Source organism: Pristiophorus japonicus, chromosome 2 (genome assembly GCF_044704955.1).
Source record: "Pristiophorus japonicus isolate sPriJap1 chromosome 2, sPriJap1.hap1, whole genome shotgun sequence".
Classification (NCBI taxonomy): domain Eukaryota; kingdom Metazoa; phylum Chordata; class Chondrichthyes; family Pristiophoridae; genus Pristiophorus; species Pristiophorus japonicus.
In genome coordinates this window covers 261336418-261480596 of record NC_091978.1, presented here as the reverse complement: position 1 = coordinate 261480596, position 144179 = coordinate 261336418, and positions in this window count along the sequence as shown.

Below are 144179 nucleotides of genomic sequence, written 5' to 3'. Positions count from 1 at the left end.
AAGGAAAGTTGGAGATCGGGCGGTAGTTTGCAAGTAGGGGTCAAGTGTTGGTGTTATGAGGAAATGGGGTGATGACGGCAGATTTGAAGGAGAAAGGGACAGTACCTGAGGAGAGAGAACCATTAACAATATCAGCTAATAAGGCTTTAGAAATGGATGACATCATTTGTGCTAATTTTCACCCTAGAAGCCACCAATTTAGATTATTCCATGTTAAAATAGGGATAATTTAGATCAACACCTGATGCTGGATTCCTAAAGATTAATTTCAGTGTTGCATTTTGATATTAGAGAGTCCAAATTTTACTTTGTAATGGTTTCCTTTGACAATTTTTTGTTCTTTATTTTTGCGGTTCGTAGCTTCATTTGGAAACCTCCCTCAAGAATGTTTTTTCTTTATGGAATTGCCCTAAAGTTTACTGTAAGGCTACAATATGGGTGAGGTGCAAAGGCATCTCAAGAGACTGAACAGAGGGCTCTCTGGTACTGCTGAATTAAAAAGGTGGAGTCCTCACACACCTCTCTTTGCTCTCCAGCATTGGATCATAAAACTATTTGCAACTGATCTTAGGAAAACAGACGTGAAATTACGAATAACTCTTAACCCCCTGAGAGAGTATCATGAACATACTGCAAACCCTCCAAAATGGTGCCTTAGAGATCGTGGAATCAATTACACATTATTTTCTCAATATTAACTAATAATGCCACCCAAAACCTAAATGCTACCACTCAAAACTTGCATATTGCCAATGACTTGCCTCAAGTCCTGTGTGTTCTGTGGGACATAGGCAGAGGTTCCTGCAGCTGCCGCTCACTCTCGGGTGCTCTGCATTGTGGATAAACATAGAAAATAGGTGCAGGAGTAGGCCATTCGGCCCTTCTAGCCTGCACCGCCATTCAATGAGTTCATGGCTGAACATGCAACTTCAGTACCCCCTTCCTATAGAAACATAAGCCTCTCTGATGTTTGCACAAAGGAGAGCATTTTACTCTGTTGCTAGATTTCTAAAGATTAATTTCAGTGTTGCATTATGATATTAGAGAGTCCAAATTTTACTTTGTACTGGTTTCCTTTCAGCCCTGTCATCTGCCACATGTTTCCCGAGTGGCTTAACAGTGCCTTCCTACACGATTGAAGCTCTGCTAGCATTCTTCTTTTCATGGTAGGACCCCTGAGATCTTCATGCTCTTCAGCCACAGGCTTCACTCAGGCACCACCCGAATTCTGGCACTTCTGCAGAGATGGAGCAGTAGGAGGCCAGGCAGCGAGCCAGCCATTTCTCAACGGAGGCTGCTGAGACCTTAGTCCATGCAGTGGAGAGGAGGTGGACATCACTCCATCTGGTTGGGGGAGGGAGACCGCTGTCAACAATTTTCGAAAGAATATGGCATGAAATTGCCCAGGAGGCATCTGCGGCAGACACGGTTGCCAGAATTGTCACCCAATGCTGCAAAAATTCAACAATCTTACCAGGGTCGTCAGGGTGGGTATGCTTCTCATTTATGTATGCCTGCTCGCCATCCAACACGAATGTCAGACACTATGTATCTGCCCATTCTCAAAGTCTTGAAGCCTGTGGTGTGGTTTCACAATGCATCAGAAAGCTGAAGGCTGACTTCTCCAGCTATTGCCTCTTAATTAAGGATGTACATACTCTCTTGTTCCCTAATCATTGAGAACCTCTCTCACAATACATTCCCACTGCTGATATGGATTTCATAAATATCATCTGTAGCCCCTATGTTACGTTCCTCTCACCTCATACCAATCGCTCGCAAAGCGCATGCAATATCCACACAGATTGAAGTGAAGACATTTGCACATCACACAATCTCAGCTACTGAACTATGGGAGGCATATATGGCACAACAGGAGGTGTACCCTTTCTGAACCGTTCCTATTTTTCTCATTACAGGCGAAGCTGTCACATAACAGGCATGAGCAGTGCTGGACAGGCGGGGGTCCGCCTCAGATCCTGGATTTAACAGATGTGGAGGAATAGGGTGTCTGCCGTCATTGGAGCACCAGCTCGGACAGTTGCTAGGGGCGATGCTGAGCCCCCTTTGGGTAGTGAGGGTATGTAAATGAATTGCGCGACTGATGTGACTTCATTGAGACGTATTATGAAGTGGCGTGGGGCCTTCACATGTACATGTACAACTTCCTGCTATCACCCTGCCCCCTTCCCTGCTGCTAAACACATGTCTGTTGTTTTCTGCTTGCAGAAGAACAGCCACAATCACGACAGGCATCCGTGGTGCCAGTGACATCTGGCCTTGGGGGAGATGATGAGGTGTGCGACAGGACTGCAATGCCTGAAACACAGAGCCCACCAGTTGGTCCATCGCAAAGAAGCACATCTGGAGACAGTTTTGAGTCATCGGAGGCTCCTGGCCTCGGTCGCCTACAGCAACGCGCAGCAAGAGGTGAATCTCGAAGGCCAGCTCTCTGGAGGGTGAGTCGGCAAAGTAGCTCTGCTCAACAACAGGCAGACGTGGAACTGGACTTGGTGGAAATGTCCAGGGGAAACACAAACATACACCGTGAGCTCATGGCCGCATTGAGTCGGATCCCAGAGAGCACTGACAAACTTCCTGCAACTGTTGCGGAAGCAGCTTCATGCATTGTCGGTGCAACTCAGGATGCCAGCGAGGCCATCATTGCCCACTCACAGAGGAAGGTGGCCTCCAGCAGCGACAGGGGCATTCCAGAGTGTATGGTATGTGCCATTGATCACGTTGCAGCATCGATCGAATCACAGGCACAAGCTACGCTACACTTGGTGATGTGATGCAGTCGATGACTGGTGCCATCCTCTCTGTGTTCCCCACTGTCCAATGGGGAAGGGACGGTGCCGAAGCAGACCAGCAAGTTGTGGAGACGCATCCTGCTCCATATGTTGAAGCCCAGCCCCGTCAGAGTCTCAGTGGCTCCCAGGAAATGGGAGGTGCTGTCCTTCCTCAGGCATTCCGGCTCCCACCACTAACTCTTCAACTATACACCTTATACGGTACACACCCAAGCCACCAGTGACTGATTCCACCAATGATGAGGTGCAGCAGTCCACAGCTGGGCCTTCCAGGTCCAGAGCTGGTCCAGGGCATCCTCATACATCATCTGCACTGTCTGCCCCGCAACACAGCAGTCCTCAAGCAGCCTTGCTGTTGGCACTGAGGCCTTACTGAGGAGGTGCAGTATGCCTGGGAGGGGGATGAAGGGAAGGAAGGGAAAATCTCAGGCCAAGTCCCATTAAGGGATGGGACAGCCTTCTGCAGAATCCTTCATATTTTATGAGAACTCCTGTAAATAGTTGTTATTTAATAATGCACTTGTTAAATAACTTGCAGCAGAACGTTGTTTATTGTATTGTTTGTTAATGATGCTTTATTGTCTCATTTGGTTTTGTTGAGGTGCATTGTTTGTAACTTTTTTTGATAAAAATGTCACTTTACCCTTCGTCGTTGGTGTTGCTTGTATCATTCAAAAGCTCAGAGTAGATATGCCTGTGCGGTGTCACATAGAATGGCAAGTAGTAGATGCATCCCTCAGCTTCCTCCATTCAACCAAACCGGTCCATTATGAGCTGGCGATGTGCGGCTCTTGCTCTGGCAGCATCTGGACGTTGGCTGCCCCGTAGATAGGGTGGCTGTGCAATCGGGGCCTCACCAGGCTCCTGTCATTGTCCTCCTCCTCCTGAGATTGGCTTGCAATCCCCACTGGCAATGCCTGGCCCCTCATGATGGCCAAGTTGTGTAGCATGCAGCACACCACAATGAATTCGGAGACCTGTTGAGGGAAGTATTGAAGGCTGCCTCCAGAGCGGTCCAGGCATCGGAAGCACTGCTTGAGAACCTCAATTGTCTGTTCGATGATTTTGCGGGTGGCTGCATGGCTCTCATTGTAGCGTTGCTTGGCTTCTGTTGTGGGGTTGCGGAGGGGGGGTCATAAGCCAGGTGGCTAGGCCATATCCTTTGTCCCCGATCGGCCAGCCCTGCCCTTCCCTTTGTCGCTAAAATATTTGTGAGACACTGTTCTCACGCAAGGTGAAAGCATCATGTGCGCTCCCTGGATAGCGGGTATTCACTGCGAGGATGTGCTGTGTGTGGTCGCACAGCAGCTGGACATTTCGGTTTCTGAATACCTCTGCATTGTCGACTGGGTGCTCACAAGGCCACGTGTGTACAGTCAATGGCTCCTGGAACTCACGGGAAGCCTGCAATTCTGCCAAACCCACATGCCCTCTCATTCTGGCTATCCGTGCTCATTAGGGAATATTTGAAGTCCATTCTGTGGGAATACAGAGCCTTTGTGACTGTCACAATAACAACTTGCATTTAAACAGCTACCTTAGCATAGACACATCCCAAGGTGCTTCACAGAAGCTTATAAAACAGATGCAGAGCCAAAGAAAGATTTAGGAAGAGTGACTAAAAAAAATGGTCAAAGCTAGCGTAGAAATTCGATAAGGCCAGAAAATGGGCGGTGCCACTGCAGGGCGAGGTTTGTCTACACCCTTAAAATGATCGCAGGTAGCGCCCTTATTTTGGTGCTGCCTGCTGATTAGCATTATGTGCCATTCAGCCCAGCGCTAAGCACGTTGAATGGCTGAAAGCCCAGCAAGAACTCTGGGGGAGTGCCTAGAGGTCAGGGCATCATCAGGGGAGATCAGAGAGGGCCTGGAGGTCAGGAGTGATGTGAGATGATAATGGGAAGTATTTAACTTTTTTAAATTTGCCGCTGTTTAGCGATTGTTTTCCCGAAGGCAGTCAGCGCTGACTGCCTCAGACGCAAGACAAATTTGTAACAGCTAACAGAAGCAGGCATTAGGCCTTTTATTTTGCCCTCACTGATATAGTTTCCAGCAAGGAAATGTGCGGAAGTGAGGCGGACGCCATTTTTTTCCACAAAAACAGCCTTACCAGCCAATGCTAAGGTGCTGAATTTCAGGCCCATCGTCTCTAAGGTGGATCTTAACAGAGCAGACAGTGATGGGAGGTGGAGAGGTAGAGGATTTAGGAAGGGTATAAAAAAATAAAGATTTACATTTATATAGCATCTTTCACAGCCAATTAAGTACTTTTGAAGTGTAGTCACTGTTGTAATGTAGGAAACATGGCAATTAAATTGCACACAACAAGCTCCCACAAACAGCAATGTGTTAATGATTGCACAATCTGTTTTCGTGATGTTGGTTGAGGAATAAATACTGGTCATGACACTTGGGAGAACTCCCTTGCTCTTTTTCAAAATAGTGCTATGAGATCTTTTACTCCACCTGAGAGAACAGAGAGTGCCTCGGTTTAATGATTCCTCTGAAGGACAGCGCGTCCAACAGTGCAGCACTCCCTCAGTACTGAACTGGAGTGTCAGCCTAGATTTTATGATCAAGTCTCTGAAGTGGGAGTTGAACCACAAACCTTCTGACTCAGAGGTGGGAGTACTACCTACTGAGCCATAGCTGACAAAAGATGAGGTAATACACATAATGACAACTGTGATACTTAAAAATGAGATGCTCTAACTAAGCATGGACCTGGAATTGAAGTAGGAACATTTAGTAGCTTTATATGGTGTAATATTGAGCTGGGTCATGCTTACTAAGTGAGCAAATAGAGGAGCTATTCCAGAAGATGGGAGCTAGGTTACAGTAGGCATAGCTTCCAGTGGTGGGTTGAAAGGGCAAGGGTATGTACAAGATTCCAGAGGTAAAGGAATGGATAATTCAATGGGGTGGGTGCTTGTGGGGCTGGACGAGGTTATGGATGTAGAGATGGGCAGGGCTATAGAAAGTTTGAAAAAAAAGGCCAAGAATTTTTAAATTGAGGCATTGGTGGTCTGGGATAATGAGCGAGCGGGACTTGGTGTGGAATAAGATAGGACCAGCAGAGCTTTGGACAATATGGAGTTTCTGGAGGGTAGCAGGATAGGAGAGCATTAGAATGTCCATTTTGGAGGTGATAAAGACAGAGATAGGGATGGAGGTGGGTAATGCCATGCAGGTAAAATTAGGCAATCTTTGCGATGGACAGAATATGAGATAGAGAGCACAATACAAGATAAAGCACGACTGAGTTTGTGAAAAGTCTGATTTGACCCAAGACAGTGGCCGAGGAGGATTATAGAATTGGTGTCACGGAGACAGAATTTGTGGTGGGGGTTGAAGATGATGGTTTCAGTCCTCCCAATGTTTAGCCAGAGGATGTTAAAGCGCATTCAAGACGATATCAGACAAAGTGGAGGGATCAAGATAAGTGGTGGAGAGGTAGAGCTGGGTGCTATCAGCATATGTGGAAGCCCCAGATGATGTTGTTAAGGAACAGCCTGCAGATGAGGAATAGATCATTGATAGACTCCAGAAGCGATGGTGTGGGGTGAGGGAAAAGAAAGCACTGCTGGAGATGTTCTAGCTTCAACTGAATAGGTAAGAATGAAAACAAGCAAGAGCAGATGGATGGGACTGATTTATACCAGGATTTTGCTGGAAAAGTGCCCCAGCGAAAAATCTGTTCAGTTTCAGGACAGGCAGCCACATGCAAATTGTAGAATTGGATGGGATGACATTTACCTAAATTTTGCAACTTCTGCCTTCCCACTTACTAATGTTTAAAAGGCGCTGTTTGTGAGGATGCATTCATCAAGGCAGAAGTCCTTTGTTAAAGGGACACTGCTCAACTGAGATTCCTTGTGGAAACTTTTGGTCACATCTTGTAACTCACCGCAGATATTGGAAAAATGTTTTCCTCTTACACTCGGGAAACCTTCCATTCTATTCTGACTTATCTTTGAAATGCATTCTATTTCAGGACTATTACTGTGCTGGAATCGAAGGGCTGCACAATTGGATTCCAATTGGGAACAAGAGGAGAGTCAAAGCATCCCGGCAATATCTATCCAGCTGGATCTATCAATATAGATGCATTTTCTGAGATCTTTCTCAGGATCTCCGTCTCAGGTGACTGTGCTTCAGTAATGATGTTTTTGGTGAGCTCTGTTCACTATGAAAAGTAAATCCATGGCACACACAGTTCTGACTATGGCAGAAAAAGTGACCCCAGCTCTCAGCTTTTATTCCACAGAGGACTTTAATCAGATCAGCAAACATGCTATGCATTACTCCTTGAGGCAAGTCAGCAATACTTGCTTTACCAAGGCAAGTTAACACAGCAGTCCCAGACAGATGAGTGAGAGGGCCATCAATCTTTTTGTTTAATTGCTTGATTCCCCAAGGTATCGTAAGTACTGCATACCCCAAATGTAAACCTCCATATTGATATGAACTACAAAGGCTTCCATTCCCGAAATCTGCAGCTCATTTGCAATGACAGGCACAGCTTCTTGCAAATGAATTCACAACAAGCTGGAAGCTGTCATGATGTTTTTTTATAATTTGTTAATCCAGTGTCTCAGCTCCATTTCAAATGCAGGGGTAAAGTCTAAGATGATTGCTAGGTGACAAGGGATACCAATGATTTCCATGGCTCATGACACCTCTTTGTAGGACCACCCGTTCTGCAGACGAGCACGACAATGAAGTACACATGAACTTTTCTTTAAGCATCACAATAAATGCAATATCTTTCTTTAGACAGCTGAGAGACAAACTCATTTGGCACACCTTCACAGATGAATAGAATACTGTTATTTGGGAATCTTAGCCCATCAAAGATCTGCCTCCTCTCATCAATGTCCATACGGTGCAAAATCCTTGCTCCTCACAGTCAACCATCACATTCAAATTATTTAAACATCAGCCGGCTTATTTCAAATATTTCAGTGATTTTGTACAATCACTTATAAACAATATTTGGCTCTGTCACCATGCACACTCCTTTTGATCATGGCAGATTTTTATGGGGGCGATTTTCAATGGCTCCTTCAGGCGCCAAAGAGCTGCCAAGGTGGCCAAGGTGGGATCTTGAGCTGAAATGATGGTTTAGCCCGCGTTCAACGTAAAACACAATTTTGGTAAAGGTGTTAAAGCTTGCGACAAGAGCAGCTGCCCGGAAAATCATTAAGGGGCTGATTGGCACTTAAATTGCCTTCTAGCGCTCATTAATGAGGCTGCATGGCCTTTCTAGTGGATAGCGCATGACCGAACACTCTTTCCTAATAGTGACTAGTGACTGGGAGTAGACAAGTTGTTGCTGAGGATTTCTAGCACTATTTGAAGGTAAATCACCTTTTACTGTTCACTTGCTGCTAGACATTTGCAGAGGACTTTTAAAACACATCATGAGACTTTCTGGGATGCATTGCCAAGAGTACTCCAACACTATCAACATTTATTCTGGAAATTCTCTGAGGACTTCACCTAAAAATAGTGAGTGCTGTGCTACTTTACCTTATTGGACACCTGATGGGACTCACCAGGAGAAAGAGAGTGCTTGGTCATCTTGCTAGGGGACCCCTTTGTCGACAGGAGGAATGAAAGGAGGACATGAGGCCAAGCAGAGCAGCACCAGCTGCTGCAGGAGAGAGGGACTCCTTCCCCATTGTGGTTACAGGACATCCCTCCACCTCTGGACCTTCTCCACCAGTACCTCCTGTGCCACATCTGAGAACCTTTGCGCTCTCTCACACAACCCCTGAGCCATCCTGAAACCCACTGCTGTGTGACAGCCAGAGCGCTCCACAGCTTCAGTGGAAATAGGTGAGTGGAACCCACATATATTACTCCAGAAAACTGTGTCTAAGCAGTGATTGAACGCTAAAGCTAAATCTGCATGTGTCTGTTTTCGCACCACCAAGCAAGTTAAAATTATGGTAATCAGCAATTAGCACCAAAATTGTGTGCCGCCTCCCGCCCAAAACCGAAACCGGAAGTGGGGACACGCAATTGACCATGCTGTTTCTCCAAGATGGCGGGTGGCAGCGGCGGTGGCAGGGGCAGAGGTGGCGGTGGCAGCAGCGGTGTTGGGTAGGGAAGAGAGCCAGCGGCAGTGGCGGGGGGGAGGAGGCAGAGAGCCGATGGTGGGGGCTGAGGGGAGGAGAGAGGCAGCGGTGGGGGGAGGGTGGGGGGAGAGAACTGGTGGCAGTGGCGGGGGGGAGGGGGAGGGAGCCGGTGGTGGGGGGGGGCGAGGGGAGAGCTGGTGGCTGCAGTGGAGGGGGGGAGGAGAGAGCCAACTGCGGGGGGGGGGGGGCGGGAAGAGAGCCGGCGGCGGCAATGGAGGGAGAGGAAGAGAGCCAGCAGCAACAGTGGGGAAGGGCGGGTGGGGGAGGGAGTCGGTGGCAGCGGCGGGGGAGGGGGGATTTTGGCTGAGGGAGGCAGCACTTGTTCTGGGGTAAAGGACTTCGGCTGGAACTTGGGAGCCTTTTGCTTGGTTGTTCGAGATCTGTCTATAGCTTCAGAAGTCAGAATGGATCAAATTGCAATGCAATATCCCTCTGAATTTGGGCTGGGCAGTTCCATTAACACATTCTAGAGAAACTGCAGGGTGTGGCTTATCCTCCAAGGGCACCAAACAGCAATAGGTCATGTGATAATGGAGAGCCAATCAGAGACACGGCGGCTATTTCATTTGTACAAATAGTCGTGCCCGTGCTAAAACCAGACTTGCAAACAGGTGTGTCTTATTAGCACAGCACCCACTTAGCACCTGTTTTCACCCTTTCACCAAAGTAACCCACCTACCCTATTCTAACAATTCTTTGTGTTGTGTCTATAGCGTACTTATGAATGACTCCATGGGGCAATGTGTTGTGCTTGAACTGTAGTTACCTTGGTCCTTTATTCCAAACTCTAGAGTGCTCTGCAAACATGGTGTGCAGCCTTTTATACAGGGCCCTGCTACCAGGGCAGGAAATCCCTGGTCTCCACCAGTTGCACTCTCTAGTGGTGTCAGCATGTATATACACAGTATGAACTTTATTGATAGTCCTTCAGATAAACAAGTCTCCATCTTATACAATCTCACAGTGATTACACATAGAGTACATCCATAGTCAGCATATACATCACTCTCCCCCAAGTCCTTTGTGCCAATTACCTTTGCACTATGTGCTCTGGCTTAGCTCTCCCCAGACTTAAGTGCCAATAGCCCTTGCACCTTGGCTGTGCTTTGGCTTGGCCCTCTCTCTGTTAACCCCAAGTTCTTTTGCCACAACATTGGGTACTGGTTATCAGGTTGGATGGTTCGATGATGCAGTGGAGCTTCCAGTGGGTTCTGGGTGTGATCCGTGTGTGTGCATGACTACATACATCCATTCCTCCCCCACCCCCCACAGCGCGATCATGCGGCCTGTTACATTAACATACAGGATCTGACACAGTACAATTACAAAGAAAGGAAGAAAAATGTTTTTTTTTCAGTTCGTATCATAGCAGCTGGGTTCAGTGACTTATATTCGTTACGTTTTACGGTCATGCTCCAGGATTGGGTAGATTGCATTCATGGTTTAGTCATGGTCAGTACTGAGGTAGCAGTACAGGTATGCGAGGACGATAGTTCCAGAGCAACCGGATGGGATCCTTGTCGTCTGATGGCGGTGCTGCACTCCCTGCTAGCAGGGTGGGCTTGGTTCGCTCACCAAGCCAGGACTCAGGGCCTTTGCCATTGCCTAGTGTTGGGCAGAGCCACAGATGTGTGTGGCCTCCCTGTTCTCCTTTGAGGGCTGCGAGTCTTCTGCCTGCCCATTCACGGTGTTAGGATCCTGGCTGTTCCAGGTCCCATTTGGGGAACTCGTTGGTCCTGACCTTTCACTCCCGGACATGGCTGAGGTAGCGACTGGGTCTGGGGGCTGCACCGTCTCCACCCGGGTGGTGGGCAGCTGACTGCGCGTATTGGCACTGTTTTCGTTTCCAGGTCCGTGGCGAATGGTCCCATTGGGTGCCTGCAGCGTGGGATAGACCTGGGGCAGGGTATCAGGCTCCGCGCCTTTATCCTTCCGAATTCGCTCGCTTGCTGCTCTGGGGGACACTCTATTCCCGTCATCTTGCAACAATATTTGGTTCTTTGCATTAGGACTGGTACCGACATCTCGCAACAACATTCTGATCACAATCTTAATTAGTTTGTTACATTGATCGCCATGCAGTTGGTTGCAGGTCTCCTTTAAGAGAACCCTGCTGGCTTTTCTCCAATCCAATCCTTTGTTGGACCCCATGTGTTGGTCCCTCAGCGTTGCACCTCGTGATGTTGCCAATGCCATCTTTGGTTTCAGCCATACTGTTCCTTGCTGCAGCAGGAACGTCATCTTTCCTCGGTCCTCGAGGTCGACTGCCTTGATCCTTCTCTCCCGCGAGAGAAGGGATACGTGACAAAAACAAGTAATGGACGACAAAAGAGGTGATAAACAACATAAAACTAAAAAAAAAACACATACAAAAATGAAAACATTAGCACAAATCTCTAGACTAAGAGAGATACAAAGAACAACAAAAGGTGACAAAACAGACAGTAAGAGCTTCAAAAAGGTAGTAGGAAAATAAACTTGCAAGGGATGTCAAAATGAATACAATTTTTTAAAAAACAATTTTAGGAAAAAGAGGGTGGTCAGGAGCAATATTGGCCCCTGATAATGGTGATATTGTCAATGATAATAAGGAAATAGTGGACATGTTGAATAATGACTTTGCGTCAGTATTTATAGCAGTGAAAGAGGATTGTTGCTGGACATCCCAAAGAAACTAATATTGAATCATTGATGGGGACTCACCAAAATTAATATAAACCAAGTAACAATAATGAAGAAAATAATGGCACGAAAGAGTGGAATAAAGGAAGTAGGTGAGAACATTGCAGATGCCCTGCCTATAAACTTCCAAGGTACCTCGATTTAGTAACTGTCCCTTTAGATTGGAAAATTGCACATGTCACTCCACTATTTAAGAAAGGTGAGAGAGGAAAACTAGGGAATTATAGATCAATTAGCCTAACATTTGTTATTGGGAAATTGCTGGAGTCTATAATTGCTGAGAGTGTCCCTGAACACCTTGAAAATTTTCAGCTGATTAGGGAGAGCCAGCATGAATTTGTAAAGGTCATCATCACAGGCAGTCCCTCGAAATCGAGGAAGACTTGCTTCCACTCTAAAAGTGAGTTCTTAGGTGACTGAACAGTTCAATACGGGAATTACAGTCTCTGTCACAGGTGGGACAGACAGTCGTTGAAGGAAAGGGTGGATGGGGAGTCTGGTTTGCTGCCCGCTCCTTCCACTGCCTGCACTTGCTTTCTGCATGCTCTCAGCGATGAGACTCGAGGTGCTCAACGCCCTCTCGGATGCGCTTCCTCCACTTACGGCGGTCTCTGGTCAGGGAATCCCAGGTGTCGGTGGGGATGTTGCATTTTATCAAGGAGGCTTTGAGGGTGCCCTTGAACCATTTCCTCTGCCCACCTGGGGATCGCTTGCCGTGTAGGAGTTAAGAGCGCTTGCTTTGGGAGTCTTTTGTCAGGCATGCGAACAATGTGGCCAGTCCAGCAGAGCTGGTCGAGTGTGGTCAGTGCTTCGATGCTGGGGATATTGGCCTGGAGAACGCCGATGTTGATGCATCTGTTCTCCCAGGGGATTTGCAGGATCTTGCGGAGACATAGTTGGTGGTATTTCTCTAGGGATTTGAGGTGTCTACTGTATATGATCCACGTCTCTGAGCCATACAGGAGGGTGGGTATCACTACAGCCCTGTAGACCATGAGCTTGGTGCCAGATTTGAGGGCCTGGTCTTCGAAAACTCTCTTCCTCAGGCGGCCGAAGGCTGCACTAGCACACTGGAGGCGGTATTGAACATCGTCGTCGATGTCTGCCCTTGCTGATAATAGGCTCCCAAGGTATGGAAAGTGTTCACATTTTTCAGGACCGCGCCATGGATCTTGATGACTGGGGAGCAGTGCTGTGTGGCGGGGTCAGGTTGGTGGAGGACCTTTGTCTTATGGATGTTTAATGTAAGGCCTATGCTTTTGTACGCCTCAGTGAAGATGTTAACAATGACTTGGAGTTCAGTCTCTGAATGTGCGCAGATGCAAGCATCATCCGCCTACTGTAGCTTGACGACAGAGGTTGGGACGGCCTTGGATCTGGCCTGGAGACGACGAAGGTTGAACAGGTTCTCACTGGTTCTGGAGTTTAGTTCCACTCCAGCTGGGAGATTGTTGAGTGTGAGGTGGAGCATTGCAGCAAGCAAGATCGAAAGGAGGGTTGGCGCGATGACACAGCCCTGCTCGACTTTGGTCCGGACATGGATTGGGTTTGTGGTGGATCCATTGGTCAGGATCATGACTTGCATGTCGTCGTGGAGCAGACGGAGGATGGCGACAAACTTTTGAGGGCAGCCGAAACAGAGGAGGACGCTCATAGTCCCTCTCGGTTAACAGTGTCATAGCCTTTGAAAGGCCAAAGAAAGCCATGTACAAGGGTTGGTGTTGTTCCCTGCATTTCTCTTGCAGTTGTCGCGCCGTAAAGCTCATGCCCGTTGTGCCCCGTAGTGGATGGAATCCACTCTGACTCCAGGAGGAGCTCCTCAGCCACAGGGAGAAGACGGTTGAGGAGGATTCTAGCGATGAGCTTCCCAGTGTGATGATAACAGGGAGATTCCTCTGTAGCTGCCGCAGTCAGACTTGCCCCCTTTTATAAAGTTGGTCACAAGTACTGCACCTCTAAGATCTCCCGGCATACTCTCCTTGTTCCAGATGAGAGAGATGAGGTCATACATTCGTAAAGGTAGGTCATGACTGACAAACCTGATTGAATGTCTACATATGTTATTTATATGGACTTCCAGAAGGCTTTCGATAAAGTCGTATAAGAGACTGTTAGCTAAAGTTGAAGCTCATCTGATAGAAGACAAATTATTGACCTGGTTAGGAAATTGGCTAAGCAGCAGAAGACAGAGGGGCCGAAATTGGCCTCCGCCCAAAATGGGGCGCACTTACCGATTTAATTCTTGATTTACCTCCCTAATCGATGGGCCGGTGATTAGTGTGATCTTGGCCTTTTTATTGAGCGATTCCATCTGGGCAGTGTTTCAGGTGGCAGCGGGGTAGAAGTGTATCGGGAGCAGGGCGGAAGGCAGGCAGTGTCATCAGCTGCATGATGAGCACGTCAGCACGATGCGGACGTGCCATGCTGACGCGTAGCAACGTCCCTCCTCTTCAGTTAACGGGGAGGGCCGCTGCGAGCTCTGCAGCCACTTTAGTGGTGCCCAGTGGGTCACCAGGGATGGCTTCAGCTGGGCCATTGGTCAGGCACCCAAGAGTGGATGGTGGGCTGCCTGTTAATGGCCAGGCCGAATCCGTAGCCACCATTGTCAGGCCGACTTCAGAGTTAAAGTAAAATGGCGGCTGCAGTAGAGCGCCCTCCCCTTTAAGGGCAGATGCACCACCCAGCCAGTGGCAGATTCCTGCCGGGGAAAGCTGTCGGGGACACCGACCGGCAGCCGCTCTGCTCCCGTGGGGCAATTTCCCTCACGGGGCGGAAAGGGGTTGCCGCCGGGCAGTAAGGGGTCGGCACATGGCCGACGGGGCAGGAACACGGGCAGGGCAGTAACCTTATTTGTCAGAAAAAGGGACGAGGGCAATGTCCCGATTGTCGTCAACCCTGCCCCGACTGAGCGGTAACTCCTTTCCGCCCCATTACCTCCTCTTTGAGGTGGTAACGGCTCTTCAAAAAAGGGACTTTTGCAGCCCGAAGATAGGGATCTGTGTTGGAGGTATCAACTATTCGCCATATTTATTGATGAGATAGAGAGCCACATATCCATGTTTGCCAATGACACAAAGATAGGCGGTTTTGTAAGCAGTGGAGATGGAAGCATAAAATTACAGAGATATTAATAGATTTTGGGGGGAAATTCAGTACCTTAGCGCCTCCAATTAGCGCCTGGCAGGGGCACTGAGGCAATAGCACCGCAGTGAGGTGAACCTAGCAATGCACGCCAAATACGGCCCCCTCCCCCGTGGTGCCACTGCTACAAGTTAGCGCCAGTGACTTCAGTGCCAGGCAGCTCATGACGTCAGTGAGCATGCAACACTCACTGGGTGCCTGATCTGCAAAATTCATTGTCATCCCCTGCCTTAGTGCCTAGCCCCGGCAGCAACAGGAAGGTGTCAATAAGGCAGATGGCAGTTTCGGGGGCGCTACTTAAAGGGGTCATGAGTAATGAGTCCCCCTGTCAGGTTAGTGCTGTTTCACTGCTTACTTGTCAGTTTGATATTTTGCAATAGTTCAATTCAGTCATTAAAGGTTGTTTAGTATCTGCAGCACGAGCTGGTGCAGGAGGGCGATGGCAGTGAAGAGTGGCGTCATCAAGGTCCAGGCCCGTGATTGGAGCATGGGCAGACACAATAGGAGTGGCGAGGTCGGGGCGAAGGAGCGGCAAGAGACTGTAGAGAGACGTGATCGGGGCCCAGGAGATGCGTGAGTTCAGGGCCCAGGGGTAGCACGGGCCAGCCCACACTGCGATATGTGTGCACACGAGGTCCGTGTAGCAGAGCAGGTCTCCAGTCGTCTTGGATAACCCTTGCCACTGTACCAAGACCTAGCTCTGTCAAGTCCGTGTGGTGGCTGGTGTGCAACGGCCACCACACGTTAAAAACATCCACGCACAGGCAACTTTCACCCTTCAGGATGTAGTTCGGGACATGGAATATTCAGTCCTTCATTGAAACACCTGTGAACTCATCCTTTTTGGCATGGAAGCAAGTCATCTTCGTTTCGAGGGACTGCCTATGATGACGAATATCTGGAGTTTTGTGGCTACTAAAAATAGTGATATTTATATTCTCAAAACATATCAAAGTGCTACACTAGAATGAGGTTCTGCAGCATCAATGATCCTCCTGTTTAAGAACTGGAAAGAGTCTTTGGCAATAATGATTGCAATTAAACTGTACCTGATATTGCTTAGCGCTTTGAGTGTAATTGCGTTGAACAAGGCTATTTGTGCTTGAGTTAGCACTCCAATCCTTTCTTTGAGCAATGAGACTTAATTTTGCATGCAGTGTGATTCATTAGTGCCTGGCGCTAAATCTCAAACTTTTCTAAAGTTACTGCCCATTCCTGGGCTATAATGAATTTCTAAATGAACGGGCCAAATTGTGGTAAATGGTTTTCAATGTCGGCAAGTGTGAGGTCATCAACTTTGGACCTCAAAAGGATAGAAAAGGGTACTTTATAACTGGTGAAAAGCTAAAAACAATGGAGGTCCAAAGAAACTTAAGGATATATGTACATAGATCATTAAAATGTTGTGGGCAGGCACAGAAAATAATCTAAAAGGCTAATGGAATGATGGGCTTTATATCCAGAGGACTAGAATACAAGAGGGTAGAAGTTATGCCACAGCTATAAAAAGCTCTGGTTAGACCACACAGAACCTCCACTTTTTTTGCATGCTTAACGCCCATTTTACCGTTGAAATGAAATATAACGCCCATTTTGGCACAAAATGGAAACTGGCGGACATTCTTAGGAAACTTATCACCAAGCTTTCCCCATGTGCTTAATGCCGAGATTCAACATTAACGCCCGCCCATTTTTTTTGTCGTAAAGAGCATATTTACCGAAACTAGCGGCCATGAGATCGCCCACCGTCAATTTCAACACCTCGCACACATATCGCTCGCCCAAAAAACCACCTACAAAAAGTGAAATTAACTGGAACTAATCACAGTGTTATGGACGCCATGTTCTAGATCACATGTCGCGTCCTTTAAAAGGCTGCTGTGCTTCAACCTCAGCGAAGTTCGGATGTACTCTGCAGGTCGTTGGAGTTGATGTGAACATCTGTAAAAACATCTTGACCATACTGTGAATGATTGGAATTTAAGAGGTGTCTTCGTCAGGACATTCCTTGTTTGTGACCAATCGATGGTAAACAGAGAGCTACTGCAATGGGGCCTGTCCTTTCTCACCCTCTCTTGGTGACCAATTACATGCGATAGACTTGACATTGCTCCATTGCTTTATGTGCCCAATGTAAGACGTGCCAGACTGATGAGGAGGACCAGACATCACTCTCCCCCCTGCCCCCCTGCAATTACCAGGAGAAGCATTCTTACCTCGACTTGCCCGACACCACCTGCCTTCGGAGACTGCGCTTCCACAAAGAGTTTATCACTGAGATATGCCAGCTGATGAGGGCAGATGTGCAGCCTGCCAGCACCATCAGTACTGCACTCTCCGTCGAGGTCAAAGTCACCGCGGCACTGTCGTTCTATGCCTCGGGTTCTTTTCAGGCCACAGCTGGCGACATTTGCGAACTTTCTCAGCATACCACACATCGCTGCATTAGACAGGTCACTGAAGCACTGTACACATGCAGGAGGGACTTGATCAGCTTCCCTATGACCAGGGAGGCACAGAGTGAGAGGGCTCTAAGATTCTTCAGAATTGCAAACTTCGCCAAGGTGCAGGGAGCAATAGACTGTACGCACATCGTGATGCAGGCACATTTTCAGGTTGCAGAGGTTTTCAGGAACCACAAGGGATTCCACTCCCTGAATGTCCAACTGGTTGTCGACCACTAGCAAATTATACTGGCAGTGAATGCTCAATTTCTGGGCACTGTAACTGACTTGTTTAACAATGAGCCACAAGGTCAATGCTGGATGCTTGGGCACAAAGGATGTGGCCTCGCCACCTGGCTGATGACCCCCTGCGTGACACCCACACCGAGGTCAAGAGGCGATACAACGAGAGCCACAGAGCAACATCGTGGAGAAAACCATTCGAGTACTGAAGCAGTGCTTTAGATGCCTGGACCACTCAAGAGGCGAGCTCCAATACAACCGTGAGCAGTAGCTCAATTCATGGTGGTGTGCTCCATGCTACACAACTTGGCTATCAGGAGGGTCAAGAATTGCCTGATGAGTCTGACAGTCCACCTCACCAGAGAGAGGAAGAGGAGGACGAGGAGGCGGGCGCTGACATTGGGCCTGACAATCAGGTTGATGCTGAAGCCATGCCCCCGCCCCCCCCTGTAGACCGCATGAAAGGGCCCATGGTGACATGATAGCTGCAAGAGCCTTACGTCAGGAGCTCATTAATGATCGCTTTGCCTGAAAGAACGTTGGTGTTATTTACAAGGCTGACACACTGCTGGGTGTGCAGGTCATACATCAATGGTGGGCATCATCTAGGTGACAGTTAAAGTTTATGTTGATTGAAGTTAAGTGTGATTATACCCTTTCATGTTAAGGAATCACCAGCATGTAATGGTGCAGCTATCTGAGCCAATGTGCTACAAGGTTTTGTTAAATAAAAAATATTTAAACCGTCCGCTCCTGACTCCAAGCCACCTGGCCGAGGAGGGCCTCAGGTGATACATGATGCTTCATTGGTAGGGGGTGGGTGATGGTTGAAGCACTGCTTGGATGGATATGGGAGAGGGCGGTCCCAAGGTGGGAACGTGCTCCGAGCCAGAAGCAAGATGTTGCTGCTGGCTCTCGTGTGTGGTTGGCAATGGGGGTGCATCACCTTGGAGTTTAGTGCGGAGCTCCGGGACCACTGGGAGCCCTCTGCCATCAGTGTTCCTGGCTACCCACTCCAGGGTCTCCTCCATCCCTTCCATGTTATATCTTATTTGTTGATCAAAAACTCAGTGCCAACTATGTTCTTGGTGCTTAGTAGGCTTTTTGCTGCTGGTGAATCTCCATCGCGCCTCCCACAACAGCCAGACAAGCATACCACAGCCCACACACGCTTTCAGTGCGTCTGAGCTCCCTCTCTCTCTCTGTCTCCTCTTCTGCGCATGTCATGATTACCCTTGATCTCCTGAATCGCGGGAAATGAGCGTTGCCATGCCGTTGCTAAGGACGGCCACACTTTGCGGCGGAAGGTCAAAAAAAATTTACGCTACCGCCCATTTGATATCGATCGCGGTAAAATAAAAATGGAAACTAGATGTTTTCAATGGACGAGAAGCCGGCGATCTGAAAACCCTTTAATGTCCACGCCGGAAATAACGCCCATTTTTGGGCAATAAGCCCAAAAGTGGAGGTTCTAGCCCCTGGGGTATTGTGTTCAGTTCTGGGCATCACACCTTAGGAAGGTTATATTGACCGTGGAGGGAGTACAGCGTAGATTTACCAGAATGGTACCTGGACTCCAAGGGTGAAATTACAAGGAGAGATTGCACAAAATAGGGTTGTGTTCCCTGGAATTTACATGGTTAAGGCCTGATTTGATTGAAGTTTTCAAGATATTAAGGTGAACTGATATGGTAGATAGAGAGAAACTATTTCCGATGATTGGGGGGTCTACAACTAGCCTAAAAATTAGAGCCAGACCTTTTGGGAGTGAAGTTAGGATACACTTCTACATGCAGAGATTGGTAGAAGTTTGGAATTCTCTAATTTAAAAGGTAATTGATGCCAGATCAATTGTTAATTCTAAATCTGAGATTGTTAGATTTTTGTTAACCAAAGGTTTTAAGGGATATGGGCAAAAGTGGGCGGGAGCAGATGGAGTTAGATCACAGACTAGCCACGATCTCATTGAATGGCGGAACAGGCTCAAAGACTAAATGGCCTACTTCTGTTCATGGCTAGACTTTCCACTTGAGATTGCTGAGCTAGTGCTCATACATCACCCAAAAAGGCAGGCTATCGCCCATTTCACTTAAAAAGTGGAAAGTTGGGCCGAAACATCGCCGAAAAATTGCCGGGCCAACTTGGTGACCGCTGAGTAGATCAGCCACACATCGCCTAGCGCAGCTTTCGGCACATCGCCCACACATCGCCAGGCTGATCGCTCACCGAGAAGATCGCTGGACATCGCTGGAGAAAAGCTGCTTTTACCTGGAATTCCTCACAGAACTCGGCAATACGGACACTATTTTGGAAGTCGGAGGAAGTGAGGAGACTGCTTAAACAAGGGGCTTATAATTTGTGAGTTATTTAAGGGCTGTTAAGTTACTGATTGATCCACTCAGTTATATTTATATTTATTTTAGTACAAAGGTCATTTTTATTTATAATAGTGATAGTGATGGGGCCTGTAGCTTCTCTACCATTACTTGTAAATGCTCACATGTTGGAGTCTGAAGTTGGATTTAGTGAAGGGTTCAGTGAAGGGCCCAATCAAAGAGGTGGCAGAATAATGTGGAGGCGGAAGAGGAGAACATACAGTCAGCGAACAAACAGGGAAAAGCAATCTTACCTTAACTTTTGTGATAACACGTGCCTTCGGAGGCTGCGATTCCAAAAGGAGGTAATCGATGAGATATGCCAGCTCATCAAAAGGGATCTGCATCCTACCAGCACCATCAGGACCACACTGCCCATTGAGGTAAAGGTGACTGCGGCACTATCCTTCTACGCATCGGGATCCTTTCAGGCTTCAGCTGGCGACACCTGTGCTATCTCTCAGCACGCCACACGCTGCTTCATTCGACTAAAGCCCTTTACGCTCGCAGGATGGACTTTATAAACTTCCCTATGACCAGGGAGGCAAAGACCAGGAGGGCTTTGGGTTTCTCGAGAAAGCAAACTTCCCCAAGGTGCAGAGAGCAATAGATTTTATGCACATCACCCTGAAAGCACCTTTACAGAATGTGGAAGTGTTTCGTAACTGAAAGGTATTCCTGAATGTGCCTCTGTGTCGACCACAACCAAATAATCATGGCAGTTAATGCTAAATTTCTAGGCAGCACCCATGATGCGAACAACCTGCGTGAGAGTGCTGTCTCTGACCTGTTTAACAGTCAGCCAGAAGGTCAGGTTGAATGCTGGGGGATAAAGGATATGGCCTTGCCAACTGGCTCATGACCCCTCTGCGTAACCCCCAGACGGAAGCCGAGAAGCGTGACAACGAAAGCCACATAGCTACACACAATATCATCGAAAAGACAATTGGCGTGCTGAAGCAGTGCTTCAGATGCCTGGACCACTCTGGAGGCAGTTACAATACCACCCTGACCAGGTCGCAGAGCTTATTGTGGTGTGCTGCATGTTGAATAATCTAGCTATAAGGAGAGGTCAACAATTGCCAGATGGAACTGCCGGAGAGAGTAGAGGCGGAAGAGGCCGATGAGGAGGTGGAGGAGGAGGATAGTGAGGACCTCAGGGAGGACAATCAGCCTGGCAATGAATCCATGGTCCGACCCCACCCCCCCGCAAGACAGGAAAATCCCCGTGGGAATTATGCGGCTGCAAAGCTGTTGCACCAACAGCTCATAAATGCATGCTTTGCATGAACTTACATTGAGGACAGTCACAGTTACAGTTACAGTTACGGTTACGGAAAGACAACAGTTGCGTTTGCGTTGAGTTACATTTCATCCTTGCCTGGTCTGGCCTGGCCATTGTTTTACAACAGTTGATAGTTTTACCTTAGTTTCCGTTATTAGAAGACACTGCATAACAATTGTAAAGTGAAATAAAAATTTTTGGGTTGTATTAACAAAATGTATTAATTATTTTAATATAACATCCATCTACCCAAACCCTCCCCCCACCCCCACCCCACCCACCCACTCCCCCAACACACATCCTAACAGTGAACCAACAATAAAAACAACAATAAACAATATCAACAATATATAAAAAACAATAAAGCACTCCCCTCCCTACCTGCGGCTACGTTTCCCTCCAGGTCCTGTACCCCCACTGTGTCTTAACCCCACCCATCCATTTTTGTCCCCGGGTACCAAGACGAAACTGGCGTGCAGCAGGCAACAGCAAGAATTCCTGCTGTGGTGGGGGTGATGGTGGCGCAAATGGCTGTTGGGTGGGGGTGCTGCTGGAGGGGAAGACGAAACTGGGGAATCGCCTTCCGAGTCAAAAGGAAGTGCTTCCTCCTGACTCGCTTGTGTGCTGGTGCTGTTGGTATGTTGGATGATGGCACCTTGGGGTGCAGTACCGTGTCCCGCCACAAGGCATCGATGGAGGTAGTCGTCGCATGCATCTCCCGGATTATCTGCAGCATATCCTCTGAATTGTGAGCAGATGACCAGAACATGTCCCTCATTGAAGTGGGACTATCGAGTTCTGTTATAATTAAAGGGTTAAGAATGGTTCTTGGAACCAAAACAAGCTGACATAGGCTTTTGTAGTGGTCAACTTTCTAAAGTTGTTTAAAGGGAAATAACATGTCAGAATCATTAATTATTACAAGCTATGTAACCTGAGGACAATTACAGGAGGCCAAACTGTTGAACCACCAGAAGCCCAGAGGGGCAGCTAAACTGGGCAAGGGGTCCAAAGTGACATATTGTAATAACTCCATCTGGTATGAGATATAGGTGACTGATTGTGTGATGCAAAATGGAATTCATCAAACAGCAATTGAGCATGAGGGCTTTGGGCCAATTAAACAGTATGGCGCGGAGGGGGGTGGGGGCGGCGGTGGGCATGCATGAGGCTGACATGCATCATTAAGTATATAAAAGGTTGCTTGGAACTTTGTAACATTGGAGAGGCCTGGCTACAGACAACCATCAGGCAGGCTCCCCACTGGTGCAAAATAAAGACTACTTGAATTTTCGAACCCAGATCTGGTGTAGTGTGATTATTTTAAATATTCCACTACAATTAGTGCTATGAGCAGGGTCTCAAGCGGATGGCGGACACTGGCAGATAGAAGCCATATCAAAGGCTTAAGTACATCTTAATTACCATGCACAGTTAGGGCAAGGGCAGAAATCTGTCTGGTGTCAGCTGCCTGAGAGATCTGAATCTGCAGGTCTGGCCGAGACTTCAAGTAGTCAGCAGAAGATCCCAGGTGAAACAATTGCGATCGGTTATATAGAAGTGTGTCTGTGTAACGTTGCGATTGATAATTGATATAGGTTGCAAGTAACTGTCTCACTCGTGAGGAGTAACTAAGGGACATACCACTGACAACCAATTCAAACCTATTCAACCTATTCAAAATCAGACTTTTATTATGGCCATGGTAAAATTCTGGTTGGTGTAAATTGTGTGGAGAGCCTTTAGTTCCAAATATAAGGCATTTCACATCAATAATTGGTATGGTTTTTAAAGATTCTGACCAATGTGTAACTGGGGAGAAAATTATGAAATGCTATTATATGCAAAGTTATTTTTCTGAATGTTTATTTTGAAAATAAAAACAGACTTTAAAAAAGTAAGACATTTTTAACTGGAGAGTTTAAACTGAAAAGGTTGCCGGCTGTGGGACTGAAATCAACATTGATTGATGGTGTCTATGTTTGTCGGCTTTCGAAACAAAGGAAGTTAACTCTTTCACAGGCAGCTGTGAACTCGGTTTTAACTCAGTGGGCAATACTTTTTGAATATTGGAAATCTTCTTAATTTGAAAAGAATCACCATAGATTCTCTGTTTCTTTTGTTTTAAGTAGGTGACCATTGGGAAGAAGCGATGTTGTTTAAAGGGATTAGTGGATTGTGCCTGAGGGATCAGGAGGGCACACCACCGTAATCAACTACATCCGAGAGTAAATCTCAGAAGTGGGATTAGTCCTCTCCAGGGGGATGAGGAAGGAGTGCCTAATGGGATAATCAGGTACAGTGTGATCAAAAGGGAAGTGGACAGGACATGGGAGCTGGAAGAATCTCCTCAGGTTGCAGATTTGGAACTACCTCCTGTCCACAGACATGCCTCGCAGACCCCGTCAATCTCACGAAGTAATAAGAGACATATCGTGAATGGTAGAAGTAGGGATGGCTGCAGGTATAGGATAGGGGTACATTTACAGTGGCATGGTAATCATACCACTGTAACCGTCCATTATATCAAGGAGTTCAAGGATGGGAATGCGGTTGAACAAGCAGTAGAGTTTAAAAAAAAACTCATCCAAAGGCACCTTCTCCAATGAATAAACAGATTTGTGGGAAAAGTGAATTGTTTGTCATAAACACATCCCAGGGCCAACAAATGGGATAATGGTAATCTCAACTCAGATGATATTATACCATGATGTGCATCACGAAGTGGTACCTGTAATATTGAATCTGACCAAAGTGGAACTACCTGGTGGTGCAAGCCTAAAGCAGCGCAGCTACATGGGGGAATGATCAAGGGATTTTGACAGAGGGCCAGTACAACCTGCACTCAGTTCAGGGAAAGTGATAAGCTTGATTGTACCTTGACAAGAATGGTGTCGAGACTTTTGGGGAGAATCATAACAGAAAGCGGTGAGGCCTGATTAATATGTTGCAACTGGTTTAATGCTAAAAAGGGGGTAAACCAGATTATAGAAGAGGAACAAATCATCTTCAATGAAACGGCTCGAAGTAATGTATGGATCTTGGTTAGTGGAACAAGCCCAAGGAAACCTGCACCATATTGCAGAGGGAAAGCTCTCTTTCTGGGTAACTGATCGAGACCTAGGGCAATGTCCACTTACTAAGACTCTGTGCCAAGTCAGAAGGTTGGTACAGGTGTATCCAGTGGCATGAGTGTAATTTACAGGAACAGAATTACATCACCCTATTAGAGATAGTAGGGTATTACTTAATCATGCCCGAGAAAATTTAGTAGGATACAATGAACACCAGAAATGTAACCCAGGTGGATGGGATAACATGGAACTGCACCATGAAGGTAATTGTGGGACAGCATTTTCCTGTATGATCTGTATAAAGAGGGAAGGGTGAATATTGTGTCAGCACCATACAACGGGAATACCAGTATGGTACCAACCTGACTTGTCCCATTGCGACAGGAACTTTTGTATTTCCCCAAAACTGTGAGACTTGGGGTGCAGGTTTCATTAAGTATTTATTTGCACAGGCAAGTAAATATCACTGAAAAAGGAGTTAAAAGTGTAACTGCCAAATGAAAGATAATGAATTTGGATAGTTAATTGGGCCAATTGAGGACCAAGTACAATGGGCATTAAGCGAAATGGGGAACAGAGGGTCACAACGGCTAGACACTGAGGTGATACTTACAGTACACATGATTAAGATAGTCCAACAATGAACCACAAGATGATGCGTGGTTTTCATGTTATCTATTGTCTAACAACAATTGACACACACTATCTGTCATGTATTCAACCAGCATTGTAATCCATGTATAATCTGACCTAAGTTGTACACTGAGAACAATGACCACTTGGTGGTGAACTTGTGGGAGACACTCCTAATCTGGACTTTCAGATATAAAAGGGGAAGCTCCACCCACTTCCTGGACTTGAGTGCTAAGGAATAAAGGACAGGTCACAGATTGACCTTCTCTCAAGCATGGGCCTCGTGTGCATTTTTACTGTGTAGTAAGGTGTATAGTAAGGTGTATAGTAAGGTGTATAGTAAGGTGTATAGTACGGTGTATAGTAAGGTGTATAGTAAGGTGTATAGTAAGGACGTATCACTATCGGTATGCAGCGAGGGTTGCAACTTTTAACACATTTGACATAGCCAGTATAGACCAAGCTCAAGACTTAGCCCAACGTTTGAGAACCCTTTTACTAAAGGGAAACGATCGGACTTTGCAGTTGTCAGAAACAGGGGACGGGGTCGCCAGACAACTGCTGCAAGTCGAGGAAATCCGAGAGCCTCATACCCAAACTATCAATAAGATAAGTGTGCGACTAAATGATCTAATCCAAGAAACACATAAAGAACTTCCATGTGCAATGTATGGCACATGTTTACTAGGGAACATCCGATACAATGTAAACCAGATGAAACAGGACAAAAATAATCGATCGGAGAAGTAATGCGCAGTTGTCCAAATGGACTAAACATAGAAACATAGAAAATAGGTGCAGGAGCAGGCCATTCAGCCCTTCTAGCCTGCACCGCCATTCAATGAGTTCATGGCTGAACATGAAACTTCAGTACCCGCTTCCTGCTTTCACGCCATACCCCTTGATCCCCCGAGTAGTAAGGACTTCATCTAACTCCCTTTTGAATATATTTAGTGAATTGGCCTCAACTACTTTCTGTGGTAGAGAATTCCACAGGTTCACCACTCTCTGGGTGAAGAAGTTTCTCCTTATCTCGGTCCTAAATGGCTTACCCCTTATCCTTAGACTGTGACCCCTGGTTCTGGACTTCCCCAACATTGGGAACATTCTTCCTGCATCCAACCTGTCCAAACCCGTCAGAATTTTAAACGTTTCTATGAGGTCCCCTCTCACTCTTCTGAACTCCAGTGAATACAAGCCCAGTTGATCCAGTCTTTCTTGATAGGTCAGTCCCACCATCCCGGGAATCAGTCTGGTGAATCTTCGCTGCACTCCCTCAATAGCAAGAATGTCCTTCCTCAAGTTAGGAGACCAAAACTGTACACAATACTCCAGGTGTGGCCTCACCAAGGCCCTGTACAACTGTAGCAACACCTCCCTGCCCCTGTACTCAAATCCCCTCGCTATGAAGGCCAACATGCCATTTGCTTTCTTAACCGCCTGCTGTACCTGCATGCCAACCTTCAATGACTGATGTACCATGACACCCAGGTCTCGTTGCACCTTCCCTTTTCCTAATCTGTCACCATTCAGATAATAGTCTGTCTCTCTGTTTTTACCACCAAAGTGGATAACCTCACATTTATCCACATTATACTTCATCTGCCACGCATTTGCCCACTCACCTAACCTATCCAAGTCACTCTGCAGCCTCATAGCATCCTCCTCGCAGCTCACACTGTCACCCAACTTAGTGTCATCTGCAAATTTGGAGATACTACATTTAATCCCCTCGTCTAAATCATTAATGTACAGTGTAAACAGCTGGGGCCCCAGCACAGAAGCTTGCGGTACCCCACTAGTCACTGCCTGCCATTCCGAAAAGTATCCATTTACTCCTACTCTTTGCTTCCTGTTTGACAACCAGTTCTCAATCCACGTCAGCACACTACCCCCAATCCCATGTGCTTTAACTTTGCACATTAATCTCCTGTGTGGGACCTTGTCGAAAGCCTTCTGAAAGTCCAAATATACCACATCAACTGGTACTCCTTTGTCCACTTTATTGGAAACATCCTCAAAAAATTCCAGAAGATTTGTCAAGCATGTTCTTCCTTTCACAAATCCATGCTGACTTGGACCTATCATGTCACCATTTTCCAAATGCGCTGCTATGACATCCTTAATAATTGATTCCATCATTTTACCCACTACTGAGGTCAGGCTGACCGGTCTATAATTCCCTGCTTTCTCTCTCCCTTCTTTTTTTAAAAAGTGGGGTTACATTGGCTACCCTCCACTCGATAGGAACTGATCCAGAGTCAATGGAATGTTGGAAAATGACTGTCAATGCATCCGCTATTTCCAAGGCCACCTCCTTAAGTACTCTGGGATGCAGTCCATCAGGCCCTGGGGATTTATCGGCCTTCAATCCCATCAATTTCCCCAACACAATTTCCCGACTAATAAAGATTTCCCTCAGTTCCTCCTCCTTACTAGACCCTCTGACCACTTTTATATCCAGAAGGTTGTTTGTGTCCTCCTTAGTGAATACTGAACCAAAGTACTTGTTCAATTGGTCTGCCATTTCTTTGTTCCCCGTTATGACTTCCCCTGATTCTGACTGCAGGGGACCTACGTTTGTCTTTACTAACCTTTTTCTCTTTACATACCTATAGAAACTTTTGCAATCCGCCTTAATGTTCCCTGCAAGCTTCTTCTCGTACTCCATTTTCCCTGCCCTAATCAAACCCTTTGTCCTCTTCTGCTGAGTTCTAAATTTCTCCCAGTCCCCAGGTTCGCTGTTATTTCTGGCCAATTTGTATGCCATTTCCTTGGCTTTAATACTATCCCTGATTTCCCTAGATAGCCACGGTTGAGCCACCTTCCCTTTTTTATTTTTACGCCAGACAGGAATGTACAATTATTGTAATTCATCCATGCGGTCTCTAAATGTCTGCCATTGCCCATCCACAGTCAACCCCTTAAGTATCATTAGCCAATCTATCTTAGACAATTCATGCCTCATACCTTCAAAGTTAGCCTTCTTTAAGTTCTGGACCATGGTCTCTGAATTAACTGTTTCATTCTCCATCCTAATGCAGAATTCCACCATATTATGGTCACTCTTCCCCAAGGGGCCTCGCACAATGAGATTGCTAATTAATCCTCTCTCATTACACAACACCCAGTCTAAGATGGCCTCCCCCCTAGTTGGTTCCTTGACATATTGGCCTAGAAAACCATCCCTTATGCACTCCAGGAAATCCTCCTCCACCGTATTGCTTCCAGTTTGGCTGGCCCAATCTATGTGCATATTAAAGTCACCCATTATAACTGCTGCACCTTTATTGCATGCACTCCTAATTTCCTGTTTGATGCCCTCCCCAACATCACTACTACTGTTTGGAGGTCTGTACACAACTCCCACTAACGATTTTTGCCCTTTAGTGTTCTGCAGCTCTACCCATATAGATTCCACATCATCCAAGCTAATGTCTTTCCTAACTATTGCATTAATCTCCTCTTTAACCAGCAATGCTACCCCACCTCCTTTTCCTTTTATTCTATCCTTCCTGAATGTTGAATACCCTTGGATGTTGAGTTCCCAGCCCTGATCATCCTGGAGCCACGTCTCCGTAATCCCAATCACATCATATTTGTTAACATCTATTTGCACAGTTAATTCATCCACCTTATTGCGGATACTCCTTGCATTAAGACACAAAGCCTTCAGGCTTGCTTTTTTAACACCCTTTGTCCTTTTAGAATTTTGCTGTACAGTGGCCCTTTTTGTTCTTTGCCTTGGGTTTCTCTGCCCTCCACTTTTCCTCATCTCCTTTCTGTCTTTTGCTTTTGCCTCATTTTTGTCTCCCTCTGTCTCCCTGCATAGGTTCCCATCCCCCTGCAATATTAGTTTAACTCCTCCCCAACAGCACTAGCAAACACTCCCCCTAGGACATTGGTTCCGGTCCTGCCCAGGTGCAGACCGTCCGGTTTGTACTGGTCCCACCTCCCCCAGAACCGGTTCCAATGCCCCAAGAATTTGAATCCCTCCCTGCTGCACCACTGCTCAAGCCATGTATTCATCTGCGCTATCCTGCGATTCCTACTCTGACTAGCATGTGGCACTAGTAGCAATCCCGAGATTACTACTTTTGAGGTTCTACTTTTTAATTTAGCTCCTAGCTCCTTAAATTCTTTTCATAGGACCTCATCCCTTTTTTTACCTATGTCGTTGGTACCAATGTGCACCACGACAACTGGCTGTTCTCCCTCCCTTTTCAGAATGTCCTGCACCCGCTCCAAGACATCCTTGACCCTTGCACCAGGGAGGCAACATACCATCCTGGAGTCTCGGTTGCGTCCGCAGAAACGCCTATCTATTCCCCTCACCATCGAATCCCCTATCACTATCGCGCTCCCAATCTTTTTCCTGCCCTCCTTTGCAGCAGAGCCACCTACGGTGCCATGAACTTGGCTGCTGCTGCCCTCCCCTGATGAGTCATCCTCCCCAACAGTACTCAAAGCAGTGTATCTTTTTTGCAGGGGGATGACCACAGGGGACCCCTGCACTATCTTTCTTGCACTGCTCTTCCTGCTGGTCTTCCATTCCCTATCTGGCTGTGGACCCTTCTCCTGCGGTAAGACCAACTCACTACACGTGATACTCACGTCATTCTCAGCATCGTGGATGCTCCAGAGTGAATCCACCCTCAGCTCTAATTCCGCAACGCAGACCGTCAAGAGCTCGAGGCGGATACACTTCCCACACACGTAGCGCCCAGGGACACTGGAAGTGTCCCCGAGTTCCCACATGGTACAGGAGGAGCATATCACATGGCCGAGCTCTCCTGCCATGTCTTAACCTTAGATACCCTTAAATTGATAATAACAATGTTACAGTTCACTTACTGATCTAAAAAATAAAAGAAAAGCTACTCACCAATCACCAGCCAATCACTTACCCCATTGGCTGTGACGTCACTTTTTGATTACTTTCTACTTCTATTTTGCTATCTCTCCCGCTGTAGCTGCACCGGTCGCCTTTATAGGCCGCTCCCCTCTCACCAACTGCTGCTGGCTCTCGATCTCCCGCTGAGCCTTTCATAGGCCGCTCCCCTCTCACCAACTGCTGCTGGCTCTCGATCTCCCGCTGGGCCTTTTATAGGCCGCTCCCCTCTCACCAACTGCTGCTGGCTCTCGATCTCCCACTGGGCCTTTTATAGGTCGCTCCCCTCTCACCAACTGCTGCTGGCTCTCGATCTCCCGCTGGGCCTTTTATAGGCCGCTCCCCTCTCATCAACTGCTGCTGGCTCTCGATCTCCCGCTGGGCCTTTTATAGGTCGCTCCCCTCTCACCAACTGCTGCTGGCTCTCGATCTCCCGCTGGGCCTTTTATAGGTCGCTCCCCTCTCACAAACTGCTGCTGGCTCTCGATCTCCCACTGGGCCTTTTATAGGTCGCTCCCCTCTCACCAATTGCTGCTGGCTCTCGATCTCCCGCTGGGCCTTTTATAGGTTGCTCCCCTCTCATCCACTGCTGCTGGCTCTCGATCTCCCACTGGGCCTTTTATAGGCTGCTCCCGCTTCTCACCAACTGCCGCTGGCTCTCGAGCTCCCGCTGGGCCTTTTATAGGCTGCTCCCGCCTCTCACGAACTGCTGCTGGCTCTCAATCTCCCGCTGGGCCTTTTATAGGTCGCTCCCCTCTCACCAACTGCTGCTGGCTCTCGATCTCCCGCTGGGCTTTTGTAGGTCGCTCCCCTCTCACCAACTGCTGCTGGCTCTCGATCTCCCGCTGGGCCTTTTATAGGCTGCTCCCCTCTCACCAACTGCTGCTGGCTCTCGATCTCCCGCTGGGCCTTTTATAGGCCGCTCCCACGTCTCACCAACTGCTGCTGGCTCTCGATCTCCCGCTGGGCCTTTTATAGGTCTTTTATAAAGACAGTATTACTCTCTGTGATGTTTGTAAGACAACACAAGTATTCTTGTCCCCAAGTAATTGTATTAACAGAGAATTGAAATAGGTATGGTTCTTGCTATCCCACAGATAGAGGGTATGGATGCCGAACCTCTGTGGGCAGTACAGAACATAGGTGAAATATAAGGCCAATCCCGGGTTCAGTTCCACGATACGCCCCCTTATGTGGTAAAACTCAGTGGCACATTTCAAGGGGTGCATACTGATGGTTGCACTCAATATTTAGATGTGAAAGGAGGGCAACGTATAGCATGCAGGTTCACTCAGATGGTTAATTGCATGTTGGAAATCAGCCCCTTTAGTCAGGGAGTGGCTGAGGTGGCAGCCCGGGATAATGGGACCTATTGCATATCTACCTAGGAAAATAAGTACAAGCATGGTAATGTCATATATGCAGTCCCACAACCTAATTTCTGTTTTACGCCTAAAGTTATGGTCAAACTAGACCATCGATACCTATTGCCACGAAGAAAGGAACGCATCGAGAACATCACTTTAAACAACCCGAGATGAGATAATGAAATAGAACAATATGCCATACCAAGTTGGCAAGACATTCCCCGTCTCAAAGAACATTTGACGCAATTGAAAAAGGTCACTGAAAAAAGCATACGTCATTGTTATGAGATTTTGGAAGATTCCATACAGCATTCAAAGGACATTGAAGAAACCCTGAAGGACACTCAAGGGTGGGAACATGTATGGAATTGGGAAATGAATATGAATATCCATCAATGGATTCATATATCCTCTCACATATTGGTGATTAATTGGTTAGAGATAGCTGTCGGATGGGGAATGGGGTTATGCGTGGCATGCAGAAAGAGGCAATGGAGAAGGAAAGCAAAAGCTTTAATTAAGGAACAGCGAAAGTTATTAGCCGAGTACCCTGAAATACTTTGAGACGTAGGTCATGTCCCGAGTCCCCCAAACTGCATGGCTGATCACCACAGAATGGAGCAAGGGATACAGGATGAAGTAGAATTTGGTTGGTAATCTTGGGCTGGGTAGCCAAGTACCAAAAGGGGGGGGGGGCTGAAGTGGGGCTATCGAGCTCTGTTATAATTAAAGGGTAAGAATGGATCTCGGAATTAAAACAAGCTGACATAGGCTTTTGTAGTAGTCAACTTTCTAAAGGTGTTGAAAGGGAAATAACATGCCAGAATCATTAATTATTACAAGCTATTTAATCTGAGGTCAAACTGTTCAACCTCAGGAAGCCTAAAGGTCAAAAGTGACACGTTGTAAAAAGTCCATCTGATATGAGATATAGGCAACTGATTGTGTGATGCAAAAGGGAATTCATCAAGCAGCAATAATGCATGTGGGCTTTGGGCCAATTAAATGGCATAGGGGGTGGGGGGTGGCGTGCACGAGGCTGACATGCATCATTAAGTATATAAAAGGTTGCTTGTAACTTTGTATCATTGGAAAGGCCTGGCTACAGACAACAAGCAGGCAGGCTCCCCACCAGTGCAAAATAAAGACTACTTGAATCTTCGAACCCAGACCTGGTGTTGAGTCTTTATTTTAAATACTCCACTACACTCGTGAATTCCACAAATGCCTGGAGGTGCTCGCGACTAATCGCGACATTCTCCATGCACAGTCTGGTCAAGCCCTCGATCTGATCGGCCAGAGGAAGTGTGTGCTGACCTCGCTGACCTGACCTTCGTGGGGTCGGCGTGAGCACTAAACGCCTTAGCGTCGCCGGCTGCATGCTGCTTGTTCCCGCTACCTCTTCCGTCGAAACCAACGTTGTGGCTGCAGGTCCCGCAGGTACATCACTTTCATAAATGGGTATGGTAGAGGCATCCTCCTTGGTTTCCTCCTCCTCCTCAGGGTCATTACTGCTGTTATCATCCTCCCCTGCTGTAGTGATGACCATCTGCATCTGGAGGGGGAGGGGTTCCGTTCGCGCCTCTGCCTCGCTGCGCATGGGTGTTGGTGGACCTGCAAAACACAATTGAGCTTATTGAGCTTATTAGAATGGAAGGTACACATTCTTGCGCTGCATTGCGCTGGCATACAAAATTCAGTGACCCAGAGTGCTGTGGAGGCTGGATCAGTCGGCGAAATGATAAGGGAGTGAATGTTTATGGGGAGTGGACAGAGAAGAGGACAGATGGCCTGATCTCCTGCTCCTGCTCTTATCTCTTATGTTGTTAACCTGAGAGTATCACAGAGGCTGCATGGGTATCAGGATAGCTGCATGCATAACATGACATAATTCATATATTATAATGAAATGACGTTACATTACTTTAACACTGCTTGACGCATTACTCACGTGACTCAAGCGAGGGCTCTGCCTCACCACTGGTGGCCGACCAAGTGTGGCCTCCCAACAGTGCCGCTGCCCGTTCCTCCAACTCGCTGAGGGTAACCAGCTGTGCAGGGCCTCTTCCAGTTCGCCTCGATCTGAGCTATTCTCTGCTAATTTCTTCTGCAAACGTGAAAAGAGCATGGCATAAGCTCATTGACTGGGTACTATTATGGAAAGACAGCATTCGCCAACCTTATGCTAATAGGATTTTTATCCACAATTGATGCACGGTTATAACAACGATCATGTTTAGGATCGAATGCTTGACACAAACATCTCTCTTGACTACAATCTCCACTGAACTCGGCAATGACAGGAGCTAATGTCCCAAAGTGTCCCAGGGCACACAGTGAGCAAGGACAGCTCTCCCCCAGTCCAAGCTGGGTCACTGTGTAAGTGACAGCAGCCAGAGAGACTTAAAAAGGGTACAGGTTCATAGTCCTGTCCAGATCTTAGCAGGGAATATATGTAATATATGTAAGAACAACAAGTTTAAATTCAATCCAGGAGATTTATAATTATAATTACAATTTGCATCATTAAATATAAAATCTATACTTACTCTTGCCGAAGCAACCAGGCTGTTCCAGCGCTTCCGGCACTGCTCGGATTCCCTTGCCTCATAGGACGCCGATGAGACCATGTCCGCGATCTCGGCCCAGATTTTCCGATACGCCCGGGGTGTCGATTTCCCACGCCCGCCCCGGGTTAATTGGGCCCATTGAGAGTGTACCTCTTGGACCAATGCCTCACTGGCCTCATCACGGAAAGGCTTAGCCCTTTTCCTCCCCTCCTCCACATCATGGACAATTTCCTGAAAAGATGAGAGAGTCATGTGTGGATGACTGCTGACCTCCCGAAATGCGGGGAAACCTGCTTACCAAAAAAAAACACATGCGCAGAAGGCCTAGGGAAGCTAGGGAAGCTTTGCCTTTCACACCGCTGGGCTATTGCTGAGCCGAAAGTCACGATCCCAAAAATGGGAGATGTTCCAGCGATCATGAAGGCTGACACATCACCAAAACTGGAACATCGGCCATTTTTTGGGCCCTAGCGATCTGAGTAGAAAGTCTAGCCCTACAACACCATCTCTGAACACTTCCTCGTTTCAGCTAATAAGCACTAATTTACCTATTTACCACTGATTTCTATTAACATTTGTCACTCTAGCTTCAATAAACCAGTAAAATGGGATGACTCAATCAGCTTTAAGGAGTTACTACCATGCTTATTTGTATGCTTGATCCAATTATTAACAGAAATTCCAGAGGGAAATGCTAAATCTAAAACCAAAGTTCATATTTATCTAAATATTTATCTCTGCTAAATCCAAATTCTTATCTAAGTAAATAGGAGACATGCATTGAATATATCAAAATTGTAGGATTGCATTTTGAACAATTCTTCATCAAAAAAATATTGCAGTTGATTGCTTCAGAGAATTACATGTGTTAGAGAGTAACTTTCCCATACGTTTCATCTCTGTCATTTCAAATATGAATTAATGGGCTGAATTTTCGGCTTTTGAGATTTTGGGGCGGCAATGGCGGTAGTGCAGTCCAGTTACCGCTTGGAAAATGTTTGCCTCCTCATTTGCAAAATTTAGCAAAAAATGAGATTCCATTATCAGGGCACAAAAGCAGATGTTACACAAGGAAGTTTTTGCGCCCCAGCCGAAAATCGTGGCATTAAAAATGTTTTGTTGATTTAAGGGACTTCATCGTTTAATGTCCTGTACCATAACGTTGTATATTATATATTTTTATTTTGGTGGGGAGAGTTTTTGTGACTTTGTTGCAGTAAAATTTATGATTCATCCTTTGCCATTGGTGTCTTGTGTATCATTCCAACATTCACTGGAGATGTGCCTTTATGGGGCACATATTGTGTCCAGTATTAGCTCCAGCCCTCAGTTTTCTCTATTTAGGAGAATTGGTCCACTATGAGCTGATGACGTCCAGTTGCATCTCCATGCTGCCTCCCCTGTCAATGGTGTGGCTATCCAATGGGGGTCTCGCCAGGCTCCACTTCATTGTTCTCCTCCTCCTGAGTTGGGCCAAGTTGGGCAACATGCAGCACACCACAATGAATTTGAATACATGTTGAGGGGAGTATTGAAGGCTGCCTCCAGAGCAGTCCAGGTATCTGTCTGCCTGTAGAAGATGGCATATCACTGTCAGCCCTTCCATTCCGAAGTGCAGCCTTCCCACACACTGCTCCTCAGAGAGCTGGAGGTATGAGCGTTGGTGCCTGTAAACCCATGTAAGCCCTCCTCCCCAGAAGTCTTCGGTCTCTCCTCAACCATGGTCCAACATGGCCAAGAGCCCTTCGAGCTTGACGCTGCCTGGCAATAGCATGCAGCATGATATGCTGGTGAACTAGTACTGTCCCCATTAAATTCTCTCACTAATGTTGTAAGGACACTGTAATGGCAGATAACACTGCCACTTTCAAGTCAGAGCTTCACGCAGCGTGATGTGCGCAACCGTTGCAGTCAATGTGACCTGCGATGTAGGATCCTCCATTTAAATAGGCCACCAAGACCATCCTAGGAACATAAGAAATAGGAGCAAGAGTAGGCCATTTGGCCCCTCGAGCCTGCTCCACAAACGCCTGTTTTTTCAGCGGTTTCCTGGGGCGAGCGTTTAATGAGGCTTTAGGGCCAGATTTTGCATTCGAGCGCCAGCGGAGCGTTGCACGTCGATTGATGTTATGATTTCACTGCAACTAGAGGGTGGGGCGGTAAGTTTTTGCGCCACCACAAACCATGAGTTGAACTTGCCGACCAGGCAGTAAAAGCTGGATACTCGCTGTAACACATAGAAACACCCTTTACCACCCCTCCGGGATGCTAACTGAAGTGCAAGCGAGCCGAAAATCCAGCCCTAAACCTTTCCTTACAGAAATATCCACAACCATTCTCTTATTAGTCAGGAAATGGTTTTAGGGAAATTGAAGGGACTGAAGGCCGATAAATCCCCAGGACCTGATAGTCTGCATCCCAGAGTACTTAAGGAAGTGGCCCTAGAAATAGTGGATGCATTCATGGTCATTTTCCAACATTTCATGGACTCTGGTTCAGTTCCTATGGATTGGAGGGTAGCTAATATAACCTCACTTTTTAAAAAAGGAGGGAGAGAGAAAACAGGGAATTATAGACCGGTTAGCCTGACATCGGTGGTGGGGAAAATGCTGGAATCAATTATTAAAGATGTAATAGCAGCGCATTTGGAAAGCAGTGACAGGATTGGTCCAAGTCAGCATGGATTTATGAAAGGGAAATCATGCTTCACGAATCTTTTAGAGTTTTTTGAGGATGTAACTAGTAGAGTGGTCAAGGGAGAACCAGTGGATGTGGTGTATTTGGATTTTCAAAAGGCTTTTGACAAGGTTCCACACATGAGATTGGTGTGCAAAATTAAGGCACATGGTCCTATATGGCTTACCCCTCATCTTTACACTGTGACCCCTGGTTCTGGACTTCCCCAAAATCGGGAACATTCTTCCTACATCTAATCTGTCCAGTCCCATCAGAATTTTATAAGTTTCTATGAGATCCCCTCTCATTCTTCTAAACTCCAGTGAGTATAAGCCGAGCCAATCCAGTCTTTACTCATATGTCAGTCCTGCCATCCGGGGAATCAGTCTGGTGAACCTTCACTGCACTCCCTCAATAGCAAGCATGTCCTTCCTCAGATTAGGAGACCAAAACTGCACACAATATTCAAGGTGTGGTCCCACCAAGGCCCTGTACAACTGCAGTAAGACCCCCTTGCTCCTATGGATAGAGAACTGGTTGACAGACAGGAAGCAAAGAATGGGAATAAGTGTGTCCTTTTCAGAATGGCAGGCAGTGACTAGTGGGGTGCCGCAGGGTTCAGTGCTGGGACCCCAGCTATTTACAATATACATTAATGATTTAGACGAAGGAATTGAATGTAATATCTCCAAGTTTACAGATGACACTAAGCTGGGTGGCAGTGCGAGTTGTGAGGAGGATGCTAAGAGACTGCGGTGGGACTTGGACAGATTAGGTGAATGGGCAAATGCATGGCAGATGCAATATCATGTGGATAAATGTGAGGTTATCCATTTTGGTGGCAAAAACAGGAAGGCAGATTATCTGAATGGTGACAGATTAGTAAAAGGGGAGGTGCAACGAGACCTGGGTGTCATGGTACATCAGTCATTGAAGGTAGGCATGCAGGTACAGCAGGCAGTAAAGAAAGCAAATGGCATGCTGGCCTTCATAACAAGGGGATTTGAGTATAGGAGCAAGGGGGTCTTACTGCAGTTGTACAGGGCCTTGGTGGGACCACACCTTGAATATTGTGTGCAGTTTTGGTCTCCTAATCTGAGGAAGGACATGCTTGCTATTGAGGGAGTGCAGTGAAGGTTCACCAGACTGATTCCCCGGATGGCAGGACTGACATATGAGTAAAGACTGGATTGGCTCGGCTTATACTCACTGGAGTTTAGAAGAATGAGAGGGGATCTCATAGAAACTTATAAAATTCTGATGGGACTGGACAGATTAGATGTAGGAAGAATGTTCCCGATTTTGGGGAAGTCCAGAACCAGGGGTCACAGTGTAAAGATGAGGGGTAAGCCATATAGGACCGAGATGAGGAGAAACTTTTTCACCCAGAGAATTGTGAACCTGTGGAATTCTCCACCACAGAAAGTTGTTGAGGCCAGTTCGTTAGATATATTCAAAAGGGAGTTAGATGTGGCCCTTACAGCTAAAGGGATCAGGGGGTATGGAGAGAAGGCAGGAATGGGGTACTGAGGTTGCATGATCAGCCATGATCATATTGAATGGCGGTGTAGGCTCGAAGGGCCGAATGGCCTGCTCCTGCACTTATTTGCTATGTTTCTATGTTAATAGAAGACGTTCAATATAGAAGGCACCATGACCTTAAGCAGTGTAATTTTCAACCGTATTTCACTTTTCCTGAACAATTTTTCAATCTTTTCCTCCTAAAAAGCATTTTGCCCAATGCACTGCTCTGCTGTCCTTCCTTCTTATCTCAGTGCTGAGTTGAGATAGCTCTGTTCATTTCCTTGGCACTTGTCACTTTAATTTTGCTCAGGGCAGATGAAACCTGGCTAATCCATTCTCACCTTCATTTCAACATAAGCTGCAATAACACAGAATTACTATTTTACTCAAAATCAATTGTGAGAGCATGGCCCTGGGCAAAATTTTTTAAAAGCCTCAACCGAATAGACTTCCCTCTGCCTATCTAGGAAACCAAATATTCCTAATGAATATAGAAGGTATTTTCATTTGATTTCACTTCCAGAAATTATTGGCTTAAAATATTCTTTCATGTGTCAAAAAATGTCAACATTGGATCATTCTGAATTGAAAACAATGTTGATTCTTGATGTATTTGTTCCATATTTGTTTTCAGTGTTATAAATTCAGCTGCAGTTCAAGACAAGGGGAAAAATAGAAGGTGCACATTTTCTTTAACATACTGGCCTAGGAATTGGACAACACCCGCAAACTGGAAGTGCGGGGATCAGAATGTGCGGTTAACCTGCGCCCATTCGTGTTGCCTATTAATTTAAATAATAGTAGCGTGCAGCTCAGCATTGAATGCATTGCTGAATGGCTGCATACTTCAGCAAGGTGCCCAAGATTGTGCAAGGCTAGCACACTTAAAGCTAGCCTACACTACTTAAAGGCAGCTTCCACCTCTTAAAGGGGAGGTGCTTTTTGGTTGCAACAGGTACAGGAAGTGGCTTGGGAAGAGAATGTGAGCAAGAAGAAGACATTCTGATGGCACAACCCGGCAGAGATGCAAGATTTCTAAATCTCTGGCATTAAATTGACAGCAAGTTCAATTATTTTACAACAATTTGGAATACATTTATTAAACACACACACATGTAAATAGCCTATCGCACACAACAGCAGTCTATTAGTATTCTACAGACTCTACTTAATTACAGCAGATACAATGATGTTACAATGAAAAAAGTATAAAAAGGTATACTTTACTTCCCTCTGCCAAAGCACACGGCCTGCTCCTTTGTCTGTAGAGGAAGGTCCTGCTTTTTGCCGAGTGCTTAAGAAAAGAGACAGTAATCTTTGGCTTGAGTTTTTATACCTCTTAAGACCTCAGAAAGCCTCAGGATTGGGTCTTGGTTTCAGGGCCATTCCTGATTGTGTTCTCCTCATACATGTGTCTGTCTGGAGGCCCAGTGCCATTCCTTGATTAGGTTAATGGCTTTCCAATTAACATCTTTTCTAGTTTGGTGAGTTTCAAAGCCATGCTTCCTTTGTAATGAGCTCTGCCCAGCTAGAGGAGGCATGAACTTGGGGAAGTTATCCATTTTGTTTCTTTCAACAATGCAGTCTTTCCATATAATCTACACCTTTAACACTTATATATATACAGAATCAATGTTATCATTACTAAACACTTTTATTCTTACAGAGAGCAGGCTCTAAGATTCCCTGATGCAGCACTGGAGGCCTTGGTGCAGGAAGTGTACAGAAGGAGAGAGGTCCTGTAGCCTTAGGGGGACAGGAGACCCTCCAGACAAACTCCGAGAAAGCAATGGGAGCAGATAGCTGTTGTGGTCAATGCCAGCCATGTAGTTCCAAGGACCTGGATGCAGTGCCACAAGAGGATTAATGACCTCACACGAGTAGTCAAGGTCAGTGAATTCATGCTCAATTGCAACATCCTTGCAACTGAACCAGTAGGCACAGATACTGTTCAATTCACCATCCCCTCCTCACTCACCTACCAACAATCTCTAGCAATCATGACTCATTCCTCACATACATAACATCACCTCATACTCAAAAACTTAGCACATCTGCAAGCTTCACACCCTCATCTCACAGCTTGCAAACACTGCCTGCTATTCAAACATGACAAATGCATTACCCAACACACTCTCTGATAGACTGTTCTCTCTCTTGACGGACAAGGTGGCTCATAAATAGAGGTAACAGCAGCTACCTACAGGGAGATAGGTGCACCTGCATGACTTAACCCCCATGTAGGAGATAGTGGAAGATTATTGGAGTGGCCATCGCTGAGCCCGTGGACAGCGAAGGGGTTGAAACAATCCAAGATGATGGTATCCTCATACCTAATCTTCTTTCTCATTTCCCACATTCCCCTCATCCTACAATCACTTCTGATTTACAAGCTACAGATGGTGAAAGCATGCATCCCCAGCATTGAAGCACTGACCACACTTGATCAGCTCCGCTGGGCAGGTCATATAGTCCTCATGCCAGACACGAGACTCCCAAAGCAAGCGCTCTACTTGGAACTGATCCACGGCAAATTTCCCTGATAAATTGCGACATCCCCACTGACACCTGGGAGTCCCTGACCATAGACCGCCCTAAGCGGAGGAAGTGCATTCGGGAGGTCACTAAGCTCCTCTAGTATCTTCGCCGAGAGCATGCAGAAATCAAGCGTAGGCAGCGGAAGGAGTGTGCGGCAAACTGGGCTCCCTGCCCATCCCACCCTTTCCCTCAACGACTATCTGTCCCACCTGTGACAGACTGTGGTTCTCGATTGGACTCAGCCACCTAAGAACCCATGCTAAGAGTGGAAGCAAGTCTTCCTCGATTCCGAGGGACTGCCTATGATGATAATGGCATTGCTTGTTTTCCCACCCTCCCCTCACTGCAAGTCCTCCCTGTGTCTTTCTCCTTTCAGATAGCCGAGAACTGAAACCTGGCCAGGTAGTGGTGGAGGAGCAGGAACTGCAAGAGGAAGAAGGAAGTGATGCTGAAAAAGCACTATGACTCAATTTCACACTCACAACCACCAGCTCAGATACTGACAGTACCTGTACTTTAGAGGGTAGCTAAGAGGTGGGATCTGCACATGGTGAGACATTAGGCATGAGTGGCTTGCAACCAAGGCAGGAGAAAAGGGTAGCACAGGTACTAGCTGCATGGAGGGCGAGGTCACACATGAGTTCTGCAGCACAGTACTCAGATGAGGGCTTTGATGGGGTGGCCCACAGAAGAAGGCAGATGTGTATGTAAAATTAAATGCTTGGTGCATTGGCAGGCCTGCCAGAAAGCCTGAGTGCAATGTCAAGGAATGTGGATAGCGCACTTGTGGACCCAACCATGATGCAGCATCTGATGGCCGATGTTTCAGCTTCCATTGCAGCATGTGGAAGCTTCCCAATGTCTGCGTGCTGCAGTGGAAGCTCAGGTTTCTTCATGCAAGATCAGCTTGCTGCCAGGCAAGCTCAGGCTGCTGCTATCGTGCTGTGGTTACGGATGTTGAAAGGGGCTTGCAGGGTTTCACAGAAGGCCAGTAATCCATCCTCCAACAGATTACTAAGAATGGTGAGACGCCGCCCTGCGGGAGTGGCAGTGGCTCCGTGGAGCACAAACCTGCTGTCATCTCTGAGGCGAAGTTGGTGCTGTGTGAAGCCGGATCTTCTAGGCCCAGAGCTGCTTGAGTTCATCATGCAAGGCCATCTACAGTCTCGGCCACTGAAAGTCTGCAACCTTCCATTAGCCATGTTGTAGCCACTGGGGGTAGCACCTTGCAGGAGCACTTGGACAGGCAAAGGAACACGGAAGACAGGCACTAAGGGAATGCACCTGGGTGATTATTTCACTTTGTTATGTAATATCGGATGGTTTGATTTATAAATTTGTTTTGGAATATTTGTTTTGTGGTGGCTTTTATTGTAGCATTGCGGCCAAGAGGAGAGTTGATGATCTCTTTAAATAGAATTTGTGGGGGTTCTTCCTGATGCTGAATGCATGTTCAGCTGTGCATGTTTAAGAGAAGGTGTTAGCAGCATTGAGGTCAAAATGCAGATGGTACAGCAGACTGCTGCAGAAGGAAGACATCATGAATGCTGCCAGGATACCGGGCATTGATCTGCAGTTGAATGAGTCAATCAAGGACTGCCCGACCAGAAAGGGGCTGTGTTGGTTGCCTCCTGCCTTACTCCTCTTTCTCCTCATCATCATATGAACATAAGAACTAGGAGCAGAAGTAAGCCATACGGCCCATCGAGCCTGCTCCGTCATTTAATACGATCATGGCTGATCCGATCATGGACTCAGCTCCACTTCCCTGCCTGCTCTCCATAACCCCTTATTCCCTTATCGTTTAAGAAACTGTCTATTTCTGTCTTAAATTTATTCAATGTCCCAGCTTCCACAGCTCTCTGAGGCAGCAAATTCCACAGAACCACAACCCTCTGAGAGAAGAAATTTCTCTTCATCTTAGTTTGAATTGGGCGGCCCCTTATTTTAAGATTATGTCCTCTAGTTCTAGTCTCCCCTATCAGTGGAAACATCCTCTCTGAATCCATCTTGTCAAGCCCCCTCATATTCTTATACATTTCGATAAGATCACCTCGCATTCTTCTGAATTCCAATGAGTAGAGGCCCAACCTACTTAACCTTTCCTCATAAGTCAACCCCTTCATCTCCGGAATCAACCTTGTGAACCTTCTCTGAACTGCGTCCAAAGCAAGTATATCCTTTTGTAAATATGGAAACCAAAACTGCACGCAGTATTCCAGATGTGGTGTCACCAATATCCTGTACAACTGCAACAAGACTTCCCTGGTTTATAAATTTGCTAGAATTCTTTGAGGATGTAACAAACAGGGTGGATAAAGGGGAACCAGTGGATGTGGTGTATTTGGACTTCCAGAAGGCATTTGACTAGGTGTCACACAAAAGGCTACTGCACAAGATAAAAGTTCACGAGGTTGGGGTTAATATATTAGCATGGATAGAAGATTGGCTGACAAACAGAAAACAGAGAGTCGGGATAAATGGTTCATTCTCTGGTTGGCAATGAGTAATGAGTGGGGTGCCGCAGAGATCAGTGCTGGGACCCCAACTATTTACAATCTATATTAATGATTTGGAAGAGGGACTGAGTGTAACGTAGCCAAGTTTGCTGATGATATAACGATGGGAGGAAGGGCAATGTGTGAGGAGGACATAAAGAGGCTACAGGAGGACATAGACGGGCTAAGTGAGTGGGCAAGAATTTGGCAGATGGAGTGCAATGTTGGAAAGTGTGAGGTCATGCACTTTGGCAGAAAAAAATCAAAGAGCAAGTTATTATTTAAATGGAGAAAGATTGCAGAGTGCTGCAGTAAAGTGGGCCCTGGGGGTACTTGTGCATGAAACACAAAAGGATAGTATGCAGGTACAGCAAGTGATCAGGAAGCCAATGGAATCTTGGCCTTTATTGGCCTTGTTATAGCTGTACAGGGTATTGGTGAGGCCACACCTGGAATACTGCATGCAGTTTTGGTTTCCATATTTACGAAAGGATATACTTGCTGTGGAGGCAGTTCAGAGAAGGTTCACTAGTTTGATCTTGGGGATGAGGGGGTTGACTTGTGAGGAAAGGTTGAGTAGGTTGGACCTCTACTCATTGGAATTCAGAAGAATGAGAGATGATCTTATCAAAACGTATAAGAATATGAGGGGGCTTGATAAGGTGGATGCAGAAAGGATGTTTCCACAGGTGGGGGAGACTAGAACTAGGGGGCATGATCTTAGAATAAGGGGCCACCCATTTAGAACTGAGATGGGGAGAAATGCCTTCTCTCAGAGGGTTGCGAATCTGAGAATTCGTTGCCTCAAAGAGCTGTGGAAGCTGGGATAGTAAATAAATTTAAGACAGAAATAGACAGTTTCTTAAATGATAAGGGGATAAGGGGTTCTGGGGAATGGGCAGGGAAGTGGAGCTGAGTCTATGATCAGATCAGCCATGATCTTATTGAATGGCGGAGCAGGCTCGAGGGGCCTTAGGCCTACTCCTGCTCCTATTTCTTATGTTCTTATGTTCTTGTACTCCAGCCCCTTTGCAATAAAGGCCAAGATTCCATTGGTCTTCCTGATCACTTGCTGTACCTGCACACTAACTTTTGGTGTTTCATGCACAAGTCTCACTTTACTGCAGCACTCTGCAATCTTTCTCCATTTAAATAATAACTTGCTCTTTGATTTTTTCTGCCAAAGTGCATGACCTCACACTTTCCAACATTATGTTCCATCTGCCAAATTTTTGCCCACTCACTTAGCCTGTCTATGTCCTTTTGCAGATTTTTTGTGTCCTCCTCACACATTGCTTTTCCTCCCAGCTTTGTATCATCAGCAAACTTGGCTACGTTACACTCGGTTCCTTCTTCCAAGTCGTTAATATAGATTGTAAATAATTGGGGTCCCAGCACTTATCCCTGCGGCATCCCACTAGTTACTGGTTGCCAACCAAAGAATGAACCATTTATCCCGACTCTCTGTTTTTTGTTAGTTAGCCAATCCTCTATCCATGCTAATATATTACCCCCCAACCTTGTGAACTTTTATCTTGTGCAGTACCCTTTTATGTGGCACCTAGTCAAATGCCTTTTGCAAGTCCAAATACACCACATCCACTGGTTCCCCTTTATCCTCCTATTAAAAGGACGCGGAGAGTCGGGAGGAGCCAGCTGCTGCAGGGACAAAAAGTTAAAAAAAGCTAAATCGAAGTTTGACGTCACAACCAAGCGGGTAAGTGATTGACTGGTGGATTGGTGAGTATTTTTCTTTTTCTTTTTCTTTTCTGTAGGAAACCTTTGGCATTGTTGTAAGTTGGAACTGCAAATAAATATATGTGATCTTTATTATCTAAGTAGAGCCAGTTAAGTAAATCGGTTATTTGTTGAGTAGAAAGCTGGGTGTGTTGTGCTAAGGTTTAGAGTTTAGTTCTACTTTATAATTGCGAATGTAACGAGGGGGATGGCCGGGCAGCTCAGTCCCGTGGATTGCACATCGTGTGACATGTGGGAAGTCCTGGATGCTTCGCGCAGCCGGGATGACCATGTGTGCAGGAGGTGTTTCCAGCTGCACTAACTCGAGCTCCGTGTTTTGGAGCTTGAGCGCCAACTGGGGCCACTGCGCTGCATCCGTGAGAATGAGAGATACGTAGACAGTATGTTTCTAGAGGCGGTCACCCTGCAGCTTAAGAGTGTGCAGGCAGATAGGGTTTGGATGACCACTGGACAGAAGTGGAGGACTAGGCAGGTAGTGCAGTAGTCCTCCAACCATTCTAAGTAATGCAGGGGGCGATGGTGGCTCTGGGGAGTGCAACCAGATTCAAGTCCACGGCATCAGCGGCAGCTCAGCTGCACAGGGGGGAGGAAAAAGAATGGAAGAGCTATAGTGGTAGGGGATTCGCTAGTCAGGGGGGCAGACAGGCGTTTCTGCGGCCACAGACGTGACTCCAGGATGGTATGTTGCCTCCCTGGTGCCAGGGTCAAGGATGCTACTGAGTGGCTGCAGGGCATTCTGGGGGGAGAGGGTGAACAGCCAGATGTCGTGGTCCACATCGGTACCAATGACATAGGTAGGAAGAGGGATGAGGTCCTGCAGGCGGAGTTTAGGGAGCTAGCAGAGAGATTAAAAAGCAGGACCTCAAAGGTAGTAATATCCAGATTACTCGCAGTGCCACTAGCTAGTGAGTACAGAAATAGGAGGATAGAGCAGATGAATAAATAGCTGGAGAGATGGTGCAGGCGGGAGGGCTTTCGTTTCCTGAGGCATTGGTACCGCATCTGGGGGAGGTAGGACCTGTACAAGGGGGGGTTTGCTCGTGCTGTTGGGGAGGGTTTAAACTACTTTGGCAGGGGGTTGGGAACCTGAAATTAGATTCAGTAGGGAGGGGAGTAAAGCTGGAATTAGAAAGCAAAAATAAAGAAAGTGAGTTTGAAGGAGCGAGGAGGAAACAAGCAGGAAAAAAGGATAAAAGAAAACTTAAAACACTTTATCTAAATGCATGTAGCATTTGTAACAAAATAGATGAGTTGACGGCACGAATTGAGACAAATGGGTATGATCTGAGAGACGTGGTTGCAAGGTGACCAGGACTGGGAATTAAATATTCAGGGGTATTTAACAATCCGGAAGGACGGACAGAAAGGAAAAGGAGGTGGGGTAGCTCTATTGATAAAGGATGGAATCACTGTATTAGTGAGAAATGATATTGGCTCAAATGATAAGGATGTTGAAACAGTTTGGTGGAGATAAAGAATAATAAGGGGAAAGAGTCATTGGTGGGCATAGTCTTTAGGCCCCCTAAAACTAGCAACTCTGTTGGTTTGAGTATAAACCAGGAAATAGTGGGGGCTTGTAAAAAGAGAACAGCAATAATCATGGGTGAATTTAACCTCCATATTGATTGGACAAATCAAATTGGTCAGGGTAGCCTTGAAGAGGAGTTCATAGAGTGCATAAGGGACGGGTTCCTTGAACAGTATGTAACGGAACCAACCACAGGGCAGGCTATCTTGATTTGGTCCTGTGTAATGAGCCAGGATTAATAAAGAATCTCCGAGTAAAGGATCCCCTTGGAATGAATGATCATAGCATGAGTGAATTTCAAATTCAGATGTAGGGTGAGAAAGTTGGATCTCTAACCAGCGTACTAAGCTTAAATAGAGGAGACTACAAAGGTATGAGGGCAGAGTTTGCGAAAGTGGACTGGGAAAATAGATTAAAGTGTAGGACGGTTGATGAACAGTGGTGTTCATTTAAGGAGTTATTTCACAACTCTCAAGAAAAATATATTCCAGTGAGGAGGAAAGGGTGTAAGAGAAAAGATAGCCACCCGTGGCTAACTAAAGAAATAAACGACGGTATCCACATAAAAACAAGGGCAGACAGAGTGGCCAAAACTAGTGGGAGGACAGAAGATTGAGAAGCTTTTAAAAGCCAGCAAAGAATGACTAAAAAAATGATTAAGAAAGGGAAGATAGACTGTGAAAGTAAACTAGCACAAAATATAAAAACAGATAGCAAGAGTTTCTATAGGTATATAAAAAAGAAAAGTGGCTAAAGTAAATGTTGATCCCTTAGAGGAAGAAACTGGGATATTAGTAATGGGGAACATGGAGATGGCAGAAACTCTGAACAAATATTTTGTATCAGCTTTACGATAGAGGACACTAACAATATTCCAACAGTGGATAGTCAAGGGGCTATAGGGGGAGAGGAACTTAACACAATCACAATCACTAAGGAGGTGATACTCAGTAAGATAATGGGGCTAAAGGCAGATAAATCTCCTGGACCTGATGGCTTGCATCCTAAGGTCTTAACAGAAGTAACGGCAGGGATAGTGGATGCATTGGTTGTAAATTATCAAAATTCCCTGAATTCTGGGGAGGCCCCAGCAGATGGGAAAACTGCAATTGTAACACCCCTATTTAAAAAAAGAAGCAGACAAAAAGTAGGAAACTATAGACCAGTTAGCCTAACATCTGTGGTTGGGAAAATGTTGGAGTCCATTATTAAAGGAGCAGTAGCAGGACATTTGGAAAAGCAAAATTTGGCCAGCATGGACATATGAAGGGGAAGTCATGTTTGACAAATTTGCTGGAGTTCTTTGAGGATGTAATTGTTGTAGGGCATTAGGCACCTGCTGAATATATATTTATACATGTATGTGTTTAAAATGGTAGCCAAATATAAAATGGCTGTCAGGGGGCTCCTCCAAGCTTGATGGGAACTCAGTTAGTCAAGCAATGAACTGCTGACTGAGGCTGACTGAACAATAGCCCCTGTGAGGCCTGATACCAGGAATGTCTTGGATCAACAGCATAAGACAAGATAACCATAACAAACTGTTATAGTGCCTGGTACGGAATGTCCTTAATCGATGACTCCAGATGGAGTGCTTAGAAACCATGTTGAGATAGCTCAGCAGGATCACAGCAGAGCCCCGAGTAACAGAGATAAGGGGGGCCTGCATTACACCACAGGGTCATGAATCAGCCCGAGCTGACAGGAACCGAACATACAGCTCCCCGATGTACCAGGGGAATTCTATTGGGTTAAAGAAACCTATATGTAATCTATAATCGTTATGATTGGATTGTGTCCAGCTGAAGTGGGCTGAGTAACTGTAATGAACTATTGTAAAACATATAAATATCGATGAATTTCTTTGGTCGATGGAGAGAGGTGCCTGGAATTAGACCAGAGGCTTCCTACCCGCCGGCGTAAATAAAGGCCGTTTTGGCATTGGAACCGATCCCTAGTGTTGAGTGATTCTTGCGAGAAAACATTCATGCTAACAGTGGCGTCATGAACAGGATTTCCCGGAGTCGCTGGACGCCCTTGGAAAAACCCGGGTGAGTATAAAAAATGTTTAATTATAAAGGGTGTGGGAGGTGGAAGCTGGTTGATCGACACGAGGAGATGGTCTAATATCTCAAACACCTAGCCTGAGCCTGAATTAAGAGGACTTTAGTCCCATGTGACGGCCAGGAACTAAGTAGGCGTAGGGAACACACTTAGACCGTGGGATCATGATACCGAGTGACACTTCCCAGACCCAGTAGTGTGATTTGAAAATATACCCCAGAGATCAGGCGGTGCACAGCGACCAACTGAAACCAAACCTGTGAACAGGGTCGGACCGACAGACAAAACGGTGGTAGGTAGTCGTTAAGGAGGCGTGGGGCACTGCGGGAATTGCTTAAACGCGTTTTAAGAATTGTATAAGTTTGTGTAACAGCAGAACTTGTGACCTGACAGTAGCCAGGAGACGGTCTACTACAAGTCACGCTAGGTAGAAAGCGGACCTCTGAGAGTAGATTCCTAACGGTTTTAGTCCTACCCAGGAATGGCCAATAAAGCAAATAACCTCGAGTGGGGACCAGAAGGGTCCCTTACCCGCCACCTGGCGGAAAAACAAAAGAAACTAATTGAGAAGATGATTAAGTCAGGATGGGACCCCCAGGACCCGCCAGCAAATCAGCGGGAATGGTGGGAGAAGGAAAAGAAAGATAAAAATGAAAAGGCTGTGGTCTTGATTCTGCGAGCTCACGTAAAATTAACAGAGGAAGTAAATCAATATGTAAGAAATAAAAAAAAACCTGATAGGGATTATCTTAAGTGAAGTATGGATCCAAGAATAGAGCCAGCTAAACAATAAACTTTGTTGAATGAAAAGAGACTTTTGTGAATGTCTGTCTAGGAATAAGATAAAGAACAGAGAAGGGAAACTATAATGCCTTTAAAAAAAAAAGAAGTCTGTGTGGGTGTGTCGAGGCTGCAGGCTGGGGAAGTAAGGTCCCATTTTTCCTTTGTATAAAACCTTGACGCGAAAGCTTCTAGCTCAGTAAAGAGATTTTTACACATGCTGCGTCAGAAGCTAAAGCTTAAAAAAAATGTAATTTATGAGATACTGTATCACAAAATTGAAGTTACAGAGCAAAAGATTAAAGTTTTTGATCAGCTTCTAAAACAGAAGTTAGGCAAAAAAAATTACCATATTTGACATTTTGTAATTCAACAATAAATATAAATTCTACAAAAGGGGAGCAGAAATTAGGATGGGAACAGTGAAGAATTAATTTTGTTGTAAAGGTTTCAAGTGCCACTGGTTAAGAAAAGGCACAACAAAATGCGATACATTTAAAACAAAAAGCTAAATCTGATCTCTTTTAAAAAAAAGAAATAAAACTAAAAGGTTTGTAAAAAGATGTAACATACTAAATAAGTGCTGAAAAAAATGAGTTTGCGATGGAAAAAGACATAACTTACTAAATACTAGTTGATGTTTCCTGTGAAAAAGATATTGGTTTAATTGGGAAAAGAAAAAAAATTGGAAGAGGTAAAAGACACTACATTGATAATGATTTTAAATTACGAGAAAGTTTCACTGCAGTTTGAAAAGATTTCCAGAATAGACGGTGTTTATCAAGAAAAGTCCCGAACAGTCTAAACAAGCAGGAGGGTTTTGAAAATAACTGAGGAGAAAAGATCTAAGCTATGCGAACTCAGCAGAGAGAGAAATAAAACACAAGATTTGCCCAGTGAACGGAACCGTTAAAAAAAACCGAAATGTTAGAATGTATACAGCTTGTGTGAAAGTTGGATTTCAGTCTCTCATTTAAAAAAAAAATCTTTGGCAAGTACTTGAATTAGAAGTTTAGAAAATTTGGAGTTTAATCTAAAATGCTGTCTTTCCCGATGAGAAGATTTTTATGACCACTTTACGAATGTTTTAACGGATTCCTAATTTCTAAGCAAGTTTTGAAGGCACAAAGATTTGGATGATTACGCGAAGTCACGTAATGACATCAGGCCTTCTTACAAACCTGTAAAGGAGTTAACCCTTTCCATTGACAGCTGTTTTACACTGGACCTTACTAATTTGAATTTCTTACTAAAATAAAGAAGACTCGCCTGACAGACAGAGGAAATGGTGGGATAATCAGAATAAAAATAAAACAGAACTAGCTTTTCAAGAATTAAAAGTTAAGATAAACAGGCTGGAAGAGATTTTTAAAAACGGGACCAGACGGATAGTGCAGTGTGCAGCCATAGCACTATCACCTATGGCAATCGAGCCAATGTACCCCACAGGGGATAGGTGTAGTCCACAAACCCAACCTAACAGTAAAGCAGACTGGGATGTTTAGAGGAATAGTGGTGGCATTGGTGTTGATTGGAGTTTGGATAATATTTAGATGGGTCATCGTGCAGGCTCGAGCACAGCAGGCTCAAATACAAAACCGACGGCAGCCCAGACAGGGACATGAAGTGATAGAGATGGTGCGACTATAAAGAATATGGATAACCTAATCCTTACCTCCGATTCCACAGAGTGACCGCGACACAAGTAGACCAGAACCTAACACCTGGTGACGACCAGGCTGTCTGTTTAAAATTGCAGATAAAACTCACCGAGATGGGACCGCGACGACTAATTCAACTCATAATATTGGGAACCTTAAGACCCACGCAAACACTGGATGATACCAACGGATTGCAGCGCACTTAGGAAATAAACAACGACATGAACTATGGAGTCGTGTTTAATTTAACGGATGGAATGTGCATCCCAGCAGCCAAGGACTGGAGCAAGGACAGGACTTATTTTAATGCATGGCTGCAAGTGAACCTGAATAAGGACAAAGTATGCGTGCAATGCTCCACGGGTACAAGGAGCAGTTGCATTGGGCGAAGGGAGGCCAGGGGGCTCGATAAATGTATTTGGGATAATTTGTGCGCCCCCTGCCCAATCACAACCGTTGGTCACCCACAAAAAGGGGGTGGGGCTTTGTGGATACTACGAGGAGGTAGAGGCTGCCGCAATATCGTTGTATGTATGCTTCTCACCCCCTCCGACACCGCACCCCATAAGAACCACCACACAGCCTGAGGAATTGCCATGCCCCATAACTACTAAGGGACCAGAAAATGGGATTGTACTGTTCAACGAGGGTGAACTATTATATGATAATGTCAAACATGAAATTGTGCCTGTCCTGATCAATGTCTCAGGCATACGAATGCCGGAATATTGTACAGAGCAGGCAAGAAATATGTATAAAGTGTTGATTAAAGTAGTAATGCAGCAGGCTGCCATGCCATGGGTGCCAGTAGATTCCGAGGACAGGAGCCAGTTCATAGAACTAAGAGAGGAATAGTTAATGATGTCGCTACTGGCTTTAATACCGGAACCTCCGTGGTAAACTCACCGGACATACAAGGATTAAATGAAAGGGTGGAACAGCTCAGAGGGTTGATGAAGGGACTATTAGAACGGATAGAGTGGAATCAGGAAGATCAGGCCGAACTCGAGAATGAGGGTGCCGAAATCCAATTGGACGGCATCACAGTCCTGGAAGCACACACAAAAACCATTAATCGCCTCATTGATAGAGAGAAAGAGGATACCGGAAAATCTAGACAGGGGCAAATCTGTCACGCTTACGGCCTATGGATGATAGGACAGATACGACACAACCTCGACCAGAAACGAAGGGGGGAGGTACCCGATTGGATAGACAGCTCGCATGTAGCTCAGTTGGCCAACCAGAAGGGGACACTGGGTAATTGTACTCTGAAGGGACTGACCCGAGTATACCCAGCGATTCCAGATTGCCAGATGGGTAGTAATACTACGATAGGGATAGTCCTGATGATCCCTATTGCCAAGCCAGACTCAGGGCCGTTCCCCCTGTACCAACTGGAGAATATCGGGGTAATACGGGGAAATGTCTCCATCCGTTACTATCTGACCACCACCTCCGCCGTTCGCTGAAACGACATACTTACCGGGATTTCCCGAGCAGGATGCAAGCAAAGGGGGTAGATCACAGTATGCCCTTACCCGGTGGGCCGAGGGGAGCTAGACGAGTGCGGGTTTAACCGAACCGACGGATGTGTACTAGAAATAGTGCCCGTACACATGCACTTTGCGAAGGCCGGCTACGGAGGGAAGGGAAGGTACTGCATCTCTACTACCAAGCGTTCATACCAGTATAATGACCTGCAGTGCCCGATACCACAGCCGAACTTTTGCTTTGCGCTGCTACGACCTGTCACGATCGGGCAAGCACATATCACCCAGGTTAGGCGCCGGAAGCCCGAAGGTATCAATGTGACCGATCAGCTCCACGATCATTTGCAGGATTATGACAAGCCAGACCAGGTCCCCATCCCACATCTAACCGAGGTATTACGGGAATTAAGGCTCAGGGTGGGTCAATCCGTAAAGCTCTACCACCAACTGCAAACTAAAATCAAAGTACTGGAACAAGATATCGATGTAGACTTACAAAATCAGAGTTGGTGGAGAAAGGTCTGGGACTGGGGTATGAATGTGAACATCCATCCTTGGACTCAAATAATTTCACACATACTGGTCAGGGTACAATTGATCTTAGCAGTAACATGGGGTATAATGGCCTGCCAGGCGTGCAGGCACCACGCACAACAAAGAAGGATCCATGCCAGGTCTCTGGGAATTAATAAAGCCTGTCTAACAGAGGGGCAGGAGGATTTAGCCTTCATCAATTTGATCTAAGCAACCGGGACTCCTGAAACCTCGTGACTGGCCAACACGTTGGGGCAGGGAATACCGGGCCGTGCACAAAATCTATTAGGGATGGAGATAGGACGGTCGGTTAAAGGGAGACTAGGACTAGTCCCTTTACCGAAAGGGGGGAATTGTTGTAGGGCATTAGGCACCTGCTGAATATATATACATGTACGTGTTTAAAATGGTAGCCAAATATAAAATGGCTGTCAGGGGGCTCCTCCAAGCATAATGGGAACTCAGTTAGTCAAGCAATGAACTGCTGACTGAGGCTGACTGAACAATAGCTCCTGTGAGGCCTGATACCAGGAATGTCTTGGATCAACAGCATAAGACAAGATAACCATAACAAACTATTATAGTGCCTGGTACGGAATGTCCTTAATCGATGACTCCAGATGGAGTGCTTAGAAACCATGTTGAGATAGCTCAGCAGGATCATAGCAGAGCCCCGAGTAACAGAGATAAGGGGGGCCTGCATTACACCACAGGGTCATGAATCAGCCCGAGCTGACAGGAACCGAACATACAGCCCCCCTGATGTACCAGGGGAATTCTATTGGGTTAAAGAAACCTATATGTAATCTATAATCGTTGTGATTGGATTGTGTCCAGCCGAAGTGGGCTGAGTAACTGTAATGAACTATTGTAAAACATATAAATATCGATGAATTTCTTTGTTCAGTGGAGAGAGGTGCCTGGACTTAGACCAGAGGCTTCCTTCCCGCCGGCGTAAATAAAGGCCATTTTGGCGTTGGAACTGATCCCGAGTGTTGAGTGATTCTTGCGAGAAAAAATTCATGCTAACATGATGAACAGGGTGGATAAAGGGGAACCAGTGGATGTGATGTATTTGGACTTCCAGGAAATATTTGACAAGGTGCCACATAAAAGGTTACTGCACAAGATAAAAGTTCACGGGGTTGGGGATAATATATTAGCATGGATAGAGGATTGGCTAACTAACAGAAATCAAAAGCCTTTGAAACTGAAAATATTCAGGTGTGTTTAGAAGGGTAACTACTTCAATGCCCTTTTATCTTAACTAAACTTTGTCCAGTGCTTTATTATGAGCACATCTTTTTATTTCAATATTTGTCTACATGCATCGGTTACAAGATTTGCAAATATACTATCAGCTTGCACTTACACAAGGGTGGATTTTTTAGCCAGCAGGATTGGTTTTGCTGACATGGAATGGGCACACGAGGTGTTACATTTATATTTTTTTATATATTTTTAATATTTCTTTATGAGTTACTACTCCTTTGGGTTCAGCATCCCTATAAAAATGAAAAGAAAGTCGTGCATTTATATAGTGCCTTTCACCTCAGGATGTCCCAAAGTACTTTGCAGACAATGAAGTATTTTTGAAGTGTTGTCGCTGTTGTAATATAGGAAATATGGTATCCAATTTGTGCACAGCAAGGTCCTACAAATAACAATGAGAGAATAACTAGATAATCTGTTTTATTGATATTAGTTGAGGGATAAATATAAGTCAGGGTCAATGTGGTCTCCAAGACTCATTTCGATCACATAAAGGGGTTGGAAAGGAATTTTTCAGATTCTTTTCCCTTAATTGTTCCAATTTTTCATGTGAGTTTTTGCATCACCCAGGGGCTTACATGGCTCTGGTGGGTAGGGAGTGTCTGAATCATGATGCATAAACATCATGACTGAATGGGACAGGCTAGATGGACCAGCTGGTCTTTTCTTCTCTGTCATTTCTGTATGTTCGCAGGTATCAGTGGTCACTCCTGGGGTCAAACAGATAACACTTATCACTGTATAACTGGATAGGCCATTTGCCATCCTGTGATCTCCTCATTTTCAGTAGGTAAAAGAATAACATGCTATTAGATTCTGGGTATGAACTAGTATACATGTTTATTGAAAATAAAACAGGTAAAAGAACAATACTGAATATAAATAGTCGAGCTGAAAACTTCAACATTAGGCCGGGACCCAGCATATCTGGATCCCAGCCTAACTTGTGGCCCTGCCAGCAAATTCTCACTGGAGTTACTGTGGTGCAGGAGGTTGCCAAATGGTTTGAAGATTTTCGACCTCAGTATATTTACAGTAATTGCAAATATTTACTAATCTCCTCAAAATGTCAAAAACAACAGTTGTGTATATCCTGCACTAACCCTCAGTATAAGAATGACCCTTGAAGGTCAAGCAATTATTTTTGATGTGCTGCTTGCTCTCAGAGTCCTCTGACGAGGCTTGTAACCCTGACGGTTTCAAACTGATTCATGAGCTGAGTGCAGACAGCAAAAAATAAACCTACAACCTGTAGTTCCTCGCTACAGAGCTGTTTGTCAAACGGTCTGCAAAGAATCATGGTCCTTAACCTCTCACAACTCTTTTGCTGAAACAAAATAAACATTAACTCAAGTGCCCCCTCCAACAGCTCTGCAACTCTTTTGCCTCAACCTCTCACAAACCTGACTCAAGTTTTCAGCACAGAGAAAACCATCAATTACTTTTTTTAAATCCCGAGGATGTCAAATGCATAAGATGTTTAATTCAATGGAATGGCTTAACCCATTGATTAGTTCTAAACACTTCGAGTGACCTTTAAGATGTGTTCCCATCGAAGTACAAAGCAAAGCAAGATCTTGTCCTGACGTTTGTGTGGAAGAGACTTTCCTCTGACTGCGCGTGGATCATGATTGAGACCGCCCAGGAGAGGCAGGAAGTGACACAGGGCAAACCAGCTGCCAGCAGCATGCAACATTAGGCAAGATATTCTCACCACCTGTTTCCAGTACAAAGGTCGCACTCCATCTGCAGAAAGAAAATGTCATTCATGATCCCTTGCATTGCTTTCAGATAACCATTGTTCAGCTCTGCAATACATTTCACATTCTCGCAGGGAAGGAACACTTGCAAACTTTCATCACCAAATGAAAGAGAGACTGAATTAAAATAATCCAGAAACACACCAATCTGTCACAGATTTCTATATTTACTGATTGAGGTAGATTACTGAGTGGGTGGTAATCTGGTGAATCAGATTGCTCGCCCAATGTACAATCTGCCTGATTCCATTGAAAAAATTACCCCATCTTCTATTTATTATGTTTTTTTTACTATTTCTGATCACTGTGCATAGGTTCCCTCAAGAGCACTCTAGCTCTGAGCTTTCATGACTGAATTGGGACTATTCGGTCTGTTCTCACACAGACCATTAGTCCAACTGAGCCTACGCCCCACACAAGTGAGCTACAAGGGGTGGTTACAGATTTGGGTGTCTATACTCCAAAAATATAAACTGCAACGTTGCCACTTTTTTCATAAAGATCGAAATAAAATCGAAAGAATAAATTAATTTGAATTCATAAATATAGTATGATAGAAATTATTCCAAAGTTATGAAAGATTTTTTTCCCATCAACTTTCTATGGTAAAGTTTTCTAAAATGTACTTTCATTATTAATTACAAGGAATGGCATCATCAAATTAATGTCACGTGATCAGATCAACATCAATTTACGGCCAACATTTATGCCTCAACCAACATCACCAAACAGATTATCTGGCCAATTATCTCATGGCTCTTTGTAGGACCTTGCTGTGTGTAGGTGAGCTGTTCGTTCACCTATATTACAAGAGTGACTACACTTCTAAAGTGGTTTAGGACATCCTGAGGTCCTGAAATGGGCTATATAGATGCTGGTTTCTGCTTTCTGCCTTTCTTCCAGTAATTAGTTAGAAGCATATATTTCTATCAAAGTCTAATATTCAGAGATTAATGCTGCTGAGCCACTTAACAAGGTTAAGCTTTTATTGGATGGAGAGAAGAAGATAACTTTTTATAGTTTCAGTGATCACAACATGTAAGCAAAACCTAATGACTGACATATGGGGCCTCAACAGGTCCGTGGCGGGTCCCGACCCTGCTGCTGGCTCCATCCCGGCCTCAGAAATGAATTTCCCCTATTTGGGATTGTTAAGCCTGTCCCGCGTGTTTCCCAGCCAATTAGAGGAAGCAGGTCTGGTGATGTCATTTGATGACGTATCATCAGGCCGGTTTCCTTAAAGGGTCCATTGCCAACTTTAATTTGACATTATAATGCTGCAAACATTGGCAAGCACTGCACAGAGGTGCAGGGCTGAACCCAGGCTCTCCCATGACTCCCTCCATATGCTTATGCTCACAGCACAAAGGGAGGTTCTCTTCCCTTCCTATGGGCACAAGAGACCTCACTGGAAGATCAACGCAGCCTGGTTGCACATTGAACAGGAGGGCACAAGCAGGGATGTGGTCAGGAGAACCTGGGTGCAGTGCAGCAAACCTTTCAATGATCTCAGTAGATCATAAAACGATAATGCAAAGCCACACTCAATCTCATCCAGTTGTGCATCTCATCAAATCCCCATCCCTCTGTTTTCCTTACCCTATTCCTGCACATCCTTACTCACATGAACTTACCTTGCACCTCCACCCATTCCCCTCTATCTACATTATCACATCCCCATCTCTCTAGCCACCCCTCACACTCACCCTCATCCTAGTACAATCATACCAACTAACAACACACAAGTGTAGGCACTTGGGTGTTTTATGCAATGTTCATGTAAAGTTTCCGTTAACATGGTGTCAAACATTGAAACCTTTATTTTCAACACTTTGCGTTCTTGGACAGATTTGTGTGCGCCTTTGGAAGTGGCTTAGTGAGTTGCAGTGAATGGTGAGACATAACGGTTGCCCCTGCAATGGTGATGAGTGTGAAATGAATTGCTTGGGCATTGTAGGGATGCTTTATGGTGTTGGTGTGGGGTGGTGCCAACCTGGCGCATCATGTGGCAGCCAGGGTGTACAGCTTCAAGTGAAGTAAATCTAGTCACGGTGAGGCTATCTTTGGCCCCCCAGGCAGTAATGTGGTTGGATGCTGGTGCCCTGTGTCCCGTGCAGCATTAGTTGATTGTGGAGAAGGTTGCTGCTGCTAGTGTGCTTGATGCTGCTGGTGTGCCTGATGCTGCTGGAGTGCCTGGTGATGCTGGTGTTGTGGATGATCGTGATGGGATTCTGAGGGCCAAGGTGAGAGACTATAAAGAGTACCGATGCAGATGGAATAGATGGCAGGTCAAGTAGAGATGACAGAAGCAATTTGTCAATGGTGGGAGAGATAATGTGGTCAGACCGGGTGGAGACTTGTGTAAAGACTTGCAGCATTCTGAATCTGTAGTGAAAATGCAGTTGAGAGAAGCTAGTGGTTAAGGGAACATTTCTCAATCAGCTGGGAGCTTTGACTTGACATTTGATGCTGAGCTGACAGACCTGCTATTTGATAAAGTTGCATAGTGGCAGGATGACAGTGGGGTTCCACTGGGGAAAAAAACACTCTCCCACCTGACCCACCACCGATCACGCCCGCTGACCCTTGTTAAATCCAGCCTATGATGTTCTCCAGATTCACTGGGAACACAGATGTATCTTCATCCCCCAAACCACCCCAAAAGGAGTAGCATATTACAGATTGATTATTCATATTCCAGAAACCAAAGAAAAGTTCTGGGGCTTATTTTGATGAAAGGTGAATACAGGCACCAAATGGGTGCAGTGCTAATAAGACACGCCTGTTTGAAAGTCTGGCTTTAGCATGCAGCTTTGGTCCTAATTGCTGATTATCATAATTTGAACTTGCCTAGAGGTACTGAAACAGACACCTGCAGGTTTAGCACTCACATGCTGATTAGAAGCAATTTCCGTGGAGCAGTATAATCGCTCCACCATTGACAGCCGTGCCTTCATCTACTGAAGCCCTTAGCTCTGGAATTCCCTCCCTAAACCTCCCCCCCGCTCTCCTTCTCTTTCCTCCTTTGACGCTCCATAAAACCTTCCTCTTTGACCAAGCTTTTGGTTATCATCCCTAATATCTCCTTGTGTGGTTCGGTGTAAAATTTTGATGATAACGCTCCTGTGAAACACCAGGGGATGTTTTACTATGTTAAAGGTGCTATATAAATACAAGTTGTTATTGTTGTTGTTATATGTCGGCTCCACTCATCCACTCCCACAGAATAATGTGTGGAGTGTGCTGGCTGACACACAACAGACATTTCAGGATGGCTCAGGGACCGAGGGAGAGGGAGCATAGTGTCTCGGATGAGTAGCACAGCACTTACTCGTTTTCGATGAATTCTTCAGAGAATTTCTGAATAAATGTTGATGGAGTGTTGGTGAAATCTTGACATAGTGTCCCAGAAAGTCTGGTGATGTGTTTCAAAAGTCCTCTTCAGACCATCAGCAGCAAGTGAACAGTAAATGGTGGGTATGCCTTTCAGTCGCGTTAGAAATCATCAGCTACGACTTGCGTACTCCTATTCAGCTGATAACTGTTAGGAGAGGGAGTTAGTTCAAGTGCTATCCGACAAAATGTCGTGTAGCCTCTTCAATGACCACGAGCAGGCAATTTAAGTGCCAATCAGTCTCTCAACGAAACACCGGGCAGCCGTTCCTAGCACAAATTTCAATTCCTTTACCAAGATTGCGTCTTGCGTTAAACGCAGGCTAAAACAATGTTTCAGCTTAAGACCCCATCTTGGCCACCTCAGAGGCTCTTTAGAGCCTAAAGTATCCGTTGAAAACTGCCCTCTGTGTATTCAAGCAAGTAAAAAAATGTCCGAAACAATAGAAAGTTGCAATTCTAATGAGCTAACTCTGACATTGTTTCTCCCAAAGACTGTAAAAAAGCAGTTCATTAATTTTTCTCAGCAATAAAGAACATCTCACATCCATTGTATTAGAAACTGTTTGATCTCATTTCCTAGCTACGAATAGCAAGCGATAAAATTCAGACAGACACAAGCAGTGAGGCTTTTCGACAGAAGAAGATTGCAAAAGCTGGAAGGTTTGTTATAGAGAAAGCTGTGGGGGCTCTTGCTGAATTAAAGAAGCTAATCTGTTGCGTAAATGTATGCAGCTCATTCAAAAATACAGGTTTGCTATTTTAACCAGAGATTAGTCTTTTCGTGCTTTAATTGATTTAGCAACAGCTGATCCTAAACAAATACCCAAATAATTTTATTTTAAGTTACTTTTGCCAAAATTGATAAATGTGTTATTTTTGGTGTCTAGTTATAAAGTTTTGATAAAAGTGCTTTCTTCCAGTTATTGTAATATGTCTGAATAATGCCATTAGACATTTGCCAAAGTCTTGGCTGAGATATTTTGAACATAAACATGATAGGCCACACCAGACCATTTGATTCAGCCTTCGGTATTAGGCTGTATGAATCATACACCTTTATGTGTGCATGCATGTGCATAATAGCTGTGTGGATTTTATTTTATTCTTTAACACAGTTTAAATCTATTTTATTCATTTCTTTCTCCAGGCATTCTGAGTGAGGTCAGAAAATATGGTGCCAAAAAGTGTGTTTGTCAAGTGTTGCCATGGAGACTAATGGGATTCTTGATGATTCAATAACTGAAGGGTTAATTACCCAAGTCCCATCTGGCACAGCTCATGCATTCTGTATTCATACACTTTAGGTTTCCAATAATTTAATGAAACACTTCACAGAATGCAGGGCAGACACCAAACTGTAATTCACCTGAACTTTTGTATGCGAGAGAACCATTATAGGATATCTTGGAAATGCAAAGCCTCTAATGATTATATGAGGAGTAGAATGAAAATGTGTGCATAGAAATAAGGATGGTGGGGGGGGCGGTATGTCAATTTTCACCCGCTCCTTTAGGTGTTAAAGAACTTCTGAGGTGGCCAAGATGGGGTTTTGAGCTGCAACGCCGGTTTAGCTTGTGTTTAGTGCATGACATGTTCTTAGTAAAGGAGTTGAAGCACGCAATAGGAATGGCTGCCCAGAGTTGATTAAGGGGTTGATTGCCACTTAAATTGCCTGCAGCATGCAATAAGGAGGCTGCACAACATTTTGGTGGATAGCATTTGATCTGATGCCCTCTCCTAAAAGCGACCAGCTGATTGGGAGTGAACAAGTCAGGGTACAGGAAATCCTTTCTCCTCTGGGCCTCCTCCACAAGGACCTCCAGTGAGAACCTGTGCACCCTCTCTGTGGTTCCTGAGCCATCCTGAAACGAGCTGCTGTGTGTCAGCCAGCACACTCCACACCTTCATAGGAACATAGAAACAGGAGTAGGCCATTCAACTCTCGAGCTTGCTTCGCCATTCAATTCGATCATGGCTGATCTGTGACCTAACTCCATATACCTGCCTTTGGCCCATATCCCTTAATACCTTTGGTTAACAGAAAGATATCAATCTCCGATTTAAAATTAACAATTGATCTAGCATCAATTGACATTTGCGGAAGAGAGTTCCAAACTTCTACCACCCTTTGTGTGTAGAAGTGTTTCCTAATTTCACTCCTGAAAGGTCTGGCTCTAATTTTGAGACTATGCCTCCTAGTCCTAGAATACCCAGCCAGTGGAAATAGTTTCTCTCTATCTACCCTATCTGTTCCCCTTAATATCTTGAAAGCATCAATCAGATCACACCTTAAACTTCTAAGTTCTAGGGAATACAGCACAAATTTGTATACTTAACCCTTGAAGTTCGGGTATCATTCTGGTAAACCTATGCCGCACTCCCTCCAAGGCCAATATATCCTTCCTAAGGTTTGGTGCCCAGAACTGCTCATGGTACTCCAGGTATGGTCTAACCAGGGTTTTGTATAGCTGCATAATAACTTTTACCCCTTTTGTATTCTAGTCCTCTAGATATAAAGGCCAGCATTCCATTAGCTTTTTTTAATTTATTTTCTGTACCTGTTCATGACATTTTAATGATCTATGTATGTGGACCGCAAGATTCTTTGGACCACCACTGTTTTTAGCTTTTTGCCATTTAGAAAGTACCCTGTTCTTTCCTTTTTAGGCCCAAAATGGTGACCTCACATTTGCCTACATTGAAATCTATTTGCCACAGTTTTTCCCATTCACTTAATCTATCAATATCCCATTGTAATTTTATGCTGACATCTAAACTGCCCATAATGCCGCCTATCTTTGTGTCATCTGCAAATTTGGATATATGACTTTCTATTGCCATTATCTAAGTCACTAATAAATACAGTGAATAGTTGAGGCCCCAACACAGATCTCTGTGGGACACCACTAGTCACATTCTGCCAATTTGGGGACCTACCCATTATCCATACTGCCTGCCTCCTGCCACTCAGTTAATTTCCTCACGTCCGTGGGCTTCTACCTTAGTTAGCAGTCTCTTACGTAGGACTTTATCAAATGCCTTCTGGTCCCAAGTTTCGGCTTGAGTTGCTCCTATTTTTTTGGAGCAACTAGTTTAGTATGGAGTATCTTAGAAATCACAATTCTCGGCATTTAGTTTGCTCCAATTCTAGTTAGTTAGAATAGTTGCATTTTAGTACAGTTTTTTTTTCAAAAGGGGACATTACCAGCCGCTTACACCTGTTTTGCAAGTTTAGGCAACGAAAAGTTACTCCAAACTAACTTAGAACGGAGTAAGTGTCAATTTTTGTACATTCCGAAAAACCTTGCCTACATTTTAGAAATTAGGCACAGGGAGCGAGAGATGGGGGGTGGAAGGGAAGTTAGAGGGAAGTTAGGGGATTTTAAAAAGCATTGAACACTTCACTTTTACCAATAAAGAACCATCATCAATAATAAATGATAAATAAATCAAGAAATTAAAAATTCCATTTTCCTACCTCACCATCGAAGCAGCGGCAGCAAGCGTCGAGCTGTGATTTTTCGGCCATTCGGCTAGGGGATAGAGGCGGCCTGGAAAACACCGGGAGGGCGAGCACACATGCAGGCAGAAGGCACTAAGCTGGGATCTTTCAGCCGTTCGGCCAGGGGATAGGGGCAGCCTTGAAAATACCGGGAGGGCGAGCATGCACGCAGGCAGCAGGCACCGAGCTGCGATCTTTCGGCCGTTCGGCCAGGGAATAGGGGAGGCCTGAAAAACACCGGGAGGGAGAGCCAGCCAGCCAGCCAGCCAGCATGCACCTTTGAAAGTTTAAGTTTTACTTCAAGTATGGGTGATGCATTATCAACGCCACGGATTATGCAATGGTTCTCCATCAATTCACTGCATAGGAGAGAATTGATTAGAGCTCACCGCACCAGGAACATCATAGCCCATTGGCTGATGGGCAGGAGGCCTTACCCACATCGGCAATATCGAGCCAGGCGTTCGTACCTGGACATGAGTGAGGCTGATTGTGTCAAAAGGCTGCGTTTCTGCAGAGAAGTTGTCGTTGAGATCTGTGATATGCTGAGAGCAGATTTACAGCCGAGAAGCAGAACGCCGACTGTCTTGTCTGTTGAAGTGAAGGTTACAGCTGCACTTTCCTTCTATGCCTCGGAATCGTTTAAGCTACAACTGGAGATGTGCGCGCCATCTCTCAACGTGCAATACATGCCTGCGTTCAGCAGGTCACGGCTGCACTTTATGCACAGAGGAGTGACTTCATCGAGTTCTCAATGACTAGCCAAGCAATGCATGACAGGGCTGTGGACTTCTCCAGGATTGCTGGCTTCCCAAAGGTACAGGGCTGCATTGATTGTACCCACATCGCTCTGCGAGCACCTGTGGAGGATGCCGAGCAGTTCAGGAATAGAAAAGGTTTCCACTCCATTAATGTGCAGCACGTGTGTGACGACAAGCAGCGCATCATGTCAGTCGATGCAAGATACCCAGCAGCACCCATGATGCATTCATCCTACGCGACAGCATTATATCTGACATGTTTGAGCAGCAGCCAGAAGGGCAGAACTGGCTACTGGGAGACAAAGGGTATGGCCTGGCCACCTGACTCAGGATGCCCCTATGCGTAACACGGACGGAAGCTGACCATCAACACAACATGGCGCATATTGCGATGTGCAGCATCATTGAGAGGACCATTGGCATATTGAAACAGCGTTTCATTCTGGACCATTCCGGAGGCCACTTGCCTGGACCATTCCGGAGGCCACTTGCAATACTCCCCTGAGATTGTCGGTCAGTTCACTGTTGTGTGCTGCATGCTGCATAACTTAGCCATCATGAAGCAGCAGGAGCTGGTAGTGGAACCAGAAGACCCACATGAGGTGAGAGTGCCTGACAATAGTCATTTGGTAGAGCAGGATGAGGATGATGACGATCAGGAAAGCATGCAAGTGCCTGATGCCGGAGCACGACTTCAGAGGAGGGCCATCCATCATGCTCCTTTAACGATTGCTCGAGCCCTGCACCAGCAGCTCATCCGTGAACGCTTTAATTACTGAAGCCTGAGGGCTCAGTGACAACTGTTCCACATGGACATATTTATTTTTTGGAGTTGTTCCTATGTTGTGTTAATGGAACATGATTCAGTTTTAATGTAAAAATATTTTATTGAAAAGTTCACAATGTACTGCACGTTAGTGTTATAAAATATTTGTTGTATCAAACTTTACTTTAATATGACTCTTTAAGATCCCTTAAAAACTTTAAGATCAGTGATAAACTTGTAAAGTTACAAAAGTTACAAAACAATTTCAATGTGAAAAATCTTACACTCTTAAGATCACTGAAACTTCAAGATCACTTTTTAGGTGCAAAATTAAATAAGTTACAAAATGTGAGAACATTTACACTTTAAGATCACTTAAAAACCCTAAAATCACTTATAAGTTGTAAAGTTAAAACTTACAAAACACTTTCAATTTGAAAAAAGTTACTACAGTTACATCAAGAACAAGAACAACAGCAGCAAAGAAAGGCTGCAACCATCTCTCATCCACATCTTGGTGAATGTTCACTTCTTCATGGGGGTGTAATTTGATTGGCCGGGTGTGTGCCCTTATTGCAGCAGCTACCTCCATGAGGGCCTGTGCCATCACTTACATCCCCTCCCTGACAGCCTATGATGTCGCTTGCACTCTCTCTGACATTCCCTCCCTCATTTCCCGTGTCATTACTGCTATTTCTCCCGTCAGTACCGTTACCTCTTCAGCCACTGCACTGATGCTGCCCAGGAGTGATCGGGGAAGGTTATTGCTCTCCACACCCAATGCCACAACCTGAGCCGCATCTGTTGCACGCTGCATCTCAGGAGAGCATGTCTCCAATCTACTTCTCCTCTGCCTGGGTCTGCCTCACAGCATCACTCCAGTGGGAGGCACAAGCTGGGACAGTGGGGCCCTGGGTTTTGCAGGCGGCACCACTCCAGTGGGAGGCGCGGACTGGGATGGTGGGGCCCTGGGTGTTGCATGTGACACCACTCCAGTGGGAGGCGCAGGCTGGGACGGTGGGGCACTGGGTGTAAAATGCTGCATTACACCACCACCACCACCAGCACCACTGGGACCCGCAACGCCGGAATCTGTGAAACCATAGAATGTCGGACCAGAACCTATGCACGCGTTTGAAACACTGATGCCCGTTGATGTGGACTGATGCATATTAAGTTCAAACGTCTCCCCTGAAGACATTTCAGTCAACCCTTACACCCACCCTTGGTCTGGATCGGCCGCATCTGGTTCTTCTGGTTCTTCTTCTGTATCTTCAGGATCTTCAGTATTGGCATCATCTTCTGCAAAATATAACAGAACAGTCAAATAGCTAGCAGCACAGGAGGGGGCAGGATGGGTTGCATGAGTAGTCTCACACATAGCAGGCCAGGCAGCAGGTTGATTTGAAGGGCCATGATGCATTTTCAGGACTTACCCTCTCCTTCGCATGTGGGCCCAGCTTGTGCTGTACTGATTGCTTTTCTCCATGTCATCATCATAGGCAATCCCTCGAAATCGAGGAAGACTTGCTTCCACTCCTAAAGTGAGTTATTTGGTGGCTGAGCATTCCAACACGAGAGCCACAGACCCTGTCACAGGTGGGACAGATATTCGTCAGGGAAAGGGGGGGGGCTGGCACTGATTTACCATACCCTCCTTCCGCCTGACCTCTTCATGCTCGCAGTGTTGAGATTCGAAGAGCTCAACGCCCTCCCGGATGCACTTTCTCCACCTAGGGCGGTCTTCGGCCAGGGTCTCCCAGGCGTCAGTGGTGATGTCGCACTTCACCAGGGAGGCTTTGAGGGTGTTCTTGTAACGTTTCCGCTGCCCACCTTTGGCTCGTTTGCCATGAAGGAGCTCTGCATATAGCAGTTGCTTAGGGAGTCTCATGTCTGACATGCGAACTAAGTGGCCTGCCAAAGGAAGCTGATCTAGTGTGGTTAGTGCTTCAATGCTGGGGATGTTAGCCTGGGCAAGTACACTGATATTGGTGCATCTGTCCTCCCAGGGGATTTGCAAGATCTTGCGGCGACATCGTTGGTGATATATCTCCAGCGACTTGATGTGTCTTCTGTAAGTCGTCCCTGCCTCTGACCCATATAGGAGGGTGGGAATTACTACAGCCCTGTAGACCATGAGCTTGGTGGTAGGTTTGAGGGTTTGGTCTTTGAACACTCTTTTCGTCAGGCAGCCAAAGGCTGCACTGGCGCACTGAAGGCGATGTTGAATCTCCGATTTTTTTTCTCCATGTACGACTCATCAAAGCAGCGACCCTCTGTTCCAAGGATATCAGTGGATGCAGATTTGGCGGGCCTCCTCCTGTTCGAGTTCTTTCCCTTTTGTTGTGGGCCAATTTCTTCTGCAAAGATTAAAATATAACTTTTTACAGAGTGCGTCTTTCTGCAGGGTGGGCCATATACAGATGATCACATTTACAATTGAGATTCCATTGAAAAATGAAAATATTACCTACAATAACTACTTGACCAAGGTTGTGCCATTTCTTTTTACACTGGCTTCCAGATCTCCTGGTATGCACCACTGCGCAGTAATCTTCTGCAACTTGGTTCCAGCGTTTCTTCATTTCTTTGGGTGGCACTTTTATGCGACCTCTGTTGCAGGTATCCAGCTCCTGCCATCTCTGCTCAATGACGTTAACTAATGTCTCCACTTCCTCATGCAAGAAATTCTTTGTTCTTAGTGGACGTTGTTCCATTGCTGTATTGAATTGACACTCAGCGATTTGTCAAAACACACAGTTCTTATTTTGTATGCACCTATGCAGCACTTGTTCTCGAAGTTTAACAGCAACAAACAGCACTCACTGATTCCAGCAGCTGATTTCTTCCACAGTACTGCTAACAGCACTCCTTCAGGCACAAAAAAATCAGTCAGAAGGCTTTGCACAGCTCCACACACCCAAAAATCACTTTTCTGCATGTCCCTTTAAAGATGGCCGATTGCCAATGTTTGTGTGCCATTGCGCATGCGCACACGCTCTAACGTGCATGCGCAACGCTGCCGGCACTCAAACTGATGCTGGGCCCTAGCCCCGCCCCCCTGCCGGCTGTGCTTGCTCAGAACGCGTTTGCTCTGCCCCCTTCAGTTGCAGGGTGAGAAAGTTGGTTCTTAAACCAGTGTCCTAAGCTTAAATAAAGGAGATTACAAAGGTATGAGGGCAGAATTAGCTAAAGTGGACTAGTAAAATTCATTAAAGTATGGGATGGTTGATGAACAGTGGCAGACATTGAAGGAGATATTTAATAACTCGCAACAAAAATATATTCAATGAGAAGGAAAGACTGTAAGAGAAGGGACAACCATCCATGGCTAACTAAGGAAATATGGGATGGTATTGTTATATCTTCAGTACAACTCACAAACACACACAACCTTAAGATGGCAGAACACTCCGGAACTCAAGTGAGGCGACCTGTTCCCTCTTTATTTGTACACAGCACTGGCTGCAGTGCCACAGTAGTCCACAGGTGGAGCTATATCTATTACACTTCTCTCTCCTAAATGAAGAAGTAATTACAATAAAATAATCATCATACATAACTTGCATGGTTATACATAACAAAAGATATTAACTTATTTTGCCATATTTACAAATCAAGCTTAACCACTTGTTTTCTATTTCAAGGAGGATACCTTCACTCTTCCAGAGAACCTTCCAAACATGGTGTTGAATTTAAACTCATTCGAGGCTGATCCTGAGGAAAGTTTTCCTCCAAGGGATGCCCTTGATTTCCATTTGAACTCTCTCCAACTTCAAACTGTTCATCTGCCTGACTCGGACTCAGACTTAAATTCTGGATTTCTCTTGGATTTGTTTCCATCACATTGGATGTAGGATATGCTACTGGTGTATCAAAACTATCTGATGAGTCAGAAATAATTGAATCATTCCCACCTTCAACTACTTTCATGTCTGTTGGTAAAATATGATCAATGTGAACAAACTTAACCTGTCCATTATCAAACATCTTAATCAAATATGTACGAGCACCACAAATCTTCACCACTCTTCCTGGTAACCACTTTAACCATTTATGGTGATGGTTCTTCACTCTAACCTTCTGGTTTAATTTCACAGTTCTCTCTTTTACTCTATCTTTATCATGATTCTCTTTCTGTCTTAATTGTGTCTCTTCTGTGGACTGTGCCAAATTTGGCTTTAACAAAGATAATCTGGTTCGTGGCTGTTGTTTGAGAAACAACTCTGTTGTGTGAGAAGTATTACAATACATAATTAGAAAATTAGCCAATTTGTGGTCCAATGACAACTGTCGTTTCTTTGGATTTGGATTCAACATCTGTTTGATGAGGGCACGTTTTACAATTTGTACTGTGCGCTCTGTTGCACCATTTGAAGCAGGGTGGTATGGTGGAACCTTGGTATGTTTCACACCTTTTCTGCTCATGAACTGTCCAAATTCTTCTGAACAAAATTGTGGTCCATTATCAGAAACAATTTCTTCTGGGAGGCCAAATGAAGAAAATAATCTTTGTAAAATGTCTAATGTTTTACTTGTTGTTATTTTCCACATTGGAAAAACGTCGATCCACTTTGAATGGCTATCAATCACAATGAACAATTGTTGTCCTTTCCGGAGACTTTGCCACACCCTGTGAGGCCATTTCGATGGCTGTAATGGTACTGATGGTGGTTTCTTGCTTACCGATCGTACATTGACCAATGATGTACTCTATGGGCTAGAACCTCCACTTTTTATGCCTGCTTAATGCCCGCTTAATGCCCATTTTACCTTTGAAATGATGTATAACGCACATATATCGCCCATTTTGACACAAAATGGACACTAGCGGGCATTTTTCGGCAACTTATCGCTAAGTGTTACAGTCCCATTGTGGTTAACACTGAGAAAAAATATTACCGCCTGCCCAATTTTTGGGGCGGAATCAGCAGGATAGGCGAATTCAACACCCATAATATTGCCCAGTGTTACTTTCCACACGGAATTAACGCCGATATTCAATATTAACTCCCGGCGAATGTTTTTTGTCGTAAAGAGCATATTTACCCAAACTAGCGTCCATGGAGATCGCCCATCATCAATTTCACTACCTCGCATACATTTCGTCCACAATATCGCTCGCGCAAAAAGTGGAACTAACCGGAACTAATCACAGCGTTATGGATGCCATGTTCTAGATCACATGTCGCGTCCTTTAAAAGGCTGCTGTGCTTCAACCTCGGCAGAGTTCGCATGTACTCTGCAGGTCGTTGAAGTTGATATGAATATCTCTAAAAACACCTTGACCATACTGTGACCGTTTGGAATTGAAGAGGTGTGCTCATCGGGACATTCCTTGTTTGTGAGCAATCGGTGGAAAACAGAGAGCTATTGCAATGGGGCCTGTCCTTTCTCACCCTCTCTTGGTGACCAAATACATGCAGCAGACTCGACATCGCTGAAGGAACGCTCCACTGCATTCTGTGCTCAATGTACGAAGTGACAGACAGATGAGGAGGACCAGATGTTACACTCACCACAAGTACAAGGAGAAGCATTCTTATCTCGACTTCCCCTACACCGCCTGCCTTCGGAGACTCCGCTTCCACAAAGAGGTTATTACTGAGGTAGCCAGCTGATAAGGGCAGACCTGCAGCCTGCTGGCACAATCAGAACTGCACTGTTCGTCGAGGTCAAAGTCACTGCGGCACTATCGTTCTATGCCTCGGGTTCTTTTCAGGCCAGAGCTGGCGACATTTGTGGACTTTCTCAGCATGCCACACATCGCTGCATTAGACAGGTCACTGAAGCCCTGTACGCAAGCAGGAGGGACTTGATCAGTTTCCCTATGATCAGGGAGGCACAGAGTGAGAGAGCTCTCGGTTTCTCCAGAATTGCAAACTTCCTCAAGGTGCAGAGAGCAATAGATGGTACACACATCGTGATGCAGGCATCTTTTCAGGATGCTGAGTTTTTCAGGAAACACAAGGGATTCCACTCGCTGAATGTCCAATTCATTGTCGACCACCAGCAAATTATACTAGCAGTGAATGCTCAATTTCAAGGCACTGTATCTGACTTGTTTAACAATGAGCCACAAGGTCAATGCTGGATGCTTGGGGACAAAAGATATGGCCTCGCCACCTGCATGACACCCACACCGAGGCAGAGAGACGATACAACGAGAGCCACAGAGCAACTCGCAATATCATGGAGAAAACCATTGGAGTGCTGAAGCAGCACTTCAGATGCCTGGACCACTCAGGAAGTGAACTCCAATACTACCCTGAGCAGATAGTTCAATTCATGATGGTCTGCTCCATGCTACACAACTTGGCTATCAGGAGGGGACAAGAATTGTCTGATGAGCTTGACAGTCCACCTCACCAGAGAGAGGAAGAGGAGGACGAGGAGGTGGACGCTGACATCGGGCCAGCCAATCAGGCTGATGCTGAAGCTATGCCCCCGTCCCCCTGTAGACCACATGAAAGAGCCATGGTGGCATGATAGCTGCAAGAGCCTTACGTCAGTAGCTCATCAATGATCGCTTTGCCTGAAAGAACATTGGTGTTATTTACAAGGCTGACACACTGCTGGGTGTGCAGGTCATACATCAATGGTGGACATCACCTTGGTGACAGTTAAAGTTTATGTTGATTGAAGTTAGGTGTGATTATACCCTTTGATGTTAAGGAATCACCAGCGTGTAATGGTGCAGCTATCTAAGCCAATGTGCTGCAAGGTTTTGTTAAATAAAAAACATTTAAACCGAACGTTGGTCTGAAATCATCAGTATTTCTGTACCAACCAACCCTCCCACCCCCAGCCGCACCCCCCCCCCAACCACATCCCCGCTTCTCCTCCCCACCTATACCCCTTACCCTTACCCTCCTGACTCCAAGCCTCCTGGCCGAGGAGGTCCTCAGGCGATGCTTCATGGAGGGGGGGGGGGGAGGTGACGGCCGAAGCGCTGCTTGGACGGATACGGGAGAGGCCAGTCCCAAGGTGGGAACGTGCTCTGAGCCATAAGCAAGGTGTTGCTGCTGGCTCTCGTGTGTGGTTGGCAATCTGCGTGCATCAGCTTGGGGTGCAGTGCAGCACTCCGGGACCACTGGGAGCCCTCTGCCACCAGTGTTCCTGGCTACCAGCTCCAGGGCCTCCTCCATCCCTTACATTTTATATGTTATTTAATGGACAAAATCTCGGTGGCAACTATATTCTTGGTGCTTAGTGGACTTTTTGCTGCTGGTGAATCTCTGTCGTTCCTCCCACAACAGCCAAACAAGCACACACCCCTGCCACACACAATTTCAGTGACTCTGAGCTCCCTCTCTCTCTATCTCCTTTTCTGCGCATGTCATGATGACCGTTGACCTCCTGAATCATGGAAATCGAGCATTGCCATGCTGTTGCTAAGGACGGCCACACTTTACGGCAGCAGGTCAGAAAAATTTAACACTACCGCCCATTTGATATCGCTCGCGGTAATGTCCATTGTCAAAAATATAAACTAGGTTTTTTGAGAATGGGCGAGAAGCCGGTGATCTGAAAACCCTTTTTTAATGCCCACGCCGGAAATAACGCCCATTTTGGGCGATAAGCTCAAAAGTGGAGGTTCTAGCCATATGTCTTTATCTAGACCTGGCCACCATAAGTAACTGTGTGTAAAACTGTTGGTCAAGCACATTCCCAGGTGCTGGTCATGGAGATCTCCTAATAATTTGGACCTGAATTTATTTGGCATAACCATTCTTGCACCCCACATGATACAATCTTTATTGACTGATAATTCATTCCTACGAATGAAGAATGGATGAATATCTTTGTCTGTTACCTGGTTTGGCCAGCCATTTGCAATATAATCATACACCTTTGACATAACTGGGTCATGTTTGGTTGCTCTACCAAACTCTTCAGCTGTGACTGACAGTTCATCAATGTATGAAAAATAGAACATCTCTTCCCTATCGGGTGAAGGCAATCTAGACAGTGCAGCAGCATTACTGTGATCAACTGATCATCTGTATTCAATCTCATATGCATATGCTGACAAAATCAAAGCCGATCTCTGCATTCAGGCTGGAGCTAATGTTGGAACTGGGGACTTTGGATGGAGGATTGCTGTCACGGGCTTATGGTCCATAATGATGGTAAATTTACAACCATACAAGTATTTGTGGAACTTTTTAACCCCAAAAATTAATGCCAAAGCTTGCCTTTCGATTTGCGCATAATTACGCTCACTGGCACGAGAGTGCATGAAGCAAAAGCAATTGATCTTTCCTCCCAACTATGAAGAACATGAGAGATCACTGCCCCAACTCCATATGGAGAAGCATCACATGTTAGCTTGATTTCCTTAGATACGTTATAGTGAACTAGCATGGTGTTCTCCACCAATTCGTTTTTACACTCCTTTAATGCTGTGTCGCATTCTTCTGACCACTTCCAATGGACCTGTTTTTTCAATAGTTCATTCAGTGGATGTAATACTGCTGCCAAATTTGGTAGGAACTTCCCATAATAGTTCAAAAGACCCAAAAATGATCGAAGTTCAGTGACATTCTTGGGAGTGAGTTCATTTCTGATTGCATCCAGCTTTCCCTTGGTTGGATGTAAACCATCTTTGTCTTCTGTAACCTAAGTACTCCATGGAGTTTTGAAATAACTCACACTTGTGAGCTGACACTCGTACTCTGTGCTTCTCTAGCCATTTGAGGATTTCATTCAATATGTTATTATGAATTTACCTATTTGGTGCTGAAATTAGTATATCATCTAAAGAAAATACTACCCTTCCAATACCTTGCAAAATCTGGTCCATCACCCCTTGGAATATGGCAGGGGTGGAAGACACTCCAAATAATAGCCATTTAAATTGTTATAGGCCAAGATGAGTATTTATAGTCAAGCATGATTTGGACTCCTCATCTAGTTCAAGTTGTAAGTAGGCATTTGTAAGATCCAAATTTGAGAAGATCTCACCACCTGTCAGTGTTGTGAAAAAATCTTTTACATTTGGCAATGTATTGGGGAGATTACCCTCTAGAACCTGGTTTACGGTTACTTTATAATCACCGCACAATCTTAACTTGCCATCGGACTTAGGTACAACAACAATGGGTGTAGCCCAATTACATCGATCTATCTTAGAAATAATGTACTCAGTCTCTAATCTTTTGAGTTCTTGCTCAACTTTCTCCTTGAGTGCATATAGTACGGATCAAGCGTCTTCTGTACCCTGACACTCGCCTTGAAGCCTTGGAATGGACTGCCTGTTGCACAGAACACCTTCGGATAATTCTTGATGACATCATCATTTGATGCAAATCTCGTTTCAATATGAAAATTCTCACCCCAATCCAGATTCAGTGATCCCAAACAATTTCTTCTGAGTAAGGCAGGCTTGTTTTCCGCCACTACGAATAGAAGCAAGTTCTGAAATTCATCCTTATATTTCGCCATTATGGTGATACAACCTAATATAGAAATCTTCTCTCCCGAGTAGCCTCGCAGCTCTATCTTGGATAACGCAATAGTAAGGAAGGACATTAGCTTGGATGATGTGGAATCTGTATTGGTGGAGCTGCGGAATACCAAAGGGCAAAAAACGCTAGTGGGAGTTGTGTACAGACCACCAAACAGTAGTAGAGAGGTTGGGGACAGCATCAAACAAGAAATTAGGGATGCATGTCATAAAGGTACAGCAGTTATCATGGGTGACTTTAATCTACACATAGATTGGGCTAACCAAACTGGTAGCAATACGGTGGAGGAGGCTATCCTGGAGTGTATTAGGGATGGTTTTCTGGACCAATATGTCGAGGAACCAACTGGAGGGCTGGCCATCCTAGACTGGGTGATGTGTAATGAGAAAGGACTAATTAGCGGTCTTGTTGTGTGAGGCCCCTTGGGGAAGAGTGACCATAATATGGTAGAATTCTTTATTAAGATGGAAAGTGACACAGTTAATTCAGAGACTAGGGTCCTGAACTTAAGGAAAGATAACTTTGATGGTATGAGACATGAATTGGCTCGAATAGATTGGCAAATTATACTTAAACAGTTGACGGTGGATAGGCAATGGCAAACATTTAAAGATCACGTTGATGAACTTCAACAATTGTACATCCCTGTCTAGAGTAAAAATAAAATGGGGAAGGTGGCTCAACCGTGGCTAACAAGGGAAATTAAGGATAGTGTTAAATCCAAGGAAGAGGCATATAAATTGGCCAGAAAAAGCAGCAAACCTGAGGACTGGGAGAAGTTTAGAATTCAGCAGAGGAGGATAAAGGGTTTAATTAGGAGGGGGGAAATAGAGTATGAGAGGAAGCTTGCCGGGAACATAAAAACTGACTGCAAAAGCTTCTACAGATATGTGAAGAGAAAATGATTAGTGAAGACAAACATAGGTCCCTTGCAGTCAGATTCAGGTGAATTTATAATGGGGAACAAAGAAATGGCAGATCAATTGAACAAATACTTTGGTTCTGTCTTCGCGAAGGAAGACACAAATAACCTTCTGGAAATACTAGGGGACTGATGGTCTAGTGAGAAGGAGAAACTGAAGGAAACACTTATTAGGTGGGAAATTGTGTTAGGGAAATTGCTGGAATTGAAGGCCAATGAATTCCTGGGGCCTGATAGTCTGCATCCCAGAGTACTTAAGGAAGTGGCCCTAGAAATAGTGGATGCATCGGTGATCATTTTCCAACAGTCTATCGACTCGGGATCAGTTCCTATTGACTGGAGGGTAGCTAAGGTAACACAACTTTTTAAAAAAGGAAGGAGAGAGAAAACAGGTAATTATAGACCGGTTAGCCTGACATCGGTGGTGGGGAAAATGCTGGAATCAATTTTTAAAGATGTAATAGCAGCGCATTTGGAAAGCAGTGACAGGATTGGTCCAAGTCAGCATGGATTTATGAAAGGGAAATCATGCTTGCCGAATCTTTTAGAGTTTTTTGAAGATGTAACTAGTAGAGTGGACAAGGCAGAACCAGTGGATGTGGTGTATTTGGACTTTCAAAAGGCTTTTGACAAAGTCCCACTCAAGAGATTGGTGGGCAAAATTAAAGCACATGATATTGGAGGTAATGTACTGACGTGGATAGAGAACTGGTTGGCAGACAGGAAGCAGAGAGTTGGGATAAACGGGTCCTTTTCAGAATGGCAGGCAGTGACTAGTGGGGTGCCGCAGGGCTCAGTGCTGGGACCCCAGCTATTTACAATACACATAAATGATTTAGATGAAGCAATTGAGTATAATATCTCCAAATTTGCAGATGACACTAAACTGGGTGGCGGTGTGAGCTGTGAGGAGGACGCTAAGAGGCTACAGGGTGACTTGGACAGGTTAGGTGAGTGGGCAAATGTATAGCAGATGCAGTATAATGTGGATAAATGTGAGTTATCCACTTTGGGGGCAAAAACACAAAGGCAGAATATTATCTGAATGGCAGAAGATTAGGAAAAGGGGAGTTGCAATGAGACCTGGGTGTCATGGTACATCAGTCATTGAAAGTTGGCATGCAAGTACAGCAGGCGGTCAAGAAGGCAAATGGTATGTTGGCCTTCATAGCTAGGGGATTTGCGTATGGGAGCAGAGAGGTCTAACTGCAGTTGTACAAGGCCTTGGTGAGGCCTCACCTGGAATATTGTGTTCAGTTTTGGTCTCCTAATCTGAGGAAGGACGTTCTTGTTATTGAGGGAGTGCAGCGAAGATTCATCAGACTGATTCCCAGGATGGCAGGACTGACATATGAGAAGAGACTGGATCGACTGGGCCAGTATTCACTGGCGTTTAGAAGGATGAAAGGGGATCTCATCGAAACATATAAAATTCTGACGGGACTGGACAGGTTAGATACAAGAAGAATCTTCCTGATGTTGGGGAAGTCTAGAACCAGAGGACACAGTCTAAGGATAAGGGGTAAGCCATTTAGGACTGAGATGAGGAGAAACTTCTTCACTCAGAGAGTTGTTAACCTGTGGAATTCCCTACCACAGAGAGTTGTTGATGCCAGTTCATTGGATATATTCAAGAGGGGGTTAGATATGGCCCTTACAGCTAAAAGGATCAAGGGGTATGGAGAGTAAGCAGGAAAGGGGTACTGAGGTGAATGATCAGCCATGATCTCATTGAATGGTGGTGCAGGCTCGAAGGGCCAAATGGCCTAGTCCTGCACCTATTTTCTATGTTTCTATGTTTCTCCAGTGGGAAATCACGCAATTTGTCGAGGTTTAGCGACTTCGATACTATACTCACGGATGCACCAGTGAAGATTTCCATGGGTATCTTGGTTCCTGCAACATCGATGTGGATTATGACACTTTTCAAATCGCTGTTAGTTAACCTCATGCTCCTGATAATGTGTAGTTCTAAAACCACCTCATCCTGTTGTTTTTCTTCCATGCTATGTAGTCTCTGGGGATTTCTACTTATAGCTTTGAAAGTTGGTTTCCCTTCAGTCGGCATGCCTTCACAAGAAGCCCAGTTTTCCTGCAGATAAAACACTCTGCATTCACATATGGACAACTTTGAGCAATGTGTTGTCCCAGGCACCGATAGCAGGACTTCAATGCTCTGTTACCATGGCCAGTTTCTGAGACTTTGGGGCCCAACTGCCTTTTACTTTTTACCTGCAGGCGATTCACCTCAGTTGTCTGACGATTGGAAATAGTATGAAATTCTCAGGAATATTGATCGGCCATGTTCATTGACATAGCTATCTGAGACGCTAAATCAAAAGTCAAGATGGCATTGTTGTTAATACCTTTATTCTGATCGCATCATTTTTCATCCCACAAACAAAGTGATCACGCAATGCTCGGTCCTGAAAGTTTCCGAAATGACAGTGAATAGATAGCTTTTTTAAAGCTACAATGTACTCACTGATATTTTCTTTGGTTAACTGATCTCGTATTCCGAAACTATAACATTCAGCAATTTCTAGGGCTGTAGTGCTGTTCAAACTTATCTGCTTAAGAGTTGACTTGACAGGCACAAGCACATTTTTCAAGGTGTCATACACCTCGGGCTCTGTTTCAGTGAAGAAAATCGCCTGTTGTCTTTCCAATCACTTGTGTGTTTGTGAGTTGTACTGAAGACATAATAATGGCGACGACGATGGTTTTCATCATTGTAGATTTCAATGATATTATTTGCGTTGAAAAACATTTCTAGCCGCCCCACATATGCTCTGAAACTTTCACGGTCAGGTTGAAACTCCCCCAAGCACCCTATTATTCCCATACGCGCAGTCATCTGGACTCTGGCAGTTCAGACAAGTGTGCATGTAAGTTACCTTGGATTTGTAGCTGTTAATCAAAACAGAGAAGCTCTCAAAGTCTCTCTGTCGGTTGGCTGAATCCTCCACCAACAAAAATTGCAGCTTTGTTTTACAATTATCACATTGTTATATCTTCAGTACAACTCACAAACACACACAACCTTAAGGTGGCAGAACAGTCCAGAACTCAAGTCAGGTGACCTGTCCCCTCTTTATTTGTACACAGCACTGGCTGGAGTACCACAGTAATTCACAGGTGGAGCTACATATATTGCAGGTATCACATTGAAATCAAGGGCATACAATATGGCCAAGACTAGTGGGAGGCCAGAGGATTGGGAACATTTTAAAAGCAAAAAAAGAATGACTAAAAGAACGATAAAGAGGGGGAAGCTAGATTATGAAAGTAAACTAGCACAAAATATAAAAACAGATAGTAAGAGTTTCTACAGGTCCATGAAAAGGAAAAGAGTGGCAAAAGTAAATGTGGGTCCCCTCGAGGGTGAGACTGGGGAATTAATAATGGAGAACAGGGAAATGGCAGAGATGTTGAACCAATATTTTGTATCGGTCATCACAGTAGAAGATACTATAAACATCCCAATTGTGGATAATCAACGGGCTATAGGGAGCGAGGAACAATCAGTATCACCAATGAAGTAGTACTCGGTAAAATAATGGGACTAAAGGCGGACAAGTCCCCTGGACCTGATGGGTTACATCCTAGGGTCTTAAGAGAAGTGGCAGCAGAGATAGTGGATGCATTGGTTGTAATCTACCAAAATTCCCTGGATTCTGGGGTGGTCCTAGTGAATTGGACAACCGCAAATGTAATGCCCCCATTTAAAAAAGGAGGCAGACAAAGAATAGGAAACTATAGACCAGTTAGCCATTGGGAAAATGCTGGAGTCGATTATTAAGGAAGCACTGGCAGGACATTTGGAAAAGCATTATTCAATCAAGCAGAGTCAGCATGGCTTTATGAAAAGGAAATCATGTTTGCCAAATTTGCTGGAGTTCTTTAAGGAGGTAACAAGAAGAATGGATAAGGGGGCACCAGTGGATGTGGTGTATTTGTATTTCCAGAAGGCATTTGATAATGTGCCACATAAAAGGTTATTGCACACAATAAAAGTTCACAGGGTTGGGGGTAATATATTAGCATGGATGGAGGATTGGCTAACTAACAGAAAACATAGAGTCGGGAAAAACGGGTAATTTTCAGTTGGCAAACAGTAACTAGTGGGGTGCCACAGGGATCAGTGCTGGGGCCTCATCTATTTACAATCTATATTAATGACTTGGATGAAGCGACCAAGTGTAATGTAGCCAAATTTGTTGATGATACAAAGATGGATGGGAAAGCAAATTGTGAGGAGTACACAAAAAATCTGCAAAGGGATATAGACAAATTAAGTGAGTGGGCAAAAATTTGGCAGATGGATTGTAATGTGAGAAAATGTGAGGTTATCCACTTTGGCAGAAAAAATAGAAAAGCAAATTATAATTTAAATGGAGAAAAGTGCTGCAGTACAGAGGGACCTGGAGGTCCTTGTGCATGAAACACAAAAAATTAGTGTGCAGGTATAGCAAGTAATCAGGAAGGCAAATGGAATGTTGGCCTTTATTGCAAGGGGGATAGAGTATAAAAGCAGACAAGTCCTGTACAACTGTACAGGTTATTGGTGAAGCCACACCGAGAGTACTGCATGCAATTTTGGTCTCCGTATTTAAGGAAGGATATATTTGCATTGTAGGCTGTTCAGAGAAGGTTCACTAGGTTGATTCCAGAGATGAGGGGGTTGACTTAAGATAGGTTGAGTAGGTTTGGCCTATACTCATTGGAGTTCAGAAGAATGAGAGTTGATCTTATCAAAACATATAAGATAATGAGGGGGCTAGACAAATTGGATGCAGAGAGGATAATTCCACTCATCGGGGAAACTAAAATTAAGGTTCATAGTCTGAGAATAAAGGACTGCCAGTTTAAAACTGAGATAAGTAGGAATTTCTTCTCTCAGAGGGTTGTAAATCAATGGAATTCTCTGCCCCAGAGAGCTGTGGAGGCTGGGTCATTGAATATATTTAAGGCGGAGATAGTCAGATTTTTGAGCGATAAGAGAATAAAGGGTTATGGGGAGTTGTCATGATCTTATTTAATGGCGGAGCAGGCTCTAGGGGCCAGGTGGCCTACACCTGCTCCTATTTCTTATGTTCTTACGTTCTTATGAGGGTTAGGGAGGGGCGAGCCCATGGAGGAATTTGAACACAAGGATGAGAATTTTTAATTTTTAATTTTTGGTCATGTTGGATTGAAAGCCAATGTAGGTCAGCTGATGGGTGAATAGGACTTGTTGCGAGTTATGAGTAGAGTTTTGGAGGAACTTAAATTTATGAAGGGTGGAGAGCATTGGAACTGTCGAGTCTGAAGGTAACAACAGCATGGATGTGTATTTCAGCAGCAGATGGTCTGAGGCAGGGTCAGAGAAGGGTAATATTATGGAGGTGGAAGTAGGTGGCCTTTGTAACAGAGAGGGTATGGGCTTGGAATCTCAGCTCAGGATCAAATAGGATGTTGAGGTTGCAAACAGTCTGGTTCAGTTTCAGACAATAACCAGGGTGGAGAATGGAGTTGATGGCTTGAGAACAGACTTTGTGGCAGGGACCAAAAATAATGGCTTCAGTCTTCCCAACGTTTAATTGGAGGACATTTCGGTTCATCCAGGACTGTAAGTCGGACAAGCAGTCTGACAGCACAGAGGCACTGGAGGGGTCGAGAGAGGTCATGACGATGTAGAGCTGGGTGTTATCTGTGTACAAGAGAACCTTAATTTATGGCTTTGGATGATTTTACTGAGGGAAGCATATAGATGAGAAATAGGAGAGGAGTCCTGGGAGACTCTGGAGTTAACATTGCAGTGATGGGAATAGAAGCCATTGCAGGAGATTCTTTGGCTATGACTGAATAGGTAATAGTAAAACTAGGCGAGTGCAGTCCAATTCAAGTGGACAACATAGGAGGTGCATTGGAGGTGGATGATGTGGACAATCATGTGAAAGGATGTAGGCAGGTAGAGAAGGATGAGGAGGGAAAGTGCACCATGGTCACGGTCAAACTCAGGAAGGCCTCTTGCTGTTCCTTAGTGAGGGTGATGGCTTCTTTAGAGGCACGTTTCCCCTTTAAAATATCATTCAGTGGCTGAGCAAGCTGTGTGAAGGAGTCAATCTGTTAAAGTTACACAATCGCAAAAAAAGACCTTAGTTCCTGAATAGTGGTGGGTTTTTTAGCAGCCCGAATGGCTGCAGTTCTATCCTGGGTAAGTTCTCTCTTTCCTTGTGAAATCTTTTGTCCCAGGTATACAACCTCTTCTTCAGATATTTGTGCTTTGTCGATGCTGGCTTATGTCCTTTCAGCCAAAGGTGGTCCAGCAAAGCTCGTAAATCTTGTTCATGCTGTTCTTCTGTGTTTGACGCTAGCAGGATATCGTCGACATATTGGATGACTGTGGATGACAGGGGAGGTAATTCTCGCAAATGGCTTTGTAAAGCCATGTGGAATACCGTAGGGCTGCTGTGGAAACCCTGCGGTAACCGAGTCCAAGTATACTGTTGTCCTTGGACAGTGAAAGCAAACCACTGTCGAACCTCCGGTGCCAGAGGCACCAACCAAAATCCGTTGGCCATATCTATAACCGAGAAATATTTATGTTCCAGTTTGAGGGCATTAAAAATGGTGGAGGGATCTGCGATCAAAGGAGCTTTTTGATCAATACACTGGTTAGCTTTCCTATAATTGACAGTCAAACCCAAGTCTCATTAGATTTCTGTACCGGCCACACGGGGCTATTGGAGGAGCTATGCATTTTAATAAGCACCCCTTGTTTACCCAATTGCTGAATAACCGGTAAGATTCCCGCGATGGCAGTTGGACTGATGGGATACTGTTTAGTGCATGGAGGCTTGGTCCTGGTAACTGACGCAGGCTCCATCTGGAGTAGGCCACAATCGTTCTTATCTTTAGCCCATATTGGGTGTTCCTTCAATTCTTCTTTCTTCAAAGTTCTACTTGACCATGTCACCCGACCATTCTCAAAATGCAACGATGAATCTATTTGGATTAAAACGTCCATTCCCAAAAGGGGTTGATCTACTGGGCCTATCCAGACCGGCGTGGTTAGTTCATGTGGACCCAGCCCTATAAATACCGGTGTTGTCCTTTTAATTTCCATTTTATGGCCCCCAACTCCATAGGCTGTACATGCTCTACCATCCAACGGCAAAAAGTCTCCATATTGTAGGGGTAAGCATGTTAATTCCGCCCCTGTGTCAAAAAGACAGTCCACATCCTTATCGCCCACCCTCACAGTTATATGTAGCCCATCTCCCCTTTGTTGTATTAGTGCGAGGAGTGGGGCCAGGGTGGGCTCTAATCGTTTTTTGCTATCCCAAGTAACTCCTTCTGTTGTTGTATTGTCAGTTACTTAAATGCTTCTATGAGGTCGGTATCTTGTGACAAGCCTGATTTGTTGGCTGAATTGTATCCCTGGCTGCGTCCTCTTCCCCGGCCGCGACCTTTCTGTTTTGCCCTGCACATCTTGGCCCAGTGACCTTCTTTCCCACAATAATGACATTTTCCGGGTAATTTTCCAAATAACTGTTTATCGGAATCCTGGGATTTCCATCCCATAGCCTGCACATCTCGGACTTTAGCTCCCATATCCCGATCTAATTGGTTACATCGATCCACCAATGCTGCAAAGGTAGTTCCTCTACCTTCCCAGTCTGGTAACACTACCTTAAGCGTTTTGGACAGTTCTGGCTTTAGACCTGCCACGAAAGCTGCTCTCAGGGGTCCAAACACTTGTTCATCCATTTCCTCATCCGTATTATTCATACCCAAATGTTGTAGCCACGTGCATCTAAACCGCTCGTCATACTCCAGGACCTCCTCTGTTCCTTTCTGTTGGCAGGCTGCAATTTTTCCCCAGTCTGTCTTAGCTGGACTGAAGGCTTGCAGCCAGTGTTTAATTGCCTCCCACCCTGTGTTTAATTCTTGCTCATCCTGCTCCAAAGCTTCTTCTATCTTGTCATGCAATTTTCTTCCCTGTGTTTTTGGCACCATTGTGGTCAAAATTTGCACTCCGTCCCAGGGTTGAAGTTGATATATATTTCTTAAGCGGTCCAATTGGTCCCATGTTTTCACTCCCCCTTTCTTTGCATTGGGCAATTCCTTGGACCATTTATCAATTTTCTCTGGGTCTGCCGGATCATGAAATAAGTATTTTGCATTCACCCTTTTCCTCGTTTTTTTGGTTCTTCCCTCATCCGCAGTCTCTTCTGATTTGACTACAACTCATCTTTTTTTAAATGGGGCAAAGCGCACCCCTAATTCTTCATCCTCCGACCCTGTATCGTCAGAGGATTCAGAATCCATATCTATTCCTCGGTCATGTCTTCGGGTTTGCGCTTTTAATTTATCCAAACATGGGTACCCTGGGAATTGACCGATACATTTTCCTTTTCCTATTACTATCTCTTGACCTAATGATTTTTTCCATTCTTTAATTTCACCTTTAAGATCTTTAACTTCCGCTTCCGACTTTTCAAGTTCAAGTTTTTTCTGTCGGAGCTGTTCACAAACAGCTTGCAATTGGTCTTTTGTACTGGTCAGTTCTCGATCATGTTGGGAATGCATTATAATTTCATTCCGCTTTTGGATCTTTCCCATAATGGCTAGGGACCATCAAGTTCGCTCTTTATTTTTCATACGGGTCGTTTTTTCCCAGACCCTTTTAATCTCGTCCAAGGACCATTGTCCTTTGGAGGTTCCATACTTTTGTTCGATCTTAATACAGGTTTTAGATAAGTTGAATTGTTGCTCTATGTATTCTTTCAACTGTTGGAGGATTTCATCTATTGAAACCTCAGGTGGTGCCTGCCCAGCTTTTACAGTTGTAGGCAATTCGTGGCTCTTATCTCCTGCTGCCATAATACTGATGTCTTTACTGGGGTCTCGAGTAATCGGCTTTCCAGCCGATCAGTGGGTCAGTGATTAATTAACTAACACACCGCCGAAGTTAGACGTCTATGGGACCTCGAGCCGACTACCAACCGGAGGGTTCGCAAACCGGAGGTTTTCGGAATCGCGTAGAAGGAGAGGCGAATTTAGACTTTTGACCGAGGACTTTTATGAAGAGGAGTCCTTACCTCAGTATGTAGGTCCGATGTCCAAAATTCAGTTTCTTTCCTTAGCGATCGTGTTCGTGACGCCAAAATTGTTAGATCTCTTAATTTCCAATGAAATACGAACTCCGGTTGTAGTTTTAATGTAACTTTATTTTGCCAGCAGCAACAAGCTTCTGGCTTTAAGCCAGGCCTTTGTCCTTCTGAGACCACATGGTCAAAATGGGTGTACTTATACCTGGTGCAATTTACAGAAAAGAACTTGCCTTCTTTGACCTTATTGGCTCATTTGATAGTCTTTTAACCTTTAATTGGCTCGCTACCCAAAGATCCTAAAATGTCAAGTTGATTGATGACTTAATGCAATGTGCTCAGTCACATGTCGACATGGGAATCTGTGTTTTCTCAACCTGTCTAAATGCAGCCTGTTTGAATTCTCGATCACTTTGATAAGCACTGCATCAGTATTATGGCGGAGGTTCAAACATGGAATTGCAAGAAAGATAGACATGGATTTGTTTTTTTGAGGAGGGTGTTTGTCATGTATGTAACCACAATGTAGCACCACTGTATTACTGTATACACTCAACCTAGATGCACACCTTAACACAAAGGGTGAACTTGTGGGAGACATTCCTTATCTGATCACACAGGTGTAAAAATGGAGGTCCCATGCAGGGTCATCATCTTTGGAGCCCTGTGACTAAAGAGTTAAGGTCACAGAGTGACCTTGTCCCCAGAATGTGCCTCGTGTGGTTTCATACTGTAGAGTAAGGACTTTACATTGGTGACGAGAAACGGGAATTCACGACCCACGAGAATGGCCACCGGTAGCACAGAGGAACGGTAGTGTGTTGGGGAAGACTGGGATGATTTTGTCAAGAGGCTTCAGCAAAGCTTCGTTACTAAAGAATGGCTGGGGGATGCAGCGGCCGACAAGCGAAGGGCTCATCTTTTGACCAGCTGCGGACCAAAGACTTACGCGCTCATGAAGGACTTACTAGCACCTGAAAAGCCGGCGGACAAAACCTTTGAAGAACTTAGCAAGTTGATCGGGGAGCACCTCAAACCGGCGAGTAACATACATATGGCCCAACACAGATTCTACACCCACCGACGTCGTGAAGGACAGAGCATACCGGACTTCGTAGCGGTCCTCCGGCGTTTGGCCAGCCTCTGTAAGTTCACAGACGCCTGCAGCGGGGAGATGCTAAGGGATTTCTTTATCAAGGGCATCGGTCATGCAGGAATTTTCCGCAAATTAATTGAGACCAAGGATTTGACCTTGGAAGCGGCGGTGTTGATAGCTCAAACTTTCATGGTGGGGGAGGAAGAGATGAAAATAATATACGCGCGCAATTCTGCCTCTAACGCAGCGATGGATCAGGGAGTCAACATCATCAATGCGACTCAGAGCCCCGCAGGCAGGCAGGGGCAGTCTGACACTTCCCAGGCAGCAATAGACCCCAGAGTAGGACTTCAACAGAGACAATGGCAGGCTGAACGGACATTCACGCCATCACAGTGGACAATACGGCCCAGGATGGGGCCATTGACATCCACTAATAGGGTACTTAAGAGCAGTCAAAGGGACAGTCAGCGCGGAAAGCCTGGCTATAGTCCCTTTCTTCCCAACAATGGAAACTTTACCTCATGCTGGAGGTGTGGGGGAAAATACTCAGCTAGACCTTGTAGATTTCAACAGTTTGTCTGCAGGAACTGCAATCTCAGTGGCAACTAAGCTCGAATATGCAGGAAGTCTGCAACCAGACTAATATATGAGGCGGATGGACTAGAAGAGGGTTCTTTGAGGCAGGATGACTTTTGGGGCAAATCGATGGGCGCCGAGTTTCAGCGGGTCCATGTGGCGAATATTCACAGGTCATACACCAAAACGCCACCAATGATGATGAGAGTTTTATTAAACGGTATCCCAGTACGCATGGAGCTGGACACTGGGGCCAGCCAGTCACTCATGGGCGTTCAGCAATTTGAGAAGCTATGGCCACTTATAGCCAGTAGACCCAAATTAGCACGTATTGAGACACAATTACGGACTTACACTAAAGAAATCATTCCGGTGCTAGGCAGTGCAATGTTGGCTGTCACACACAATGGGTTAGTGAATCGGCTACCGCTCTGGATTGTCCCGGGCAATGGTCCCGCACTGTTGGGGAGGAGCTGGTTAGCCGAGATGAACTGGAAATGGGGGGATGTTCATGCAATGTCATCTGTGGAGCGAAGTTCGTGCTCACAAATCCTACAACAATTCGATTCACTATTCCAACCTGGCGTCGGGACTTTCAAAGGCACTAAAGTAGTGATACACATCTCCAGGACAGTGCAGTACAAAGTCAGAGCGGTGCCGTATGTGATGTGAGAAAAGATCGAGAGCGAATTGGACCGGCTGCTGAGAGAGGGCATCATCTCGCCTGTTGAATTCAGCAACTGGGCAAGCTCCATCGTTCCCATCCTAATAGCGAATGGCTCTGTCAGGATCTGTGGCGACTACAAGGCCACCATCAATCAGGTGTCCCTACAAGATCAATAGCCGCTCCCGAGAGCGGAGGACCTCTTCGCCATGCTGGCAGGCGGCAAGCTGTTCACCAAGTTGAACCTCACTTCAGTATGTATGACCCAGGAACTGGCCAACAAATCTAAACTACTGACTACCATCACCACGCACAAGGGACTGTTCGTTTATAACAGGTGCCCGTTTGGCATTCGATCAGTTACCGCGATTTTTCAAAGAAACATGGAAAGCCTGCTTAAATCCATTCCTGGAATGATCGTACTACAGGACGACATCCTCATCACGGGACGAGACACCGAGGAACACCTCCACAACCTGGAGGAGATGCCATGCCGACTGGACCAGGTAGACCTGCGACTCAAGAAGTCTAAATGTGTGTTCTTAGCTCCTGAGGTTGAGTTTCTGGGCAGGAGGGTTGTTGCAGATGGGATTCGGCCCACCGAATCCAAAACAGAGGAGCACCCAGGCCCTGCAACACATCGGAGTTGCGTTCATTTCTGGGACTGTTGAATTATTTCGGGAACTTTCTGCCGAACTTGAGCACGTTGTTGGAGCCGCTGCACATGCTCCTGCGTAAGGGTTGCGATTGGTTTTGGGGAGACTGTCAGGAACGGGCTTTTGATTGGGTGCGAAACCTACTTTGTTCAAACAAGTTGTTGACCCTGTATGACCCCTGTAAAAATTTGGTTCTGACATGTGATGCATCGTCCTATGGGGTTGGGTGCGTGTTGCAGCAGGGCAATGCTAAGGGTCAACTACAACCTGTGGCTTATGTCTCCAGGTCGCTCTCTCAAGCAGAATGGGGATATGGGATAGTCGAGAAGGAAGTGCTTGCATGTGTCTATGGTGTAAAAAAAATGCATCAGGACCTCTTTGATAGGAAGTATGAATTAGAGATGGACCACAAGCCATTAACATCCCTGTTGTCAGACAGCAAGGCTATCAATGCCATCGCATCAGCTCGCATACAGCGATGGGCTCTCACGCTGGCTGCTTATGACTACTCCATCTGGCACCGGCCCGGCACTGAAAATTGCGCTGACATGCTCAGCAGGCTTCCACTGGCCACCACTGAGGGGGCAGCGGAGCAAAGCGCTGAGATGGTCATGGCTGTCGATGCCTTTGACAGCGCAGACTCCCCCATCACAGCCCGCCAGATCAAAATCTGGAAAAACAGAGATCCCCTCCTATCCCTGATTAAGAAATGTGTTCTGACTAGGGATTGGGAGCCCGCACACAGAGCATGCCCTGAGGAGGCCAGACCGTTCCACAGACGGATGGATGAGCTCTCCATCCAAGCCGACTGCCTACTATGGGGCAGCCGGGTAGTTATGTCCCAGAAGGGCAGGGAGGCATTGATCAGGGAACTCCACAACGAGCACCCAGGCATTGTGATGATGAAGGCCATTGCCCGGTCACACATTTGGTGGCCCGGAATTGATTCAGACCTGGAACACTGTGTTTGCAGATGCACGATATGTGCCCAGCTGTGTAATGCCCCCAGGGAGGCCCCGCTCAGCCCGTGGCCCTGGCCCACCAGGCCATGGTCAAGCATTCATGTTGACTACGCGGGCCTGTTCATGGGAAAGATGTTCCTTATTGTGGTAGATGCGTACTCGAAATGGATCGAGTGCATCATTCTGAATTCATGCACGTCATCCACCACCGTGGAAAGCCTACCTGTGATCTTTGCAACCCATGGCTTGCCGGACATCCTGGTTAGTGATAATGGCCCATGTTTCACAAGCTACAAATTCCAAGAGTTTATGTCAGGCAATGGCATCAACCACGTCAGGACTGCACTGTTCAAGCCGGCCTCCAATGGCCAGGCGGAACGTGCGGTCCAAATCATTAAGCAACGTATGCTCAGGATTCAAGGACCCTCCCTACAATGCCGCCTATTGCGTCTCCTGCTGGCCTATAGATCCCGACTGCACTCGCTCACGGGAATCCCGCCCGCAGAGCTACTAATGAAATGGACACTCAAAACTCGGTTGTCCCTCATTCACCCAGTCCTTACCGACATCGTTGAGGGCAAGCGCAAGTCACAAAACGAATACCATGACTGTAATTCGAGGGGGAGATGTACAGAAATAAATGATCCTATATTTGTCCTCAATCACACTATGGGGCCCAAATGGCTTGAGGGCGCTGTAATTGACAAAGAGGGGAATAGGGTCATCGTGGTAAAACTCAACAATGGTCAGATATGCCATATACATCTGGACCAAGTAAAAAAAAGCTTCAGCATCGACACAGAGGAACCTGAAGAAGACCATGAGATGGAGCTCACCACACCGCCAGTGAACGAGCAACAAGAGCAATCAGAAGAATGCACAGTCCCTGCGGTCAGCCCGGACGGGCCGGAATCACCACAGGTGACAGACACTCACGTCAGTGTCCAACAACCAGAGCCCCAACTGCGGCGCTCCATGAGGGAGCATAGACCACCTGAAAGACTAAACCTATGATCCCAATAAGACTTTGGGGGGGGGGAGGTGATGTCATGTATGTAACCACAATGTAACACCACTATATACACTCAACCTAGATGCACACCTTGACCACAAGGGGTGAACTTGTGGGAGACACTTCTTACCTGATCACACAGGGATAAAAAGGGAGGTCCCACGCAGGATCATCGTCTTTGGAGTCCTGTGAATAAAGAGTTAAGGTCACAGAGTGATCTTGTCCCCAGAATGTGCCTCGTGTGGTTTCATACTGTAGAGTAAGGACTTTACGGTGGTAATTGTACATTTGAAAGGAAAGGCAACAGTACCTTTTTTACAGGATCTTGACACTTACCGTTGAGGACAGAGCTGCCAGCACTCAGCGGTGCACCGCCATCCTGCCACCGACTCCAGCCAACTCCCACCCGCACCAATCTGGCATCTCGGCGGGCGGGAGGTCACTTACGCGCATCGGCCGTCCGCTGTCGTCGGCGGGTGCTTCCCGGCGGCTCTCCCCTCCCCCCCGCTCCAGACCTCGTCGAAAGTGCCACTGGGCGGTTCGAGCAGAGGAATGTCGGCGGCAGTGGGCAGTAAGTTCATTCATTTTGGCCCCCTGGCTTCCCACCAACAGAGCTGGGCCACACTTAGACTTCTATGGTCTGCCTCATTATTAGGGAACTGTGTGTGCATGTGTGAGGGAGAAGATCTGGCATTAAAGGCCTGTAGGTGGGTCTTAAAGTCTGTGCCGCTGGCAGAGGCAAGTTTTGTTTAATTTTAATTCCAATATTAAGAAACATGAAAGCAACCATGGAAATAGCAGGAAGAGCCCAAAGGTTTTCTGATGCTAATGGGGAGTTGCTGCACAAGCAGGTGTAGCTCAGGAAGGTTGCAATATTTTGCACAATACACCCATGCAATACCCGAGCACAAATCAACAGAAATACTGTGTAAAATGCATATCAGGAGATTCCAACACATGTCAACTTTGAGAACAACACCCACAGAACATGGCTGCAAGTCAGAAAGAAGATTAGAACCCTCAGAAGATCTGCAAAGGTAGGTCCAAGAAACATTACATTCAGTGCACTGCAGACCACCGTAGAGCGTGTGGCAACTCTAAGGACATCAGCAGTGGAGACCCCATAAGCAACAAATCTTGGCCTCCATTTTCCAGCATGTTTTCTCCTTTAGTTTCAAGATATTGGCTGATAAGATTGAGAAAAAATATTGCCAGTGTCTTCACATACCTCTGGTGTTGTCAGTTCCACTATTCCACAAATCAGTCGGTACGGTGAATCAAGGCCCCGCAGCAGGGACATTGATGAGCTTCCACACCCAGAATTTCCCATTGTCCCTTTCCACTGACCGTATACATGTCAAAAAGTGATGTGGTCCCCGATCAGCCTCCGTAGCTGCAGTTGTAGCACAGGTAGTAGCTGGGAAATTTCAAAACCAAGCTCAAGGAGGTAAACAGCCACTACAGTCCCAAGATACTGCAACTGACACTCAGCAAACAGCCATCTCACTAACTTTAACCACTGGGGGTGTATATAGAAGCAGTAGTCACTCAGATCCAAGAGCATGTAAATCACGTAATGTGAGGAACGGGAAGAGTGGTGATGCATAACGGCAAGGCTACAATTAAAGAACACTTGGGGGGGAATAAATATTAGGTAACAGACAGTGCTCTTCCTACTGCTTTGTGTAATAGCTCATCAAAGAGAAGGAAGAGGATAAGTGGGAGCTGAGATGCAGCGGTGAGCAATGATGAGTGCAGTGCAGTCCATCAGTCAATGCTTCCACTCTGTCTCAGCCGCTGGCCGTACATCTTGGGAGAGACCACACAGATCCTTCATATATATCTGATGCTGTGTAAGCATCCTTCCCTTCATGGCAGGATGCCTAAGATCATCGTTCAATTTCTTTGCAGCAAGGGGTTCATGAGCTCTGACTGCAAGCTGGTGTTGGAGCCTTCTTGCTCTTCATCATCTTCAATGTCATCAGTGTTGTCCCCTTCATCTGGATGATGGTCCTTATCCAATTATGTTTCCATGTATCGTTCTCATTTGAGATATTGTGTCTGACTATATTGGAGGAAGCCATCAGACCTGCCAAACAGGGGAGTCATTCCGGGAGCACACCAATGAGTGCTATAGATGACATATGGATCTAATTGTAGTGCAGTTCAACCATGATAGTGAGTTCTTGAGTAGAATTTCATTGAGTACTTCATTGGCTATAAAACACTTTGGGACTTCCTGAGGTCATGAAAGGTGCTATATAAATGCAAGTTATTTCCTTTCTTTTACCTTATGGCATTTATATACAACAGAAATATTGGCCTAGAAATTCATTATAGCCAAGGAATGGGCGGTGTCAGTAGAAAAGTTAGAGAATTAGCACCAGGCACAAATGCTTTAGACTGCACGCAGAATTCGTGCTCACTTCAATAAAATGATTGCAGTCTTAAATCAAGTCTTAAAACCTAAGCTCATTGGCGTTACACACAAAGGGTGGACCAATATCAGGTACATTCTGATCATAAGTCATGATTGCCACAGGCTTTTTTCACTACTTTTGGGGAGGTTCATTGGGCCCAAGTTTCGGGCCGCGTCTAAAACGGCGCAGCCCTGACCTGGACACCCGTTTTACGCGCCAGAAAGTGCGCCTAAAAAAACTTACCTATTCTCCGGCTCCCTGCAGGTCCTCTGGAGCTGGGCGCAGCGCAGCACGAGCTGTTGGGGGCGGAGTCAGGTCCCTGCGCTGAAAACAGTGCTGGGACCTCTGCACATGCGCGCTACAGTGGGCACGCATGTGCAGTAGCTCCAGGCGCCCAAAACTGTGGGAGGGACCCGAAGCACGCAGCCCCTAGCCCTGGCCAAATGGCCTCACTGGGGTTGCGTGAATAAGACCGGACCCGACCCTCCCCCCGCTCTCCGGCCCCCCCCCCGGACCTCCGTGACTCTCTCCCCACCCTCCTCCAGACCTCCGCGACTCTCCCCCTCCCCCCGGACCTCCGCGACCCCCCCGAGACCCGATGCCACCTACCTGTAAATCCAGCCCGAGGTCTTGGGCCCGGCCATTCAGCCTCCTTCTCTCCCTTCCCCCCACCCCTCTCTCCTTCCCTCCCCCCCTCGCCTTCCCTCCCCCCCTTGCCTTCCCTCCCCCCCTCTCGCCTTCCCTCCACCCCCCCTCGCCTTCCCTCCCCCCTCTCCTTCCCTCCCTCCCTCCTCTCTCCCTCACACCCTCCTCTCTCCCTCCTCTCTCCTTCCCTCCTTCCCTTCCTCCTCTCTCCTTCCCTCCCTCCTCTCTCCTTCCCTCCCTCCTCTCTCCTTCCCTCCCTCCCTCCTTCCCTCCTCTCTCCCTTCTCCCCCTCTCCCCCCTTCACCCCCTCTTCCTCCCCCGCTTCCCTCCCCTTCTCCCCCTCTCCCACTCTCCTCCTCCTCCCACCCCTTCTCCCCCCCACTCCCTTCTCCCCCTCCCCCATCACCCCCTTCTCCCCCACCCCCCCTCACCCCCCTTCTCCCCTCACCCCCCTTCTCCCCCTCCCCCCATCCCCTTCTCCCCCTCCCCTCACTGTCAGAAACACAGACACTGACAGACAGAGAGTGAGAGACACACACAGACAGACAGAGAGATAGAGACACTGACAGAGACACACTGGGGGGGCCGTCCCAGCACACTGTTGGAGGACTCCCAGTGCTGCAGTCGGTAAGTAGAAAATGTTTTTTTTATTGATTTTTTATTAATTTTTTTTTGATTGTTTTATTGGTTGATTTATTGATGTATTTATCATTTATTATTGCTGATGGCTCTTTATTTGTAAAACTGAAGTGTTTAATGTTTGTAAACTTCCCTTTAGGTTTTTTCGAACCTACAAAAATCTTCACTTACTCCATTCTAAGTTAGTTTGGAGTAAGTTTTCACTACCTAAACTTTGAAAACAGGCGTAAGTGGCCGGACACGCCCCCTTTTGAAAAGAAAATTCTGTTCCAAAGTGAAACTGTTCTAACTGACTAGAACTGGAGCAAACTAAATGCCGAGAATTCAAATTTCTAAGATATTCCATTCTACACCAGTTGCTCCAAAAAAACAGGAGCGACTCAGGCCGAAACTTGGCCCCATTGATGTTGCAGAACCTCATTCTCAGCATTGTTGGCTGTTCACTGCCTCAGCAAGCAGAAGCAGAAGGAGGACTGAACCAGGTGTGCTCATGGAAAGTCCACGCCCCAGGGAGAGAGCCTGCAGATTCCCTGATGAAGCATTGGAGGCGTTGGTGTTCGCTGTAGAGAGACGGAGGGCAGTGCTCTACCCGGCAAGTGGCAGGAGGCCCTCACCACAAGTCTTCTGCACCATGCGGAGGGAGGTAGCGCAGCACGTCTTGGGCAGCATTGTGGTCCCCAGGACCCACACACAGTGCAGGAAGTGGTTTAACGACCTCACTCGGGTGGTCAAGGTGAGTGAATGCTTCAACAAATGCTACATGCCACCATTTGAACCACAATTATCACGCTTTGCCCAAAGCAATAGACCCCCAACATTCACGCACCAACTATCTCTATTTACCAACACTCACACCCACATCTCACACCTTGCACACAATGACAGCTATTCAACTATGGCAGGCACATCACCCAAACACATTGCTCCACTCCCACTCACACACTTCCCTTTCTCTTGCAGTCCAAGGTGGCTCACAACAGGTGGGAGCAGGAGTGCACAGGCAGGGGACAAGCTGACACCCAACCACTGTCTGTGCTGGAGAATAGAGTGCTGCAGATTATTGGGCGCCAGGTGGTGGGCGCCGTGGCCAGCGGTGACGTTGACCCCTTGGGAACAACAAAGGTATGTTCATCCCTACTCCTACTCACATCCCACTTCCCAATACCCCACAAGTGTTTCGCACTTTCCAGCTAATTATACTGTATGCATGCATTTCTCCCTCTGCTCACCTTAACCCCACTCTTGTGCCTTTATGACTTCAGATAATGAGCAAGCACCTGAGCAGCCTGTCGCTGAGGTCACCATAGGAAGCAAGGCAGGAGAAGAGGAGGAAGAAGAACACATCACTGCATCTCTCACCCGTGGAAAACAGCTCAGATACTGCACTTTATGTTCTTTAGAGGCTCATATAGTAGCAGGCTGAGGCACTGGGGATGAGTGGGCTGCAGCAAGGCTGCAGGGAGAAAGGGTAGCACATGGGCCAGCTTCCTGGAGTGCGAGTTCGTGCACGAGTTCTGCTGCACAGGACTCAGATGAGGACGTTGATGGGAAGGCATTTAGAAGAAGGGTGATGGGCATGCACACGGAAATTATAGGTGCAATGGCAAGGGTGCTCGAGAGCCTCTCGGCAACGATAAGAAACATGGAGGAGTCCACCTCCAACATTGTACAAGGCTCTGCACACACCATGGAGCCCATCATTTCCAGTCTGCAAAGGATGGTAGACTTCCAGAGAGACCGTGGTGACCCAGACCTGATGCCGCATGTGATGGGCAATCTGGCAGCTTCCATTGCAGCACAAGTGGAAGTGACAACTGTCTCAGCTTGATGCCACGCAAGCTCTGACTGCTGCCATCATCACTGGGTCCACCACCATTGACCAGGGCTTGCACGGTGTCACAGCAGGTCAGCAATCTGTGCTCCAATAGTCACTAGTGATGTTGAGGTGCTGCCCCAGGGGAGTGGCAATGGGTCAGTGGAGCAGGAACCTGTTGTCCTCTCTCAGGATGACCACATTCCTGCTTCCACCACTGTCACTCTTTGACACCATTGCCCTTGTCCCTGCCTGTCAATCAGCCAGCCTAGAATGCTGCCACCTATGCTGAGGTAGCAGTCTACAGCCGGGCCTTCAAAGCCCAGAGCTGGTCGAAGACGTCCTGCAATGTCACCTGAAGTCTCCCGCACAGACATTGAGCAGCTTTCCACCAGCCCTGCTATATCATGGGGACAGCACTTCATAGGAACAATAGAGTAGGCAAAGGCACAACAATGACAGGCACTAAGGGATTGCACAAGGGTGAATAGTTAATATTTTGTAAATATTTGTTCACTTATTTTTGATAAATTTATTCATTCACTCACCATTCGTTTGCGGTTTGTGTCATTTCAGCTTTGCAGTGTGATACAACCTGAGAGAGGGATGGAATGATGGGGATGTGGTGTGCAAAGTGGATCTGGGCTTTAAGTCATCCTAGTGTGAGGCTGGAGATCTGTTTGGAGGAGGTGGCAGAGTTCTGGTGAGGCGGGCCCATCTAATACACTGCTTCTCGCTTAATTGAAGGTAGGAGATGTGCTCTCAGAATAACCTGATGAGAGCCATGATCTCCTTTCTCATCTCTCTGTGCACATGTTCCCGTGTTTCTTACTGGCTGTGCTCCCTTTGCCATAGATCCTGGAGGGCGATGTGGCTTGCCAGTACAGCCCTCATTAAACTTGGCGTGCACCGCTGGATTCACCTCACTCCTGTGATACTGGTCTAGCACCCAATTAACGTTATCTACTGGCACTAACGAGAGGCGCGAAAGGGGATGAATTTTTCCCCCATAGCCACAAAATGAAGAGAAAAAATATTAACAGCCGTATTTTTTTTTAAAATTGAAGTAAAGGGCAGAAAAGCGCTTTGTGCAAGATTATGCACTGCAGGAGAGTTCTGATCCAATGTTATGAGTTGGAGAATTGGGAGAACAAGCCATTCATACTGGACTGCTGCATTTTGCTGCTGGCGTGCCTGGGGTGAAATTGGATATGGGCAGGGACTTACAACAGACAGACGCCCCACCCGATATTCCATTCCATTTAATTTGATGGAATTGAATATGGGATGGAGCGTGTCACAGGTGACCAATCCCTGCTGTGTGTCCTCCAGCCTTGTCTAGTTTTGACCCTTTGTGTTCATTTATGCCTTCACTACATTCATGCCCCAGATTTAACCCTTTTTCTTTGTATGCCTAACTGGAATGGGAGCAAGGGACATTCTGAAGGCAATGGAGCTCATAAAGGGCAGAGGCTTTGAAAGTTTTTTCCCCAATTTTTACAGTACTTTTTAAATCCTGTCGTATGTTTATGGGACATGACATAGAAATACATTACACAAACTGTTCTGGCAAAGTAGTCTATACTGCTGTTTATACTCCACACTCCTCCTATTCTAATTATCTCTTCACATCCTGCCCCATATCCATTTATTCCTTTCTCCCATATTTTTTTCCATATTTCCAAAATTTTGCATAATTATTTTGGAAAAAAAATTTTGATTCTTTTTTCACTCCTTTCCTGAATTTCCATGGAGTGGTCCCAAGCTCCCACTGTAACTTTGGCAGGTAATCAGTGCAACCCCTTGAGAAAGGACCATATTAAACTTGCGTTGGATCAGAACGGAGCCAATGACAGAGCGTTGCCATCTACAGCAAAGCAATCTGCAACCATCTTGCGACAAAGGATGTACTTAATAGTTATAAACTGCCATCAACTATTATGTCTGCAGCTCATTCCTGGCTGACACTGCAATATTAGCTAATGTGCTGCTCACACATGTATAAAATAGATAACTCATGGATCGGTCAGCACAGCCAGCAGTTCAATTTCCTTTCCTGAATAGCATGACACCGCTTCGTAATGTATGCACATTGGTAATTTTCCCAAATTGTAGGATGCCACTAGTAGCTGGCCTATGCCCAATTTGAAGCCCATCATCGGTGTTGTAAGTTGACAAAGTCAACTCTGGACTGTTGTGTTTATATTCCTGTTGGCTGTACACCCTGAAAAGGACTTTTGAAATACTGTGACACGAGATGGCTGGTCTGGATTAGGAAGAAACCTGTTGCTGGGAGAAACAAGTCGGGGCTGGCCTCTCCCACAGAAACTGGTGAGAGAAGCTAGGTCTGAACACGAGCCTGCCTGCAGCCAATGACGTCAGAGCTGGTTGCTCTTAGGAAGGCCAAGGGACTCTTTTGTGTGTGGAGCCAGGCTGACTAGGGAAGAGAGCAAGGTGCTAGGAAAAAATCGACACCTGTATTGTCTCCACAACGGTTCAGCAATTAACATTCACTCGGAAAGCCTGCAGAGATCAATCGGCTGGCTTTGTTCAGAGCCCAGCTATCTGAGATAAGACCTGAAGAAGCCAGTAAAGGTTCCCCAGAGGCAACAGAACCATTCAAACCCAGCCAGAATTGTGGATTAACAGGAGTATAACTGTTGAGCATTTTGGAAGCTCGATCTTCATTCTATCGCATCCTATGTGAAGGCACGTTTGCCCACCCCTCGAGGATAAGGACCGAGAGCGAAGCCTCGCTTCTCCAACCCGACGGACTTCAGCTTCAATCTGGATTTCGCATGCTTCAGCCAAGCACGGAGCTATGGAGTCGAACCGCTGAGGAAGGACCAGCGAGCAAGGAAGGGTGAATTGGGTGAGAACTCAATAGTTGCACGCTCACCAACCTATCCACGAAAGTGTGTGAAGGGGTATCAGTGTGCCCTAACCAAACCAAGGGGGGGTTTAGAGTTAGGTGGGTCCCGGGAGGGTTTAGCCCATGGGGAGGGTTAGTCTGTTGTAAGGCTAACAAGGGAAGTGCACTGTTTTACTGGGTATTACTGCACTGTGTGGTTCTACTTCACAAGCATCTGGCGAGTGGAGTGGAGATGTTGATCTGTTGTAATAAACCTTGTGTGATTTTGAAATTGAAACGTTGATCCTTGTCTCACTATAAGACAATCCGTTGTAACTCTTTTCGCCCAAACATAAGGATAGGGTTAGTGCGCTTGCTATAAGCGGGTGTTAAATCATAAACAGCAGTTTGGATAACTGTGAGAGACCTATTGGCACCGGTCTCTGCGGAAAATCAACCCTTAGCACAGCATGCAAGGCAGGGCCAATTTGGCACCGGTCACTGCCAAGTAAAAACCCTTACGTATTTGGAACCTACAGCGAGGTCTCGAAAACCTCAGGAAATAACCGTAGACTGACCACTTACAGTGTCTGTATGTTACCATGCGTGTTTGTGAGCAGGTGTGCAGTTCAAAGCGCTGAAATTGACAGCACGTCGGGAAGCAGCCATCATCTTGCCAACTTCCACCTTTAACTTCGGCACGTTAGTCAGCATGTCAGAGACCCGCTCAGGAAAGGTGGGCGACTTAATTAAAGTATTTGCGAGCTTTTTAAAGGCTATTAAAAACCTTTTTAAACTAATGTTGCAACGTTTACTGGCTGTCCACAGGATTTACGGGCTTCCTGAACCTTGCCTGTGAAAGCAAGGCAAGAACTGAGCAGCCATTGTGTGAGTTGAACAATTGACAGTTGAAAAAAAATCACATAAATACTCACACATCACCTAAGGGAAAGTCTCTTGCTGACAACATTTGTATTGAGAGTTTACTTTCAGAAGTTTGCAGGTGATTTCTACAAATTCAGAAGTCACTCTCAGTACTTTAGATGATTTGCCTCTGATTTCCACTTTACCTACCAGCTATCTGATCATCAGCATGACTGAACACAGCAGTGCTTCAGGAGGCTCAAGATAAGCATGTCAGGTCATGGCAGACATTTGTAGCTTGCTGGAACAAGACCTGCTGCCCAGAAGATCTGGTCGACACTCCTTACCAGTGGCTGTCAAAGTCACCACTGCCCTCAACTTCCTTGCCTCCGGCTCCTTCCAGGAATCTGCAGCAGACATTTGCAGGATCTCATAGTCGGTCACACACAAATGCATCACCAGGTGACTGATGGCATGTTCTACAAATCAAGCACATATGTACATATTGCCACTGATGAAGCCAGTCATACTGAGGAGGAGGAGGAAGAGTAGGAGGAATCTGAGGTGGAGATGGAACCAGCAGCCTGGGGTGGCCTCATAATGGCCCGATTTAGATAAATTGCATCAGTGCACCCATCTGACTTCCAGAAGCTGCACCAGCTTCCACCCTGCCCCACCCCACCACCAATACTAACAGTCTCAAAATGAACAAACCATTCCTGTCACACACACTCATTGCACGAGGTTAATTAATGTCTTTTCATTCACTCCAACTAATAAGGCCACTTCCCGGGTAGCAGGCAAAAATGGACAAGATGGGAAAGTGGTGTAAAGAAATACATTTATGTGACTCATAAATTGAACTGAAACTTAACCCTCTAACATTTTATAACACACCCAGGTGCAGACCTTTGTGCATCTACAATTGTGCCAATTTTATTTTTTGATTACTTCTACAATGTGCAACCCCTGTAACTTCAGCAGAAGTAGTTGCAGGCTACTCACTTCCCTGCTCTGACTGTTTAGACACTTTTGGCGGATGACCTCTGGGTTTTGGAGCTGGTGAGGGTTCTGCCTGCAACTGGGCAGGGGCAGACTCGGCCATTGGGGTATGAGGTAGTATGTGGATCCCTGATTGAGAGAGGTGCAATGGGGAGAGGTTGAGGCACTTTGAGCAATGTGCCCACTTCCATGTCCCCTCTCACCATCATCACTTATGGCTTTCCCGTACTTCCCAGCTAACAAGGAGCTGGAGAGCACCTTGCTGCACATCAGTGGGCTGCTGAATGGCCAAGTCTAGGTTTCCATCCATCCGAGATAAGAACGGAATCAAAGGAGGAGAAATTTTCCAGCATCCTGTTTAGGGACGGTAACCCAGTTAGGGAGGGATTTCCTGCACCCAGTGCAGAAGTCCTGCCCCGGCTGCGAAATTAGGGTTACCATCCCTCACAGGAAGTGGAACGCAATGTTGCGCGCTCCACTTCCTGTTGGGGCGGTATCCGGGGTGCTACTCAGGTGGGATCAGCAGCGCTAGGCGGCTTCTCCACATAGTGCTGACACGTTAAAATGTTCCTCCCCTTCATTTAAAGTCGAGAGCAGCTGCACACTCGACTGGGTCTCTGATAGCCTCTACTGGGTCACCAGGGCTGCATGGTGCCATGGACACAGCCCAGCACCGAGACGGAGTGCCAGGCTGCACGATGGCGGCCCAGATAATGCCATGGAACATTAAGATGGGCTGACTGGTAAGTCGGCCAAAAAGACACAATTGGCGGCGCGTGGTGAAGTGCACCTCCCCTTTAAATTCCAGCCCACGAAAGGAGGTTGGCCCGGTCTGCGACCCGCAAGGCTGGCGCTGACACTGCTCACGGGACACTGGCCAGTTTCCACCGTGGGGCAGAAAGGGGTCACCGCAGGGCGCAAAGTGGTCGCCTCCACCAACTCTCAAGGGATCCGATAGCCCACCGGGCGAAAGCACTTTTGCACCTCCTGCAGGCACACAACAGGGGAAGTTAGCCAGCAAAGTCTGCAAGCTGTTGTTCACAGCAAGCATGTACTCATTTGACTGGTGCATTTGCTGCTCCATGCAGGTGGCCATCCTTTCCATGGAACAGCACATCATAGCCATAGCGTGCGACATGGTGCTGCTCAAGTTGGAGATGGACTCCTCCATTTTCCCTACAATCACTCACATCGTGGCTGGAAAAGATGCCAGAGCCTCCTGTGTTTTTTGCTCCTCTTCATCGAGCTGCGAAACACCAAAGGGCAGAAAACACGAGTGGGAGTTGTGTACAGACCACCAAACAATCGTAGTGAGGTTGGGGATGGCATCAAACAGGAAATTAGGGATGTGTGTAATAAGGGTACAGCAGTTTTTGTGAGCGACTTTAATCTACATATAGATTGGGCTAACCAAACTGGTAGCAATACGGTGGAGGAGGATTTCCTGGCATGTACAAGGGATGGTTTTCTAGACCAATATGTCGAGGAACCAACTAGATAGCTGACCATCCTCGACTGGGTGTTGTGTAATGAGAAGGGACTAATTAGCGATCTTGTTGTGCGAGGCCCCTTGGGGAAGAGTGACCATAATATGGTAGAATTCTTTATTAAGATGGAGAGTGACACAGTTAATTCGGAAACTAGGGTCCTGAACTTAAAGAAAGGTAACTTCGATGGTATGAGACATGAATTGGCTAGGATAGACTGGCAAATGATACTTAAAGGGTTGAAGGTGGATAGACAATGGCAGATATTTAAAGATCACATGGATGAACTTCAACAATTGTACATTCCTGTCTGGTGTAAAAATAAAACGGGGAAGGTGGCTCAACCATGGCTAACAAGGGAAATTAGGGATAGTGTTAAATCCAAGGAAGAGGCATATAAATTGGCCAGAAAAAGCAGCAAATCTGAGGACTGGGAGAAAGTTAGAATTGAGCAGAGGAGGACAAAGGCTTTAATTAGGAAGGGGAAAATAGAGTATGAGAGGAAGCTTGCAGGGAACATAAAAACTGACTGCAAAAGCTTCTATAGATATGTGAAGTAAAAAAGATTAGTGAAGATAAATGTAGGTCCCTTGCAGTCAGAATCAGGTGAATTTATAATGGGGCACAAAGAAATGGCAGGCCAATTGAACAAATACTTTGGTTCTGTCTTCACTGAGGAAGACACAAATAACCTTCCGGAAATACTAGGGGACCGAGGGCCTTGGGAGAAGGAGGAACTGAAGGAAATCCTTATTAGTCAGAAAATTGTATGAAGGAAATTGATGGAATTAAAGGCCGATAAATCCCGAGGGCCTGATATCTGGATCCCAGAGTACTTAAGGAAGTGGCCCTAGAAATAGTGGATGCAATGCTAGTCATTTTCCAACATTCTATAGACTCTGGATCAGTTCCTATGGATTGGAGGGTAGCTAACATTACCCCACTTTTTAAAAAAGGAGGGAGAAAGAAAACAGAGAATTATAGACCGGTTAGCCTGACATCGGTAGTGGGGAAAATGTTGGAATCAATTATTAAAGATGTAATAGCAGTGCATTTGAAAAGCAGTGACAGGATCGGTCCAAGTCAGCATAGATTTATGAAAGGGAAATCATGGATGACAAATCTTCTAGAATTTTTTGAGGATGTAACTAGTAGAGTGGACAAGGGAGAACCAGTGGATATAGTGTATTTGGACTTTCAAAAGTTTTTTGACAGGGTCCCACACAAGCGATTAGTGTGCAAAATTAAAGCACATGGTATTGGGGGTAATGCATTGACGTGGATAGAGAACTGGTTGGCAGACAGGAAGCAAAGAGTAGGAATAAACGAGTCCTTTTCAGAATGGCAGTCAGTGACTAGTGGGGTACCGCAAAGTTCAGTGCTGGTACCCCAGCTATTTACAATTTAGACAAAGGAATTGAATGTAATTTCTCCAAGTTTGCAGATGACACTAAGCTGGGTGGCAGTATGAGCTGTGTGGAGGATGCTATGAGGCTAAAGGGTGATTGGATAGGTTAGGTGAGTGGGCAAATGCATGGCAGATGCAGTATAATGCAGATAATTGTGAGATTATCCATTTTGGTCGCAAAAAGCAGGAAGGCAGAATATTTTCTGAATGGTGACAGATTAGGAAAAGGGGAGGTGCAACGAGACCTGGGTGTCATGGTACATCAGTCATTGAATGTTGGCATGCAGTGAAGAAGGCAAGTAGCATGTTGGCCTTCATAGCGAGAGGATTTGAGTATAGGAGCAGGGAGGTCTTACTACAGTTGTACAGGGCCTTGGTGAGGCCACACCTTGAATATTGTGTACAGTTTTGGTCTCCTAATCTAAGGAAGGACATTCTTCCTATTGAGGGAGTGCAGCGAAGGTTCAGGAAACTGATTCCCGGGATGGCAGGACTGACATACAAAGAAATACTGGATTGACTAGGCTTATATTCACTGGAATTTAGAAGAATGAAAGGGGATCTCACAGAAACATATACAATTCTGACGGGATTGGACAGGTTAGATGCAGGAAGAATGTTCCCAATGTTGGGGAAGTCCAGAACTAGGGGTCACAGTCTAAGTTTAAGGGGTAAGCCATTTAGGACCGAGATGAGGAGAAACTTCTTCACTCAGAGAATTGTGAACATGTGGAATTCTCGACCACAGAAAATTGTTGAGGCCAGTTCGTTAGATATATTCAAAAGGGAGTTAGATGCGGCCCTTATGGCTAAAAGGATCAAGGGGTATGGAGAGAAAGCAGGAATGGGGTACTGAAGTTGCATGATCAGCCATGATCATATTGAATGGTGGTGCAGGCTTGAAGGGCCGAACGGCCTAATCCTGCACCTATTTTCTATGTTTCTATGATGGTGTGAAGAGTGAAGTGCAGGAGTATGCTTGAGAAGGCAGAGTGAGGGGTTGGGATGACAAGTTCATTAGGATGTGGTTGAATGTGGCTTTGCACTCACCTTTCTTGACCTCATGAGGTCATTAAATCGCTTCCTGTATCCACAACCTGGTAACCGCACTCCTGCTGCTCACTTCTTCCACAATCTCTAGCCATGTCCTCTTTGTCTCGGCTGCTGGCCTCTTCCTCCCACCACATGGGAAAAGAACCCCCCTGTGGGCCCTGACTCCCTATAGCAGGATTTCCAGGGAGGCATTTCTAAATCTGGGGCAGCTTTTTGGTGTTGAGCCTAGATTTTTGCTTATCAATCTTTATAACTTTATATTCCATAAACAAGCTTAGTATGACACCAACACACTGTCTCCCCCACCAACCTCTTCTGCACCTCCACCAACCTTCAACTGTCATCTGTGCATTGCTCCTTTAAATAGCTGAGCTGAAGTTGCCTTTTCCATGATGTCAGCAGTTCCGCTCCAGTTAATTGGCCAGAAAAGCCCATGACTGATTTAATTGCAATGGAAAGCCACTGCAGAATGCACTGATAGAAAATCCGGGCTACTGACCCGCTCCACAGCCCTCCTGCACTCAAATCAACAGAAAGGTAACAATTCAGCCCCATGTTTGTGTTACAATGATTTGATTGAGAAGCCCTTTAAAAATGTGAGTGCAGCAAAGCTTTCAATTGCAAGTTGCAGCTTGAATGTGTGCCCTGTTGAAGTATGGGCATGAATAAAATGCAGTGAAAGAGCTACAAGGTTGTGTGAGTGCTTGGCAGAGGTAAACACTGCATGTTAGAGCAGGCACACTTTTGTGGCATGCAGTCTTGAACTATTTGCTTGGTACGTGGTATTGTATAATTGTCAAATTGCAAAGCTCCTTAAAATGTGCCACCAAAAGGATAGTATACAGGTACAGCAAGTGATCAGGAAGGCCAATGGAATCTTGGCCTTTATTGCAAAGGGGATGGTGTATAAAAGCAGGGATGTCTTGCTACAGCTATACAGGGTATTGGTGACGCCACATCTGGAATACTGCGTGCAGTTTTGGTTTCCATATTTAAGAAAGGATATACTTGTTTTGGAGGCAGTTCAGAGAAGGTGCACTAGGTTGATTCCGGAGATGAGGGGGTTGACTTATGAGGAAAGGTTGAGTAGGTTGGGCCTCTACTCATTGGAAGGCAGAAGAATGAGAGGTGATCTTATCGAAACGTATAAGATTATGAGGGGGCTTGACAAGGTGGTTACAGAGAGGATGTTTCCACTGATGGGGGAGACTAGAACTAGGGGGCATAATCATAGAATAAAGGGCCGCCCATTTAAAACTGAGATGAGGAGGAATTTCTTCTCTCAGAGGGTTGTGGATCTTTGGAATTAATTGTCTCAGAGAGCTGTGGAAGCTGGGTCATTGAATAAATTTAAGACAGGGATAGACAGTTTCTGAACCGAAAAGGGAATAAAGGGTTATGGGAAGCAGGCAGGGAAGTGGACCTGAGCCCATGATCGTATTAACTGGCGGAGCAGGCTCGAGGGGCCATATGGCCTACTCCTGCTATTTTTATGTTCTTATGTTCTTTTACGTCTGTCCTCATGGTCTGCAGCTATTGAGATTGGCTGCAACATCTTGCTAGTCATGGTGCATTGTGGTCTTGTGGGGATGGTGCAATGCAGTAGCAAACAGAGCAAACTCATCTTGCACCCATCTCACACAACAGCATGGTCATTTCATCAACTATTAAATGCATGGTTGGGTGCTGGATCACTTCACCACCTGTCCACATATTTCATTTCATGCTTCTATTTTGTATTTGCCTTCCTTAACTTCTAGCCCACCATTTATTTCCCCACTTTCACAGCCTTTGAAAATGCTGATAAATGTTTACAAACTACTTTCAGGCTTTCTAATGGCTGGGAGAATTTTTGCCTCCATTATATGGCCACTTACATTTAAGACTATGGTTTGCTGAATCATGCCATATGTTCTGCCCCATCCATCAGCTTGCACTTTGCAGCTTGGTCGATGTGCACAGGAAATGTATTCTAATCATTTAAATGACCTGACCTGGTGAATTCTGATTAGGTCCGGTTACTGCATTACCAGTGGAATATGATAGGACTACATAATTGCCTCCTTTTGAAATTAGTAAAAGTCTCCAGTGTAAAAATACATTTTTCTGGCAGATATAATTGTGAGAAAAGGTAAAATTGTAAAAGATAAATTCCATTAAATAACTAGCATAGTGAAAACCTAATGGAATCGAACACTTATCAGTATAACAAACATTAATTGAGTTGTAGCCAGGTTCATCTTCAAAGCAAGGCAATAATGTTCTGATCACCCTTTCCCTAAGACTTCCAATATAATTATTGTTAATGTATTCAGAGTAGGGCATTTTAGCATTTCCTTAATGTTCTAACCAATTTTAATCACAACAAAAATAATTCCTAATGGATATTCATGCATGTTATACTATTTGGAGTGCTGTGTCTATTGATTCAGTGCAGGACAGCTTTTATCCAGCAATTAATTAGAGATACGATCATGGCAATACGATTTGATTGTGTATCTATGACAAAAGAAATGTTTTAAATATTCAACAGTTTGATTCATTTCACATAAATCTGTAGACAATTAGTCCTTCTATAGGAAAATAGGAACAGGAGTAGGCCTTTCAGCCCTTGAGCCTGTTCTGCCATTCAATGAGATCATGGCTGATCTGTATCCTAATCCATCCACCTGCCTTGGCTCTATATCCCTTAATAGCTTTTGCTCGCTAAAATCTATCAATCTCAGATTTAAAATTATTAATTGAGCTAGCAGCTACTGCTTTTTGTGGGAGAGAGTTCAACAAATCTACCACCTTTTGCATAAAGAGATGTTTCTGAACTTCTCCCTTGAATAATCTGGCTCTGATTTTAAGGTTATGTCCCCTTGTCCTGGACTCCCCCATCAGCGGAAAAAAGTTTCACTCTATCTACCCTATCATTTCTTTTCAAAGTCCTAAAAGCCTCAATCAACTCACCCCTTAAACATCTATACTCCAGGAAATACAAGTCTCTCCTTATAATCTAACACTTGGAGCCCTGGTGATATTCTGGTGAATCTGCACTGCACTTCTTTCCAAGGCCAATATATTCTTTCTAAGATGCGGTGCCCTCAACTGTACCCAGTACGCCAGATGTGATCGAATTAGGACTTTGTATAGTTGTAGCAAAATTCCTTCCCTTTATATTCTAGCCCTTTAGATATAAAATTGTGCCGGCGGGCAAGAAGTTGTGTGCCAGGCTACCTGTTGGCGGCCCGGCTGAACCCGCGGGCATAATTGTCAGGCGGACCTGGCAATCGGTCGCCAAAAAATATAAAATGGCGGCCGCGGCAGTGCGCCCTCCTCTTGAATGGCTGCCGCACAGCCATGTCGCACACACTAAACAAACAGTGCACCGACAGAAAATACTGTCGGTGGCACCACTCAGCGGCCCGAAGATTTTTGAAGTTGAAATTGGATTGAGGTGTGGGAGATCGGTGGTGCGCACTTTGGTGACTCACTTAGGATGGGTTGGCTGCAGTGGGGCAGAAGTGGGGACCGCTGGAAAAAAGACACAGGAGAATTTTGTGAGCGGTGGCCATTCGGCTCCAAATCGGCAGTCATTTGACTCCAAATCGGCGGCCATTCAACTCCACCGTGTGGCCGCCACTTTCCAGCGCTAAGAGGCATTTTTGAGAGGCTGAATTTCGGCCCCACTGCGTCTTGTTAGTGGTGCAGTCGGTAGGAGACAGCTTTTGAAGATGTAGTCACTGACCTCGACCAGTGGTCTGAGGTCATGGAATTTCTTTAGGCACTGGAGCCAGGTGGTGGGGGTGACACTGCTGGCAGTGATGGCCTCGATGATGTGGTCCCACATCATTCTTTCTCGAGAGCCTCCCACAATGCCTCGAAAACTCTATTGCCTCACTTCCAGCGACTGTTAGAAGATGGAACACCGCTTCTGGCAACTTCCCTTCCGATGCCTGCACTAACGCCACCAGAAAGGCGTTACACAGTAAGTTAGCGCTCGGCTAAAAATATTTAGACCATAGCATAAATTTTTCTCTTGTAACGCTTCATCCATTTTCAGTAGCCATTAACCCAAGGCCGCGGTGACACCAGCAACTCTTGTGGCGGCCACAAATTTTCAGCCCCATAAGGTTTAAATTTAGCTAACTGTCTCTTATGTGGAACCTACATCCATAGATATTCCCCATCCACTACTTTAGTTACTTCCTCAAGAAATTCTATTAGGTTCGTTAGACATGACTGACTCTTTACAAATCCATGATGGCTCTCTCTAATCAGTTCAAATTTCTCTAAGTGCTCAGTCACTCTGTCTTTAATTATAGATTCCAACAATTGTAATTGATTATAATTAACTATAAAGTCTAAGGCAGATATTTCTCAACATTTAATTAAAGAAGCACACTGTAATCAGAGCATGTAGAGTCCGGGGACAAGTAGCAGAATGGATAGCAAACGGACTAGAAAACAGAAGACAGAGAGTAAGGGTTAAAGGCAGTTACTCAGACTGGTGAAAGGTGGGAAGTGGTGTTCCACAGGGATCGGTGCTGAGACCACGGTTGTTCAACATTTGCATAAATGATTTGGGGCTAGACTTTCCACTTTTGTGCAGATAGTCCAAAAATGGGCATTATTTCCAGCGTGGGTGGTAAAAATGGGTTTTGAGATCGTCGGATTATCGCCCATTTTCAAAACCCTAACTTTCCATATTTGAAAATGGGCATTACCGCGAACGATCTGAAATGGGCGTTGGCGTTACATTTTTTTGACCTTCTGCTGTAAAGTGTTACTGACCATAGCAACGGCATGACAACGCTCGTTTCCCGTGTTTCAGGAGGTCAGGGTTCATCATTACATGCGCAGAAGAGGAAACAAAGAGAGAGGGAGCAGAGAGAGACTGAAAGCATGTATGGGTGTGGTGTGTGCTTGTTTAGCTGTTGTGGGAGGCAGGGGGGAGATTTTGCAGCAGTAAAAAGCCTACTAAGCACAAAGAAGGTAGTTGGCAAGGAGTTTTTGTGGAAAAAATAATATTTAACATGGAAGGGATGGAGGAGGCGACCCAACACGCTGTGGAGACAGCAGTGAACTAGAAGAGGAACAATTGGGAGGACGAAAAAGAACGAGGAGGTTCTTAGACGAGGCAAATGCCTCCCTCATGCAGGAGGTCGAGTCACGCTGGGGTCAATTGACCCAGGGAGGGCGTGGGAAGCCCAACCCAAAGGCCTACCTGAAGATATGGACCGAGATAGCCAAGATGATCTCGTCTGCGACCAACGAGGTGCGTGAGGGCAACCAATGCCGCAAGTGATGGAACAACCTTGTCGGATCCACCAGAGTAAGTATTCTACATGTATTTATATATTTATATAATTGGAATTGTAAGTGTAATGAGTGATTAAAATAAGATGTGATGTCTTGCACTTATACCGGGAAGGTTGTACTCAAAGCCTGCGGTCACGGTGTACATCTTTAGGTAAAGAATGTTAATTTTCATTAGAATTATGATTACATCTGTCGGTTATGTGTTGTATCAGTCTCTGTGACAGTACCTAACAATGATATCACGCAATGATCTTATGCAATGTTGTGCTGTTGTTACCTTTGACAGAAGAAGCTTTCGAGGAATAAGGCCGAGCAGAGGCGAACAGGTGGGGGGGCCACCAGTCATCATTGACCCCACCGATATAGAGGAGCGGGTGCTGGCACTAGTGGGGACCCGCCCATGGTTGGCCACGCAAGCAGCAGCAGAGCCTGGTGTGATGCACCAAGTATACACCATTGTGTGATGTAAAGTCAATAGATGCCGCACCCACTCATATCCGACCAATATTATATGATAGATGAATCTTAAAATTCTTCTCTAAATAATGATATCCTCATGAGAGTCATTGCAATGCAGAATTTGGTGATGGTCATGAAATGTGATATCTGTGATGATCTTGATAGTGGTGTTGCTTTTGTCATGCATATGCTGTGTGTTGTGCTGGACTCAATTTGTGACCCTAGCACCCCCTTCTCCTCTAATAACCTCATTTATGTTTTGCAGCTCAGGCAGCAGTGCGGCACCATGCAAGAACACTGAGCCCAGAAGGTGGGGGTGCAGGGACGGACTCGCCGGACTCTCCTCCATCTGGTGCTGAGGAGCACCGATTCTCGCCCGTGCATCTGCTGGTTCCCTTCTCAATGGATGACAGTGCTGACTTCGAGGAGCTTGCATCCCCAACCTCCATAATCCATTCGACACCGATGACATCTGGTCCTTCTGCAGCCATTCCAGCATCCACCGTGGAGGTACTGGGCCCAAGCACCTTGCCACAGGGCACCCCAGGTGTCTCCAGAATGGCGCCGACCCAAGCGGAGGTTGATTTGACGTGGCAGGTCTGCTCCATGAGCGGAAGATCTGAGCAGGGACATGGTGCACTTGTCCAGGAGGAGTGTTGACATAGGTCAGCCGATCCAACAGACAATGGGGGGCATATCCCTCGAGCTGGCCAGCATGTCCGCCACCATGACGGAGTACGTGCCACGGATGGCAGAGGCCCTCGAGCTGATAGTCAGGAACACTGGTGACACAGGCCTCCCAGTGGTCCCGGAGCGTGACATTGCACCCCAAGGTGCCACACCCCCATTGCCAACGACACATTCGAGCCAGGAGGAAGATCTTGCTTCTGGCCTGGAGGATGTTCCCACCTCGGGACCGTCCGCTCCCGTATCCATCCAAGCAGCGGTTCTGCCGTCATTCCCCCCAATGAAGCAGCACCTGAGGAGCTCCTCAGCCAGACAGCTTGGAGTCAGGAGAGGAAGGGGAAGGGGTAGAGGTGGGGAGGAGAAGTGGGGGGGAAAGGAAAGTGAGGTGCAAAGCCGCAGGTGTTGTCTTGAGCATGTTTTAATGTCGTTTGTGCTATTTTGATGGGAGGGTCGGGGGAAGGGGCGATGGGGCTACCTTGCTGTTTTGCATTTGTGTTCTGTGTTGCTGGAAATGGTGACCATTCGAATGATGTAAATGTGATATTTGTTGTGGGATGGGGTGTTTTTTACAGTTATAATTATGATTTCACACAAATGGTCGGATTAAATATTTTTTAATTTAACATAACCTTGTTGCGCATTGTCTCAGATAGCTGTACCGTTACACACTGTTGATTCCTTAACATGAAAGGGTATAATTAAATTTAACTTGAATCAACTTAAACATTAACTGTCACCAAGGTGATGCACACCATTGATGTATGACCTGCACATCCAGCACTGTTGCAGCTTTGTAAATACCAACAATGTTCTCTCAAGCAAAGCGCTCATTTATGAGCTGCTGATGTAAGAGTCTTGCAGCTATACAGCCACCATGACGGGCCATTTTCTGCCATCTAGACGGGGGTGGGGACATGGTTTCAACGTCAGCCTGATTGCCTGGCCCGCGGTCAGCGTCCACCTCCTCATCCTCCTCTTTCTCTCTCTCCTGAGGTGGACCGTCAGTCCCTTCTGCCAATTCTTGTTCCCTCCTGATAGCCAAGTTGTGCAGCATTGAGCACACCACCACGAATTGAGCTACCTGCTCAGGGTGGTATTGGAACTCTCCTCCTGAGTGATCCAGGCATCTAAAGCACTGCTTCAGCACTCCAATGGTTTTCTCAACGATATTGCGAGTGGCTCTGTGGCTCTCGTATCACTTCTCGGCCTCAGTGTGGGTGTCATGCATGGGGGTCATCAGCCAGGTGGCGAGGCCATATCCTTTGTCACCAAGCATCCAGCATTGACCTTGTGGCTGACTGGTAAACATGTCAGATACAGCGCTCTCACACAGGATGTGAGCATCATGGATGCTGCCCGGAAATTTGGCATTCACTGCCATAATTATTTGCTAGTGGTCGACAACAAGTTGCACATTCAGGAAGTGGAACCCCTTGCGGTTCCGAAAAACCTCTCCATCCTGAAAAGGTGCCCGCATCGTGATGTGTGTACAGTGTATTGCTCCCTGCACTTTGGGGAAGTTAGCAATTCAGTAGAATCCTAAAGCCCTCTCAGTCTGAGCCTCCCTGTTCATAGGGAAGCTGATAAAGTCCATCCTGCATGCGTAAAGGGCTCAGTGACCTGTCTAATGCAGCAATGTGTGGAATGCTGAGATATAGCGCAAATGTTGCCAGCTGAGGCCTGAAAGGAACCCGACGCGCAGAACGAAAGTTCCGCGGTGACCTTGACCTCGACGGACAGTGCACTCCTGATGGTGCTGGCAGGCAGCAGATCTCCCCTGATGAGCTGGCATATCTCACTGATAATCTCCTTGTGGAAGCTCAGTCTCCTAAGGCAGGTGTTATCGGACAAGTTGAGGTAAGACCGCTTCTCCCTGTAAGTGCGGAGGGTGTTAAGTCTGGTCCTCCTCATCAGTCTGCAACGTCTTAGATTGGGCACATAATACTGTCGAATATACCTACTGCCATCTCTCGTCTGCAGCATGTGTGTACTCATCAAGACAGGCTGAGAAATGACAGGCCCCATTCCAATAACTATCACTATGACACCGATTGTTCACAAACAATAAATGTCCCCACTAAGACACCGAAAGTAAATTCCAATCATCCACAGTATGATAAGATGTTTGTTCCGATGTTCGCATCACCTTAAGAGAACTCCAGAGTACATCCAAACTCCCCTGAAGTTGAAGCAGTCTTTTAAATGATGTGAACTGCGATTTAGAACATGGTGTCCATACCGCTGTGATTAGTTCAGGTGAGATAAACTTTTTCACAGAAGTTTTTTCGGCGAGCGATATTGTCAGCGAAATGTGAGCGAGGTGCCAAAAGTAACGCTGGGCGGTAGTTTTGGCAAATGTGATCTTTACAACAAAAAAAGTGGTCGGGCGGTATTATTAAATCTCGGCATTAATTACGTGCTGAAAGAAACGCTGGGCGATATTATGGGCGTTGGTGTCGCCCATTCTGATCTTTCCACCCAAAAATGGTGGGCGTGGTATTATTTTTTTATCGGCGTTAATTTCATGCTGAAAGTAACGCTCAGCAATAAGTGACCGAGAAATGGTCGTTACTTTCCTTTTTGTGGCTAAATGGGCGATATAAGGGCGTTATACCTTATTTCAGCGTTAAAATGGACGTTAAGTGGGTGGCATGCATGTAAAAATAATGGAAAGTCTAGCCCTTGGACTCAGGAATCGGAAGTGCAAGATCAAAATTTGCAGATGCCATCAAATTGGGGGTATGGTTAATACTGAGGAAGACCACAGCAAAATACAAGATATTAACATACTTAGAGAATGGGCGTGTAAATGGCAAATTAATTTCAATATAGATAAGTGTGAAGTGCTGGATTTTGGTAGGAGAAATATGGAGGCCACATAGAAAAAAAGTGAGGAGAGATTTGGTTGGATAGCGCCACTCGCAATGGGACGCTACATGTGTGCTAAAGGGTTTGCAGTCGCGAGTGTCGACATTTGCGCCGCTTGGCAACTTCAGTATGCCGGTACTGGCGACGCTGAGGAGTATCGTCCGGGAGCATCTCGCTTGTATGCAATGCCCCTGGTATTGATATGGAAGCAAAATTTGGTTTGTGCGGCACCTGTACCATCCCAGAGAAAGCTGGTACGCAGAGCTGTCCCAGGGCGTTAAGTGAAGAAATGACTGCATGAATTATATTTTTTTGTGTTTTCTGTTCTGATTTTTTTTTTACAGGGATGCCTCTCTTCGGTCACTATGAAGCTGACTCTTTAGAACGGGATCTTCAGTTGCGCACTCAGCCTAGCGTCCTAAGAGAAGTGTGGAATGCTTCCCTTAGCGCGCCACTCCACGCTCAGGGCGCAAAAACTAAATTTTGCTGTTCCCATCGCTAAAAAATTTCCGCCACTAAATTTAGCCGCCACCTGACATTAGCGCCTTGGGAATCCGCCAATCAAATTTCTAGCCCCAGGAGACTAAATTGGGTTTAGGCATAAAGGGATCTAGGGGTACAGATTCACAAATTATTAGAAGTAGCGACGCAGGTTAACAAAGCCATAAAAAGAGAAAATAAAGCACTGGAGTTCATTTCTCAAGGAATAGAATTGAAAAGCAGTGAAGTTATATTAAACTTATATAGAACCTTGATTTGACCACACTTAGAGCATTGTGCACAGTTCTGATTTCCATGGGCTAGATTTTCCTCAACCCCTTTTTTCGGCGCACTCAGCCGAGATGCACCGACTTTGTGTGCTCAAAACGGCGCCCAAAAACTTACTGAGTATCCTGGCCCCTCTGTTGAATGGCCCAGGTCCTGGCACGGCGTCCATGGTGAAGTGGGGGGCGGAGCTACGGCCCTGCACTGAAAACACTGCCAGCAGCTGTCTGCATGTGCAGTGGAGTCTGCACGCATGCTGCTCGCCCTCCCAACGTGTCCTGCAAGCTGTCAGCAGGACTCGATGCACGTCGCCCCTATACCTGGCCGAAGGGATGCCCCGATGTTCGCCTCCCCTATCCCTGGCCAAATGGTCTCCCGCATCGCCCGCAGCAACTTGTTTCTGGCGATTTGAACCCCTGAAAGGAATTGATCCCAAGTTTCTGAGGAACATGCGGTTTGCCAAGAAGCACAACAAGAAAGGAACGGGGAAGGTTTAAGGCAAAAATAAAAAGGACCAACCATCTTGATGAGCTAACATCTACTGTCCTTGAGAATGGCAGCCCTGTGATATATTGTATTCCAAATTGTTTATTTTGAATAAAACCCAAGTGGTTGGAACTTTTAAAAAAAAAACTTGTTTTTGGCATATTGGTAAGACTTCTATTTTTTATTTGTTATTGATTGATTGCTTATTACTTCTTGTGCTTTATTTAGTGCTTTGTAAGTCTTGGTGCTTTAAATGTACTAACCTGCGCCGATTTCTTAACTGCCCGCAAGGTTTTTCAGAGCTGGCCACATACGCCGACCTAAGTCGATTTGGAGTAAGTTTTAGCTGGCCAAAGTGGCATAAATGGCCAAAACTGGCGTAAGTGGCTGGGAACGCCCCCTTTAGAAAAAAAGAAGTCAACTAAAAAAAATCGAACCTAACTGAGTTTCTCTGGAGCAAGTGGATTGGGGAAAGTGGCGTTTTTTAACTTACGCCAGAAAAACCAACTTACTCCAAAAAAATTGGAGCAAGTCATGGCCAAAATTGAGCCCATGTTACAAAACACATATAGGAGCACTGGATGTAGTGCAAAAATATTTATAAAGATCACACCAAAACTGAGACTGAACAAATATCAGGAAATATTGAACAGACTTGGGCCGTTTTCTCTAGAAAAGAGAAGACTGAAAGGTGACCTGATAGAGATCTTTAAAATTATGAAGGGGTTTGACAGGGTAGATGTAGAGAAGACATTTCTACTTGTGGAGAAGTCCAAAACTAGGGGCCATAAATCTAAGATAATCACTAAGAAATACAATAAGGGATTCAGGAGAAACCTCTTTACTCAGAGAGTGGTGAGATGTGGGACTTGCTATCACAGAATGGTTAAGGCAAATACCAGAGATGCATTTAAGGGGAAGCTAGATAGAAGAGAGTCGATGCAGACATTGTAGTTAAGGAGGAGGAGCGTGAAATATTAGATGGGATAAAATTAGAGAAAGAAGAAGTATTAAGAAGTTTAGCATCATTGAAAGTGGATAAATCGGCAGGCCTGATGAAATGTATCCCAGGCTGTTAAGAGAAGCATGGGAAGAAAGGAGGAGGCTCAAACCATCATTTTCAAATCCTCTCTGGCTACAGGCATGGCACCAGAGGACTGGAGGGCTGCTAACATTGTGCCATTGTTCAAGAAAGGAGCAAAAGATAGACCAAGTGATTGCAGGCCAGTCAGCCTAACCTCAGTGGTGGGCAAATTATTGGAAAAATATGAATGGACAGTATGAATCATCATTCAGAAAGTCACGATTAATTAAGGACAGTCAGCATGGATTTGTTAAGGGAAGGTTGTGTTTGACTAACTCGGTTGAATTTCTTGAGAAGGGTCGATGAGGGGAGTGCATTTGATGTAGCCTACATGGATTTTAGCAGGGCATTTGTCAAGGTCCCACATGGCAGGTGAATCAAAAAAGTAAAAGTCCATAGGTTCTAAGGGAAAGTGGCAAGTCGAATCCAAAATTGGCACAGAGGCAGGAAGCAAAGGGTAATAATGTTCGATGGGTGTATTTGTGACGACAAAGCTGTTTCAGGTGTGGTTCCACAGGGCTCAGTACTAGGTGCCCTGATATTTGTGGTATATGTCAATTATTGTGTTCCTAACACACATGAGACTGCACACAGGGAGGTTAAAATAACAGTGACCTCAGTCTTTATTAAGACACTCCAGAGTGAGTAACAGATCTTAGGGGCCGGCTTATATACAGTGCTCCCAAGGGATGCTAGGATCCCTTGGGACTTCAGGGGATGCACTCCCTGGTGCCGGAACATGGGAGTGTATGCTTTACAGATACACAACATCACTACCGCCCAAAGTCAAAGTGAAAACTATTTACAAGGTGAGGCAGACGGGAGCCTTTCTTTCCCTGGTGAATCGCCTCAGTACAAATGTCTGTTCTGGTGTGTTGGCTGTGCCCTTGTTGGGCTGGCATGTTGTTGGCCCTGCAGGGCTGCTGGGTGAGCCTGGCCTTACTGGGCTGTTGGGCGTGATGGGTTCGATTTCCTGGTCCAGCGTGGTGTCGTTGATCCTTTGGGTGTGTGTTGTGGGCTCTAAAAAGTTGGTATCTGCTGTGGGTTGTTCAGGGCAGTCTGTGAACCGCAGCCTCGTTTGATCCCGGTGCTTTCTGCAAATTTGTCCATTGTCTAGTCTGACTACAAACACCCTACTCCCTTCTTTAGCTATCACCATGCCCGCGATCCACTTGGGAACATGTCCATAGTTTAGCACAAACACAGAGTCATTCAGATCAATTTCCTGTGACACAGTGGCGCGACCATCGTTTACATTTTGTTGCTGCCACCTGCTCTCTACCTGATCATGCAGGTTGGGGTGAACCAGCGAGAGTCTGGTTTTAAGTGTTCTTTTCATGAGTAGCTCAGCCGGGGGCACCCCTATGAGCGAGTTGGGTCTCGTGTGGTAGCTGAGCAGTACTTGGAACAGGCGGGTTTGGAGTGAGCCTTCTGTGACTCGTTTAAGGCTCTGTTTGATTGTTTGTACTGCCCTCTCTGCCTGCCCATTGGAGGCTGGTTTAAACGGGGCCGAGGTGACATGTTTGATCCCATTGCGGGTCATGAATTCTTTAAATTCGGCACTGGTGAAACATGGCCCGTTGTCACTGACCAGTATGTCAGGCAAGCCGTGGGTGGCAAACATGGCCCACAGGCTTTCAATGGTGGCAGTGGTGCTGCTTCCCGACATTATTCCACATTCAATCCATTTTGAAAAAGCATCCACCACCAGAAACATTTTACCGAGAAACGGGCCCGCATAGTCGACATGGATCCTCAACCATGATGTGGAGGGCCAGGACCACAAACGTAGTGGTGCCTCTCTGGGCGCGTTGCTCAACTGAGCACACACGCTGCATTGCCGTACACAGGACTCTAATTCAGATTCGATACCAGGCCACCACGTGTGGAATCTGGCTATCGCTTTCATCATTACGATACCCGGGGTGTGCTGTGGAGATCCGAGATGAACGTCTCCCTGCCCTTTTTGGGTAGCACTATGTGGTTACCCCACAACAGGCAGTCTGCCTGAATGGACAGCTCGTCCTTTTCCCACTGTAACGGCTTGATTAGCTCTTGCATTTCAACGGGGATGCTGGCCCAGCTCACAGTTTTTTACTCGGGACAGCAGAGGATCTTGGCTGGCCCAAGTCCGAATCTGGCGGACTGTGACAGGTGATTTATCATTTTCAAACGCTTCCATGACCATCAACAAATCTGCGGGCTGCGCCACCATCAACAAGTTTGCAGGCTGCGCCATTTCCACCCCCATGGTGGGCAATGGTAGCCGACTGAGAGCATCCGCACAGTTCTCGGTGCCTGGCCTGTGGCGGATGGTATAGTTATATGGTGATAGCGCGAGTGCCCACCGTTGTATGCGGACTGAGGCATTAGTATTTATCTCCTTGTTTTCAGCGAACAGGGATATGAGGGGCTTGTGATCGGTTTCCAGCTCAAATTTGAGACCAAACAGGTACTGATGCATTTTCTTTACCCCGAACACACACGCTAATGCTTCTTTCTCAATCATGCTGTAGGCCCTCTCAGCCTTAGACAAGCTCCTGGAAGCATAGGCGACAGATTGCAACTTCCCCGCAACATTGGCTTGTTGTAATACATACCCAACTCCGTACGACGACGCATCACATGCTAGCATGAGTCTTTTACACGGGTTATACAATACAAGCAGCTTGTTGGAGCATAAAATGTTTCTGGCTTTCTCAAAAGCAATTACTTGTTTTTTTCCCCATACCCAGTTCTCACCTTTACGCAATAACACATGTAGGGGCTTTAAGATGGTGCTTAACCACGGTAGGAAGTTACCAAAATAGTTGAGCAGTCCCAGGAACGATCGCAGCTCCGTGACATTCTGTGCTCAACGGTGTCCCTACCCGTGACCAATATGTCGTCCTGAAAAACCACTGTGCGTGGTACCGACTTGAGTCGGCTCTCAATGTTTCTCTGGAAGATCACTGCAGCTGACCGAATATCAAACAGGCATCTGTTGTAGATGAACAGTCCCTTGTGCATGTTGATGCAGGTGAGGCCCTTTGAAGACTCCTCCAGCTCTTGCGTCATGTAGGCTGAAGTCAGGTCGAGCTTGGTGAATGTCTTGCCTCGTGCCAGCGTCACAAATAGGTCCTCTGCCTTGTGTAGTGGGTGTTGGTCCTGTTGTGAGAAACGATTAATAGTTACTTTATAATCGCCGCAAATCCTGACCGTGCCATCACTTTTGAGTACTGGGACAATCGGGCTGGCTCACTCGCTGAATTCCACTGGGGAGATGATGCCCTCGCGTTGCAGCCTGTCCAGCTCGATTTCCACTCTCTCCCTCGCGCCTTGTGGTGAATGGGTTGTGCCTCTGGGACCAAGTGGATCCGCACCTTCGCCCCGGAAAAGCTTCCAATGTCTGGCTCAAGAAGGGAAGGAAATTTGTTAAGAACCTGGGTACATGAGGCCTCATCGACATGTGATAGCGCTCGGATTCCAATTCCAGCGGATTTTGCCCAGCCAGCTACTTCCAAGCAGTGTGGGACCATCGCCTGGGACAATCCAGAGTGGCAGTTCGTGCACCGTGCCCTCGCAGGTGACCTTGACCATGGCACTGCCCACGACAGTGATAAGCTCTTTGGTTTACGTTCTCAGTTTCGTGTGGATAGGGCTCAGGACTGGTCTGAGTGCCTTGTTGCACCACAGTCTCTCAAACATCTTTTTACTCATGATGGATTGGCTAGCTCCAGTGTCCAGTTCCATGGCTATGGGTAAGCCATTCAATTTTACGTTTAGCATTATAGGTGGACTTTTCGTCGAATGTGTGCACCCCGTGTACTTCAGCATCTGCCTCCTCTCTCTGAGGCTCGAAATTGCTTTGATCCACCGTGGACCGATCTTCTTCTGCCACGTAGTGGTTAGCAGAGCTTGCAGCTCATCTGCAAGCTCATTGGAGGTGCCCCATTGTTCCACAGCTCTTGCAAACATAGCCCTTGAAGCGGCATGAATAGGCTGAATGGAAGCCTCCAAAACGCCAACAAGGTGTGAATTGCCTTGCATTCATCCTTTGTTGGGGACTCTGAGTCATCTGGGTCACCTGAGGCCTGCTGGCAGTTGCAGACTCGTGGTTTCTGCTCGCAAACACAGTTCCAGTTAATTTATGAACATTGCTAGCACTTGTGTGCTGAGAGATTTGTTTGGTGTTATCACTGGTGGGCATAAACGCCTGTGCTATCGCAATGGCCTTACTGAGGTTCGTTGTCTCTACAGTCAAAAGTTTTCGTAGGATGGTCTCGTGGCCAATGCCCAGTACAAAAAAGTCTCTGAGCATTTGCTCCACGTGGCCATCAAACTCACATTGTCCTGCAAGTCGCCTTAGCTCGGTGACGTAGCTCGCCACTTCCTGACCTTCAGATCGCTGGTAAGTATAGAACCGATACCTCCCCATCAGCACGTTCTCCCTCGGGTTAAGATGCTCCTGAACCAGTGTACACAGCTCCTTATACGACTTATCTGTGGGTTTCAACGGAGCCAGAAGATTCTTCATGATGCTGTAGTTCGGTGCCCCGCAGACCATGAGGAGGACCGTTCTCCTTTTTGCAGCGCTTCCTTCTCCGTCCAGCTCATTGGCTACAATGTACTAGTCTAGCCATTCGACATAGGCTTCCCAATCCTCACCCTCCAAGAACTTCTCCAGGATGCCCACAGTTTGCCGCATCTTTGCGTTGGATTCGTCGCCAGTTATTGTGTTCCTAACACAGAAGAGACTGCACACATTGAGGTTTAAGTAACAGTGACATCAGAGTGAGTAACAGGCCTTAGGTGCCGGCTTATATACAGTGCTCCCAAGGGACGCTGGGATCCCTTGGGACTTCAGGGGATGCACTCCCTGGTGGCGGAACATGGGAGTGCATGCTGTACAGATACACAACATCAATGACTTAGCCTTCAATGTAGGGGGCACGTTTAAGAAGTTTGCAGATGATACAAAAATTGACCGTGTGGTTTGTAGTGAGGAAGAAAGCCATCGACTCTAGGAAGATATCAATGGACTGGTCAAGTGGGCAGAAAAGTGGCAAATGGAATTCAATCCAGAGACATGTGAGGTAATACATTTGGGGAGGGCTATCATCATCATAGGCAATCCCTCGGAATCGAGGAAGACTTGCTTCCACTCCTGAAGTGAGTTGTTTGGTGGCTGAACAGTTCAATATGGGAGCCACAGACTCTGTCACAGGTGGGACAGATAGTCGTTGAGGGTAGGGGTGGGTGCGACTGGTTTGCCGCACATTCTTTCTGCTATCTGTGCTTGATTTCTGCATGCTCTTGGCATTGAGACTCGAGCTGCTCAGCGCCCTCTCGGATGCACTTCCTCCACTTAGGGCGGTCTTGGGCCAGGGACTCCCAGGTGTCAGTGGGGATGTTGCACTTTATCAGGGAGGCTTTGAGGGTGTCCTTGTAGCATTTCCGCTGCCCTCCTTTGGCTCATTTGCCATGAAGGAGTTCCGAGTATAGCACTTGCTTTGGGAGTCTCGTGTCTGGCATGCAAACTATGTGGCCTGGCCAGCGGAGCTGATTGTGTGTGGTCAGTGCTTCAAGGCTGGGGATGTTAGCCTGAATGAGGACGCTGATGTTGGTGCGCCTGTCCTCCCAGGGGATTTGTAGGATCCTGCGGAGACATCGTTGGTGATATTTCTCCAGCAACTTGAGATGTCTACTGTACATGGTCCATGTCTCTGAGCCATACAGGAGGGCAGGTATTACTACAGCCCTATAGACCATGAGCTTGGTGGCAGTTTTCAGGGCCTGGTCTTCAAACACTCTTTTCCTCAGGTGGCTGAAGGCTGCACTGGCGCACTGGAGGCGATGTTGGATCTTGTCGTCGAAGTCTGCTCTTGTTGATAGGAGGCTCCCGAGATATGGAAAGTGGTCCATGGTGTCCAGGGCCGCGCTGTAAATTGTATGGGTGAAAATTTGGGCTTGGTAACGCCTGTATTTTGAATCCACTTGGGAGCCGAAATGGTGTCATGGTGCGCTTGCACACTTCTGATACTTCAGTCTTCTGTGTGCCTTTGCGTGCTCTAGTGCTCCTACGAGTTGTTACTCCAATGGCTGCAGCATGGTGTCATGTATGTATGCTTGGGTTTACTAGCCACCTGGTGGCGCCACTGTTGGAGGTCATTGGGCTATGCGTACATGTGTGCGGCCCAGGTATAAAAGGCCAGCCATCTTGTAATGAAATCACTTTGGACCCTAATAAAGTAAAGCCAGGTTTGTACCTGTTTGGAGTTTACAGTATTCAGTCTATTGAGTTATTGCATACACAATATTGGCAACGAGGTAACAAGAAGTTTTGCATGCAAAAATGAGCACAATTGGAATTCTGGAGTGATTCGTGGAGGGAGAAAATTGGGCAGACTTTATAGCTCGTTTGAACTAGTACTTCGTGGCCAACAAAATGGAGAAAGAGGCAGATGCAGTTCGGCGCCGGGGATGTCCTCCTCACAGTTTGTGGTCCGAAAATCTATGGACTCATAAAGAATCTCCTCTCGCCCTTAAGTCCAACGGACAAGAACTATGAAACATTGTGTGCTCTGGTATGTGACCATCTCAAACTAGATGAAGGCATCATCATCTCAAGATATCGATTCTATACGCACGTTCATTCTGAGGTCCAGGATGTATCGGAATTCATTGCCGTCCTAAGACGTCTAGCTGGACCGTGTGAGTTCGAAACTGCATTGGCAGACATGCTGCGGGACTTCTTTGTAATTGGCATCAACCACGAGGTGATCCTGCATAATGTACTGGCGATGGAGACGCTGGATTTGAGCAAGGCCGTCACGATTGCCCAATCATGCATGACGACGGACAAAAGCTTAAAGCAGATATCATTGAAAAATTGGAACTCGGCAAGTACTGTAAACAAGATAGTATCGTCATTTGGCAGAGATGCATATGGCAGGGCCTACCCGACTGCATACGCGAAACCTGTGGCTGCTCAAAGTCCGCCAACGGGAATGAATCCAATATCACCGTGTTGGCGTTGTGGGGGAAATCATCGGCATCAACAGTGTTGGTTTAAACTGTATATTTGTAAATGCTGTTCGAGAGTGGGGCATCTCCAGCGCATGTGTCTGCAACTGAGCAAGCGTGCTGCGACACACCACGTGGAGGGTGATGACCAGTGTAGCGCAGATCCGGATATGCAATCCGAGATACCAGATGAGGAAGTGTATGGACTGTATTCATTCCTAACAAAGAGCCAACCGATAATGATTAATGTAAAACTCAATGGTGTGCCAGTATCGATGGAATTGGACACGGGTGAAAGTCAATCAATAATGAGCCAGAGGACATTCGACAGGCTGTGGGATACTAAGACTGTGAAACCTAAGCTGAGTCCAGTCAATGCCAAGTTACGTATGTACTCTAAAGAACTCATAACGGTGATTGGCAGTGCAGTAATCAAGGTGTCGTATGATGGTGCGGTTCACGATTTATTGTTATGGATTGTTCCAGGCAATGGTCCAACGCTGTTCGGCAGGAACTGGTTAGAAAAAATCAAATGGAGCTGGAATGAGATCAAAGCGTTGTCGTCGGAGGAGGATACTCCATGTGCTCAAGTGCTGAGCAAGTTCCCCTCACTGTTTGAACCAGGCATCGGTAATTTCACGGGAGCCAAGATGCAGATCCACGTGGACTCGGATGCAAGACCCGTCCATCATAAAGCTTGGGCAGTTCCGTACATGATGAGGGAGAAGGTCAAAATTGAACAGGACAGACTCCAGAGTGAAGGGATCATATCACCGGTTGAATTTAGCGAATGGGCCAGCCCCATTGTTCCCGTGTTGAAAGTGATGGCACTGTCAGGATTTGTGGAGACTATAAGGTTACGATCAAACGCTTTTCGAAACAGGATCAATACCCATTACCGAAGGCTGATGACCTGTTTGCAACGCTAACCAGGGGGAAGTCATTCACAAAATTGGATCTGGTGTCGGCCTACATGACATAGGAGCTGTTCAACACGTCGAAGAAACTTACGTGCATCAACACTCATAAAGGACTGTTTATCTACAACAGGTGCCCTTTTGGAATTCGCTCAGCTGCAGCCATATTTCAGAGGAACATGGAGAGTCCACTGAAGTCCGTCCCCAAGTCCGTCATGTTCCAAGATGACATACTGGTCACAGGTCGTGACTCGGCTGAACATCTGAACAACCTGAAAGAGGTTCTACATCGTCTGGACAAAGTGGGACTCAGACTGAAATGCTCGAAGTGCGTCTTGCTGGCACCAGAAGTCGAATTCCTGGGGAGGAAAATTGCTGCTGACAGTATCAGGCCTACGGACTTGAAAACCAAGGCCATCAAAAAATGCACTCAAACTTCAGAATGTGATGTAGCTGCATTCGTTCCTTGGTCTACTCAACTACTTCGGTAATTTCTTACCTAGGTTATGTACCTTATTAGAGCCACTGCACATGCTGCTAAGAAAAGGCGACAACTGGGTTTGGGGTGCGTCTCAAGATAGAGCTTTTGAGAAAGCTACTAATCTACTTTGCTCTAACAAGCTGCTGGTACATTATGATCCATGTAAGCGTCTAGTATTAGCCTATGATGCTTCGTCATATGGAGTTGGTTGCGTGCTCCAACAAGCTAATGAGTCGGGCAAATTACAACCTGTTGCATATGCTTCAAAAAGTTTGTCAAAGGCGGAAAGAGCCTACAGCATGGTAGAGAAAGAAGCACTAGCCTGTGTGTATGGGGTAAAAAAAATGCAACCTGTTTGGTCTTCGGTTTGAACTGGAAACAGATCACAAGCCACTCATTTCATTGTTTTCGGTAAACAAAGGCATCAATACCAATGCATCGTCCCACATCCAGAGGTGGGCGCTGACATTATCTGTCTATGATTATGTCATTCGCCATAGACCTGGCACTGAGAAATGTGCTGATGCATTGAGTCGTCTACCGTTGCCCACACCAGAGGTGGAAACGCCACAACCGGCAGATCTACTGTTAGTCATGGGTGCTTTTGAAAGTGAAGGAACCCCTGTCACGGCCCAACAAGTTAAGACCTGGATCAGCCAGGACCTGATATTATCGGTTGTGAAAAGTTGTATCCTTATTGGTGATTGGTCTGCCATACCCAAGAAAATGTGTGAGGAGACCAAACCTTACATCCGTCGCAAAAATGAACTATCCATTCAATCAGATTGTATAATGTAGGGTAATCATGTTGTTATGCCCAAGAAAGGCAGAGAGAAATTTGTGCATGATCTACATAGCATGCATCCCGGTATTGTCATGATGAATGCCATTGTCAGGTCTCATGTATGGTGGCCTGGAATTGACTCTGATCTGGAATCATGTGTGCATCAGTGCAACACTTGCATGCAGCTTAGTAAAATACCAGCAGAATCGCCGCTGAGTCTGTGGTTGTGGCCATCAAAACCATAGTCCAGGATCCACATCGACTTTGCAGGTCCCTTCCTGGGAAAGATGATCTTAGTTGTGGTGGATGCTTATTCCAAGTGGATAGAGTGTACAATCATGTCATCCAGCACAACCATAGCTACCATTGAGAGCCTTTGTGTCATGTTTGCTAAGTGACAACGGATCTTGCTTCATGAGTATGGAGTTTCAAGAGTTCATGAAACTCAATGGTGTCAAACATGTGAGGTCAGCACCATTCAAACCTGCATCCAATGGACAAGCAGAGCGTGCGGTCCAAACCATCAAGCAAAAGTATGAAACGTGTAACTCAAGGTTCACTGTAAATTTGCTTGTCACGCATATTGCTTAGTTATAGGACAAGACCCCATATGCTTACCAGGGTCTCCCCTGCTGAACTATTGATGAAGAGAGGTCGCAAGATCAGGCTCTCTCTTGTCCACCCTGACTTGAATAATCGTGTCGAATACAGATGTCAAAGTCAACAAGGGTATCATGATCGCGCCACTGTGTCACGCAGCATTTCTATCAATAATCCTGTGTATGTACTGAATTATGGTCAAGGTCCCAAATGGATCGCCGGTACTGTTACAGCCAAGGAGGGTAACAGAGTGTTTATCGTTAAGCTCAAGAATGGGCAGAAATGCAGGAAACATGTCGATCAGATAAAGCTGCGGCACACGGATTAACCGGAGCAGTCTGAGGAAGACACAATCAGTGATCAACCAACCTACCCTCAGTCATCAGAGGATTCCGCTGTCTTCAATGAATCTGGACTTTCAATCACTGACATGGTCAATGAATCTGGACTTTCAATCCCTGACATGGTCATTGCCACTCCCATCAGATCGGCTAAACGAGCCCCCAGTCATAACAGACTCAGAACGCTCGCCCAAGGCTGGAATTGAACTGAGACATTCAACTCTGGAGTGGAAAGCCCCGGGCCATCTCAATTTGTAAAAATATCATTACTAATATCTTAAAGGGGGATATTGTCATGTATGTATGCTTGGGTTTACGAGCCACCAGGTGGCGCCACTGTCAGGGGTCATCGGGCTGTGCGCACGTGTGTGCGGCCCAGGTATAAAAGGCCAGCCATCTTGTAATGTAATCACTTTAGGCCCTAATAAAGTAGAGCCAGGTTTGTACCTGTTCGGAGTTTACAGTATTCAGTCTATTGAGTTATTGCATATACAACACATGGCTGGTGGAAGGCTGCTGACTTTCAGTGAAGGAGACTGCAAATGGCTAATGGAGGGCAACCTTGATCAGCTCTGGGCCTAGAAAACCCGGTTTCAGACTGAATCATCTTGGCATGGGCAGCAGCAGTCAGGGCTGGCTGGGTGATATTCAACAGCATGGGCACTGGTGGAGTGGCAGAGGTGGAGGGATGAACACTGCCATCCAGAGAGAGGACAGCAGTTTAATTCTCCATGGAGCCATAGCCGCTCCCCCAGGGTGGGGCTTCGGCAATCCGAGTAATCTGTCGGAGGACAGATTGCTGGACTCTAACCCTAACCCTGAATGCCCCTTTGAATACTGGTATCCAGAGTCATGATGGCAGCAGTCTGAGATTGCATGACAGTAAGCTGAGATTGAATGACAGCAGTCTTAGATTGTGTGAGCTTCTGCTGCAGCACTCAGACTTTAGTGGAAACTATTTATGCTGCAATGGAAACTGAGACATAGGTCATCAAACACTGCATCATGGTTGGGTCCACTAGTGTGTTGATGGAGTTGGCCACCAGTTCCATGCTGGAAAATACGGGCTCCAAGCAGTGCGCAAAACCCTGTGCCAAGTTGGTGCCAGCTTTCTCCATGCTCCCTGGCATTGAACATAGGGTTTAAGGCAGGCTTCACAATGCACCAAGCATTTCAGTGTGTACACCCATCAGCTTTTTTCAGTAGCTTGGCGCAGCAAAGTCCTCATCTGAGTCCCCTGCAGCAGAACTCATGTGTGACCTCACCCTCCAGCAAGCTGGCATCTGGGGTATCCTGATCTAGCTGCAACCCACTTGTGCCCAGTGTATTACCACATGCAGATCCTGTCTCTATACTATTCTTTAAGATATGCAGTGTTATTATCTGAGCTGGTGAGAGTGAGTGTGAAAGCGAGTGATGGTGTGTTTTCATTTTCACTGTCTTATTGGTCTTTCTCCACTGCCTGGGCAGGTTGCTGTTCTTGGGTATCTGATAGGAAAAAGGTACAAGGGAGGGGCGAGGGGAAAGCAAAACGTGCATGCTTACACCATCTGCAGCTTGTAAGTCAGAAGAGATTGTGGATGAGGGAGAAGTGGAATGTAAGGAGAAGGATTAAGTATGAGGATACCGTCATCTTCAATGGATTCAGACCGGCCAGTGGCCACGGCCTCAATAATGGCCGTTCACTTAATGGCTACCACTATCTCCTCCATGGGGTTAGAACTTGGAAGCGCATCTCTCCCTCTCCAGTTAGTTCATGCTGCCTCCACTTGCACACCATCTTCTCCTGCAAGAGAGAGGAAAGTGTTTTAGTGAGTTTCATGTAATATATTTGGGTAATGTGGCTCTCAAGTTGAATAGCTAGCAGTGTGTGCAGGCTGTGAGATGTGGGTGTGAGGTTTGCTGCAGTGCTAAGTGTATGAGGGTGAGGTGAAGCATATGAATGTAAGGTATGAGTCCTGATTGATAGATTTTTGGTAGGTGAGTGATGGGGGTATGGTGAATAGAGCAATAGCTAAAGCTAATGGTGCAGTTGGTAGGATATGGCATTTGAAGATGCATCCACTGACCTTGACCATGCATGTGAGATCATTAAACTTCTTGCAGCATTGCATCCAGATCCTTGGATTGAACTCTGACATTGATCCCCATGGCTATCTGTTCACATTGCCTCCTCATCATGTGTATGGAGGGCTTCCTGCCCCCATTGAGGATACAGGACATCTCTCCTCCTTTCCAATTCCTCTACCAAGACCTCCAGTGCAATGTCAGAAAACCTTGGTGGATGCTCTCTAACATGGTACGCCTTGTTGATCATTGCACAATACTATTCCCAATCATCTCCGCACTTCCAGCAGCCACAATGCACCTTCCCTTTAAGAGGTGTAGGCTAGTTTTAAGCACTGCAGGCTAGCATTAAGTAGTACTAGAAAGTAACGATCTTGGGCCCCCTGCTGATGTGTGCAGCCAATGAACAGTGCATTAGCGCTGGCTGCACACAGAAATCATTATAATGAGCAGGCAACTCTAATTTGGTGTGCTGCCTGCATGACACTGAACGGGCATGGGGAAATCATGCATTGCAATTCCCATGCCCATTTTCGGGGGCTATCCAATTTAGCCCCAAAATTAGCCCCCACTGAAATTAAACCATGTTTATACTTGCCAGCATGTGATTAGAACAACAGCAACAAATTTGCATTTATATAGCATATTTTATATAGTAGAATATCCCAAGGTGCTTTGACAATTGGAGACATGCATGGTTTGGAGAGTGAATGATCAGGGTCAGAATTAATTTGCATCCATCTTGTCCTTCTGAAATAAGGTTATATCTATTTGCAATACAAGCATTTGTCTCAGTACCTCAATATAATCTGAATAAGGTTATAAAAGGAATAAATTCCTCTAAAAGGTATTCTGGGGGGAGAGGGTGAACAGCCAGAGGTCGTGGTCCATATCAGGACCAATGACATAGGTAGAAAGAGGGATGAAGTCCTCCAGGCAGAGTTTAGGGAGCTAAGAGAGAAACTAAAAAGAAGGAACTCAAAGATAATAATCTCCGAGTTACTCCCGTGCCACAAGCTAGTGAGTACAGAAACGGGAGGATAGAGCAGATGAATGCGTGACTGGAGAGATGGGGTGCAGGCGGGAGGGCTTTAGTTTTCTGAGGCATTGGGACCGCTTCTGGAGGAAGTGGGACCTGTACAAACCAGACGGGTTGCACCTCAACAGAGCCGACACTAATATCCTCGCGGGGGCGGGGGTTGCTAGTGCTGTTGGGGAGGGTTTAAACTGGCTTGGCAAGGGGATTGGAAACTGAAAATAGATTCAGTAGGGAGGGGACTAAAGCTGGAATTAGAAAGCAAAAATAAAGAAAGTGAGTTTGAAGGAGAGAGGAAACAAGCAGGAAGAAAGGTTAAAAAAAAAAACAAGTTTATAGGCTCTTTGTCTAAATTCACGTAGCATTTGTAACAAAATAGATGAGTTGATGGCACAAATAGATACAAACGAGTATCATCCGATAGCCATTACAGAGACGTGGTTGCAAGGTGACCAGGACTGGGAACTAAATATTCAGGAGTACTTGATAATCTGGAAGGACAGACAGAAAGGAAAATGAGGTGGGGTAGCTCTGTTGTTAAAGGATGGGATCACTGCAATGGTGAGAAATGATATTGGCTCAAATGATCAGATGTCGAAACAGTTTGGGTGGAATAAAGGAATAATAAGGGGAAAAAGTCACTGGTGGGCGTAGTCTATAGGCCCCCTAACAGTAGCAACTCTGTTGGTCGGAGTATAAACCAGGAAATAGTGGGGGCTTGTAAAAAGGGAACAGCAATAATCATGGGTGATTTTAACCTCCATATTGATTGGACAAATCAAATTGGCCAGGATAGCCTTCAGGAGTTCATAGAGTGCATAAGGGATGGGTTCATTGAGCAGTATGTAATAGAACCAACCAGGGGGGCAGGCTATCTTAGATCTGGTCCTGTGTAATGAAACAGAATTAATAAACAATCTCCTAGTAAAGGATCTCCTTGGAATGAATGATCAAAGCATGATTGAATTTCAAATTCAGATGGAGGGTGAGAAAGTTGGATCTCAAACCAGCATACTAAGCTTCAATAAAGGAGACCACAAAGGTATGAGGGTAAAGTTGGCTAAAGTGGACTGGGAAAATAGATTAAAGTGTAGGACGGTTGATGAACAGTGGCCTACAGTTAAGGAGATATTTCACAACTCTCAAGAAAAATATATTCCAGTGAGGAGGAAAGATAGCCATCTGTGGCTAACTAAAGAAATAAACGACGGTATCCAATTAAAAACAAGGGCATACAAAGAGGCCAAAACTAGTGGGAGGACAGAAGATTGGGAAGCTTTTAAAAGCCAGCAAAGGATGACTACAAAAATGATTAAGAAAGGGAAGATAGACTATGAAAGTAAACTAGCACAAAATATAAAAACAGATAGCAAGAGTTTCTATCGGTATATAAAAAGGAAAAGAGTGGCTAAAGTAAATATTGATCCCTGAGAGGACAAAACCGGGGAATTAGTAATGGGAAACATGGAGATGCAGAAACTCTGAACAAATATTTTGTATCAGTCTTTACGGTAGAGGACACCAACAATATCCCAACAGTGGATAGTCAAGGAGCTATAGGGGGGAGGAACTTAACACAATCATAATCACTAAGGAGGTGGTACTTGTTGTAAGGCTGTATTGCTCTTTTCGCTTCATTGCTTTAAACGTCAAATTACACACACACTCAGTTGTAGTTAAGGCAGGATCGGGTCTTTTATTTAGGCGTTCATACAAAACAAACCCAGTATGAAAGTTACTGAGATACTTCACAAAGGCAGCTCTCTGCTTGCTCCGATTTCCGTGGCTGCTTGTGACACACCTTCCAAGATTCCAGTGTCGGAACAGTTTGTGTGTGTGTGTATGTGTATAGCAAAAACCAGTTCCATCTCTTATACCTAAAAAGCCTTTGAACTCTTATTTCTTTGCATTTAGATAATTAACATGCAAACGATGTAGAATTGTCCTGAAATCACAGCTAACTGCTTTCTGAATTACTATACACAAACCCGATCATTTAACATACAGATGATGTCATCAAATTTGCATAGTAACAAGGTACACTCAAAAACAGACAATGTCATGAATTACTACTATTATTCGCATAGTAACAAGGTACACTCAAATACAGACAATGTCATGAATTACTATATACACAAATCAGATAGTAACAAGTGACACTCAAATACTCCACATGGCACCATATCGTCCAGCAGCCTGTTTTAATCCAATCTTCAATCTTCCAACTGTTAACCCTTCCGATTTCTCCAGACTGCACTGAGTTTTAGAAATGCAGGCTTGCACTCCCACAGTACTCAGTAAGATTATGGGACTAATGGCAGATAAATCCCTGGACCTGATGGCTTGCATCATCTCTGGAATCAACCTTGTGAACCTTCTCAGAACTGCCTCCAAAGCAAGTATATCCTTTCTTAAATATGGAAATATTCCAGGTGTGGTCTCACCATTACCCTGCATAACTGTAGTAAGACTTCCTTGCTTTTATACTCCATCCCCTTTGCAATAAAGGCCAAGATTCCATTGGCCTTCCTGATCACTTGCTGTATCTGCATACTAACCTTTTGTAGTTCATGCACAAGAGAAGTAGCGGCAGGGATTGAGAATGCTTTGGTTGTAATTTACCAAAATTCCCTAGATTCTGGGGAGGTCCCAGCAGATTGGAAAACTGCAAATGTTACGCCCCTATTTAAAAAAGGAGGCAGACAAAAAGCAGGAAACTATAGACCAGTTAGCCGAACACCTGCGGTTGGGAAAATGTTGGAGTCCATTATTAAAGAAGCAGTAGTAGGACATTTGGAAAAGCAAAATTCAGTTAGGCAGAGTCAGCATGGATTTATGAAGGGGAAGTCATGTTTGACAAATTTGCTAGAATTCTTTGAGGATGTAATGAACAGGTGGATAAAGGGGAACCAGTGGATGTGGTGTATTTGGACTTCCAGAAGGCATTTGACAAAGAGCCACATAAAAGGTTACTGCACAAGATAAAAGTTCACGGGGATGCGGGTAATATATTGCATGGATAGATGATCAGCTAACTAGCAGAAAACAGAGCGTCGGGATAAATGGTTCATTCTCGGTTTGGCAATCAGTGACTAGTAGGGCCCTGCAGGGATCAGTGCTGGGACCACAACTATTTACAATCTATATTAATGACTTGGAAGCAGGGACTGAGTGTAACATATCCAAGTTTGCTGAAGATACAAAGATGGGAGGAAAAGCAATGTGTGAGGAGGACACACACATTCTGCAAAAGGACATAGATAGGCTAAGTGAGTGGGCAAAAATTTGGCAGATGGAGTATAATGTTGGTAAGTGTGAGATTATGCATTTTGGCAGAAAAAAAAATCAAAGAGCAAGTTATTATTTAAATGGAGAAAAATTGCAGTGCTGCAGTACAGCAGGACCTGGGGGTAATTGTGCATGAAACACAAAAGGTTAGTATGCAGGTACAGCAAGTGATCAGGAAGGCCAATGGAATCTTGCCCTTTATTGCAAAGGGGATGGAGTATAAAAGCAAATAAGTCTTACTACAATTATGCAGGGTAGTGGTGAGACCACACCTGGAATACTGAGTACTGTTTTGGTTTCCATATTTAAGAAAGGATATACTTGCTTTGGAGGCAGTTCAGAGAAGGTTCACAAGGTTGATTCTGGAGATGAGGGGGTTGACTTATGAGGAAAGGTTGAGTAGGTTGGGCCTCTACTCATTGGAATTCAGAAGAATGAGAGGTGATCTTATCGAAACATATAAGATTATGAGGGGGCTTGTCAAGGTGGATGCAGAGAGGATGTTTCCACTGATAGCGGAGATTAGAACTAGAGGGCATAATCTTAGAATAAGGGGCTGCCCATTTAAAACTGAGATGAGGAGGAATTTCTTCTCTCAGCAGGTTGTAAATCTGTGGGATTCGCTGCCTCAGAGAACTGTGGAAGCTGGATCATTGAATAAGTTTAAGACAGAGATAGACAGTTTCTTAACCGATCAGAGAATAAGGGTTTATGTGGATCGGGCAGGGAAGTGGACCTGAGTCTATGATCGGATCAGCCATGATCGTATTAAATGTTGGAGCAGGCTCGGGGGCCATATGGCCTAGTCCTGCTCCTATTTCTTATGTTCTTATGTAAGACCTTAGAAAAGTATACAACAGCCCAGAAAATCCACTCCTTTATTTGTGGTGGAATTCCACAGTAATGACAGTGGAGGGACCGAAGGTTTGGGTGGAGCCCAACTCTGCAGGATTTCCACCCTGTGAATGCATTGACAACAAATTCCGGTGGAAGTAGCACGGGTGTTTTTCTGCCTTCCCCTCATGTCCAAACTTCAGTTTGGGGGCATATCTGGGGGCATTCCCAGGTGCCCCTGGGAGCTTCTCTGAAGAACTTGGCTTTAATTCATTGGTCTGACAGATCTGTGGCTCCACCTCTTGGGTGCCTCTCCAACGTTCGATCTGCTCAACTAGGTGAACAGATCTGTTGTGCTACTACAGGCACTGGCACCTGCTCCTATCATGGTAATGACACTGCCCCTGAGATTTTGGACAGGGTCGTATGTGCTAAAGAAGTGCGCAGAAGTTCTACCCTGCCATAGCACCATCCAAATTTCTGCTCAAAGATATTTAACAGGACAGAGAAATTAACCAAGAAGCAAAATTTCAGATACACCAGACCAGCATGGCAATAGGATATAGGTGCAGGTTTGTGAGGGCAACTTTAGGACAGAAATATTTCTTTACACAGCTGGAATGGGTCAACAGGAACAGTGGTTGAGGTCAGGATGCTGGAATCATTTAGGAAACAGTTTAATGTGGTAATGGGGAGATGATAGTATTGATATTCTGGAAGAGTGAGATCAAAAGGCTGAAGTACTTTCTATATGCCATACTATCTTAACCAGATGCTCTTGCTTCCCACTACCTAGGTAAGCAGTAGATTCCCCTCCAAAATGTAAATATTCGGTGCTCATCTGTTCTTTTGTAAAGCAGAAAATGAATCACCATTATGTTTTTTGAAGCCTGAATGAGTTGAACCAGGGATTGATTTTCACCACAGTCCTCAGGCTGTCAAAATATTAGTCAGAGCTTCAAATGTTAGATGCTCTGTAGGCTGCCTGTTTTTATACAATGACAGTGGTGTAGTAGTGATGTGATGCCAAATCTTATGAGCTGCAACAAATATTAGGAACTCTTGCCATAGCAACAGAGTGCATTGGCCACATGATCACAGAACTATGTTGGGTACTATTCCTCCTCCACAGATGTTAAAACATTCTTTCAATGTAATCAAAGCACTTACATTTCTCAGCACTTTAATTCTTCCTTATATTTACGTATCATATAGACAGACAGTATGACCCATTAGTATCAGGAGTGGTATAATCTACAACTTGTCGAGCTTAAATTGTAAATTGGTTGTGATTTATTTTGCATTTGTGTCATTACAACTTATTCACATCTCCAGGTATGCGTAATCCTTACACTGGTAGTGTTGAAAAGGCGGAATGTGCTGTCGGCTGTCAGACCATCAGCAATAGCTGCCCAGAGATGGTAGCCATCACCATTGCAAGATTACTCTCTTGATTTTCCTTGCTGCCTGCAGGGAAATGCTGAGGCACTGTTCAGTGGTTCCCCATACAATGCAGTTCATATCGAGAGCCAACATCCTTTTGACTTTATGGATTGTATATTATTTGTTAATGATTGACCAATAGCATAGCTATCGTATCACAACAGTGACCATGGGGCTCATTCAGAGTTTAAAAAAATTTGTTCGTGGGAAGTGGGTGTTGTTGGCAAGGCCAACATTTGTTGCCCATCCCTAATTGCCCTTGAGAAGATGGTGGTGATAACTAGAGGGCATTTAAGAGTCAACCACATTGCTGTGGGTCTGGAGTCACATATAGGCCAGACCAGGTAAGGATGGCATATTTCCTTCTCTAAAGGCTATTCGTGAATCAGATAGGTTTTTATGAAATTCAATTATTTAAATTCCCCAGTTGCCATGGTGGGATTTGAACTCATGTTACAGGATCATTAGTCCATGCCTCTGGATTATTAGTCCAGTAACATAGCGGCCAAGTTTCGGCCTGAGTTGCTCCTGTTTTTTTGGAGCAACTGGTTTAGAATGGAGTATCTTAGAAATTTGAATTCTCAGCATTTAATTTGCTCCCGTTCTAGTCAGTTAGAACAATTTCACTTTGGAACAGAATTTTTTTTTCAAAAGGGGGCGTGTCCGGCCACTTACGCCTGTTTTCAAAGTTTAGGCAGTGAAAACTTACTCCAAACTAACTGAGAATGGAGTAAGTGAAGATTTTTGTACGTTCGAAAAAACCTTGTCTACACTTTAGAAAATCAGGCGTAGGTTACAAATCAGGCATAGGGAATGGGGGAGGGGGGGTGGTTTAAAGGGAAGTTTACAAACATTAAACGCTTCAGTTTTACAAATAAAGAGCCATCACCAATAATAAATGATAAATACATCAATAAATCAACCAATAAATCAATCAAAAAAAATTAATTAAAATTTTTTTTTTTAAATCAATAAATAAAACATTTTCTACTTACCGACTGCAGCACCGGGAGTCCTCCAACAGCGTGCTGGGACGGTACCCCCCCCCCCCCCCCCAGTGTGTCTCTGTCAGTGTCTCTATCTCTCTGTCTGTCTGTGTGTGTCTTTCACTCTCTGTCTGTCAGTGTCTGTGTTTCTGACAGCGAGGGAAGGGGGAGAAGGGGAAGAGAGGGGGAGGGGGAGGAGGAGGGGGGGGGGAGGAGAGAGGAGGGAGTGGGGGGGAGGAGAGAGGAGGGAGGGGGAGGAGAGGGGAGGGAGGGAAGGAGAGGGGAGGGAGGGAGGAGGGAGGAAGGAGAGAGGAGGGAGGGAGGAGAGGAGGGAAGGAGGGAGGAGGGAGGAGAGGAGGGAAGGAGGGAGGAGAGGAGGGAAGGAGGGAGGAGGGAGAGAGGAGGGAAGGAGAGAGGAGGGAGGGAGGGAAGGAGAGAGGAGGGAGGGAGGGAAGGAGAGAGGAGGGAGGAAGGGGAGAGGAGGGAGGGAGGGAATGGAGGGAGGGAAGGAGAGAGGAGGGAAGGAGGGAGGGAGGGAAGGAGAGAAGAGAGGGAGGGAGGGAAGGAGGGAGACGAGAGAGGAGGGAGGGGAGGGAGAGAAGGAGGCTGAATGGCTGGGCCCAAGGCTTCGGGCTGGATTTACAGGTAGGTGGCGTCGGGTCTCAGGGGTCGGGGGTCGCGGAGGTCGGGGGGAGGTGGGGGGGGAGAGTCGCGTAGGTCCGGGGGGCGGGGGGGAGAGTCACGGACGTCCGGGGGGGAGTCGCGGAGGTCGGGGTGAGAGAGAGGTCTGGGGGAGGGGAGGGGGGGGCAATGGGGGAGAGAGTCGCGGAGGTCAGGGGAGGAGAGTCGCGAAGGTCCGGAGGTGGGAAGTTGCGGAGGTCGGGTTGGCGGGGGGGGGGAAAGCGGAGGTCGGGTCGCCGGGGGGGGGGGGGAAAGCGGGGGTCGGGTCGGGTCCGGTCGGGTGAGAGGTGAGCCTTATTCACGCAGTCCCAGTGAGGCCTTTGGGCCAGGGCTAGGGGCTGCGTGCTTCGGGCCCCTCCCACAGTTTTGGGCACCTGGAGCTACTGCACATGCGTGCCCACTGTAGCGCGCATGTGCAGAGGTCCCGGCACTGTTTTCAGCGCAGGGACCTGGCTCCGCCCCCCACAGCTCGTGCTGCACTGCGCCCAGCTCCAGAGGACCTGCAGGGAGCCGGAGAATAGGTGAGTTTTTTTTAGGCGCACTTTGTGGCGTGAAAAACGGGCGTCCAGTCCTGGCTGTGCCGTTTTAGGTGCGCCCGAAACTTGGGCCCACCGTTCCTGCAACAAGTACATATTTACTCCAGTTTCAACTTAGCAAAAAGCTAGACAAAAAGCTTATTTAACTTTGTGGTGAATCAAGGAAGGCAGTGGGTTTGAAATTAATGGTTCTTATAATCATTTAACATGGGCTATCATTATTTTCTTCCGCCTACTAATGTTAGAAAAATCAATGTGAATATAATACAAATTAATGAAAATATATCCCAGTGTTTTTAAACTATGATACCAATTTTGAATAATAAATAGACTGACCTGAATATCTGAATAAAATAAATTCCTACAGTGGCAGGAAGTTTATGTATACGAAGACTAAGAAATTAAAGTCCAATGTAAATTGATGCTTATTTTCAGTATCAGATAAAATAAAGATTAAATGTAGCACCAAGCTCAGACTTTGCAACATGAAAGATGCTTTATTATTCTCTCCTTGTGGAAAACAATATTGGATCACTTTTTTCTCCAGTTTGCAATGATAACACTAAGGGGCCGATTTTCATCAAGGTTGGTACTTTGGTCAGGATGTTCATCGCCAAGGTCCCTCGAAGGTCGGTGGACAACAAATGGATGACGTACGCCGCCAATCTGGGCGGCAGTGGGCGGAAGCTTTCATTCTCGGTGACAGAGGAGCTTGCCGCCCAAGTGTTGCCGAGGATGAAGTCGGGCCCACGAAGGGTCGAAGACCTGAAAAAAAAATTCAGCAGTAAAAATTTTTTAAAACTATCGGAAAACCTCTAGGGGACCCCATCCAGGTACGTCGCTGTGGAAATTTAAAAAACAAATTTTCACTTACCTTTTTTTCAGGTTTTTTTACTCACCGTCGGGGATAGACCAGTCTCCTCGCAGCGGTCTACCCCCGTTCTGCTGCCGAGTCCCACCCGCAGGAATCTGGGAGCTCGACAGGGGGGAGGTCATTTGTGCCACTCGGCCGTCTGCTGACATCAGCGGGTGGTTCCCGGCGGCTCTCCCCTCCTGCCCGCTACAGCCCACCTCGAAAGCGGCACTGGGTGGATCAAGAAGAGCAATGTCGGCGGCAATGGGCGGCAGTCAGTGGCAGCGGGCGGTGAGGTGATGAATTTCGGCCCCTATATTTATACAGCTCTTCTTTTAATGCAGTACTGTATAGGTTAATTATTCCCCTCTCCCCTTCTCTCCTGGCAAGTTAAATAGGCGACAAGTGCAGTGGTGCCTGCTGCATCAGACCAAACCTGCCAGGAGCTGCATCGAGGTCAATTGTTTTAATTTTTTTAGTTTTATTGTAGGCCAGGAGGAACAGGAGTGTTCCACCAGGCCCTATAATGAAATCTTGGGCCTCCCTTATCATGGGCTTTTCTGCAACGCCCCCCTCCCCCAACCCCACTGCAACCAGATGCCATTGATGGTACTCTTGTGGTGTCTAATGCCCCACGTGAGAATCTCCTCAATTTTTATCAACAGGAAGAGGTTTAATTCGTGACCTACAAGGCCGCCATGGGCAATATAAGCGCCAGCCTTGCGGGCCGCATTCCGCTCCTGGGGCAAAATTTAAACGGGAGGTGCGCAGCATCATTTTATCCCCTCAGCCGACTTACCATTCCGGCCTTCCATTAATTTTTTCACGAGTTCCATGCTGCGATGTTGTAGCCCAGCACTTTGCTCCTGTGCTGGGCTACGGCCATGGCACACCGCATCCCCTGTGGTGTTATGGAGGTCCCTCGCCCCACTGCATAGCTCGCAGCGTGTCCTCCCCTTTAACACACGTACTGCCCCCGAGGGGAAGTGAAGTGCCCGACATTATGCTCCACTTCCTCACACCGGGCGCAGGAAGTCCCGCCTCACCAAGGTTACCGCCCCCAAACGGGGCGATACGCAATTTCTTCGGGAAGAGCTTCACCTCGTAAGGTTACAAAAGGAATATTTTTAGATGGTGGGCTCACACATGCGACTTTGAAGAAAGTACCAAGTGATGATAGGAGCCCTTACAATTAAGGTGAACATCTGAAGACTGTCACAGCTCACTGTACTGTAGACAATCCCTTCCATTGCCAGCATGTTGCTATCAGCTCACCTCCATATTCTTCATCCTTTGTTCCCTCCTTAGTATCTCTCCCAAGGAGTTGAAACACTTTCCCCTGGCATGGACTAAGTGGTCAGATGGTTGCAGTTCCTACCCCATGGCAGTTCTTTGCTGCTGATTGCGGGTAAGCTTTTCCCTTTTCCTTCACAAGCAGAATGCAGATTGAGGAACAAACCTGATTGACTCCACAGAAAATCCAACAGATAAAATCCTCAACTAATAAGTTATCTTGGAGATAACTCTGCTTTCACTCTGGCTTATACAGAGAAAACATTTTACTTTGGCTTCCTGTAGAATTAAATTACATTTATAGAATGCACACGTCATGCTTAATTGTCAGTTTTATCATCGAAGAACCCGTGTGAGACGGACTGCTTTTTCCATGCACATGGACATAAATAGTTGCCTGGACTGAACGTATTGAGGGAAATTAGATGGTAATGGAGCCAAACCGATTTAATATCCATTAATTTAAATGATCCTTCGTGCTTAATTACCCTCAATAAATTCCGCCCAGTCAGTTATTAACACCCAAGAGCAAAAGAGGAATATCTGGCCCATTGGGTTTTCCTCCCATCACTATTGGGTTCAGTCTCACCGCATAATAGTGGAAGGAAAAAACCCAAAAGGCTGATCATCTCAGGGAGACGAGGGACGGGTAATAAATGTAGCATTACCAGCATCACCCACATCCTAAGAAAAAATAAAAATAAATCATACAAATGCCTAACATGATTTTATGAAGTAAATGGGTTAATATTGATGGATAAAACATTTCACTTGAGACATTAAGCACTCATACAATAATATTGAATAATGCAATTCCACCCACATAAAGGCCCCATTATTTACCAGGAAATGTGTCACCAAAGAAACAAGTGTAGGACACAGAATGAAAGCCAGTCCCTCCAAATTATACTCACTGCATTGCAGGACCTAAATTATTCAGTGCTGTCAAGTGTAGAAAAAGTCACTGGAAGCATAATACACCTAGCCTTCCTTCTCTCATCCCCCTCTCCCTTGACAAATTTATGTTTCTGACAAAAACACATTTTTTGCTTTAGCTTTGTCAACCTAGCTGTAAAACAATATTTGAAAATATATTACAATGTACAAAGGGTGTTTCCGAGATTGTTGCATCAAAGGTATGGCCGGAGATCATAGATCTTTGGATTGAAATTGTGTTTTAACATTAGGTTAACACCTTTGTTTAAATAGCAGACAAAGGAATTTTACTTGAGCTTATTAACCCATTTGTTACTAGTACTTTTACTGTGCGATTTTAACACAATTGGCATAGAATACATGCTCTTTCGAGCATTGTCTTAAATGTTTCAAATGGCATCGGAAAGTGATTTCCCTTCCACAGTATTACAGGATTCTGGAAGGTTTTTTCCTGTCTGACTCATAACCAGAATCTGCCTGTTAGGAGCTCAGGAAACAAGCACAGCAGCAGCAAGGCACATCAATTATCCATCCCTCTTGGTTTCATCCACTTCACAAATGTGACTTTTGCTAAAACAAACAAAGGTGTTTAACCTGAGAAAGCTGAATAATTATCCACAATCTCCCTCCAGCAGCTCCCCTCTCCCCATCACTGACTCCTCTTGATCGCCAATCCCCTTATCCCCCTACCCCCCTGATCTCCGATCCTTCCCTCCACGTGATTACTGATCTTTGGGATCTCCGTCTTTCCCTCTGGGCCCGTCCTCTCCCATATCCGTCCAACCAGCAATTCTGCCGTCATCCCCCCAATGAAGCAGCGTCTGAGAAGCTCCTCGGCCAGGCAGCTTGGGGTCAGGACGGGTAGGGGTAGAGGTGGAGAGGAGAAGTGGTGGGGGGAAAGGAAAGTGAGGTGCATGGCCGCAGGCATTGTATTGGTCAGAGTATTTTTATGTTGTGGTTGCTATTTTATTTGGAGGTTTCAGGGAAGGTGGGGGGGTGGTATCTTGATTTGTTTTTGCATTTGTGTTTTTTGATTAGGAAGTTTTGTTTGAAATGTGAACACTTTTATGAATTATATAAATGTCATCAATTTGTTGTGGGGTGGGGTGGTTTTTGTTTTACAGTTATAATTATGATTTTATACAAATGTTCTCATTAAACGTTTTGTATTTCACATAATCTTGTTGCGCATTGTCTCAGATAAGACCGTTTCTCCCTGTAAGTGCTTGTGGTGTAAGTTCTTGTCCTCCTCAGCAATCTGCCATCTCCTTGACTGGGCACATAATGCTCTTGAATATACCTTCTGCCATCTCTAGTCTGCAGCATGTGCATAGTCATCAAGGGCCCAAGTTTCGAGGCGCAGTCCCGACCTAGACGCCCGTTTTTCACGCCACAAAGTGCGCCTAAAAAAGCCTCCAGATTCTCCATCTCCCTGCAGATCCTCTGGCCCTTGGCGCAGCGCAGCAGGAGCTGTAGGGGGCGGAGGTAGGTCCCTGCACTGAAAACAGTGCCGGGACCTCTGCACATGCGTGCTACAGTGGGCGCGCATGTGCAGTAGCTCCAGGCGCCCGAAACTGTGTGGGAGGGGCCGAAGCACGCAGCCCCTAGCCCTGGCCGAATGGCCTCACTGGGGCTGCGTGAATAAGGCTCCTCCCATGGCCAGCTCCTGCTTCCTCCCGACCCGACTCGACTCCCGCTTCCCGCCTCCGGACCGGACCCGACACCGACCCGACTCCCGCTTCCCCGCCCCCCCCGCCGACTGGACCCGACCCGACCCCCCGACTGGACCCGACCCGACTCCCGCTCCCCGCCGCCCCCCCCCCCGCCCCCGCCTCCGGAACGGACCCGACACCAATACTGACCCGATTCCCGCTTCCCCCCCCCCACGTCCTGGACTGGATCCGACCTGACCTCCCTCCCCCCGACCTGACCTCCCTCTCCCTCCCTCCCCCCGATCCGAACCGAACCGACCTCCCTCCCACCACCCCCCCGACCCGCGCTCCCCCCGACCCGACCCAATGCCACCTATCTGTAAATCTGGTGCTGGGGACGGGCCCTGCCCGAAGTCTCTGGCCCGGCCTATTCAGCCTCCCTCCCCTTCTCCTTTCCCCCCCCCAATCTCCTTCCCCCCCATCTCCTTCCCCACCCCCCAATCTCCTTCCCCACCCCCCAATCTACTTCCCCACCCCCCCAATCTCCTTCTCCCCCCATCTCCTTCCCCCCCATCTCCTTCCCCCCATCTCCTTCCCCCCATCTCCTTCCCCCCATCTCCTTCTCCCCATCTCCTTTCCCCCATCTCCTTTCCCCCATCTCCTTTCCCCCCCATCTCCTTCGCCCCCATCTCCTTTACCCCCCATCTCCTTTCTCCCCTTTATCCCCTTCTACCCCCTCCCCCCTTCTCCCCCTCCCCTTCTCCCCCATCCCTCCCCCATCCCTCCCCCTTCTCCCCCATTCCTCCCCTTCCCTCCCTCTGCTCCCCCCTCTCTCCCTCTAACCCTCTCCTCCCCCTCCCCTCGCTGTCAGAAACACAGACACTGACAGACAGAGAATGAGAGACACACACAGACAGAGAGATAGAGACACTGACAGAGACACACTGGGGGGGGGGGGGGGGCATCCCAGCACGCTGTTGGAGGGATCCCGGTGCTGCAGTCGGTAAGTAGAAAATGTTTTATTTATTGATTTAAAAAAATATATATTTCTTGTTAATTTTTTTTGATTGATTTATTGGTTGATTTATTGATGTATTTATCATTTATTATTGATAATGGCTCTTTATTTGTAAAACTGGTGTTTAATGTTTGTAAACTTCCCTTTAAACCCCTCCCCCCCCCATTCCCCATGCCTGATTTGTAACCTACGCCTGATTTTCTAAAATGTAGACAAGGTTTTTTCGAGCGTACAAAAATCTTCACTTACTCCATTCTAAGTTAGTTTGGAGTAAGTTTTCACTGTCGAAACTTTGAAAACAGGCGTAAGTGGCCGGACACGCCCCCTTTTGAAAAAAAATTCTGTTCCAAAGTGAAACTGTTCTAACTGACTAGAACTGGAGCAAACTAAATGACGAGAATTCCGATTTCTAAGATACTCCATTCTACACCAGTTGCTCCTAAAAATCAGGAGCAAATCATGTGGAAACTTGGGGCCCAAGACAGGCTGAGAAATTACAGGCCCCATTATAATCACAATCAATATAATACGTATTGTTCACAAACAATAAATTTACCCACTAAAACACTTAAAATAAATTCAAATCGTCCACAGTATGATAAGATGTTTGTTCACATGTTAAAATCACCTTAAAAGAACTGCAGAGTACATCAAAACTCTTCAGAACTTGAAGCATCCTTTTATATGAACCGACCTCCGATTTACAAAATGGTGTCCATACCACAGGGTTTATTTCAGGTGAGAGCAACTTTTTCTCAGCAGGTTTTTCGGCGAGTGATATTTTCGGCGATATGTGGTCGAGGTGCCGAAAGTTGCGTTCGGCGATATTATGGCCGTCAGTTTCGCCCATTCTGATCTTCATGGCAAAAAAAAGTGGGCGGGCGGTATTATTAATTCGCGATGTTAACTACATGCTGAAAGTAACGTTGGGTGATAAGTGAGTGATACATGGCCGTTAGTTTCCATTTTTTTGCTAAAAGGGCGATATCTGGCCGTTATACCTCATCTCAGCGTTAAAATGGACGTTAAGTGGGCGGTATCAATGCAAAAAAAGTGGAAAGTATAGGCCTATATCTTTATCTAGACCTGGCCACCATAAGTAACTGTGTGCAAAACTGTTGGTCAAGCACATTCCCAGGTGCTGGTCAGAAAGATTTCCTAATAATTGGACCTGAATTACAACCACTCTTGTACCCCACATGATACAATCGACTGATAATTCATTCCTACAAATGAAGAATGGATGAATATCTTTGTTACTTAGTTTGGCCAGCCATTTGCGATGTAATCATATAGCTTTGACATAATTGAGTCATGTTTGGTTGCTCTACCAAACTCTTCAGCTGTGACTGGCAGTTCAATGTGCGAAAAATTAAAAAAATCTTCACTATCGAGTGTAACTTGTGATGGGGAAGGCAATCTAGACATAGAATCAGCATTACTGTGATCAACTGATTGTCTGTATTCAATATCATATGTATATACTGACAAAATCAAAGTCCATCTCTGCATTCGGGCTGCAGCTAATGTTGGAACTGGCGGCTTTGCATGGAGGATTGCTTTCAGGGGCTTATGGTCCGTAACGATGGTAAACTTATGACCATACAAGTATTTGTGGAACTTCTTGACCCCAAAAATTTATGCCAAAGCTTCCCTTTCAATTAGCGCATAATTATGCTCACTGGCACTGAGAGTGCATGAAGCAAAAGCAATTGGTCTCTCCTCCCCACTACGTGATCGGCGAGAGGTGCGTGGAGAGGTGTCGGGAGTCCGTTGGTGAGGCCTATAAAAGGCACAGCAGGGAGTCCGGGGCCTAGAGTCGGCGAGAGGTGCGTGGAGAGGCGTCGGGAGTCCGTTGGTGAGGCCTATAAAAGGCACAGCAGGGAGTCCGGGGCCCAGAGTTGGTGAGAGGTGCGTGGAGAGGCATCGGGAGTCCGTTGGTGAGGCCTATAAAAGGCACAGCAGGGAGTCCGGGGCCCAGAGTTGGCGAGAGGTGCGTGGAGAGGCATCGGGAGTCCGTTGGTGAGGCCTATAAAGGCACAGCAGGGAGTCCGGGGCCCAGAGTCGGTGAGAGGTGCGTGGAGAGGCGTCGGGAGTCCGTTGGTGAGGCCTATAAAGGCACAGCAGGGAGTCCGGGGCCCAGAGTCGGTGAGAGGTGCGTGGAGAGGCGTCGGGAGTCCGTTGGTGAGGCCTATAAAAGGCACAGCAGGGAGTCCGGGGCCCAGAGTCGGCGAGAGGTGCGTGGAGAGGCGTCGGGAGTCCGTTGGTGAGGCCTATAAAGGCACAGCAGGGAGTCCGGTGCCCAGAGTTGGTGAGAGGTGTGTGGAGAGGCGTCGGGAGTCCGTTGGTGAGGCCTATAAAGGCACAGCAGGGAGTCTGGGGCCCAGAGTCAGTGAGAGGTGCGTGGAGAGGCATCGGGAGTTCGTTGGTGAGGCCTATAAAGGCGTACTTGTGCAGCTACAGGGAGAAGGCAAAAAAGAAGTAGAAAGAAACAGAAAGGTGACATCACAGCCAAGGGGATAAGTGATTGGCTGGTGATTGGTGAGTAGCTTTTCTTTTTTCTCTTCTATAACAGTGAGTAAACTTTCGCATTGTTGTTGCCTATCTAAGGGTTAAGTCATGGCAGGACAGCTTGGTCACGTGTTATGCTCCTCCTGTACCATGTGGGAACTCAGGGACGACTCCAGTGTCCCTGACGACTACGTGTGCGGGAAGTGTATCCGCCTCCAGCTCCTGACGGATCGCGTTGCGGAGTTAGAGCTGAGGATGGATTCACTCTGGAGCATCCACGATGCTGAGAATGACGTGAGTAGCACATGTAGCGAGTTGGTCTTATCGCAGGTGAATGGTCCAAAGCCAGATAAGGAATGGAAGACCAGCAGGAAGAGCAGTGCAAGGAAGGTAGTGCAGGGGTCCCCTGTGGTCATCCCCTTGCAAAACAGATACACTGCTTTGAGTA